Below are 124,474 nucleotides of genomic sequence, written 5' to 3'. Positions count from 1 at the left end.
ACACATTTTCTAATGAAACCTTAATTAAAAGAGTTTGTTTCTCGAAAGCGTGTTATGTAAAAAAAGAGAAAAACGAAAATATATGGATGGTAATCTTTCAAAGCTGAAGATTTTACTTTTGAAAAATTGACATTTTATGTACTGTATGCAGATGCATTCGCTGGTTTTAGAACTTTGCTGTACTTCCTGAATCATTTTCAGTATTATAAAGTGGGTGTAGATTTTTCTTTCAGGTTAGGACGCGAGTGTGTACATGTGTTTGATTTTCGTTTCACTGATTCTCATTGAAGATTTGGGAATTAACGACGAAAGAATCAGTTGCCTCGGAAAGCAGAAGGTTTGGTTCTCAACGATATTGAAGACACGCCCATGTAGAGCAGCGGGTGATGATTTGTGCTATAAAAGACCAAGTGCTCAAAGTGACGTCTGCGTTTACCGTTTAGACTTTTCATCTCGGGCGCACTTTTAGAAAGCAAAGATAGAGCAGTTGTGTTGAATCACATTATAACAGCTGTCAGCAGAGTGGCGCAGCAGAAGCGTGCTGGGCCCATAACCCAGAGGTCGATGGATCAAAACCATCCTCTGCTATGTACACTTTATGCACGATTGATAAGCATACCATCAGTTTAATGAAGTGCATTAAAACTGTTTTTTTCTCTCGTGTGTATGAAAGCTTCACACTTAAGGTACTCTTTCATCTTTACCAATAGCAGATGCCCAAATGTATCTTTGGTTGTTCTGCGATCCTTCATAGTTTCCTCAATTCCTTCAAATGAACATCCATATCAAAGCAATTATGTATATATATATTACAATTAAGGTACATATTAAAAATATCAACGCACGTTTGTATAATGCTCATTTAATAATGATTGTCAAGGATTGTCAAGTTCTCCAACAAATCTGTGTTCTAATTTTAAAATATTTTTGCTAAGGATACAACTGGTGTATAAATGAATTCTCCCAACAGCCAGTTAAAGAAAAATTCCACACGTGAAGATGGTTTTCTTGGACATTGACTTAGGTACTTATTTGTTTACTTGTTGTAGTTGCACACGAGTAAAACACGAAGATTTCCTGCCACATTCAAGAGGGTTTGCGAAGAAATCCCTTCAATTTTTAGCGGAGATTTTGTTTACATCATCACAATCTGAAGCACGTCCCTGAGTACGTTTGACCCACCAGCCCTTTGTTTAACAGCTGCACAGGGACACATTCCCGTTGCTTTTCACAACTCACATGTTTGTAGTTAAAGAAAATAAAATACTGTCATTTTCCTGCCAGCTGGCAGTATTTCTTCTGCACTGACCAAGAGTAACCAAGAACTTCATTTCATCTTTTGCAGGCTGTAATCTACAGAAAAGGAAGTGAATACTTGTATTAAGCTAAATCAAGCCGACGGAGTTGCACTGCTGTTGTTTTTCTCCACTTTTCGTTAAAAGGAGAAAAAAATCACTGGCATTTTTTGGAAGCATTTCTTCTGTCCTGAGAAGCAAGATTTGTATTTTATCTTTCAGAAGTTGTATGAATTTCTTGAAGTTCAGAAACAACTTGTTCCAGAAAAGAAATTAACACTTGCTTCAAAGTAAATCAAGATGTCGGTGTCTCTTGCTGTGTGTGCTCTTATCTGTCCATCTCTCTCTCCTCTTCTCTCTGGCAGTCTGTGCAGAGTATCTGAAGGGGATGTAACACCACTTGGAAAAGAAAAAAATTCTCAGGAAAATTCTCAGGCAGAATAAAAAATCATTATTCTCTTCTCAGTCAGATTCACAGCTCAGACTCACACTCAGACAGGATCTCAACTCCGTACTGCTCTCTATCCTCACAATCCAGAACCAGAAGATATTCAGACAATCAGTGCTGCTACATGAACAATATCAGACAGAACAGCCTGGACTCATGTCACATTTCCCCCTTTTATCTTTCCTCCCAGCCCTCTTAGAGACATAGAAGAGCTCCTGGTTCTCCTCTCTTTGAACTGGGCTCAGGGGTCACTGATCTGGCAGTTGTGGGCTCTGTTCCAGGTCGAAAGCAAGAAGGATCTATTAACGCTTTCCAGGACTTCCAGCCCTTCAGTATTACTTTCTTTACTGTATGTCAGCCTCCCAAAATGTTTATAAATGTTTTATGAGTGTGGAATTATCTTATTATTTATATACAGTATTTATGTAATAAACACCAGTAGTGACACTATGATCGGTATATTGATTATTTGTAGCCGATGGTCCGATGGTCGTGTCTACAATAGTGACCATTTGACCAGTCTGTAGCTCTGAGCAGTGAGACTCAGATCACACAGAAGACCTGTCTGTGTGATTCCATACCAGCCCTGGGATTCAGCTACTCTCACAAATGTCTCACAGACCGTCTTATAAATTTACAATTAGATGAAGTCATGTAACAGTTTTACAGATAATTTAAATAATCAGACAGCAGTTTTGGCAGTGGATACATCTCCACATGGGGGAAAGAAACTGAAATATATGTGCTCACTGTAAAGTAGGAAGAGGTGGTCAGACAAGCAAAACAACTTTGCAGATAATGTGAAGTGACATTGTTTTGTGTCAATCAGCTCACAGATTTCGCTTCATGTGCCTTAAGCTGTGCAATTTGTATGGTTGTTGAATGAGATTGATTTCTTCACAAGCCCAGTCAATTGCCAGGTGGAGAGCTTGCCGACACACACCTTCATGAAGACTCTCTTTAAGATTTCATTGTCAAGTCGCCTCCTTTGCATACAATAGTAGCACCGACACTAAGAGAAAGGATGAGAAATAGCGTTTATCAAGCGATTGCAGTGTTTGTTTGACTGAGGATCCTTGTGTGCTGAACTGGCCTCTGGAGAAGTGTAGTGCAGTAAAACAGAAGGTTTGTGTCACTCAAGATTGTTACAGAACAGAACAATACAATTACAATACTTTTATGAGAGTAAATATTACTGGTGCATCACAGTTCTTATAATGGTGAAAACAGGAGCACCTTCTCTACATTTTTGACTGAAGTATTTAAATGGAAAGAAATACTATCACTATGCAATTCATAAATGCAATTGACCTCCTCTAAATGTTCTAGTTTGATTAAACAATGTATGAAATTAGGTGACAATATCGGAATTCATTCAAATGCACAGGATTAATTTTCAGCAACAAAAAAAGTGCTCGGAAATATTTTACAAGAATGAAACCTTACATTCACCTAAATAAACATTCACCATCTACATTAGTAGAGAACAGTAGGACAGAAGGTTAGTGTCACTGGACACTGCGTCAGAGAGGCCGATCTCTTCTCCCTCATTATGCAGGCTTACCCACTCATGATGAACTGTCCTCCAGCGATACTCAGCTGCCATCATCGACTCAGACATGACGTTCATGTACATATTATACCTTAATATGGTACTGCGTTACAATAATTTGATCAAAACAACTAGTGAAAAAAAAGATAAAGACTTTGTCCAAAAAAGAAGCATTTATACCTTTCCTCTCCTACCAGCCATTACAAGTCACCTAGTTTTTAATTTAGAGGTGGATTAAAGCTCTAGTCTCTTTGGGGGTGTGAGTTGGAATCCCACTGCTGCCAAATATCTCCAACTATCTCAGTGTTAAGAAGCAAAAAACACACATTTGCTGCAGAAGTAACAGGAGAATTTGTGCCATTCAGCCTCATAGCGTGATGTCATTTTCTCATGCTCATTTTTAGATGCTTGTGATCGAATCTATGATTCTTATGAGTGTGCCCTCCATAAAGGTAGCACAGATATAACGTGCCAAGTTTTCAGAGAATCGCATTAAATACAGGTCAGAAGAAGGCGACAAAGTGTCCGCTAGGCAGTTCAGCTATTTCAACGGTGTTCTCTGTTGTTTAGGTCCAGAATGACACCCGTTACAACCAGGAAACACACAGTGTCAGGCATCAAAAAGACTTCCCAAAACCCTGATCCTCTCCTTGATCCGGTGATGGCATCCAGACATTTCCTGCAACAAAGCCAGGATACGGTCTTCAACAACACGAGTGAAAGGCTAATTCCCAACCTTTGCAATCCTTTGCAAAGAAGGACCGCATGTGCTCAGTGTTAAATGCGCTGTTCATTATTATTATTAATAATAATAATCTATACATTATATAGTGCCTTTAAAGGTGGCTTTTCAAAGTGCTTTACAGAATGAAACCAATAAAGTTAAAAAATACACAAGATAAGCAGGATGAGAATACACAGTTAGAGGAGACAATAGATGGTGGTATTAAATACAGTAGGAACAGAGGGGTAAAGAATAGTTCATTAAAGGCTCTTCTAAAGAAGAGGGTTTTGAGTCTGGATTTGAAGGAGTTTAGAGAAGGTGACTCTCTGATATCCTTGGGAATAAAGATCCAGAGCTTTGGTGCAAAACAGGAGAAGGCCCTGTCACCCATAGAGTGTAGATGGACTGGGGGACAGATAGGAGACCAGAATTAGAAGAGCAAGGTTGTGAGGTGGGGAGTAGGGCGATAACCCAGACAGGTACTGTGGTGTCAAGCCATGGAGAGCCTTATAGGTGAGCATGAGGATTTTGAAGTTGACAGGAAGCCAGTGCAAGGAGTCCAGGACAGGAGTAATGTGATCACAGTCCAGTGCTAATTTCTTTCTTGTGGCTGCTGGTTCATTTTCAACTGTGGACTCTTAAGAAGTCCTTTATTTGACTTGATCAACACTAATCCCTAGAGGATTTTGAAAGGTTGAATCAAAATGATACATGACTCTGGTGGGACTCAAACCCACAACCTTTGAATGACTTCATTCTATCAAAGCCTAGAAGTCCAATGCGCTCTCCATTGCGCCACAGAGCCAACCAATACATCGCTATATAAAACAGCTACAGAAAGCTGTAACTCATGCTTCTCCCGTTGTCTTTAAATTAAGCTCCATAAATATTGACAATGAGTGGCCTGTTGTCTACGAATAGATACCACTGGGATTCACACCCAGGGTCTCCTGGTTTTTAGTGAGGCGGCTTAACCAGCTAAGCCATGGTGCCAAACCTGCTAAATGTTATCCACAACTTCAAACACCTGTGAGAAACGGGCAACTGCAGTGTTACGCCTGCTAGCTCAACAGATAATCCTTTTCGAAGTTTAAGGAGAGGATTTCTTTGTCAATTCAATTAAACATTTTAGAAATGCTGAACGATTGATGTGTTTCACGCGCAGAAATATTTTATCGTTACGTACTTTTTCTGTGCAGTTAGTTCTCCTTCAACTCCGCCCAACAACAGAGGTCGTTTTTAATACAGGAGTGTAGATTAAGCCGACTCAGGGACGCCAAATAATGTAGGGAAAACCGGTTCAGGGACGCCAAATATGTAATCATAGTGGCTCTCTGAAGGCACCAGTTCTGTAGGGTTTGGGCATTTACTGAGACAATTATTAATTGTAGCAGTAAATCACAAAGTTGATTCTTTTGATGGCTTTAGAATCCAACCATGCGACATAACTCAAACAACGCACACACACAGGTACTAATACACGAGGATACATTTATTAATACATAGAATATGCCTATAAACCTAACAGATCTTATCGAGAGGGTTATCAGAATACAAAAGGTATATATTCAATCAGTTACAAAGTGTTACACATATCAAGAGGACATACGTTCAGTATATCATTCATTTAGACCGTTTCGTAAAGTGAACTTGGTTAAAACTTCTATATTAGATACTCAAAACAAGTACATAACTCTTAGGAATTAAATTGATATCAACTGGTTGGGATAACAATTGAATTCTCGAGCTGTAATGCATTGAAGTTGAATACTCATCCAATCTCTGGGGATTCAGATCTCCTGCGGGCACAAACAAACAGTTGCAGGCTGTTGCTGTCCAATCCGCGCTCTCTGGCTCCGTGCCAGGCTGTGATGTGCGGCTTGCGACGGTGCGCTGCTGATGCTCATTGTTGGCTTTAACTAGCAAAGTTTGTGCACAGGAGAAAAGATGACTGTGGGTCCCAGCAAGTCAGGAAGAGGACCGGTTCGTTCCTGATGAAGAGCTAGTTCTGAATAGTGATTCAGCTGTCCACAGTTCCGACCTGTTCACGAAGCCTGCTGCTGGTTACTCTCTGGCAACCTCCACTCTAGACTCTTAGAACAAAGGAAAGTTCTGGCACTCGGACACACTGGCCGTTCCGTGGTTGTCCGGGCTGAGTCTCAGGATGGTCAGGAGGCGCGCTGCGAGAATGTCCTGCCCTTGGGAGCCTTCTGCTCCTGGGCCGTCCTGCCCTGGAATTCTCCTTTGAATTCCCTTTAGAACAGTCCACAGAATCCTCTCCAGAATCCCTTCTGAATCTGAATCTGAATCTGAATCTCCCAGGCTCTCTGTGTTGCCTGTTTTTACCTGGAGGAACTTCAGCTCATTGATTGGCTGAAAGTTCCATGGGCATCAGAGTCCCACGTGGGTTACTCGGCCCTACCAGTCCCTGATTGGTTGATCAAGGTGAGATATGAGTCACTTAGTCCTGACACTTAGGAATGCAATCCAGATGTCCAACTCGCACTCCCTAGACAGATAGGCACCAATGGATGACCATTGATCATGATAGCCAGGCTTAGCTAAGTGCATCCCCCTTTGGGAGCTGTCCTTATCAAAAGAAAACATCTTGCATGAATGGTTTCTCTGTGGCTGCACCACAGAGATGAACAGAGAAATGGGGCCTCATTTGGGAAGCTCAGAAACCCTTAATTCTGCATTATTATTAAGCCTCGCCGCTACAGGAGTAAAGGCACATTGCACATCAGCAAAACATCCCGTACAGGTTTAGGGAGAGCGACATCAGTGATTGGAAGGTTGGAAGTTTCGGGTCACTTTTTTATTATAGATTTAAGCAGCCCTGAATACCTTTTCAAGAAACATTTCAGAATCCCAGTCACGTCCAGTATGATTGCTACACAGGTCTACAGTATACAATCAGAATACTGTTTGTGCATTATATAAAACACACCGCCCAAAGCATTTCTAAAACAGGAATTACATGTTTCTGAATGGCCCTCCTTTATAAATAAAATAAAAGGTCTGAAGCCTGCTCCAAAGAAGCACTATATTCAGAGCTGACAAAGATGTGATAGGAAACATCTCGGAAAACGAAGATGCAGTCATTTCCACGCATCGCACAACAAGAGCTGAACCCACCCGACTTTCTCCAAAAGAGTAAGGTGTAAGGAGTGTGGCTGGGTGGTCTAAGTGCTGGGTTTGTGCTCCATTTTCTTCACTGGGTTAGGTTTGAATCTTGCCGCTGCTAAGTGTTGGTGGGTTAAGACCTTCCTTCTATTGCGACGTCAATGGGTAAAAGCTTTGCTTGGCAGTCTGTCGAGAGACTGAACTAGGTGTTTCAAGATAGTCTTTGTCAGCTTAACATCAAGGCATAAAAAAGCATCAGCAATGCTCTTTGGTCCCTTCAGCATTATGCAGGGAACAACATCTGCCGTGATCACTTTTGAGTCAGTGTGAATCGTAGTGTGCCGCAATTGTTTTTAAAATTGGTTCTGTAGTATAAGAAAAACCGGCCGTTCAGGGACGCCAAATATGTAACTGTAGTGGCTCTCTGAAGGCACCAGTTCTGTAGGGTTTGGGCATTTACTGAGACAATTATTAATTGTAGCAGTAAATCACAAAGTTGATTCTTTTGATGGCTTTAGAGTCCAACCATGCGACATAACTCAAACAACGCACACACACAGGTGCTAATACACGAGGATACATTTATTAATACATAGAATATGCCTATAAACCTAACAGATCTTATCGAGAGGGTTATCAGAATACAAAAGGTATATATTCAATCAGTTACAAAGTGTTACACATATCAAGAGGACATACGTTCAGTATATCATTCATTTAGACCGTTTCATAAAGTGAACTTGGTTACAACTTCTACATTAGATACTCAAAACAAGTACATAACTCTTAGGAATTAAATTGATATCAACTGGTTTGGATAACAATTGAATTCTCAAGCTGTAATGCAGTGAAGTTGAATACTCATCCAATTTCTGGGGATTCAGATCTCCTGCGGGCACAAAGAAACAGTTGCAGGCTGTTGCTGTCCAATCCGCGCTCTCTGGCTCGGTGCCAGGCTGTGCTGTGCGGCTTGTGACGGTGCACTGCTGATGCTCACTGTTGGCTTTAACTAGCAAAGTTTGTGCACAGGAGAAAAGATGACTGTGGGTCCCAGAAAGTCAGGAAGAGGACCGGTTCATTCCTGATGAAGAGCTTGTTCTGAATAGTGATTCAGCTGTCCACAGTTCCGACCTGTTCACGAGGCCTGCTGCTGGTTACTCTCTGGCAACCTCCACTCTAGACTCTAAGAACAAAGGAAAGTTCTGGCACTCGGACACACTGGCCGTTCCGTGGTTGTCCGGGCTGAGTCTCAGGATGGTCAGGAGGCACGCTGCGAGAATGTCCTGCCCTTGGGAGCCTTCTGCTCCTGGGCCGTCCTGCCCTGGAATTCTCCTTTGAATTCCCTTTAGAACAGTCCACAGAATCCTCTCCAGAATCTTACTGATCTCACTGAATCTCCCTGAATCTCTGTGTTGCCTGTTTTTACCTGGAGGAACTTCAGCTCGTTGATTGGCTGAAAGTTCCATGGGCATCAGAGTCCCACGTGGGTTACTCGGCCCTACCAGCCCCTGATTGGTTGATCAAGGTGAGATATGAGTCACTTACTCCTGACACTTAGGAATGCAGTCCAGATGTCCAACTGGCACTCCCTAGACAGATAGGCACCAATGGATGACCATTGATCATGATAGCCAGGCTTAGCTAAGTGCATCCCCCTTTGGGAGCTGTCCTTATCAGGAACCTTAAATCAGCCTGCATGAATAGTTTCTCTGTGGCTGCACCACAGAGATGAACAGAGAAATGGGGCCTCATTTGGGAAGGCTCAGAACACTTAATTCTTTCTTATTAATAAGCCTCGCCGCTACAGTAGGCATGGTGCATTTGTCTGTGAAACTTGAATGCTGTGCTTTTTCACGCAGAATCATTGGCAGGAGCAAAGCTTATTCAATCTTTGCGCACAGCGCTCTATCAGAAATACTTTGTCCAAGTTTTGAAGAGATTGTGGGATTCTCTGCACACGTTCACATCGCGTACCTCAAACAACACCACCATTCGATGGGAAATTGATTCTACTTCTTGCAGTTGTTCCTGTGGTTGCGATAGTTACAAAGTTGCACTTTCCTCCACCTTCTGCTATAGTATTCATTGGGTGAGCTTCATCAATTGGCTCAGAAAGGTCAACTGTGCTTTGGAAAAAATCAGCAGCAGTGTCTTTATTTTGTCGGTGAGTATGGCTGTCTTTTAAAGCACATGAAAAACACGAGTTTGTGGATTTCTCCAAATAGCAACGAATTCAGTTGTGCAGAGCTTTACTGCTTTCAGAGGGTCTTTTACTGACGTTGCTGTAGTAGAGAAGTGACATAATCACAAACGCAACCATTTGTGCTGGCTGTTTAACTAAGTATTAAGCTTTTTTAACTATCACATGATTTTAACTAATTTAACATCATCTCCAGAAGAGCACCTCGCACTGCTCACTGAGCTGATGTATGTGCCCATTTCTCAAAAAATTAAATATCATCTGAACTGATTTTTTTCTACTTTAAATGCTTTCCTACTCTTTTAATATTTCAGTTAAATCTTTTATTTTGAAGTACTTTCCATTGATATTAATCCTAGTCCCGATGAATGATTCTGGGACATGGTGCGTCTTGAATAATGTTCTTATAGGTTTCAGTTTGGAAAAGTGCGCTCTCCAGAAGCTACCGAAACCTCTAATGGTCACACAAAGCTTAATGCAATAGCAACGTTTGGGGTTGAAAAAGAATATAACTTGCTATGAATACGAACACTGTTCCAGGAGGCGTGTAAGGACTATTTTGGCTCAGATCACCAATTTACCTTACATTTCTACTCCATTAATATCGCTATTGAGTGCTAAAGGTAGGTCCTGGCAATACTTCTTGAGATCTTCTTTAGAAAAATTTAAAAATATATATTTCCAGTACTAAAAAAAAGTAAAAAATACTGATTACGTGCAACTGATAAAATCTCTCTTCCAGGGACGTTGTAGCTACATGCAAATTACAATGGAAAACTTTATCAGCTTTAAAAGTTTCTTTTGCATTTATAAGACGATCAGCATGACACTCAAAACATACCTGTATTCAGTAAGCGGTGAGTCTGCTGGCTGAGCAAGTTGCCTCCTCTACACACAATAGCAGCCCCGACGCTAAGATAAATGAAAAGAAATTGCTTTTATTGGGCACTTTTCATATCCGATGAGCTTGACATCTCCCAAGGGCGATGGAGTTTTTTTGCGACACTTACAAGAGAAATCATGTAAGGGAAAAATGTATTTTTTTCATGGAGAAAACGTGCACCAGGAAATGTTTTGTTTTGAAGAAGTGATTTAACATGATACATGACCTAATTTACTAGAGTAAATGCTCACACTGCAAGGTCTGCTTTACTACAAGAGAGAAGTAGAGTGAAAGATGTCATAATTGCACTGCGTTGTTGAAGAAAACATCTTTTTCTTTGAATTCTAAATCAATCAGAATTTCAAAGTGACACACAAACCCTTTGTCTGTATTAAAGAGATGATATTTTAAAACTGATAAAAATGTAGAAAACACGTTTCTCACTTAGAAATTTAGGATGGGATTATTACTATTACTAGTAATTACTAGTTGCAGTGCTGAACTCACCATGGTGCAATTCAGTTACATGATTGGCCAGTGGTTTCATGGATAATGCGTCTGATTTTGCATCATGAGATCGGAGGTTCGATTTCTACCGGGTTCGTGTGTTTTTAAATCAGGCTACTCAGAAATAGATGTCCATTATGTGAATGAACCGCACCTGAAAGCAAACGTTGGTCGGGTTTCCTTCTTTCCAGCATGAAATAGCAAATCGTTACAAAAAGCACCAGCTAATGTCCAATAGCATTAGTCATTTTAATTAACATGAATATACTGTAAGGTCTTGGTACATGGGATTGGATTTCATCCACAATTTAAAAAAGGGCAAATTATATTTATAGGCTTCAGACACATTTTAATACAAAAGTGACCTAAATCTCTGTAACTTTCAGGTTAGTTTGAACCTGTAATGAAAAAGGGGCCTGAAACTTCCATTCTGTGATGTAACTGTCTCTAAAGTCGGACGTGATGTTTCACGGATGTGCAGTGTGCCTTTTCTCTTGTCATGTTCAAAATGACTTGCTGTGTAATTTCCTGAATGCGTGTCCTGTACTGCTCTGTTATTTCATTTAGATTATCTATGTGGTGTACAGATAAAACCAAACTGCAAGGTCTAATTCCTGGGTTCGGCACCAGCTGAACCTGAACATACATCATCCGATCTCAACATGATTTGAACACACAACCTTTTGATGTGGTATCAGATGCACTACCATCACACCACTCCCCATAAGTGCTTTTAATTCCCCCAAGGAGAAAAATATTTTTTTTTCATTCTCTCCTGTGAGAAGCGCCGCTCTTCCAACGAGGGTCTCTTCTTCCCAGACCACAGATTATTTTTCCTGTCCGGCTCTCACACAGAGAGCAGACACACTGTCTCCACTAATGTGTTTACTACATCTATAGATCTGACCCCCTTACAGCCCTGATATTCCTGGACAGGATCCCATATTGAGCAGTATTTCTCACGTTCTGAACTTACAGTGTGTACACAATATACTTTATACACAAAGTAAGTGTTTTCGTAACTCTTGGACGTTTTGTCAAAATGTTACTGGCATGCCAAAATTGCCCCCTCAACTGAACAGTCCCACCCCCCTCAGTTTTGGATAAAAGGTTTGGATAAAAAGTTTTTGAACACTTTCACTTACTTAACTTGAGCCGTAAAAAATAGTTGTACTTTGTCAATGGTCAGATAACTACACTAACCCCGAATTCACAGTTACTACATCAGACTGTTTGATGTGCAGGAGGGCTATCTGTCCAGGAACAGCACGTTACATAGTGTCTATGTTTTGGGGTGTCAACATTATTATGACCTTATTTGCTCAGGTGGACCAATGCCTTGCAGTAGTTTATCCTTATACTTACAATCGTTATATAACTAGGACTGTAGTTATAGAAGTTTGTACTTTCTGTTGGTTTTACAATGATTTCTTAATGATTCAGAACCTCGTTACCGTTGATGTTGTTGCAAAAATGAACACATATGGTTGATGCTCCAGGCAAAAATAATCACGTGAGTTCTGATGAACGTGGAACTGTTCTTCATCACTAAATACCAGATTGCTTGTCGTTATCTTCTAACATGAAATACTAATCAGTGGCATGCTTGCGAGAATTCACTTGGATGGTTGCAATGGCTCCGTTTAAACCGAAATATCACTACCCCCCTCAGGATTTCAGACCCCCCCCCCCCCCTACAGATCATTCCCCTGGCGCCAGTCCTGGGTATAATGGTGAACATAGCTGCCTTGCAAGCAGTGAATCTGGGTGTGATTCCCACCTGACCCATCAACAAACCTTTTCCAATGAGTCTTTGATCAATTTAAAAAAGTCTTGAAGCTGGTAGGCTAGGGAAGAAGCACTGTTTGAGTGCACTGAGGAAAATGTGCTACTGTGCTGTGCTGCTCCAGTAGCGCAATTGGTCAGGTTGTGGTGCTTTTATAGTGGAGTTATACCGAGGTTGTGAGCTCAATCATCACATGGAGTAGGTTCCGTTTTCAGCTGCAGAAACGTGCTGTTGAATTTATGTCGGTTCTTGTGTTACTTTTTCCTCTCAATGGAGCTGTATTAATGCAGGCACACCTGCTTCCATGTCAAGTTATTTTATCGTTGCTTACAAACCAACACACTGCAGACACCTCTGATATTGTCACTGCTTGTGGGCCACGTGTTCCTGCTGTCAGCCTACCATGATCATACACCTATAGAAATATTACTGCTGTAGTACAGGAGCGAAGAAACAAAACGAAAGCACACCAAGTTTAAAAAGGTCAAAATGTGTCAAAGCCCTTCCTCGAGGAGAATGGGGTTCAAACCTACTTGTGCAGAGTATCATGTATTAAGAGGAGATTGCCTTAACCACTAGGCCACCTCCATACACACTTCAGCCCCCTCCGGACATGAGTTGCCTCTTTCCCCATACTCAAGGGTAATTTTCCTCTTCCACCTACAATTTCAACATTTACCTTGTGAGATGTCAAACCACAGAGCCTGTGCTGCGCTTCAGTGTTAGCTGTAGTGGACACCCCGTTGAACATAAAAAGCATATTGAGCTCCTTGGACATAAGCCATTTCTCGTCACTTGCCCAGCGAGCAGGCTCAGCACACACTGAATGCAGGTGTCTCAGAGCAATTGAGATGTGTCCAAGTGGCTGTAAAAGGGATATTTGATGCCAGTGCCATGGCTTATTTCTCCGACGGCAGGCGTAGCGGCGTGCCGGTTGGAGTATTCTCGGTCGCATTTAATGGCAACGTCATGGCAACGTCAGCTCAAACCACCAAATGGAGATGGGCGTGCCGACAAGCTGACCCTGCTGATGCGGGATTAACACTAGGCTAAGAGAATGCTGTGGCTTAGTTGGTTAAAGTGCCTGCCTAGTAAACAGGAGATCCTGGGGTTGAGTCTCAGTGGTGCCTGTCTTGCCACACAGTTTATCATTTTGGAAAGCAACATGCTTCTACATTTAATTTAATGGAAGTGTTCATTTAATTTTTGGAACAACTTGTTTTTAAAAAAATCCATACAAATTGCGAAAGATAAAATACTCATCTGTTTTGTCAGTGCAGAGGAATTACTGCCAGCTGGCAAGGAAACAAAAACGATGTTTTTGTCTTTAGCCAAAAACCTGTGAATGTAGAAAAAAGGTGATGTGCGTTAGTTTTTATGGCACGGTCAGTCTGCATATCCTTCAGTTAAACATAACGTTGGTAAATCAAAAGTCCCCAGAGACGCATTTCAAATTAATCGGACCTCAACACCGTCTCCCCTAAATGTGATGGGGTTTCTTTGGATGTCCTTAAGCATCCTGATAGTTGCAGAGATTTCAAACTTTTGGCTAAAGTCAAACTACAAGAAGTTAATAGTTGAGCGCCTAAGTCAATATCACTGGGAATGTGACTATGTAAACTTAAATAGTATTCAAAATATTGCAATTTTGTTGTAGTTTAAAAAGATATTTTAGCTGGGGATCCTCAAAAATGATGAGGGTAGAAAAGAGAACTATTCGACACCATCAGGAGTGCTTAACGTGTGATAAAAGTGTTTTTTAATCACAAAGTGAAAATAGTGAATTTGTCTTTCACTTAGATGTTCATCAAAAGCTCATTAAACAATGAAGGAGAGGCTCGTGTTCCAAATTCACTTCGTGTCTCATTATCTTGCTTTGATTTTTAAAATGTACACTGTTGACTATACACTCTTCCTAACACGATTAAAGAGCCAAGTTTAGTTCAGAGGTAAAGCATCTCATGCATCGTATGAAGCTCTGTTTTCTATCACCAGCGTCTCCACTCTGATTTCTTTTTAAGCGCGATATCTTTTCTGTGATTTCTTTCGTTTGAATGCCCTCATGTGTGAATTTCAGCACAACACATAAACTCGTTTGTCTGTTTTAAAGAGATGCAATTTTTAAAACAGACAAAATGAAAGACTTATTAACTAAATACACATAGAAAACGTGCACCTAATTGAGAAAATTTGGACTGGGGCGATTTATTATTGTAGTGGTGCAAGCTCACAGTGGTGCACTTGAGGAATGCGGTACAAGGGCCAGTGGTGCACTGGATAACGCATCTGATTACGGATCAGGAGACTGTAATGCTCTTAAACCCAGTACCATAACCGTAGTGTGTTCAGTCCTACACAACCTTTCTATCGACTGAATAAGCCTCCTGTTCCATCTCCATCTTCTTCCCACACATTCCGGCTATTTCAGCACCGTTATTGTTGGACCACAGTCACAGATACGTAAGGGACACTATTCTGAAGAACCGTCTTAAATAAATAACGTTGCAAAAGGTAACAATAATGTTTTCTTAACGTAACCTTACATTTGGCCGTACAATACAATTTTCTGTACCCTCAAATAAAACAAAATCTTACTGCTTTCTCCTGAGAAACACAAGTGTAGTGTTAAATCACAATAAATAATACAACAAATATACTAAACTAACACCCAGATATGACAACACACAGCTATGACAGAACACATTGAAGACTTAAAAGCCCTTTAAATTTTTATTTCCTTAATTTCCATTCTCTTCCCTCCCCAGGATAACTGAAAACTAACTATAATAAAGACTGTATATGCATTACTTGTAATACAGCTACTAATAAAAATATACATGGAACTTAATTATTAATAAATAACACTTTTATTAGTAAATACGTGTAATGATAACATTCATTGTGAATATTTGTGGTGTCTGGAAAGCAATTTTAGTTAAATATAATAATAATTTTTAAGCAAGTGGTGCATAAGCTTGTTACTTAATGAGTACATTATTTCCATTACATTCAAGACAGTTCTAATGTGATCGATTGTTCTGCTTAGTCCGCTACTGAGTAGCTTAAAACCTATGAAGAGGTGGTTTAAGCTAGACTCCTAATGCAGTAACATCTAACGGGCAGCAGCTGTTATTTTAGGTTTGTTGCAATTGAGAACAGGTTTAGTACAGAGCTGCTGACAAATTTCAGTGGAGTTTATTGTATATGGGTTTATTGCAATTGACCCATTGTAGCTACCAATCAGCAGCAAGGAAAAACAAACTTCACTTGTGCCTTTTAAAAAAAGGGAAACAGAGTAGTAGTTTATGTGGTAATTTCAGGTACAATGTAAGAACTAAAGTTATCTACTCCCATAGTAATGCGTGGGGTCCTATAAATAGAAAAAAAAAAATTGTAACCCGAAAACACAACAAACACAAAACAAGAAGTCTTCCAGGAACCTAGGTAAATCCCTGTAGTAGTCTAACAACTACAAAAAAAAAACATAAAACAAATGCAACAACTTCAAAAGAAAAAGAACATTAAAAACAAATCTGGGGAACAACAAAAACACAGAGTCTAATTCGAGAGCTTTTTCAAGTCTTCAGTGCTCCTCTTGTCTCAGTAGACCTCTCTCATATATTTGTGTACAGGTCAGCTGGAGGTACACAGCTGATGTTAATTTAAGTAGGGAGCTGCGTCAGAATGCATGGGCTTCAAAGGAAAAAGTCAAGGTTTATTCCATGCTGAAAAGAGAAGGAAACACAATGTTTCAGCTGTGGAGCCTTATTTGATTGTGACTCGAAGTAAACCTTTACTTCTTCGTTTGATGTTATTTTATCTCCATCAGATACCTAATAATATCTAAACTTGACAGTTGCTTTCAGTAGCTAAAGACACTGCTCCAGGTGAGGCTCGAACTCACAATCTCGGCATAACTTCGCTGTGCACTGCTGTATAAGTACCGCGCGCTGACCGATTGCGCCACTGGAGCTGTGCAAAGTGAGCTCCTCATACAGACTGACGCTGCAGAAACACAGGGTGAAAACGGTTTCGGTTGTGGATCCATCTATACATGGGGAACACTGAAATAGCAAGGAGAATACAAGAAAAGAAACTGAAAGAATTGTGCTAACAGCAAAGGGGGACGGAGGGAGGTGGTCGGACAAGTAAATCAGATTGTTTGTAGCGACATTTTTGAGTCAATTGGCACACTGATTTCTCTTCATGTGCCTTGAACTGTGCAGTTTGTATTTTCGTTGTAGATAGGTTTCTTCAGAAGTCCAGTAAATTGACAATAATGGAGAACTAGCTGACGCACCGCGTCGTGAAGACCCTCTGTAAGGTGATTACACGTTTCATTTTCAAGTCGCCTCCTTTACACGCAATTGCTTCCCCGACACTGAGAGAACATGAGAAATGGCTTCAATTTCAATGTGAAGCGCAGTTCAGGCTCGATGGCTTCACATCTCCAATCAATCAAATAAAATTTCAGTGAAGCGATCTAAATAAGACTCTGAAGTACTGGGAAAGATGATTATTTTGAGCGTCCCTCCCAGGGTCTGCTACGAGGCTGAAGTTGGCTTCTTATTCGCCAGCTTCTTATGCGTGTTTTCGTTCCACCTTAAATGCTGCTGCTGTGATGTTATGTCGCCTTTCGCCTGTAGATGGCTCTCTTCGATCAGTACTAATCCGGCTGGAAAACTGTAGACATCTTCACTGAAAGGGAATATCCAAATAGCGACTGTCCAAACTATATTTTTGTATGGAATATATTTCAGAAAATCGCAAACCAATTTTAAAAACTCACCATAACACGGACTTACACTGGGAAAAAGTGATTGCACTTTCTGCTTATTTCTACGGCCTCCCCCCCGATTATGAAAATGTCTCACAGTTCTGACACTGACGTGTGAAAGACAATGTAACAGACTATCAAAATCCTGAAGTACAAACAATTTGAATGCACCAGTTTTTTAAATATGACCCTCTGATCTTGGCATGTCAGAATACATTGGGAAAAAGTATGGCAGGAATTGCAATGTCACGCATTGTTGAGAATATCACTGACCTTGCCGATATTTGCAGGGGATACGAATGTTTTGCACATGTTGAACTACAACATGTAAAAATTGAGCTCCTTAGTCAATATCACTGGGAATGTCCAATAATGACGTACATCAGTAGCCTCAAAGAAACTTAGACTCACACATGGAGTTTTATCTTTGTATGGAGATTGGGAGAATTAATTTATACTCTCGTTGCTCATTAGCTAAATTATTTTAAGAATATGACACAGATTTGTTTGAGAAACTTGTAATTGCCTTAAAGAGAGTCTTCTCGAAGATGTGCACCAGCTAGCTCTCCACTGTCAATTGACAGGACTTGAGAAGAAAGTGTTCTCATACAACCAACATACAAATTACACATCTTAAGGAACATGAAGAGAAATCCGTGTACTAAATAACATAAAACTGTCGCTGCAAATTATCACCAAGCTGTTTTATGAAAGGCACTCCCATCTCTGCAGGAAAGTTATTGCTGCTCTCAACACAATATACTGCAGCCAAATGTGATAGCGATACTGTCACTGCCTGTGGGCCACGTGTTCCTGCTGTCAGCCTATTATGTCATGTTCATCCACACCCAGAAACATTACTGCTGTAGCACAAGAGTTATAGGTGCAGTCGATAGAGCATGAATCTCTTAATCTCAGAACTGTGGGTTCAGTCCCCACATTGGGTCCCTCTGTGTCAGTTTGATCCCCCAAATCCTCCTAGCATGACCTGATGGTGTAACAGTGATACCCAGTATCCAGCGTAATTCAGCTTTCTTTCCACTTGATTCAGATTTTGATCTAAAATCATCGGCCGAACAAAAGTTTGTCTAAATCGAGGGAGATCTGCTCTCAATCAAGTATTAAACACTTCAGCATTTACTGTTTGAATACCGCACTTTGTCAAAACACTGCCGCTTCTTAAGCTAATAAGTAATGGTTTTTGAGCACACATTGTATTGTTAATGCTTATATTAAAAAAGCATAAATTCACATAATGGAATTTGGACTGAACAAAGTAGTCCAGCCCCTTTACAACATTACATACCCACTGATTAAAGCTTAAAACTACAGTAGCAGGAGTAATAATAATGGCAAGAACATGTTTGGAGTTCGGCATTTCATTTATTCTGCGGAAACATCGTATCGGAATGAACTGCCCAAGATAAAAGAGTAATTGCGGCTTCAGATCACATTTTCCAGAGCATTGCGTTGTTCTGTTCATGCTGACTACACGCTTTAAATTTGTCATTTACTGCAAGCGTTGCTTTTCCAGATTTTTCTGAAATTCCTCGCATTTGACTTGACTTGAACTTTATTGCCATATGTAACCGGTGCTGGTACAATGGAATTCTTACTTACAGAAAGTCTCTCGATTGTAAAACAAGTGTAAAAAAAACAAAACAAAGTGCAAACAGTGCATCAAGACAATGTACAAACAAACAATAGACAATGTGCAAGTAAACATGCAGACAGTTTGAATATAAACAATACAGACGTGCAAACAATGACTGGAGACGTACAATAAATAAATTAAAATGAGGTAGATGGTGATGGTGTAGGTGTGGTCCGAGGGGGATGGCTAAATGTGTTCGCCAGTCTCACTGCTTGTGGATAAAAGCTATTGAAGAATCTAGTGGTAAGTGTCCGTATGCTCTTATATCTCTTGCCTGAGGGCAGTGGGGTGAAGAGCTCATGCCCGGGGTGGTGACTGTCCTCTGTGATGGCCAGAATTCTACCACGGCAGCGGTCCTCATAGAGCTGTTTAATCTTGGTGAGACCGCAGCCGATGATCTTCTGGGCCATATTTACCATTCTCTGCAGTGCCTTTCTTTCTCGCGAAGAGGTGTTGCCATACCACACGGTGATCCCGTTGGTGAGGACGCTCTCGATAGTGCAGCGGTAGAAGTTCACCAACACATGTATTGGCATCCCCCATCGCTTGAGGCACCTCAAGAAATAAAGGAGCTGCTGAGCCTTCTTCATGATAGAGTCAGTTTTCACAGTCCAGGTTAGATCTTTAGAGATGTGAATTCCCAAAAACCTAAAGCTGGTGACTGTTTCCAGTTCCGTTCCATCAATACTGAGTGGGCTGTGAGTGTGTGGCCTGTGTCTCCGAAAGTCCACTATTAGCTCTTTCGTTTTCTTTATGTTCAAGTCCAGGTTATTGCTATGACACCACCGAAGCAGCTGTACAACTTCATCCCTGTAAGTGGACTCGTCATCATCACTGATCAGTCCTATTATAGTGGTGTCATCGGCAAACTTAATGATGTGGTTGTTGCTGTGTCTTGCTGTGCAGTCGTGAGTAAATAGGGAGTACAACCTTGGACTCAGACAGCAGCCTTGTGGGGTTCCAGTGCTCAGGGTGAGTGGTGTTGATGTTTTATTGCCTATCCGCACCACCTGTGATCTCTCGATAAGAAAGTCCAGCAGCCAGTTGCAGACAGAGTTGCACAGACCTAATCCCCTTAGCTTTGTCACCAGTTGACTGGGTATGATGGAATTGAATGCTGAACTGTAGTCCAAAAACAGCATTCTCACATACGAGTTCTTAGCGTCCAGGTGTTCCAAGGCTGTATGCAGAGCCAGGGAGACAGCATCATCCACTGATCTGTTGTTCTGGTAGGCGAACTGCAGGGGGTCCAGGGACTCTGTGATGGAGGAGTTGATGTGTGACAACACCAGCTTCTCCAGGCATTTCATCACCACAGATGTTAATGCTACTGGGCGGTAATCATTCAGGCATGCCACTTTTGTCTTTTTGGGGGTTGGAACAATAGTGTTTTTTTTAAAGCAGAGCCAGCACTAAAATATTTCATTCCCGTCGCTGAATACATCGTGGAAACGGTATTTGCAGCGGAATGCTGTCACACATGAAACCTTTTTGTTTTTCGGTTCTGAAGTTTGAAAATGAAAATAAAACGGGGGTCACCTCATAGGCTTGAAAGAAGTCCAAGCAGCATAAAAACCCGCGAATTCTCACAAATTGTGTTGCATTGTGCTGCACCTTTCTTATGCTGCTTTTTTACATCAGCCTTAAACATTTGAATGCATACCTTACTGCTGCTAATCACATTCACGTGTTTACGAAGCTTTTTTCTGTCCGTTATGTTTTTGCTAAGCAGTTTCTCCGTTTTCCTCGTACTGTGATTGTCAGCGAGCACAACAACACTGAAACAGTGTAAAGACAGATAAAAAAGTCAGGGTAAAACTCCTGACTGTCGGGAGTGGGATTTGAACCCGTGCCTCTATTTGGAGAGCGAAACACAAAGCTTAAAAGACACGAAGCTGTGAATTTGCTGTTTTAAACCGCTTGGCTATTCTGAAAAATGTGTGCTGATTGTACCAGTCACATCCGATTTTCCGTAACTTTAGAACGATTGATATGACTGGACGAACACAATTTATGGCGTTTAGCATGACATGGAAAACGGTACCGGAGCATTCGGGTCCGGACTACCAGACTCAGAAACAGTTTTTACCCCCGCACTATCAAACTATTAAACTCCCAGCCTCTCTCACTCTCTCCTCACCTCTCACCTATGATCTGAACCTCACAGTGCCTTCTTTCTTACCAAAAACCCAAACACACATTGAAAATCTATCTCTACCATACATGTCAAAAGCTCACACCCCATCATTTCTATCCCTTTATTTCATTCTTTTGATGCATGTTTTTGCACATAACCTGTTACCTTTTTGTTGTTTTGCACACTGCCTGTTGTTGTTTTTTGCACATCAGCTGTTGTCTCTTTCTTTTGTTATACAATTGTATTGTTGTTGTGTTTTTTTCTTTGTACTACTTATGTCCGAGAGCTAGCTAAATACCATTTCGTTATTCCATATACCTGCGTATGAGTATAATGACAATAAACTTGAACTTGAACTTTTAACTTGAATTTGAACTTGAACTTGACATAGTCTTGCAGGCAGTATATTGTTTTATCGTTTACTCGTATAAAAAAACACGGTCTTCTCGTTCCTAAGTCAGATTTTTAGTGCTTTCGAACGTTACTTCCAACCTGGACTGACAGCTCACCAGATCTGTTTGTGATCAGACCATGGAGTCGGGGGCTGTACCAAGCGCACGTTCCTTCCCAATGCTGAGGTGATCATTCAGAAGATGGGTGTGAAGAGAGATAAGCTTTGTCGACTAAAAAAAGAAGGCAGGATATGCACGAATACTAATCACTGGCGACAGTTATGTTCTCTTACTATTGAGATCCCTACATTGCAAGTTTTTTTAAGACTTTGAAACTAAAGGAAAGCGGTGACAAATGAAACAGGCATGGGTGGGGTTTGAACCCACGCTCTTCAGTTTACGAGACCGACACCTTACCACTTGGCCAACGCGCCTTTGAGCAAGCATGAGAATAAGGTTGTTCAAATTATTTTTTTCTGAATCTGGTTTACATCGCCTGGATGCAGCAACAACAATAAAAGGTATACTTGTCCTTAAACTCGGACGTGATGTTCTGCAGACATGTGCACAATGTCCTGTTTTCTTGCAGTGTAGACATTTTGCTGTTCACACTCCGCATTCATCTGCTTTGTGCGTTGTTAGTCCGCACCTGTAACATGTAATGTCAGCCGTCCCCTGTTCTTCTATTTCTCTAGCATGACTGTGTCCTGCTGCTCGGCTTTTGTTTGTAAAGTTTGAGCGAGCGCCCCGTTCAGTGTCACTTTGTCACTGTGGTCAGAAAGCATTCTTGATTCTGCTTGAGCTGCTTCATGAATTCTAGCGACTGTAAGAGCTCTTTTTAAAGTCAGCCCTTCCTCCTGCAGCAATTTATAGTCTCTTTTGTGCACATTTTTCCACAAGTTGATCTCTTAACATGTCAGTTTCCAATACTCCAAAGTCACAAGATTTAGCCAGTTCTCTTAGTGCAGTCACAAAAGCATCAACAGATTCGTCCTGAGACTAAGTTCTCTGCCTAAATTTATGCCGTTCCAAAACCACATTTCTCTGCGGTGTAAAGGAAGCGTCTAAGGCAGCTACAGTCTTTTTCTCCAGGGAGGTTGGCGAAAATCCGCTGCACGGAAGCCCCGATACAGTGCAGTAATGTAGCACGTCTCACGGCATCCTCAGCTTCTGTAGATCCACTGGCTATTTAAAAAAAATCTGTACGACTCCATCCATATCTTGTATTCCGTATACAAATCCGGAGCTACGAGGTTCAGTAGAAGCGGTGAAAAAAGCCGGGCATAAGCAAAGCTTCTCGGCGCGGCTGCCATATCTTCCAATGGGCAAGCTAAACGAACAGTCAGAAAATTCAAAAGTTCGTTTCTACCAGCAAGAGAACTAAAATCTGCAGTGTTCTGCTCGCTTTGAGTCCGTCAAGCACTCATCTCTCGTCGCCATAAATGTTGTGTATCTTAATAAAGAGACGTTTTTATATTATTTTAACTATTTTGTTAACTACACAGATCACGCCCTTACACCATATATTCCTGCCTTCTACTCTCTCGTTCTGTTGTCTCGCGATGTCTACTCACTATACAACATTTAGCATGACTTCTTGTTGCAGTTGAGCTCAAAGCTGGAGATGATCTCCATATTCTACCGCCGTAACTAGTCCGAAACGTAGTACACAGTACACACTTTTTAAGTGAAGTCAGGTTGTTAAAAAATTAAACCAGCGCCCTGTCACAGAAACGTACCCCAGTACTCAGCACTATACTGTACTAACGAGGAGCGCTTGTCTGCAGCTGAGCGTCAGCTCTGTTTACTATCAGCAGTCATTTCCTCATTTCCAAAGACTTTTTCACCTGCTCTCAACTTTTAAAGACGGTCATAAACGCTCAAGAAGTAATTCATGTCAGTTGGAAGTCTGTTTCTGTTGTCTCAGCTCTTGATAAAGAAAAGCCGTGCGTGGGAGACTCCCTCTCTGAAGACGTTTGCCGTCACCCTGCGAGGGAGAAGAGCCATCAATCACCGAGGCAACCACTGAGACAGTTAACATTAAACACGTGAAATGCGAGATGTTGTGATTTTTTCCCCCGCTTAAGGCTTCTATCGTTTCTACTCTAACGAGAAAGACCTCTTTATTAGAAGTGAGATTTTAACAAACGTCTCCAGGGGTAACTGCGACCTGAACGCAACGCCTTAGACCACCAGCCATCTTGCCTGCGGTACTTATAATGAAGTATATATTTTATTTCTTTCTACTCGTTGATAAGAAAAAAAGTGAAATCATGTAATTAGGGATATGTCTTTTTTTCATGGGGAAAACTAGCCCGAGCAAATGTAAAGTTTAGAGCAGCTCTCAATAAAAATGATCAGAACCCGAAAACGCTTCTTATACGGATCAGTATATTCCGATACCACTGGTTCTGCAGAAGAAATAAGAAAAGCCGAACTCAAAGCAGAAACGTGTTGCCATTACGGGTACTCTGTCTGCAGCTGCTTTAAGATCTACTCACACCGCGATGCCATTAAGGCTACCTAGTTAAAAAAAAACATCGTCACCTTTTTGAACGTGATTATTAGACATCCGTTAAATCTCAACCGAGGTTTCTTGAGAGATCGTTCAGCGAGCGAGTAATAAAAAACTACTTCGCTTCCAACCTCTGCTGTCACTGTAAACTCGGACGTGATGTTCTGCAGATGTGCAGTGTGCCTTTCCTTTTGTCGTATTCAAGAGTACTCACTGTGTGAGCTCTTCACTGCGTGTCCTGTACTCTACTGTGATTTAATTTAGATAATTACGTGGAGTAGAGTGACAAGATCTACTTGAACATTTTCAGTTTGTGAAATGAAACACTAAATACACTACTGTAAATACAAGTAATGGACATTTAAAATAACCACAGTACAGCTAGAAGAGTGAAAGAAAAAAGACTATTTAGAATGACATTCACAATAGACTTATGAATAGCACATCCGCCCGAACAGGGACTTGAACCCTGGGCCCTCAGATTAAAAGTCTGATGCTCTACCGACTGAGCTATCCGGGCTCTGAAGGAAAGTCAACACTGTCGGGATCCTCGCAAGTCACGTGTACCATTCCCAGTAGAATGAGTGAGAAATACAGCATGACATGGGTAGTTAAGGGACTCCCACAGTCCATCTTTCCTCACATTACTGATTTTTTTCAATAGCATTTTGACCTTTTTTCACATTCAGATTTTTTTCTCATTTAATAAAATCTTTTAATCAACAACATTAAAAAGAAAACAAATGGAACATTTTTTGGAACAATAATTTAAAAAAAAAACTTTCAATGCCTTGGTTGTATACATGTGCACACCCTTTATAAAGGGAGTTGCAACAGTGCTGAAATTTAAAGAGCATTTCTGTAGAGAAAACAGCCTTGATGTTAAGCTTAGGGAGCCTGTCTTTTAGAAATTCTATTTCTTAACACCTTGCACAGCCTCCCGCCAGACTAACAAATATTTTTTTGGAGAAATTGACTCACACACCGGAAGACACTAACGTTTATTTACGTTAGAGCATGTGAATAACAGTTTAACCGAAAAAGTTTGTAATTGTGATTTTGTTAAAATTCAATAAATGGTCTATCAACAGTTAGAATTCATTAAGAAATTGTTTTATTTCATAAACTATAAGACAATTAAGAGAGTTTATAGGTCATATCCGTCGCTTATGTTCTTTTAACTCTAGAGTTCAGGATCCAAACCCAGCTGCGGACGATTGTGTTTCTTGAATCTCTTGTAATCATCAAAAGTCGATGTGTAGTCCTTCAGTACTTTCTTGAGTTGTGCCATGGATATTTTATACGATCAATACTTGTCATGCTCTTTTGCATTTTCCTTAACAAACAGAAAAAGTTCAAGGTGTGTTTACGGCTGTGCTTCACATCTACACAAGAGCAGTACAGGACACGGAGTGAGGAGTTCGTGAAGCTTTCAGTTTAGTGCTGAGTTCAGAAGGAGGATTCGCTCGCTGAATGACCAATCAAGAAATCCCGGGTGAGATTCAACAGGTGTTTTCTGCAACAGCCACGACAAGTGTGAAGCAATCTCTGGATTTCCTGACTTTGAACTAAATTATTAGTTCAAATAATTTAGGATTTAACAGAACTAAAAGAGGTACATTTAAAATAGCAGCGCAACTCTGCAGCACGTCGATTGTGCCTGCATTTAATTTTGTAAACCTGGCTCTCTCTGAACACGAGCAAAGAGTTCTCACTCAACAGAAGATTGCGATGTGAGTACTCTAATATAAAAGCACCTGGAGATACCAGGGATGGAACCCGAGACCTCACACATGCAAAGCATGCGCTCTACCACTGAGCTACATCCCAGATGACAAAGTTTATGGAACAGACTTAGAGATGTGCAAATGCTCACTGATCACACCACTCACGAAGAAAGCCTGCAGTTTCCCACTTTCGCGTTTCTTCTACTACAGAGTAAATTCATAGGAATGAAGAAATAAGGAAGGAAAAATAATCGCATCGAAGCTTCAAGAGACTGGGCACAAATTAATCTGTTATTTTTGTATCCAGTTACATGGGCGACGGTGGTTGATTCCCAGACGGGGGAGTGCTTTTTTTCTACCTCCTTACTCGACTGTCTTTCAATTCTATTTTATTTGAAAGCTTTTTGCATCTTTTAAGTGCTCTTGATTAAACTATCCATAGAAAAACAGCAGTACTGATGATTTAACGCAAAAGGGTGAAACAACGCCCCAACCACAGGAATGGTAACAGGAAGGATCGTGTTCTTATTTAATATGTCCTTTTGAGATGTCTTGTCAATGCTCACAGGCGGTAGAGCTGAATAATTTACTTTTAGTGGTGTTTTTAAACAAAGATGGAACACGTTCTTTCTATACCAGGAGAAAAGGAGCAGACTTTACCTTTAAGTGGCAAAAATTACACCTTATCAAAGCTAATATTAATTAAAATGATATCACAACAAAGGATTTGAGCCTTGAGCTTTCATTGGACGTCTGTGTCTCCATAACTTTGTAGGTGAGAGAGAGGATTGTGATAATTTGTAGGTGCTTCTCGGAAGTGCGTTGGTGGTACAGGCGCCTTCCAAATAATTGAGTCAGGTTTGAATCCCAGCCAGTGCAAACCCAAATCTTTTCAAAATAATCTGTGGTCTGCTAACACATCTTTTGAAACACTACAACAGGTAACACCCCGTGTGAAACATCGTGAGCATCTGTTAAACCTCTCTACCTACCCGTTCCTCACAGAGACATGAGGAGGGTCTAAAGGGACATTTTGAGCCGTAGAAACATTTTATCATTCTGTACTTTCCTGTGCGGTCAGGCCAGTTCCACTTTAACTGCGCCCGACAACGGAGGTCGTTTTGAAAACAACGAGAGTAAAGGGACACTGCACGTCTGCAGAACATCACGTCCGAGTTTAAGGACAGCAAGAGATTGGAAGCTAGGGAGTTTCGGGTCTGTGTTTTTATTATAGGTTCAAGAAAATCTGAATACCTTTTCAAGAAGTATTTCAGAATCCCAGTCAAATCCAGTACGAATGCCGCATAGATCTGCATTGTACAATTAGTATACTGTTTGTCCGTCGAATCAAACATGCCTTATGAAGCATTTCTAAAACAGGAGAGATCGTTAGGGAATGCGTCTTCCTGAAAAAATAAAATGACTTCAAGGGCACTATAAGCAGAGGTGCTCTACAGGAAAAACTATAGCCAGAGATGCCAAAGAGGTCGAGATTTCACCACGTGAGAGAAAGCATCTCAGAAAACGAAGTTGCGGTTGTTTCCACGCGTTATAAAACCACTAGGTCAAACAACAAGAGCTGAAGAGCCGCTGTTGAGAGTAACACGGCCGAGCGCTCTAAGGAGCTGGCTTAAACCTCCAGTCTCTTCAGGAGCATCTGTTGGAGTCGCACTGCTACAGCGCATCTCCTTGTTAAGTATCCCTTTTATTGTTGTTGCTGCCTCCAGGCGATGTAAACCAGGTTCAGAAAAAAATAATTTGAACAACATTATTCTCTTGTGTATTTGAAGGCGAGGTGGCCAAGTGGTAAGGTGTCGGTCTCGTAAACCGAAGATCGTGGGTTCAGTCCCCACCCTTACCTGTTTCATTTGTTCTCAAACGAACAAGTAAAGGTTTATTTCGAGTCACAATCAAAGAAGGCTCCACAGCTGAAACGTTGTGTTTACTTCTATTTTCAGCATGGAATAAACCTATACTTTTCCATTTGCAACCCACGCATGCTGACGCAGCTCCCTACTTAAATTACTATCAGCTGTGTACCTCCAGTTGACCTGTACACAAATATATGAGAGGTCTACTGAGACGAGAGGAGCACTGAAGACTTGATAAAGCTCTCGCATTAGATTCTGTGTTTTTGCTGTTCCCCAGATTTGTTTTTAATGTTCTTTTTCTTTTAAAGTTGTTGCATTTGGTTGTTTTTTTATAGTTGCTAGGCTACTACAGGGATTTACCTAGGTTCCCGGAAGACTTCTCGTTTTGTGTTTGTTGTGTTTTTGGGTTACAACTATTTTTTTTTTCTGTTGATAGGATCCCACGCATTACTGTGGGACTAGTTAACTTTAGTTCATACATTGTACCTGAAATTACCACATAAACTACTTCTCGGTTTTCCTTTTTTTTTATAAAAAAAGGCAAAACTAATGTTTGTTTCTCCTTGCTGCTGATTGGTAGCTACAACGGGTCAGTTGCAACAAACTGGCTGCTGAAATTTGTCAGCAGCTCTGTAGAAAACCTGTTCTCAATTGCAACGAACCTAAAATAACAGCTGCTGCCCATTAGACATTACTAAAATAGGAGACTAAGCAGACTAAGCTGAACAATAGATTACATTGGAACTGTCCTGAATGTAGTGGAAATAATATCGTCATTAAGTAATGAACAATTGCTTTCCAGACACTACAATTATTCACAAGGAATTTTATCAATACATATTGTATTAATAAAAGTGTAATATCGTAATAATGAAGTTTAATGCTATCTGTATTAGTAGCTGTATTACAGGTAATGCATGCACAGACTTGATTATACTATAATGAATTTTCAGGTATCCCGGGGAGAGAACTGAAATGAAGGAAATACATATTTAAAGGGGTGTAAGTCTTAAATGTGTTCTGTCACATAGGGGTGTTAATTGAATAGATTTGTTGTATTATTTAATATGATTTGACTCTACACTTGTGTTTCTCAGGAGACAGCATTAATATTGGGGATTTGCGGATACAGATAAGAAGTTGAACTATACAGGCAAATGTATGGTTACCTTAATGAAAAAAAACTCTTATCATTACCCTTTTCAACATTATTATTTAAGACAGTCTTTCAGAACAGTATTCTCGTATTAGTGGCTATAATCTAATGATAAAGGTGGTGAAACAGGTGAAATGTGCGGAAAGAATTGGAGATGGAACAGGAGACTCATCCAGTCGATAGAAAGCTTGGGTAGGACTGCACAAACACCGTGTCAGTGTTTAGTGGCATAATTTAAAAACAATACGTGGTTTAACAATATCAACTGCTCTACTGTGAGCTCAGCTCCACAACTAGTAATACATTGCCCACATTTTCAAATTAGATACATGTGTTTTCTACGTGTATGTAATTAGTTCTTTTTTTGTTTTAACTGATTTAAAATAGAATATTTATAAAACAGACAAAGGGTTTATGTGTCGCGCTGAAATTCACACACAAGTAAGGAAAGATATCGCGCTTAGGAAGAAATCCAGAGTGGAGACGCCGGCGGTTGAAAACAGCCACATACATGCGAGGTATTGTACTGTATGTGCTCTACCACTGAACTAAACTCCCGACAACTACTGTATCTTTATCTGCGGCACTTTGTTTTAGGAAGAGTGAGGAGTCTACAAGCCTAGAAAATGTATGTCTGTCAGTGTGATCTGTCTGTCATTGTGCAGGCGTGTGTCTGTTAGTGTGTGGGTGTGTGTCTGCAAGTGTGTGGTGTCTATCAGTGTGTATGTGTGTGTCTGTGAATGTGTGCGAGTACTGTATGTGTGTGAGTGTCTGATTGTGTGTATAAATGTGCGTGGTGCCTGTGAGTGTGTGCTGTGTCTATGTGTGTGTCTGTGAATGTGTGTCTGTGAGTTTGTATCTGTGAGTGTGTGTAATATTTGTGTGAATGTATGTGAGTGTGTGGTTGTGTGTCTGTCGGTATGTCATAATGTGTGTGAATGTGTGGGTGTATATCTGTCAGTGTGTGTGAATGTGTGTGTAGGTGGGCTTGGGCTCCAATGCTGTGTCTGACAGAAGTGACCCATCAACCGGTGTTGAGGTCCAGAGTCGCTTGCAAATTTCTAGAGCACTTTATAACTTTCTAGAGTCCAGACCAACGAACAGAAATCTGTGAGTGCTGTGTTTTTATCACTATTAGCGTATGTGGTGTCTGTGGGTGTGTGGGTGTTTGATGTGTGTGGGTGTGTGTCCATGAGTATGTGTAGTGTCTGTGTGTCTATGTGAGTATTAATGATGATAGCACTACTGAATACTAGTATTCATGTGAGAATTATTGATGATAGAGCTCAACATAATGATGATCGCGTAACATAAACATATTACCGTATGCAAACTGTACTGTATACAGTATGTATATGTATATTTAATGTCTTAACTGTGCCAGTTTAATTGAATTTAAAAAAATTATTTAACACGAACATTAAGCTGTTTACATCTTCCGCCTGAGAACAGTCACCCGTTGCTACCCAACGCAGAAACACAGCCACTAACTAGCAAAGAGAGGACATTAGCTACCCAATATGAAAAAGAAATAAATGATTATTTTGTTTATTTCTTTTGCACATTTATTTGAACATTTCCATCGATTGTACAAGCACTTGGAAACTGTCCAATCCCTAGTTCATCAGGCATTTTACCGGTCTGGCGCCGGTCTGTGTCTTCCAGGATATAATGCCAGCGAACTCTTGTTTTTATGTCCACTATAACAGACAATCTCCTTTGCTTTTAACCGAGCGTTTAATAATTTCCTAAAATGAAAATTATTTACTTTATTTCCCTCACGGGATCAATAAAAGTATCTATCATCTGTCTAAACTATGGGACAGAATTCTGGGGTCTCCCCATACCAGAGATTATGGTAGGGCTTCAGAATGGTGATTGGCTGACACCATCTGACACCCCTCTGATTGGAGAAAAAAGACGTGCTGGTTTGCTATACATACTGTACCAGGAAGAGGATTTCTTTCTATTCAAAACGTGTATTTTAAAAGTTTAAGAAGTAAAAACCTTACAGCGTACACAGATTTCTAAACTGATCAGGATCGTTATCTTTGTCTTATGCATAATAATGTTCACCGCTCTGTCTAGCAAATTAATAATAAACTTTATTTTATATAGCGTTTTAAACGAATAAGTAATTAGATTGCTCATAAACCTAATCACTTGCTTTTTCTTTTTATTTAGGCTCAGATTTCAACTATAGATCGTATTATTAATAACCATAATAACAACCAACCAACAAAAACAACCATATAAACATAATACCAACCAAAAACATAGATAACAACCACAATACAAAATCAAATAATCAAACCATTTTACTCTCGCAAAGTCCTCCAATTATCATAATCCCGCCCCTTATGCAAAACCAAACCTTCCTCCCATCCCAGTTTATCCTGTTTATCATAAACAAAATCCACCTCAATTTTCAACATAAAGCATTACACAAAATCAATACCTCAACACTCCATACTCAACAACGATAATTCACAAACAGCCAGAACATGTACCTACACATTCCCAAACAGACCTAATTTCCATAGCCCCTCCCCTTATGCAAAACCAACATCCCTCCCCTGTTCTCTCTCTCCCCTGGCGGTTGTAATTGTTTTTATTTTCAAATAAATTTTAGCAAAGTCATGTATTTTAAAAATCTTAAGATTTTTATATTTATGTCTTTATTTAGTGGTTTCATTAGTGACAAAGGCTAAACTTTCTTGGAAAAATGTCTTTTATGTAAACCATGTTTGCTATTAATTCATTCAGGGCTAAAATATGTTCATTGTCTTCTAATGAAAGAAGGGTTCCTTTCGCCGTAGTCGGGAGCCTAGCCTTTAACTAGTAAGTACTGTACTTACTGGGTTTTTGATGGGGGGAGGTGTCTTTCGCTGGAAATCTCGCCTCCTACTTTGAAAATACCCGTGAAACCGGTTCAATTCGTCACAGCCAGCACTCCTGCAGAGAGGGGGGTTGTACTTGCAGTGTATACAGTACACGCGTTATGCTCTTCGTTAACGTCTGTGAAGTTTTATTTAATCTCTGAGCCATACTGATTCTTCTGGAAGCCAGTTTCCGCCAGGGAGTAAAAAAAAACACACACTATGGTATTCTCTCCAATGCAGTGCAGTTAAAAACATACCTCTGATGCTGCTCCTAAATGAATATCGTTTATGACCATCAGAAGCTTTATGCTCCTTTTCTTTTTTCCAGTGGATTGAACAGGGAGAGGCATTTCTTGATGTACTTTTCACTGATGAAACAACAGTGGCTCTGGAACAGTTTTCAACCACGTCGTTTTATAAAAAGGGGAGATATGTACACGTTACTGAAGCTAAAAGTTTAGCCTTTGTCACTAATGTAACCACTAAATAAAGACATATAGAAACCCGTGGGGGGTGGACCGTCTTTCATTAGAAGGTTAGTCTGTTCTACTCTGAGAATGTAGAGGGGGTGGAAAGTGCCCACGGTCATTTAATTAGTATTAAAATTCACACTGATTCCCTTGTGAAGATACGGACATAGGAATATTCGTGCGTGGTCAAAAAATGGCATAAAAATGACAAAGTGAAGGCTGTGAAAACATTCACAATGTACTTTATACACAAAGCAAATATACCCCCCCCCCTCTCAATTCAATTCAAGCTGCTTTATTAGCATGACAGATGGGTACAATCAGTGTTGGGTATTTACTTTGCTTTGAGATGCCACTTTTAAAGGTGATATATAAAATCAAGGCTTTAACTTGCTTTAACTCTGCAAGTCTGAGTTCTTGTGTCTGTCCTATCCGAACCCGAACGTATTACAATATGTATCTTTATAGCAGGTGGTGTACAGCTTTTTAGTATAGATTACACTTTTCTAAAATGTATTTAAAAAATAAAAACGATTACAATCTAATCTTTCCACATTTGATCCCAAAATAAATCTAAACGGGGAGAAAGCTATGCTGAAAGTTTATTAAGATACTTAGAAGACAAAGATATCAATTTATGTTGCATTTGTCTGATTGTGAATAAAAAAACACATATATTTAAACCCGCATTTGTGATTTAAATCAAAACGTTATTTAAATCAATATAAATCACGGTGAGGTGCGCTGGCAGGTGGGTGATGCAGTGGTGGCCTGGCACGGTGAGGTGCGCTGGCAGCTGTGTGGTGTGACGCAGTGGTGGCCTGGCACGGTGAAGTGCGCTGGCAGCTGTGTGGTGTGACGCAGCTGGTGGCGTGGTACGGTGAGGTGCGCTGGCATCTGTGTGATGCAGTGGTGGCCTGGCACGGTGAGGTGCGCTGGCAGCTGGGTGATGCAGTGGTGGTCGGGTATGTAGAGGTGCACTGGCAGCTGTGTGGTGTGACGCAGTGGTGGCCTGACACGGTGAGGTGCCCTGGCAGCTGTATGATGCAGTGGTGGCCTGGCACGGTGAGGTGCGCTTGCAGCTATGTGACGCAGTGGTGGCCTGGCACGGTGAGGTGCGCTGGCAGCTGGGTGATGCAGTGGTGGCCTGGCACGGTGAGGTGCGCTGGCAGCTGGGTGATGCAGTGGTGGCCTGGCACGGTGAGGTGCGCTGGCAGCTGGGTGGTGTGATGCAGTGGTGGAAATGTTCACCATGTTTCACCATGCTGAAGATGTTTGTACCAGACTTTTTTGAGGCCTGTTTAATTGTGTCTGAAGTCTGATGTTGTAAATTTTATTGTTAAAAAGATCCATGAAAATGTCACTACTAAAGTTAGCTGGTACTGTTGGTATTGTAAGTGGCAAGTAGAGCTCATATTTTAGATTTTGTGTAGTTGCTAGCGTTGAACTGTGTGTTGGATGCACATGAATATATATTCATTATATGCCAGCGCAACTCACCATGCCAGGCCACCACTGCGTCACACCACACAGCTGCCAGCGCACCACACCGTGCCAGGCCACCACTGCGTCACACCACACAGCTGCCAGCGCACTTCACCGTGCCAGGCCACCACTGCGTCACACCACACAGCTGCCAGCGCACCTCACGGTGCCAGGCCACCACTGCATCACCCACCTGCCAGCGCACCTCACCGTGCCCGGCCACCACTGCATCACACAGCTGCCAGCGCACTTCACCGTACCAGGCCACAACTGCACCACACCACACAGCTGTCAGCGCACCTCACCGTGCCAGGCCACCACTGCATCACACAGCTGCCAGTGCACCTCACCACGCCAGGCCACCACTGCATCATACAGCTGCCAGGGCACCTCACCGTGTCAGGCCACCACTGCGTCACACATATTTCAGCGCCATATATTTCATGGATATTATGGAATATAATGGATGGATATCTTAGTTATCTTTCTAGTTCACAGGTTTGCACGCATAATTTAACTTTGAAAGCCACTGAGACATCAGGTACTACTGTTGTATTTATGAAAAAGAAACAAAACAAAAAACATACTAACAACTGTGCCATCCTACTCCTTAGTTAATACATTTTATTATTCATAAACAGTTAACATTGTTAGTAAAATATTTAGAATTATATTTAACCCTATTTTTTCTTTAGTTTTGTATTTAACTTATTATATGATAGTCAGACTTAATGTATATTTGAACAATGAAAATATATTTTTACAAGATTTTACATTAAGCACTTAAAATTAATATGGTTAATAATAGTAAACTGTAACATGCTGTAACAAGATTGGTTAAACTGCGAAGAAAATGCTTTCAGTGAAAATGTTTCAGGTGTGAAGAACATAGATCTCCAATGCAATTTCAACCAAACCTGTTCCCACACACCCTGCCCCCACTACCATTAGAATATATACAAATATTTTAGCATTTCATTCTGAGCAGAAGCCCCTCACACCTGAAGAGTGCTGGCTGTGACGAATTAAACCGGTTTTACAGGTTTCAATCATAGACCATGTGACATGGGACTCAGTAAACTAACACACAGCGCCACAGGATTTGATAATACCTAACCAAAATCCGCAATATGGAAACAGAACCTGTGTAATTGTTGATAGATGATGTACTCGTAACATTTTTTCAAGACGAACTACAACATTTAAAAAATGACTTGTATGTACTTGATATCTCTAATCAATCCACGGGTCCCAGCACAAAACAAAACTAAAACGCATACCGTTTCGCGCTTCTTATTAGTTGCTCAAAAGTAATTTGACCGTATGAAATGCATAATATAAACCTAGAAACATATACGTGAGCAGTACTTAAGCACTGTAGTATCGGTGTTAAGACATACCTCTCAAATACTGTAAATCAAGTTAAAAATATCTCAAGACCGATTCTGGTCATAATGAAACCATGTTTCGTGTATGTTTTCTTTTTCATCTTGAAATAACTCATTTCTAAATTCCTTTTTCACTGTTAACATCTTGCAGCAACTCTGCCACAAAATATACACTCTGACAGTTCATCCTGCTACCAACATTAAATAAAACAAATCTTAAGATTTCTATATTTATGTCTTTATTTAGTGGTTTCATTAGTGACAAAGGCTAAACTTTCTTGGAAAAATGTATTTTATGTGCTGCGGAAAAAACTGACTTGCTTTAACAAAATATGTTTACAAATCCTTTCACCTGGCATTTTCGTAGTTAGAAATTATGGAACGCTCTGTTAAAAGCAAGGGAGTTTTTATGTCCGTTGCAGTTCTTTTGCAACATGAATATAATTATATGGTTACTAATTTCTTGAGATACGCGATTCCATATTATATTCCCTTTTAATCAAATTCTAAAAGTATGCTTGTTGACTCCGGTATCACGTTAGTTAAAGACTTCGAAGCTTACAATGTTTAGGGAGAAATGGAATACTGGTGTGTATTTTTTTCTTTAAAGTACCGAGACCAGCCATATACTGTATGTTTATGTTAAGATTTCCCTTCAGTGGTAAAATTAGATATGAATATTCAATACTTAAACGGGCACAGTTAAGACATTAAATATACATATACATATTGTATACAGTACAGTTTGCATACGGTAATATGTTTATGTTACGCGATTAAAAAATAAATAAATAAAACTGGAAGGTCCAGCACCAGCTGGATTCAAACACACAACCTGCCAGTTGGTAGTCACGCACCTAGACCAGTAGGCTTCAAGACAGCTCGCATGAGCAGGCAGGCGAAACAGCCCTACATAGCCCTGCCGCAGTACACGGATATAATCATACCGTTATTAAATTCTTGAGATACGCAATTCCATATTATATTAACTTTTAATCAAATTCTAAAAGTACGCTTGTTGACTCCGGTATCACATTAGTTAAAGACTTCGAAGCTTACAATGTTTAGGGAGAAATGGAATACCGGTGTGTATTTTTCCTTGTGATATTTTAAGCTCTAGTTGAATGATAGGTGTCGCATTTTAAATCATTTTCGTAGCTAGAAATTATGAAACGCCCTGTTAAAAGCAAGGAAGTATTTATGCCCGTTGAAGTAAAACAAAATGCCTGACAAAGTATGGCTTGGACAGATTCCAAGTGCTTGTACAAATGTGCTAAAGAAATTATACTTTGAGTATACAGCTTGTCCAAAGTCATCCATTATTAATACTATTAGTAATATCTTCAGTAAAGGCTTTGATGCATAAATATTTCTGATAAAGGTAGGTTGTGTACTTTTGTCCAACTGAGCAATCTTACTTTCATAAAATATACCAACATTTTAATGACTGATGATTAACATGCTGTAATACACAGTTCAAAATTAAAGGCTCAAATGCTGTACATGAGAGGTTAAGCTCCCCCTGGCGGTTTTACAAGGCGACGCCGGATAGTTAGTCACGTGACACACGTGAACCGCGTGATACCCCGGTGGGCGTGTCGCGGTATGCCGCGAAATACCTCACCCATTTTGAATGGCTGCATCTGTATGTTTAAGTTCCAAAATTAATATCGTTTATGGACTTCACACGCGTTGCAGTATGCTCCTATTCTTTTTATGCTCAGGCACTAAGTAAAAGGAGATGCTTCATATTGCTTGACTAATTTTAAAAACTAAGTTAGAAATGCAGACGCTCCCTCAGTGCGCTGCTCTGGTGCGCCGGCTCTTACACAGTGCCTGTCTGCCGTAAGCGTTACAATATACATACCCAACACTGCTTGTACCCATCTGTCATGCAAATAAAACACCTTCAATTGAATTGAATTGAGGGGAGAGGGGGGGAATACTAAAGCCAATAATGGCTCAATACCCTCAATGGGCTTTGACGTGCTAATGCGTTGGTTTAACAGTCCGGGTGTGGCAGGCTTCTAATGTCAACTGGACTCGATTGGAAGACAATGAACGTATTTTGTGATATTTAGAAATATTAATTTGTTTGGTGCGAGTGAGGTTTTATTTAATCTCTGACCAAGGGAAACGTTTCATTTTTTCAAAGAAATGTTTGTTAAAAAATAAAGTCATAGTTCCATGGGATTCAATCACAGACCATGTGACATGGGAGTCAGGAAACTAACACACAGCGCCACCGGATTTAATAACGCAATAAAAACGCTATAAAATAATGTGACTAGGCACAGAAAAAGTTTACAGCACAGTACAATAATAAATGCTGACCATGACTTTAGAAGCATAAATTACCTTACACTCAATTTAAACACAAGCTGTCTTTCTGTATGAACCTCTAAGCTGGTTCATACAGAAAATGTAGAAATGCATTAGCCTGATTATGATTAAAAAACACATAATTAAACACGCGTTTGCGATTTAAATCAGAACACGATTTAAATCAATATAAATGTTTATATTGTAAAGCATACTGTCCAGCCTCCATTTCTCTATAAAAATTTACTCTGTTGCACACACACACAATAGAAGCAGGAACCGCTGTCAGAAGGGAAGATATGTTCAAAATATCGCAAATATCGATCATGTTGCGATATTTTGAAATATAAAAGTCAATTGATTGTCCATAATATCGCTATTCTATTTTTTCGAAGAAATGTTTGTTAAAAGAAAAGTCCAGCACCACAGCCCTACACAGCCCTGTCGCAGTACACGGATATAATCATACCGTTATTAAATTCTTTAGATACGCGATTCCATATTATATTCCCTTTTAATCAAATTCTAAAAGTATGCTTGTTGACTCCGGTATCACGTTAGTTAAAGACTTCGATGCTTAAAATGTTTAGGGAGAAATGGAATACTGGTGTGTATTTTTTTCTTTAAAGTACCAAGACCAGCTATATACTGTATGTTTATGTTCCAAAATTAATATAGTTTATGACCTTCAGATGCGTTATGCTCCTCTTCTTTTTATGCTCAGCTAAAAAGAAGTTATAGAAGTTATGGTGTTGTTTTAATTCTTGCCTACTCATTTAATTTTTGGGAGTACTTTCAATTGATGTTAATCCTTGTCCCGATGCACGATTCTGGGCCATGGTGCGTCTTGAATAATGTTCTTATAGGCTTCAGTTTGGAAAAGTGCGCTCTTCAGAAGCTACCGAAACCGGTAATTGTTTCGTAACACTTAATGCAAAAGCAACGTTCGGGTTTGAAAAAGAATATTACTTGCTATGAATACAAACACTGTTACAGGAGGCGTGATAGGGCTATTTTAACTTAGATCATCAATTCATCTTACATTTCTTCTCCATCTATATCAACAGCGTAATCGCTACTGAGCGCTAAAGGCAGGTCCTGGCAATACAGTCTTCTTTAGAAAACATTTTTAAAACTATTTCCACTACCATCTGTAAAGTAAAAGATACCGATTGCACACAACTAATAAAATATTTTTTCCAGGGATGTTGTAGCTAGATGCAAATTACAATCGAAAATGCATCAGCTTTAAAATTTTCTTTTGGATCCAGAGGACGATCAGCATGAGCCATCAAGGAGCCTGTAGCTACAAGAAGGTTAAAAGCACACAAGTGATCTGTCTTTGGTCAAAGGAATTGCTGGAGTAGTAGGACGCAGAGCAATATCTAGCAGCTGTAGACGATGTTCGGAGAAGAGATAATTCTGTTTTCAGCACAGGGAGTGAGAATGAGCTCAGTCCGGCCTCCAGCAGAATCCATTCTGGTTCGGTTACTGTCAGACTGTGCGTCTGAGGCTCTTTGGATCACAACGTGAAAAAAAACAAACAAAAACAATTGCTCACATCGTGTGATTTCCACTAGAGGAAGAGAAGATATCACCTTTAAAAGAATTAGAACTTAATATTTGGATCCGAGAGCACTTGGTGGTGGTGGAGGGGAGACCCCATTACCTGTAATGCGCTTTGAGTGGAGTGTCCAGAAAAGCGCTATATAAGTGTAAGCAATTATTATTATTATTATTATTATAAATTATTAAAATATCAGATTGTGTTTCTGTAACATTTTGTGCACAGTACGCCATCTTTAACAAGAGAACAACAGTCTCAACGAGGCCTTTACACACAGTCTGGGGTATTTTCCCCCTTTATATTTTTGCCACTTTATATCGAACCTATTATACTCCCAAAAGTGCACAGTAGATTTTACTTTAAAAAATGCACAATCCACCGCTGGTATAAACAGATGTGTGCCATGTTTGCCTTTGTCAGCATTTGTTTCAAAAATAAGTTCACGATACGTTAAAAACACAAGAAGCACAAACCTAATAACACAACGATACAAAATCAAAACCAAATCATAAAGCCAATTAAGTACCTATCCTTTGAAAACAGAGAACACCTTTATATCTACAAAAAAACCGTGACATTTGTATCTACATTTGAATTACAAAGCAGACCAAGTAGTCGCTGAATTCAAAGTTCAGATCTTGGCCAAAACAAGAAAATCAGACGTGAGCTGAATTCGGAACAAAAGCCTCTGCTTCGCCGTTTACTGAGCTTTTGATCATCGTCTGAGTGAAAAAGCCACTCTCTGGCACATACTGCCCAATGTAGCCTAATGTTTCGGGTGATCTAAATCCCAGTTCGACATCAAGTTTCCAACTCGTTTCCTTAGTCTTGTTTACCCACGAACCAGGATTCTACTGTATGAACTTCCGGGAATATTACAAAATGTTTGATGGGGCATCAATCATTCCAGGCGGAAATTGACTCTTTTTTTTTTCTCGAGGGATCATATTAAACATTTCATTCATATCGAGAGGAGGATCACCATGAGACACAAAACAAACAGTTTAATTCTGTCTTTTTTAGAAAGTAGCGTTTGTGATACATTAATAATATTTTCGTGGAAATATAGAAGTTGTAAATTTTTAAATTTATATTTGAATCGAAATGTGGTTTTGAGTCAAATATTAGCGTGTTCATGTAATTAGTTTGTGTTTGTCATTACTATATATATATATTGCCATGTTACTAGAATTTGTAACTAAAGTTTACTAGTTGTGTTTTTTTATGATGATTAGCCATTTGTTGATTACAATTTAAAAGGTATGGGTTTAATAGTCGTATATTCTACATCTTTTGCCCACTGGGATGTGCCGGTTTTAATTGAACAAAGCTAGATACACATTTTCTAATGCAGCCTTCATTACAAGACAGTTTATTTCTCGAAAGCGTGATATGTAAAAAAGAGAAAAACGAAAATATATGGATGACTATTTCAAAGATGAAGATATTACTTTTGAGAAATTGTCATTTTATGTATCAAGACGCTTTTCAACCACTGGTTTTAGACCTTCGCTATGCTTCCTGAATCATTTTCAGTGTTATAAACTGGGTGTGGAGGTAGCGATCACTTTGTAGAACAGTTGACAGGCTGGAGCTGTTCAGACTACTCTTGTTATTTCTCAAATGCTTCCATCTTTTTTCTTTCACGCTAGGACGCGAGTGTGTACATGTGTTTGGTTTTCATTTCACTGATTCTCATTGAAGATTTGGGAATTAACGACGAAAGAATCAGTTGCCTTGGAAAGCAGAAGCTTTGGTTCACAACGATCTTGAAGACACGCCCATGTAGTGCAGCGTGTGATATTTGTACTGTAAAAGACCAAGTGCTCAAAGTGACGTCTGCGTTTACCGTTTAGACTTTTCATCTCAGGCGCACTTTTAGAAAGCAAAGATAGAGCAGTTGTGTTGAATCACGCTATGACAGCTGTCAGCAGAGTGGTGCAGCGGAAGCGTGCTGGGCTCATAACCCAGAGGTCGATGGATCGAAACCATGCTCTGCTATGCACACCGTCAGTTTAATGAAGTGAATTAAAACTGATTTTTTTCTCTCGTGTGTGTGCAAACTTCACACTTACTGTATTCGTTAATCTTTACCAATAGCAGATGCCCAAATGTATCTTTGGTTGTTCTGAGATCCTTGATAGTTTCCTCAAATCCTTCAAATGAACATCCATATCAAAGCACAGTGTACGAAGTTAATTTATTATATTTTTTACTATATTTATTATACACGTGTAAATTAATTACTTTTTCGCAGTAATTAATGTATTATATTTATTACTATATTTATTATACACATGTAAATTAATTACTGCGAAAATAATTTACTTCGTACACTGTGCAGAGTGCCGTATACTCCTCGTTGCGGCACACACGATACATACAGTAAAAAGCCTCAGGCACTGTGTTAGATGTGTTTTCGACGTTATATATGCGTTTATTCATGTCGTCGATTTTACGGTTGCAATTCGATGTTGATTATACGTCGAGGCGACGTATATATACGTATAGCCGTATTTTCGCCGTAAATATACGTATATTCGACGAATCAATGCCCACAGCTTGGCATACAAGGGTTTTGCTGAGGGGGTCTATAGAGTTTCTATTTTTATTTTCTTGACAAAAGTTGATACCATTTCCTGGACACCCCGTCCCCCATCAGTGCGCGGTGCCCGGGGAAAAAGCTGTAGGGGGGCGTCTGAAATTCTGAGGGGGGGGGTGATATTTCGGTTGAAACGGAGCTGTATGGTGCAGCTACCCAAATGAAATCTCGCAGCAAAATACAAATCTCACGGTTTGTATTGCCTGGAGCGAAAAAGTACCATAAGCGTTCATTTTTGCAGCTACATAGATGGTCTGAATCGTTAAGAAAAAAAATGTTGTAAAACCAACAGAAAGCACAGACTGCTATAACTAGTCCTAATTATATAACGATTTTAAGTATAATGATAAACTACTGCAAGGAATCGGTCCACCTGAGCAAACAGGATCGTAATGTTGACACTCAATAACGACACTGATATGTGCAGTTCCTGGATGGATAGCCCTCCTGCCCATCAAACAGACTGAGTGACTGTTCGTGTCATTTAGTGTTGTCTGACCATTGACAAAGTACAACTATTTTTTTAGGGCGCAAATTAAGTTAGGTAAATCTTTTTGCCCAAAACTGAAGGGGCGACATTCCTCCCTCCCCCCGTGATGCCAGGCCTGTCCCCATCCTTTTCCATAATGTCATTATATATAATACCATACAACAGTACGATCCTTACTAACTGCATGCGTTAAAATTGCACATCAGCTCATAGCAGGGGGCACATAGCCGCGATGTATTATCAATGTTAAATTTCAACCATAATATCAACAACATTAATAAACGCATACGTTGAGAAAATATCGAACCCAGCATATTTTCCGGTTATATACCACAATGCATTGCTAGTATTCGTTGGTCACCATTTTGGACACGTTTTTCAAACGTAGAAGTATATCCGCAAATATCTCAGCAATCCTCTTTTGACGAGTAAGTATGAACAATAATAATACTATCTGAATACATACAGATCTTTCTTAATATTATTTTGATTAAAATAGTACGTGAATAAGCAAAAAATGGCACATAAAAATAGTGTGAATGGGGAAGATGACACAAAATCGTTTTGCCATTTCTCTATTCTTATTCTATGTTGTACTTTCAAACTTTGGGTACTCTTTAATTAGGACAGACTTTATTGCTCAACTGCTATGATGCAAGCCAAATTTTATACATTTATTTCAGCTTTGAGCTTAGTAAACCGTTCATTTTTTAGATTATACTGAAGAAAGATGTGAAGACGGGGGTTTGAATTTAATCTTTTCTGTAGACTTAGACTTCTAAGTCACAAGCTGGGGTTTATGGCAGGAAAGGGGGTTAACTGATAAGGATTGCAGATGCAAGCTAGGAACCCCCCTGGGTGTAATGTTAAACTGACCATTTGCCCAGAACATCGTAAACTGGCCAAATACCATGAACCCCCCTCTTTACCATCAGACCGAGTGACGTCAGAAACGGAGAAGAAAACACTATATAACCCAAAAGTTTGTAACAGTACGGGGAACAATACTTCGGTTTTGTTGTTTCTTGCGGGAAACAAGACTTCGGCTTTATTGTTCCTTGCATGCAATAAACTCATCTGTTTTACTTCATCTCGGGATCAAGAACCTTATTTCTTCTGTTACAACAATACTAAAGAAGATATTAATCATCATTTATTTGGGAAGTAATATTATATCATTTTCTCCTAGCTGCGGTGCTGAAGTCCCACCCTACATCAACAGAAAAAGAAATAAAGGAGCACGCAATGCGTTACTTGAAGAATGCATATGCAAGGCAGGGGGCCAGGAGATCTGGACACTGAAAATAATAGGTTTTTGGTTCTAACTGTTAGGTCAATTAGACAGGGTTTGCAAATAGTGGACAAAAATCATCTTAACTTCCATTGTAATATTTTTTTTTTCTTGGAAATATAGAAGTTGTACATTTTAAAATGTATATTTGAATCAAAATGTGGTTTTGAGTTAGTGTGTTAATGTAATTAGTTTGTTTGTCATTACTTTACTGTATATTGCCATGTTACCAGAATTTGTAGCTGAAGTTTAAGACTAGTTGTGTTTTTTATGATTATTGCCCATATGTTGATTGTTGATTGATTGTATACAATGTATAATTTGAAATACATATGTTTCAGGTGTGAATGTGTATTTTCAGAATACATTTCTAAACCTACTCATTGGCTTGGTTTACTTGTTTCTACACCTATAAAACCTATCTTTGATGTATAATAGACCTCTACCCATATACGTATAATAGACCTCTAATGTTATCCGTATAAAAGACCTCTAACCATATACGTATAATAGACCTTTAACCATATACGTATAATAGTCCTCTAATGTTATCCGTATAAAAGACCTCTAACCATATACGTATAATAGACCTTTAACCATATACATATAATAGTCCTCTAAAGTTATCCGGAACTCCAACCATATATGTATAATAGTCCTCTAAATTTATCCGTATAATAGAACTCCAACCATTTATGTATAATGAACGTCTAAACATAGACGTATAATTGACGTATAACTTTAGACGTATATTAGAATTTCATTCTAGACGAATTGCAGACCACATTTAGACGTCTAAGGTATGCATTTAACAGATGTATATTATACGTCTTTTGCCCACTGGGTCTGCTTCGTGGTTTATTAAGCTTTTGATCAACGTCTGAGTGAAAAAGATTTGCTATTTTATCTCTTTGATTAAAGTTCACAAAAAGCACATTCCTTCGAGCCGGAATCGAACCAGCGACCTAAGGATGCCTTACTATTTCCCCTACAGTCCTCTGCTATACCAACTGAGCTATCAAAGGGGTGTAGGGAACATTGTTTCCCTTGAATTTAAGCCACGAAGCAGGTTTCTACAGTATGAACTTCCGGGGAAATTTCAAAATGTTTGATGGGGCATCAATCGTTCCAGGCGGATATTGACACTTTTTTTTTCTCGAGGGATCATATTAAACATTTCATCAGTATCGAGAGGAGGATCACCATGAGACACAGAACAGTTTAATTCTGTCTTTATTAGAAAGTAGTGTTTGTGCAACATTAAAAATATTTTCGTGGAAATATAGAAGTTGTGATTTTTAAAACTTATATTTGAATCGAAATGTGGTTTTGAGTTAAATATTAGCGTGTTAATGTAATTAGTTTGTGTTTGTCATTACTATATATATATATTCCCATGTTACTATAATTTGTAGCTGAAGTTTACTAGTTGCGTTTTTTATGATATATTATGATATATTTATGATCAGCAAGATGTCTACACTGTAAAAAAACAGGACATTATGCACACGTCTGCAGAACATCACGTCAGAGTTTCAGGACAGTAACATCAGAGATTGGAAGCTAGTGAGTTTCAGGTCTGTTTTTTAGTATAGGTTCATGAAAGTCTAAATACCTTTGCAAGAAGTATTTCAGAATCCCAGTCAAATCCAGTACAATTGCTGCACAGATCTGCATTCTACAATACGAAAACTGTCCGTTTAATCAAACACGCCTCATAAAGCATTTTTAAAACAGGAATGCATCTTTCTATAAAAATAAAATGACTTGAAGGGTGCTATAAGCTAAGGTGTGAAAGCCTGCTCTACAGAAGAAGTATATCCAGAGGTGCCAAAGAAGTCGAGGTTTCACCTCGTGAGAGAAAGCATCTCAGAAAACGAAGTTGCAGTCGCTTCCATGCGTCATAACACCACTAGATCAGACAACAAGAGCTGAAGAGCCGCTGTCGAGAGTAACGCGGCCGAGCGCTCTAAGGAGCTGGATTAAAGCTCCAGTCTCTTCGGGGGCATCTTTTGGGATTACACCACTGCTGCGTATCTCCTTGTTAAAAATCCCTATTTTTTGTTGTTGCTGCCTCCAGGCGATGTAAACAAGATTCAGAAAAAAATAATTTAACCACCCTCGAAGGTGTGGTGGCCAAGTGGTAAGGTGTTGGTCTTGTAAACCAAAGATCGTGGGTTCAAGCCCCACCTGTGCCTGTTTCATTTGTCACCACTTTCCTTTAGTTTCAAAGTCTTTAAAAAATTTGCAATGTAGGAGTTTCTATAGTAAGAAGAACATAACTGTCGCCAGTGATTAGTGCTCTTGCATATCCTGCCCTGTTTTTTAGTCAACAAAGCCTGTCTCTCTTCACACTCATCTTCCGAATGATCGCCTCAGCATTGGGAAGGAACGTGCGTTTGGTACAGCCCCCACTCCACAGTCTGATCACAAACAGATTGAGTGAGCTGTCAGTCTAGGTTGGAAGTAAGGTTCGAAAGCACTTAAAATCTGACTTAGGAGACCGTGTTTTTTTTTAAACGAGTAAACGATAAAATTATATAAGTAGTGGGACAAAACATTGTCTGTCTGCAAGACTATGTCATGCTAAACGCCACAAATTGTCTTCTTCCAGTTGTGTCAATCGTCCTAAAGTTACGGAAAATCGGATGCAACTGGTGCATTCAGCATACATTTCTTCAGGATAGTCGATTGGTTTAAAATAACGATTTCATAGATTTGTGTCTTTTAAGCTTTGTGTTCAGCTCTCCAAATAGAGGCGCGGGTTCAAATCCCACTCCTGACAGTAAGCCATTTTACCCCGTCTTACACTGTTCCAGTCTTGTTGTGCTCGCTGACAATCACAATAGGAGGAAAATGGAGAAACTGCTTCGCAAGAACATAACGGACAGAAAAAAGCTTCGTAAACACGTGAATGTGATTAGCAGCAGTAAGGTATGCATTCAAATGTTTAAGGCAGATTTATAAAAGCAGCAGAAGAAAGGTGCAGCACAAGGCAATTTGTGAGAATTCATGGGTTTTCAAGCCTATGAAGGTGACCCCCTTTTCATTTTCATTTTCAAACTTCAGAACCGAATAACAAAAAGGTTTCATGTAAGACCGTTGGAAATACCGGTTTCATGATGTATTCGGTGAACCTGAATGAAATATTTTAGTGCGTGCTCAAATGCGAAGAATTAAAAAAAAACCTGGAAAATCAACTCTTGCAGTAAATGTCATAAATTTAAAGCGTGTAGTCTGCATGAACAGAGCAACGCAGCAGTCTGTAAAAACGAAGCCATAAGTCCTCTTTAATCTCGGGCAGTGCATTCCAATAAGATGGCTCTGCAGAAGACATGAGAAATGCCGAACTCATTGTTGCCATTATTGCTACTCTTGCTACTGTAGTTTTAAGCTCTAATCAGCGGGCATGTACAGTTGTACAGGAGGTAGACTATTTTGCGCCATCAAAATTCCATTATGTGAATTTAAGGTTTTATTAATAACAGCATTAACTATACAATGCCCGCTCAAAAACCGCTACCCATTAGCTTAAGAAGCAGCCGTGTTTTAACAAAGTGTGGTATTCGAACAGTAAATGCTGAAGTATTTAATACTTGTGAGCAGATCTTCCTCGAGTCAGACACACTCTTGCTCGCCCGATGCTTTCAGAGCAATATCTGAATCGAGGCTCAAAATGGAAAGAAAGCTGAATCAGGCAATGGTCATAAGGCACTCGGGGTCACTGTACCCTATAACGTCCTGCTTGCACTGTCCTACTAAAAGCTTAGAGGGATCAGAAAGGACACAAACAACCCTTGAATCCACAATCTTGAACTTAAGGGTCGCCAGCTCTACTGGCTGCGCCTCTTTTGCTGCTCTATTACAACAGTAATATAACTAGCGTTGATTCAACATAGTATAGTAGGCTGAGACTTTGAATGCAATGGGATGGTGGCCAAGAGCTAAGTTGTCGGTCTTCTAAACTTACTGTGCCTTCCTTATTCACCGCCATGTTATTTTATCTAGATTGTCAAGTAACTTGCAAAACGTCTCTACTTGTTACTCTGTCTCAAAATTGTAGAGAAAAGTTATCTGTTATAGCCTTAACAGAATGCAGAAATCAAATATATGGGATTTGTTAAGAACTTTATTGTCTTTTCACAAATTACTACAGAATAATACAAAGAAGACATTTTATAGTCTTATATTGAAACCATGAAACCTATGCACACATTCACAAGAGATTACAATAGAAAAACGCATTTGTTCCGGAAAATTAGATCACGTATGATGTTAAATAATTTCTTAAAATCACACTAAATTGCAATCTTGAAACCAAAATTAGAAATATTGAAAACAACCTTTGTTCCCCAGGAAGAAAAGCTGTATATTTGATTGTTAATATACTAATAACAAAATTATTGCACCATGTTCGAAAAATGTATATCAAGACTAGTAAGAAGACAAGATTTTACAGAAATATTAAAAAACGATGCAAGCATAAAAAGTAGATAAATTAAAATCAATTCCGTTTTTTTTTTTGTGTCACAATTATAGTCCCCCCTCCTTAAGGGTGCTCCAGCCCTTTCACTTTAGACTTAATTCTGTGCACCTGATCCCTTTTCCCAGCCCACCTTAAAAGCCAAGCGCCGACGCTCATCCTGGCTCTGCATCTGGTTTCCGCACCGTGCGAGTCCGGGACCTGTAAGCGCCTGGTCCCGTTAAGGTTTTAATCTCTGTTCCCGTTCCTTGTCCGCCGGTTCCGACCCGGTTCGTGTTTTTAATTCCTGTTTGGATGGATCACCTGGCTATGGACTTATTCTTGTGTTTTGGATTCCCTGTATGGATTACTTTTGGATTGTTTGCCTCGGCCACACCTTCCCCGTGCACCAGCGCACTTTGGACACGCCCCCCTGTTTTCAGCCACGTATTCCTGCATGACCTTTTCCTAGTGTTTCCCACTTCTTCGGATTGTGTCGTCCGCATAGGGTCCGGAAAGAACTGTTCGTTACATTTTGTTTTTGAGAAATGGGCGTGCACACATCGGAAGACACTAACGTTTATCTTCGTCAGAGTGTGTGTATAAGAGTTTAACACAAAAGGTTTTTAATTGTGATTTTGTTTAAATTCAATAAATCATCTATCAAGAAATAAAGAAATTGTTTTATTTCGTAAACTATAAACCATGAAGAGATTTACAGGTCATGTCCTTCGCTTTGTAGGTAAACAATCAGTCTTTTAACTTAAGTGTTCAGCATTCAAGTGGATGGTTGTGTTTCTTGAATCTCTTGTGATCTTCAAAAGTCATTGTTTTGTCCTTCATGTTTTTGAATTGTACCATGGATATTTAACACGTTCTCTTTATTATTTTTCTTCCCATATGGAACACGTTCAAGGTGTTCTTGTCACTGTGCTGCATGTAGATAATCTACACAAGAGCACATGTAACAGTACAGGACACGCAGTGAGGAGCTCACGCAGTTTTCAGCTCAGTGCGGAGTTCAGAGGGAGGACTCGCTCGCTGAACGAGCTCTCAAGAAATCCCGGCTGAGATTAAACAGGTGCTTCTTTAACAGCCAAGACAAATAGGAAGACCTTCTTGTGGATAATGGCTCTCACTGTGGTTCGCTGGAGTCCCAAAGCTTTAGAAATGGCTTTATAACCTTTTCCAGACTGATAAATCTCAATTACTCTGTTTCTCATTTGTTCCTGAATTTCTTTGGATCGCAGCATGATGTCTAGCTTTTGAGGATCTTTTGGTCTACTTCACTTTGTCAGGCAGGTCCTATTTAAGTGATTTCTTGATTGAGAACAGGTGTGGCAGTAATCATGCCTGGGTCTGGCTAGAGAAATTGAACTCAGCTTTCCAAAGATGTGATAAACCACAGTTGATTTATGTTTTAACAGGGGGCGGGGGCAATCACTTTTTCACACAGGGCCATGTAGGTTTGGATTTTTTTTTTCCTTAATAATAAAAACCTTCATTTAAAAACTGCATTTTGTGTTTTCTTGTGTTATCTTTGTCTAATATTTCAATTTGTTTGATCTGAAACATTTCAGTGTGACAAACATGCAAAAAAATAAGAAATCAGGAAGGGGGCAAACACTTTTTCATACCACTGTATAGACAGTGGAAGACTCCCTTTTTTGAAGCATTTGATGGATGACGATGAATTTTTCTTGGGTATGTACATTCGTCTTATTGAAAGTGAAATTACAGCGTTGCTAGCGAGAGCGTGTCTCACGCATCCATATCGTTTCCATTACATGCAGCAGATATACACCTGACGCAGGCGACAGGCTCAACAGGGAATAAATCTGTGGTGTTGGAGTCGTCAGAACTCTCCGGCATCAGTGGGTAAGAATTACAACCGTGTACATCTGTATTGTGGACAGTGTCAGAGTCTGGGTATAAGCCAATGGCTGTAGCGAACATAAATGGCGTTACAAGGGTCAGCTACAGAGAACTTAACACCATTGCTCAAGAGAGCATGTACCTATTAATTTCCATTAGATGCTTCTGTTACACAACTGCTGCAGGCAGCAGGCTCGACGGGGAATTAACGTGCGGAAGAGAAGCAGAGCATTTCTAAATAATCTTTGACAAATGGTGTGTATTACTTAAGAGATGTCTGTGATGCATTATAAAACACACTTTTATCAATCACATTTAAAGGGGAATTTAACTAATTTAAAAAATGTCCTGCTTACGTAAAGACACTGCTCCGGCTTCAAATAATGCTAGTGGAGCCCAAAACATAAGGCACAGCACAACCATGAAAAAAGGTTAGTATTATTTAGGCGGTGGCAAGTTGTATTTTAAAACACCTCTTTCATCAGTTACAATTAAAAGGTTACCCCAAAACAAACATGAACTTGGTTCCATATTACTTAAACAGTTACTTCTTTTGGAGGAATGTTAACATAATTAAAAGTTCCTAGTTAACTCAGTTTTCTGTTTTTAATATATTCAGCATTGCTGACTAATCCTTAATACCTATTTCTTAATCACACAGATGTGGCATTTTTGAGAGTGGAAAAAGATGTGGGAGAAATGGGGGAGCAGACGCTAGGCCCAGTGGAGAGCATTTCTTCATGGAAGGCCATAGTTAACAAAACACTGTCCGGATTAAAAACGTGCCAGACCTTTGGATAGAACTAGTAGTGCGTTTAGAGAGTTGCCAAATGGTAATTTTTTAAAGTGTATGAGCTGCATAGCTCAGTTACTAGCTATGGTGAGCACTAATGAAATGGGTAAAAAGAGAGAATCTGAGCACCTAAAATCTGTTTATGCAGATGTACAACCGATCTACCAAAAAAAGTCCAGTCGTTTCCCACTTTCCTTTTTGACATAACTTCTACAGAGAATGCAGCTCTATAGGCAGCATTTCACGACCTGGCAATGGTGTTTTATGGTACAAATGCACTGAATGCTGATGGATGTAAATGACTAAACATGCGGTTTTAAAAGTGGTTTAAAGACCGACCCCTTACCAACATCAAGCGTCAGTATGTTAATAAAAGAATTTAGCTTGCAAAAGCATTTTTGTTGAGACACAAAGGATTAAAAGACACAACATTCCACATGACCAACCCGATCCACACAATGAGAATGCTGGGGCAGAAAATAATTTAATGGTCAGGTGTACTGTAGTAGAACCTGATAACGATAACTTTGAAAACCGAGAGCTGGTTATGATTAACAATGAGAATCAGGATAGTGGTGGTGGCAATGTGAATAGACACCCCTCACTTTTCCTGGAACTTGTGCGACATTATGATAGGACGTATAATTTAATAATAATTAGTAATTAATCATTTTAAAGCAACAGGGCACTATGAAGAATTTCGTTTTGTTAATCTTGACAGAATAGACTCATGTACAGGCTATAAATGCTGTGCATGGAACAGTCCAAAGAATATTGGATGAATGTTTGCCAAGTGTAGGTCCTTATGACTTTGTATGCGTTTGTCTTCCGGCAGCTATAATAACCTGCTTTTCTCGCTCAGAAGGCAGCCCGGAGAATAAATGCTGCTGAATTTTTTTAATTACATCTCAGGCCTTTTACAGAGCCACACAGAAGTTCTTACAGATGACACAGTGGTCACAGTGGTATGGAATATGGAGGGCGGTGACCGCAGAAGGTTTAAATCCGTTTTGTACAGTAGGGTAATTGAATGGAAACAAGCACATCTTATCGCCTTAAGTCATCTGGACAGGAATCTGTTTTGCAGGTTGTGCGTACGGCTTGGTGAATACTGGTAGTAGCAATAAGGAAAAGTTACAAGGGGCTGAGCAATTACACTGCAATTTGGGTTTTTCAGAGAATCAGAAAATTAGCTTGTCAGATGTTGCAGCTTTTGAAATGCATTTAAAGGTGCTCATTTAAATTTTGTACCATGATCAGGGCCAGTGGAAATATTTTACATAGGGTCCCACGCCGCTTAATCTAAAATACTTTTTGATAAATAAATAAATGAAAAGGTTGTCTTTATCTATTTTAATGACTTAGATGAAGATCTGATCACATTTTAGGTCAAATGTATGCAGAAATTCAGACATTTTAAAGGTTTCACAAACCTTCTAGTACCACTGTAGTTATTTTATTTTTATTTTGTTGTATCCATTGTCCCCTGGCTCTTGACCTGTGAATGCACACAGGAGACTTTCAGGCAGGGGGCTTGTTCTGAGCCTCTGTGAAAGACCCACATGCTCTCATGAATAACTGCTCCAGTAGCACATCACCATACAACTACAGCTTAAGGAGGACCTCCACCTCAGTGTCCTCTACAACTGAAGGGACATCACCACCTCAGAGACAATCTCAGTTTCTTCCATCTCCAGCTGGCTTCCACAGACTGCCAGAGGAGGAAGAGCCCCAGCTGACAGAGGACAGCAGCAGCATAAGAATTCTGCCTTAAGCCAGCTGTGCTGACAGTACTAGTGTCAGTAACCTGAGCCCCTGGGTCCCTATGCTGACAGGAGTGACCAATAATTTAGATGCAGAGGTGCACTGTGAGAGGCCTGTGTATTCAACAAACGAGAGCCCATTCAACATCCTGGCTACAGATGACGATGGGGTGAGCTGTGAGACACTGCAAGAGCAGGGCAACAGCTCTTAGGCCTGCTCTGTCATTTTAGAGTGTGCTACAGCAGGGACAGGTTTTCCTTGCATCAGAGCACCGCATATATGCCTCTTCAAGAATACACTTCTGTCTGCAGCACTGACAACCTGTCTGTCTCACCATATACACCGGTCTGCATCAGTGATGCAGACACATGCAGGGTTGCACAGCCTCTCCACTGAAGCTCTGCAAGGGAAAGCCAGGACTAGACTTCATCCCTGAACGATCCCCCTCACTGCAGCAGGAGCAGAGACTAAACACTGAATCCATCTTTTCTCCAGAAAGCAACGGCCTCACTGCCATTTCTCCCAATCCAAACAACAAGTTACAATAGCACCATTTTCAACTCATCTGGGAGTTCACACTGCAGTACCGACATGAGCAAGTGGATACCGATTTGGGCCAGAACAGCATCGCTCCTTGTAACCCAGTGCTGCTTCAGAAAACCAGGCCTGCTCTTGTGCTGGGCAGATCACAGTCACCTGTGGTGATTTGACTTCACATGAGGCCTGTTGAAAAGCACCAACCAGTGACTGGCTTGATACCCCAGAAAGAAAGAAACCGAACTGATCTCAGGTTCTGTTTTATGTGATTCCAATAGGAAAGATGTTACATACCAGTTCTTTTGTTATGTTTTAAAAGCTTCTATGTTTTCTTTTCTGTCATAACGTTATTGTTTTTGTTTTGCTTATAGTGTGATGTACTGCAGTTCTGTTGTTGTTGTTTTGTTTCAGTTTTAACATAGGAATTGTTTTATCATTTTTTTCATCTTCCATGTTCCAGTTGAACAGGTTTTCTTAAACCATTAGATCTCAGTTTTGGAATATTCCCGAATGCTGCACTATACAACACTAGCAGGAAAAAAAAGAATCCAAAATAAAATTTACAGATAGGAGAATATTCTCACTCGTCCAAAAGTTCCCTTTGGACCCCACAATCCAGGACTGAGTGTAAAAAATGTCTCAGTACAACCTTTTACAGATCATCATGGTGGTTCAGTGGTAAAATTCTTGCCTGTCATGGGGGAGGCCTGGGTTTGATTCTCAGCCAATTAAACATTTTTTGCAGCTACATTACCTTGCAACTCACAACTGAAAATGCACTGAAACTGTGCAGCTGTGAACCTGGTCAGTACCTGGATGGGGGAGACTTCCTGGGAAAAACTAAGTTTGCTGCTAGAAGTGGTGTAAAGAGACTCTTTAGATCTTCCAATGTCTAATAGCATTAGTTTCCTTCAAGGTTGTCCAAGAGTGTACCTTTCACTGATGCACAAATATTAATCATGGGGGTGTACCTTCAAGGTGCCTTACAACTGATCAGAGACGTATCATAGCGTATGATCATTTCCACACACTCCTTGTGTTGGAATAGTAGGATGAAGTAAAATACTGCTTTGACATGTAATGGCATTATATTCAACTGCAGGACTTCAGGGGTGTTTTTTTCATCTCATTTGTAAGAGCTTAAATCAAAGACAATTCCTTCATCTAAAACGCATAAAAAAGCTATTCAAACTGCAGTGTGGTGCAGCTTCTAAAATCCTTGTACACATTTCTCTGTTATTGATGTTTTTTTTAACAAAGTTCCATTTTCATGTCCGAACTTGGAGACTTTATAATTCTAACTTGAAGTCACCCTTTAATCCTCTGAGGCCTATCTGTCTGCTAGCATGTATTTTGTATTTTTTTTTTGTTTTTAAACAGAGATCAAATATGAAAAAGGTTTCAGATGCCACCTTGCACTCCATGTTGGATTGTAGCAAGAATGCAGCGTTGGGAGTGGGGGCACTCTCTGTAGTTGTGGCAGAGTGGTTAAAATGATGCCTATGTGTTTGATAATTGTTTTTCCCAAAAAAAGTTCATTATTGATCATAATCTCCAGCAAACAAAAAAAGTGCCGAACATGCGAGTCATTCTTCAATCAGAGCCAGGCTACACGGGTATCTGTTCTGTGGTGGTCAGGATATATTTGTACGAGAAACAGGAGGAATTGCTCCACTCCTATTAAGCATAAATTGAAACAGGATAAGAAAGGGGCATTTTGTGTGTTTGTCCATATGTCAACGTATTATCTTCATCATAGTGCCTTTCTCATTTGAACGATACTAGAAGGACCACAGAGCAAGCTTTGTCAAGAGTGGGATTCAAACCCGTACCTCTAGAGTGACACCAGTATTTAAAACTTTGAACAAATGTGTCAGCTTTTATAATCCATCTTATTTGTGGAGTGGATGTGTATCTAAGAGTAAAGCAAAGATGCTCACTAAGGTGGGGATGACAGGTTCTGCGGGAACTGCAAATCATATTGCTACGAGATTATCAGGAAATAATATTTAATTGCATTTTGTTTATGTGGTTGGTAAAGTGTATATATATATATTGCTTGTCCTGTCCAGATTAAACAAAAAAAAATAGTTGCATTGAAAAAAACAAAACTTACTTATAATTCCATATTTTTATGTTAATGCTGACAAAATAGATTTTCATATTAGGACAGATTCATACAATATCTCTTGATTCTTTATTATTTCCCCTTTAGTTCAGATATATTTATTGTATTTAATTTTTATCCTCTCTGGGTATAAACACATTTTAGATTGTGCAACAAAGACTTTGAGGTTTTTGGTAGAATTTAATGAGATTTGTTTTTTTTTTCTCTTAAGTGTGATACTTTAGGATCCTATTCTGTTCTATACGTTTCATGCTTAAAAGTTGTTACACAATTACGAGCCTATCCAAAGAGAACAGTCTTAACTGTAAATTAAACAGGATTAAACTTAACATCCCAAGACAAAGAAATAAAGAATTAATTCAATTTAGACTTGATTCAATTTAAAATCGAATAAAACGAAAACTTATTTTATTATACACATAAATTGTACTGCATGACTAGAACTTGTTCTATTATACATATATTATGTTTTAGTTAGCCATAAGTAAGGGTACAAAATCAAAAGTGGGTGACTACAAAGTGTCTATGACTAATAGACATTTTAGGAACAAGTAAAGGTTTATTCCATGCTGAAAAGAGAAGAGAGGAAACATAATGTTTCGAATGTGAAGCCTTCTGAGGGTGTTACATGCTGACTCATCTACCTACTTGAACTAATAAGACATTTTAGACATAAGACATGATTAAATCAAAAACTGGTGACTAATTTGGTGTGTTTTTAAGTCAACTGACTGAATAAAATTCCCAAAGTGACTGTAGCTAAATGATCTCTCTTCTGAATGACTGCACTGGTGGACTCTGAAGGTCTCTTGTGTGACTGTGCTGGTGGGCTCTTAAGTTACCTGAATCATTAAAACTCTTCCCACACTGACTGCAGCTGAATGGCTGGCTGACTGGTCGCTCTCCTGTGTGAATGCGCTGGTGGTCTCTTAAGGTCCTTAAGTAACTAAAACTCTTCCCACACTGATTGCAGCTGAATGGTCTCTCTCCTGTGTGAATGCGCTGGTGAGCTCTTAAGGTCCTTGAATCACTAAATCTCTTCCCACATTGACTGCAGCTGAATGGTCTCTCTCCTGTGTGTATGTGCTGGTGTGCTCTTAAAGTATTTGACTGACTAAAACTCTTTCCACACTGACTGCATCTGAATGGTCTCTCTCCTGTGTGAATGTGCTGGTGGCATTTTAAGTTGGTTAACTGACTAAAACTTTTCCCACACTGACTGCAGCTGAAGGGTCTCTCTCCAGTGTGAGTGCGCTGGTGGGCTCTTAAGGAACTTGAATCTTTAAAACTCTTCTCACACTGACTGCAGCTGAATGGTCTCTCTCCTGTGTGAATGCGCTGGTGGGTTCTTAAGGTATTTGACCGACTAAAACTCTTTCCACACTGTTTGCAGCTAAATGGTTTCTCTCCTGTGTGAATGTGCTGGTGTCTTTTTAAGTTGCTTAACTGACTAAAACTTTTCCCACACTGACTGCAGCTGAAGGGTCTCTCTCCTGTGTGAATGCGCTGGTGGGCTCTTAAGGCACTTGAGTCACTAAAACTCTTCCCACACTGACTGCAGCTGACTGGTCTCTCTCCTGTGTGAATACGCTGGTGGGTTCTGACATTAGATAAGGCTCTAAATCTCTTCCCACACTGACTGCAACTAAACGGTCTCTCTTCTGTGTGAATGTGCTGGTGTCTTTTTAAGAGACTTGACTGACTAAAACTCTTCCAACACTGACTGCAGCTGAAAGGTCTCTCTCCTGTGTGAAGGTGCTGATAGGGTTTTGAAATGCTAGACTGACAGAAATGCTGTCTTTGCCGTAATGGCAGTTTGTCCACTCCTTCTGAGCAAGGCCTTGAATGATTCTTCCTCATCCTCTGATTGTGTTGTGTTCTCTTATTCTGCAAATGCTCCATGGAATGGTCTTGCTCTGTGTGCTGAAACTGAGATTTGTTTTCTCCATCGTGTCCCTCAGTGTGCTGCTCAGGAGTGTGAATCACCTGGGGCTCCTTCTCCAGCTCCCTAAGACTAAAAACAGCCAGTTCATCCAGTTGTTCGTCTCTGTGCCCAAGAACAGACACAGACTGCAGTTCATTAAATTCAATAATTTTCTTAGAAACCAGATTATTAAACCTGTGTGTAAAGTCATCAGATACAAAGGGATCATATGACTGTTTAAAATACCTCTGCAATGACAGTCTCTCCACTTTAACAGAACAAGGCCTAATTATTATCAAGCCCTGTTGGAGCGGTTGTTGTTCCTCCCTGTCCTGACTCTCCTCTCGGTGCTGTAACTCAGTACTGATCTCTTCACCAGGTACATCAGTCGTCTGCTCTGCAAGGTCAATCAACTGCGGCTCCATGTCCTGCTCTTTAATATTAACAACATCCAGTTCTTCACTGTACTCTTGTACAGAGACACAGCCCAGTTCATTACAACCTTGCGTAATATTGTTTGTGTCCGGATTGGTAATCTTCTCTATAAAATCATCAGATAGTAGGAACCCAGGTGTCTCACTCTCAGGCTCTGTCTTCATCATGGGCACAGCAGAGTCCAGATCCTCCACACTCTGTCTACTCTCTGTGTGCTGCTCACTGAGTTTCTCTCTCCCTTCTGCAGCAGTGAGCTCTGTCTCCTGCCTCAGACTGGAGCCCAACTCCTCCTCACTGTGCTGCTGTTCAAGACGAGCCCTTTCCCCAGCATCAGGGAGAGCACTGGCCTCTGAGCCTGCAAATACAGGACAAAAGGACAAGACCTTTAATATGGGCTGACAGTAGAATTTAAAATGCAAATAACACCATGGAGATACAAGAAAACAAACTTTAAGATATAAGGATTTTTAGCATCTACACAGACCACCACAGAATACTAAAATATCCCAATGTTCACTTTATCCTTTTATAGTACACATTTAGTCGAAAGTGTTAATTTAGTTGACAAAAAATAGTACGAAAGGTTTTGTCAGCAACCCGTTTTTCATTTTAGTGAAAGAAAATGAAACACAAATATAATCCACAATGATAATGACAAAGACTTGATTGCTTTGTATTTCTATTTCAGTGCACTTAGATGAGACAAACTGGAGTAAAACTCATATTGAAATTAATTTTGCAACATGAGATTCACCATTTGTGTATTAACTTTGTGTCTGGCAAATAGCAGGCTGGCTGTAACGGGTACAATCCTTAATCTGAGGCTGTATGTGGACTGTGCGGTGCCTAATGGCTACGAATGTGTAAGAATCGCAGTTATCAGGATGTGCCATTTTCCATCTTCTTCTGTGTTCTAGCCGTCTCCCATTTTTGGATGGTCTTTTCAACACCTCATGTCATGAATTCTTATTATGTGTTAATTGACTGGTACAATGAGATGTATACACTCAGCTAACCAGATTAAAGAAAAAAAAGCTGCAGAGAAAAAAGACATGCTTGTGGTTCTCCATGCTTTCAGCTGGAAGAAAAAGATCTGGAGTCGGACAGTATTTCATTAATAATCAAAGAATTCTTGTACAACATTACTGAACTCAGCCACATTATGAGTTGAAATCTACAATAAATCTGAAGCGCCATCTGAGCTGCAGCACCCAGACACTGCATTAAGATACATTTACATTGCCGCTTGTCAACACATATGTGCTGCATTTCAGCTTCATAATGGTGCTCTGTCAGAAATGTGATTTTTGGTCATATTTTATTTTCATAAGTTTACAGTGACAGTAAAATGTTTTTTGTGTACTGTACATTTCACAGCATGTAATAACCAGTAGAAAAGAATGTTATTTAATCACATGTAGTTTGTGTATGTGGCTGGGTATTTAGCTAACGAGACAATATTTTGTAACAACATATTATAGCATGTGCACGCATTTTCTACTAATTTCTTAAGAAGAGTGTGTGTGGAGTATAATTGTGCTTGCCAACATTCAAGGTCAGAATTCTTCTATAAAGCCCTGGCCAAATATGAAGACAGTACATACCGTTAAAATTCAAACTGAATTAAAAACTACACATTCCTGTTAATGTGGCAGTGCATGTGATCCTTGCTTTTAGCCAATGAAACAGGGCAAAAAATCAGTACATGATGTTGGGGCTGAGTTTTGAAAACTTAACTTATCAGCAACAAAGCATAATTTACACGATAGGCTACCTTAAATTGTCAGTTACACAACTCTGTATGTCGCTTAAGCCACTCCTATTTGGCTTTTTAGTAATGGAGTCAGGATGATGACTCCCCCCACCCCCTTAACTGTTCCGTGTCTGAATCGCAGAGGGTGAGAGAGAGTAGGGATAGACAGACAGAAAAAAGGGAATCACAACTACAATACAAATATATTTTTATGGTAAGGGGGAGCAAAACATCAGTATTTAGTACAAAATATATAGTTCACATCTGAGCCTAAATATAAAGTTAAAATCTCGACAAACAAAGCAATGTAGGAAATCCACAATTTTTCTGGAGAAGAAATACAAATAGAAAATAAATGCTTTTTGACATCTCAAATCGGTTTGATCAAAACGAACAAGAAAAATAGTATTTTCAGAGAGCAATTACTTTGTGTTTACATTTACATAGAAATTGGAGCAATCTAATCTAAAATTAAGATCACACCAGAGACAGCAGTAGCTCTGCTTGTCATAGACGTTCAGCAAAGGAATAAGCCATGTCAAGTGCAATAATTCAGTGCAGTAATCATAGTTTAAAATGTGCATAGAGTAATGTAAAAATGCTGGGAACTTCACAATTAAGAAGCTCAGTAGTACAAGAAACAAAAGGAGGATAAAACTTGAACTTTTTAAGGCTGAAACTATATTTCAGTCTAAAAAATTAAGGCAAATAAAAAGTTAGAATGTTGGTGTTAGAGATGTAAATAAATGAAAAAATATAAAAATGTAAATGAGCAAAAGGCTTATAAATGGAACAGGTGTTACCTTGAAATAAGCAATCAGAAATAATTAGATATAATAAGAAGAGGGATGCAGGAACACTTGCAAAAGCTCAGGCATACAAATAAAAATAATAGAAAGCTGTGTGTTAGAAAAGAACATGTAAACCTGAAGCAGATTTGGCAGAAAGCGAGGACTTGAATACTCGGGTGCATGTTTGGCAGTATGAAGGTTTGATAGGCTAGAGAGCCAGAAAATCAGCTCACATGACAAACAGAGCACTTCGTCAGAGAGCCCTGTATGAATTAATAGCAAACATGGTTTCATGAAAGGCTTCTCAATCGGTTGGGCATTCAGGTAGATTGCCAGTGTAAAGGATTTATAAATATATTTTGTTAAAGCAAGTCAGTTTTTTTTTGCAACACATAAAACATTTTTCCAAGCAACACAAAGACATTTTTCCAAGAAAGTAATTTAGCTTTTGTCACTAATGGAACCACTAGATAAAGACATAAATATAGAAAACTAAAGATTTTTAATTCAATGCTGGTAGCAAGATAAACTTGGACTCAACAGCTGTCAGGTTGAGGTCAGTGTATATTTTATCGCTGAGATAGTGCAAGATGTTAACAGTGAAATCAGGTACTTAGAAGTGTCTCATTTCAGGAAGGAGATTTTCATAATAATTACAAATCTAGCAGGATAGAGAAAGCACAGGATAAAGGCAGTTAGATTAGTATCAGATTAGTATGCAAAGCCATTTAGCAAAGAGAGAAAAACCAGCATAGATTAGATCTTTATTTCTGAACCATGGAAAACCTGATCATGTTTCTCTATAATAATAAAGTTTTTTATTATTTTATATAGCACCTTTAAAATTAGCATCTCAAAGCAATACAATAGGTGTAAAAACAGTTATAAGGACCACAAATTACAAAGTACATACACTGAAAACAAAGGTTTTGAGTTTAAATTTAAATGCACTCAGGGTAGGTGATTCTGATATCACTAGGGATATAAATTCAGAGCTCTGAGGTGTAGCTAGAGAAGGCCCCGTTAACCACAGAATGTAGATAATCTTGAAGACCAGAGTCAGTTGAACAGGTTGCAAGGTGGGGAGTAGATGGATAATAAGCCAGATAGGTACTGAATGAGGATGAGAATGTTGAAGTTGACTCAGAACCTCGTAGGAAGACAGTGCAAGGACTTGAAGACAGGTGTAAGGTGATTGCTTGCTAGCGACCCGGTCAGGATTCTGGCTGTAAAATGCTGAACAGATTTGGAGATAGCTCAGTGTGGATTTAATAACCCCAGTGAACAGGATGTGCACTCACTAATTCTAGGAGAAAAAAAAACTCTCAGTTTCTCTAGTGCCCTTTAAAGGCAAGGGAATCAGTGTGATATTCCACAATGCAGAGTGCTACATGGCCAGTATTTACATATGATATTTGTTAAACAAATTAATACAAGCAGTTTTTGAGGATTTAAGTATAGGCTGAGTCATTGCAGGATGCAAAACTAGAGACGTAGGTAGGAAAAAGATAATTTTGGGAAAGCTGAAGAATGCACTGGTAACAAGAACACTTCCTAAAAGGGCTAGACATACATTTGACAAATTGACAGGAGATGTTGTAGACTGCACCAGTGGCCATATCACCCTGCAGCTCTCAACTAGTTATTCACTGAAGCTAAGCAGGATTGAGCCTGGACAGTACCTGGATGAGCGACTAACTGGGAAGCTAAGGTTGCCTCTGGAAGTGGTGTTAATGGGACCAGCAGGGGGTGCCCCACCCTGCAGTCTGTATGGGTCCTAAGTCCCACTGTAATGGCAGGGACACTGTATAATTGGCTTGCTCTTGCCCCGCAGTGGACTAGCGCTCCATCTAGGGTGTACCCTGCCTTGCCCTTGTTGCTTGCTGTTGCTAGGCTCCAGCTCTTCCCACAACCCTGAATGGAATAATGTGGTTAGGAGAATGGATAGATGGATATTACAGACTGCAGAAGAAGATGATCAAATTAATGGACTGAATACTTACACAGCTACTGAAAAAACATACAAAAAGCATGCTAACACCTGTCTTCCTATTCCTTAGTTAATACATTTGATTTTTATAAACAGTTAACATTGATTATTCATTCACTCATAAGGAAGAACAATAAGCTTCTGCAAAAATAAATCTAAATGGTGAGAAATTAGGGACTTAGAAGACAAAGAAAATTGACACTGTTTAATTTTAAATACTAAGTTATAAATGCAGAACCAATGGGTGCCATTCACAACTTGCGCTATAGAACACTCATTCTGTATTGCTGAGCTCCGCACCTCCTCTCTCTGAGAGAGCGCAGAGGGCAGTGTGCTATTTTTCCAGCCTCCAATTGGGAAACAAAAACCTGATCTGCTTCACACCAGAGGAAGAAAGGAGAATGTGATTTTTCCTGTAAGAAATGTGTGTTGCATTTATGAAATTCAACTATTTAAAACATTTACTTAAAAAGTAAAAAACCTACAGCAAACACAAATTTTCTAAGCTGTTCCTAAGAAAAATTGCCCACTTTTTGCGCTTACAAAGTGTTCTTTAACTAAACCCATTTTTTATAGCTTTTAAAGTCATGCAATGTTTAAGTTAGGCTGGAACACATCATTGTATCTTATTTATATTTAAAAAATCATTTGTCCAGCTTTTTAAAAAGCACTGTGATAGACTGAAACACAGGCCTGTTATAATACTTATACTTAATATAATACTAGGAAAACATGATTAACACTATCACTACAGCAGTTTTTCAGATGAATTATTATGGCATCAAAAGACCTATTTATTAATAATATCAGTGAAATAAAGAACATTTATGTTACTTTTTCTGTTCTGTGGTAATAGTTTAAGTAATTCATGCAGTAATTACTCTATAGTTATTACAAATTCAGTATTGGTGGAAGCCTCTACTAAATAAACTGAAAATAATGTTGTTTTCAAACTTTGAAAACACTTCCTTTGAAAACACAATTTCAAAACAAAACTTATAGAAAAGTACAGAATTATTAACAGTGCCAAAACAGATGTTCTTATTAGGAAAGATTAATACAATGTCCCTCTATAAGATTATTTATTATTAATCAAAAATAAATTATTTATTGTATTGATATTTGACATTTCGGGGGATCAAAACTCTTTAAACTGTGCAAGAAAAAATGTACTTTTTGACAATATCTTATAAAATGTTGTAAATATTTTCTAAGACATACATTTTATTATTTATTACAATATTTAGTATTTATGATACTTTTTATCATATTTTTTTAGTATTTATGATACATTTTATTATACAAATAAATTAAATACTTAAACTGTGACTAAAACTAATTTTGTTTTAATCAGTTTAATTAAGTTAATTAAGAATACATATAGTGAAAATTGAGTTGACTGGACTAAATTAAAAACGGATGACTAAATTAACACTGCAAACAACTTATCTAAAAACACATTACATTTGTTGGTATCATATACCCCTAGTTACAGCAACAATCAACACTGACCAGCAAAGTCTTTTAATAACCATGTCAAGGATTAAATGTGAAAACAGTGTAGTGACTGGTCAAAGCCCAAGCGCAGTCCTCAGTGTGCTGTTTAAGGTTGAACTCTAGAAGCCACGAATGGCTTAGACAGTGAATTCGGAGAGGGAGAGAGATGAACCAGGCAGGAAGGGAGACAGTCTGATACAGAACTGTTTAATTACAGAGAGGCTCCCAGCTGAAACAGAAAGAGGCAAGCTGGTGATCCAGAAAATAAACCAAAGAGGGGAAAAAAGGCAAAAAGGCACAGAGATAACCAGTGGGAGAAAATGAGACCGGAGATGATTTTCCACTGGGTTATCATTACTTATCATTACTTGAGGGAAAGGGTTGTTCTGAATATACTTTACTGAAGATAACGCTAACACGAGTGAGTGACACTTATTAACAACAGCGGATTGAATCATAATAATAAATAGAAAACTTTATTTTATATAACACCTTTAAAAGGGGCTTCTCAAAGCTCTTTACAGAGGAAAAAAGCCACACAGTGGGAGGAGGCAGCAGAATTAAACAGGTACAGTGAGGGTTTGAAAGGGGCAATAAGGAGTTTGATTAAACTGATTGAGATCTAGATTGAGATTCTCATTGAAAAACGGGCAGTCTGAGTGAAAGGTGTCCCGATCTGTTTGGATGGCAGGGTAAGAATGTGAGAGCTCTCATGTTGCCCCTGGCAACCGTAGGACATGGGTCGGACCCAGTCCAGGCATGACAATACAAATTCGAGACCCCCCAAAAAAGCAAAGATCCAAACACACAAATGATCTGAACCTGATTCATTAGAAAGTGGAGGGCACAGATTCTAAAAAAAAACACAAATATCAAATGTGATAAAATAATATTATGAGGTGAATCTAGATACAACAGGTAACTCCTGGTTATTGTCAACATTTCAAGCTTCACAGCAAAGGGGATGCTCGCTGGGATGTGGAAGCCCCAGATTCAGTGATCAAAGCAATTGTAATATTTACCTTGGTTTAAATTAGTTAATGAAATCCTTGGTAAATGATTAAGTGTTAATAAACAGTCCAGAAAGACAGTCTAAAAGAAAGGGACAGAGATAAGAACAGAGGAGACAAGAGAACATGAAGGCGAGAGCTCCTTGTCTCAGATCAACTGAAAGACCAGACTGTAGCTAAGTATTTGAACCTTGTTAAGATAGCCTGTTATTCTGTAATTTTTAGAGATCTCTGATTGCCAGAGTAAAGGATGCCTTGGTTAAAAACACCTTCTCCTTATTAGTGGGTGGATTTTGAGAATAAGCAGGTAAATTGCCATTAATTTGGTAACATCAGGGTTAAGAGGGGGAGAGAGATTTAACTGCACGTAACATTGTTTTTAGTTTGGAAGGCAGTTGATCTCTTCTGCTGGTCTTTGTAGGAGCTATTTAAGAGTTGAATACTTAGCAACAGTCAGGTTTTTCTGGGTAAATAGGAGGTTGGCCTGTGGGTCACCTTATTTTTAAATTGCATAACTTGCATTTTGTATGTTTATTGTGTGTGTAGTTTAGTGTGTGTATTGTCACTGTTAATAAATATTTGTTAGCCCAGTGTGTCTTACTTCTGACTCTTTTCTGTCGGAGCACAAAGAAATCAAGTGCTTGTCAATCTAATTATTTCTATATATGGGTGATATAGATATATAATTTAATTGTTGATTTACCCTCTGGGCCATTTCAGGCTGTTCCTCTAATTTCAAAACTCCCCATTTGTAATCATTGGTGTCAACAATATTCTCTGATGGTATCCTATGCATGGTGTATCCCAAACTGTGCCACTTGCATGCTGGGATAGGCTCCGACTCTACTGTGACCCTGTACTGGATAGAGTAGTGAATTAAACTGAGAGGAAACGACTCTCTCTAGAAGACTCATACACATTCTACTCTGTGCCTAATCCAAAGAGGTGAGGAAGAAAACAGTGCTGGTACTCAACTGATCAATAAAAGCAGACAACACTGGCCAGACATTGTAGCACAGAAACACAAAGAAAAAAACCCTGGGAACAGAGATTCCTCCAAAATCCAGGACACTCCTCCAAGATCAATGAATACAGCAGAATCCCCAAACTTAAAACATCCCAATATGCTGCAGCCCACCAGAGACAATCCAATATTCACTTGCTCCTGCACCTCAAACTCCTGACCCATAGAAAACATAAGATTGCATATATCTATCAACTGATTGACCATTTTTATCCTGTTTAAAATGTCACATTTACTTCCAGATTTTATTTGCTTTTGTAAAACCTAAATCACTGAAAAAACGTTTGGCCAAGATTATATTAAAAATAAGTTAAATACATAAAACATATATCAAACATAATTCCAAAGATAAAAAACACTAAACAAGCAAGATACCAATGTATTCTGAAACAATTATGTAAATGCAGTAGCTCATCATTTTTTACTCCAGTTACTGACTAATATAGGCTAAACAACGTCTAAACAATGTGTTCTCGGCCTTGTTACTGAAATACAGATGAGGGGATGAGGAGAATGAGGGGTTAATACAGACACAATAACTGGACACTACAGTACATTAACACTGCACTGAGAGAGAGAAGGATTAATACAGAAACACTGACTGCACATTACAGTACATTAAACACTGCACTGAGAGAGAGAGGGGTTCATACAGACACACTGACTGGACACTCCAGTACATGAACACTGCACTGAGAGAGAGGGGGGTTAATACAGACACACTGACTGGACACTCCAGTACATTAACACTTCACTGAGAGAAAAAGGTTAATAAAAACACGAATATTCCGAATATTCCTGACAGAATATTCTAGAGGAATTACTACAGACAGACCCTGGTGGACTGGAATGTTAAACAAATATAAAAGCTAAACAAATACTGTATTTGTATTATAATAATTGTGTATACTGTATATATATATATTATATACTGTATATATATTTCCTAATAACATCGGATTACACACCGATTTATAGAAACAGATGCTGAATCTGCTGAGATGCTGAGTTGTCTTTAGCATCATAACCGGATTATAACAATTTCAGTTTCCAGTAAAGCATCCTGTCGCTATATCACACAAGTCTTTCCACTTCACTTTGTATCTCTCCACTATATTCTCACCAGTGAGGAAGTTAAGGACACTGTTTTTAAACTCACACACACACTGACCTGCCAGCTCCAGTTTCGTGTCCATTTCTTCTTTTATTTCTGCAGTGACTTCACAGAGAAGCGTGTGTCCAACGCGATCTGTCTGTTCCTGATCTCCTCCTGCTCCCGACTCCTTCTCCCTCAGCTGTAATCTCCACTTCAGGCTCTCGTTCTCCTTCTTCAGCTGCGCCATTTCACTCCCGACACTGTGCTCCACACACTGTGTGATTTTAAACACGGCCCGTCTAACCAGGATCTGAGAGACGCTGCGGAGTTTGTCTTGAAACTCGTCCTCAGAATCAGACATCCTGTTTCTGAAAACGTCTGAAACTTCATACACGATCGATTTGAGCAAAACCTGCATGAAAGAGTGAAGCTCAGTTTGCAGATTCAACAAACACTCCGCCATCCTTCTTCAGAGTCGGTCAGAAACAAAGGCTAAATTGTGGAGTTTAAACGCAAAAACGTTCTTATTTTATTCTTCACAGATCCTGCATTCAGGCCTGTATTCCGTTCAAGCATTCCGTTCAACACAGCTGACAAATCGTAGCATAGTAAAAAAACAAAATAACTTTCTTCTTGATTATTTAGCTAAAACAACTGACTCAATCACTGTCTCGTGGGTGAAATATCTGTTGTGTTAAATCGCGCAGCTTGATGACGTCATTCTTTAGTGCTGCCGCAGCTTCAAAACAACTGAGGAGAGGAATTTTGAGATGTATGTCTGTATTTCTGTACCCCCTGCAAGAGATATAAACCTCACCACACCTGCTAGCGCCATCTAGTCAGGACGAGTGAATCACCTGCGAGTGAATTTTGTGAAACAGAAAATGTATTTCCACGTTTTACTTGCAGGACACTATAATGTACATTATCAGCGCAGGATTTCATGTAAAGCTATTTTTAAATCGAAGCACACATCACTTATCACCTGCTCTGCTCAGTTTTGTGATATAATATTAAATGCAATCTCTGAATAAGTCACTGAACTTGGCCAGACCAACTGAAAGGACGGAATGCAGACAATAACTTAACAGGTTTAAATTTTATTCTTCTATTGCCCCTCCACAACCCACTCTAATTCATATTATCTAATTAATACATTTTTCCTTCCTTTCATTATCTTTATACACCTCTCTTTCCCTTCCTTACTATTTTTTCCCAATCTTTTTTATCTCTCACATCTCTCCATACTTATAGCTTTGTTTATCTTAGATGAAATATGTCTCAACAAGGCCACATACTTGTTTAAATTGATTTATTTTTCCTTTCAGGCTATAAACAGTGTTTTCATCTTCAGTCTGTCCAACAGGTTGATTGGCCCCATATTGTTCATCTGTTTCTACAGAACAGCTCTTCCTCCAAAATGTAAGCGTAGCCAGTGTTGCAGAAAAGAAATATGCCTATTGTAATAATTCTAAGAATTTTTCTAGTGCAAGAGCTTAACCAAAACTGTACCTGTATTTCTAGGTGTTATACCAGTTCAGTCATATATACATTTTGTGATCAGTCACCTTGGAGTCTGCTTAACCAGTAGAAATCAAATACAACTGAAGTTTTTCTTGTTGAGACTTAAACTGTTAATCTTCCATATCAGGTAAGTGTATAAAAAGTCAGCTGTAACTCTTCTTGTCAGAACTACTCTCCTGACTGTAAGGAGGATACTTCTTTTTGGTCATGTATTCAATAAACTCCTCTTCTACTTAACAAAAAACGTCTCAAGTGGATTTTTGTTCTACATCTCCATTCGCAGGTTTTTGGTAAAAAAAAATCGCCAGGATTTTCTTGTTAGCTGGCAGAATTCCTTCTGCACTAATGAGCAAGATTTGTATTTCATCTTTCATAAGTTATATACAATTTTTGAAAAACAAGTTGTCCAAAAAGAAAATGAATACTTGCATTGAACCAAATCAAGCCATATTTGATCTTCAATAATTATGATACATTCTATAGGACAAAACAAGAAGAAAGATACCGCAGGATTTCAGAAACAGGATTTCCTGGTTATTGAGAGAAGCTTTTACCATCCAGGAATTTTTGTGTCCAAGGACTTCAATGTGCTTTCCATATACAGCTGCCACTGAAGCACAGCACAGACTCAGAAACTTGACATCTCCCAAGGAATATGTTGAAATTGTAGCTGGAAGAGGAAAATGACCCTCAAGTACAAGGAAAAGATGATCATCTTGATCTCGCCACCTCATGACTAGTCTAGTGGCAGTGCCCTGACAAGGTGGCTGAGTGGTTAAGGTGATGATTGCTAATCCATTGTGCTCTGCACGCATGGGTTAGAATCCTATCGTTGTTGTGTTGTGTTCACTGTTCCTATTTGAAACTGTTTAATAAGTGTTCTTTGTCATTGGTGTTCCTTTACGAGAACAGTAGCCAAAGAGCTTCCTCTATATTTATTTGAGTGAAGGGGGGGAAACCATGTATGTGCAGAAAATAATCATCGAATTGAAGTGCTGCCACACATAAGTAATGTCTGAACTTATTGTTGGTAACCTGGAGAGCAGACCAACCTCTTCAGTGATGTAAAGCACAGGACCTGCAGTATGTAACATACACTAAATATGATATTTCAGTCTTCTGTGGAGCAACTCATACGAAACTCTAAATCCCAGGGTTGTGAATTCAAGCTCCATGCTGGTGTAATGGCAAGGCTTATTAATAATACAGGAATTAAGTTTTCTGCTCCCTTGCCTTGCTCTCCCTCATCCTAGTGGTGCTGGACACAGAGAGGCCATTCCATTTGGTTCAGATTTAAGATGTTTTTCTATCTGAGTTTTTTCTATGTTTTTTCTGATAAGGAACAACTCCCAAGTCTGAGGTTCTCCAGCCACCCTAATAAATGGTCATCTCTGGCGCCTTACTGTCTGGGAGATTCCAAGGGAGAGTCTCATCCCAGGTTGTTTACAACCCTAATGTCAGAGAGCATAGTTATTCATCCTCCACCTTGATCAGCTAATCAGGAACTGGTAGGCCAGGGTAACCCCACATGGGTCTCGAATGCCCACGGAACATTCAAGCAATGAACGACCGTAGTTCCTCCAGATAAAACAGGCAGCACAGGGCCCAGAAGATGCCCCTCCAGGACATTCTCAGACTCAGCTCGGACAATCACGTGATGGAGTCGAGAACGGAGAACGTTCGCATGTAACCAAAGGATCCGCCCGAGGTTAGCCCAGTAGCAAGCCTCATGAACCTACCGCAAACACTCGCCTGATCAACGAGTGAACTAAGGTCGGAACTGTCAATAGCTGGATCTTATTATTCAGGGCTAGCACTACACTGGGAACGAAACGGTCTTCTTCCCATTGAAAGAGTGGACCCACAGTCACTTTTCATGTCCACAGTCTCTGCTAGTGGAGCCAGGACTAACTCCCCTCCTTCTCCCACTCATTACGCCGGACCAGGACTACCTGGCGCTGGTCCAGAGGATGCCGATTGGATGCAGCAACAGCCTGTCACTGCTTTCTTGTGTCCGTGGGAGATCTGAATCCACACAGATTGGATGAGTATTCAACATTCTGCATTACAGCTCGAGAATTCAAATGTTACCTCAACCTCAGTTGATATCAATTTAATGCCTATGAGTGATGTACTTCACTTTGAGTATCTAGTGTAGAAGTTGTCATCAAAGTTCATTTACGAAACAGTATAAATGAATGGTATACTGAATGTATGTCCCTCATGGTTTGTGACTCTTCGTTATTGAATATACAGTATAAGGTCAGCAGGCTTGGGGAATTGAACTTTAAGGTGAAGACTGCGGGTTCAGTAGCAGCAGAACCTGATCAGTATCAGTTGACTCCGATATACTTTGAAAACTTAACTTCTGGATTTAGAGTCAGACATGCTACCGTTGCACAATGGGGTACTTAATTAAAAAATAGAAAAACAATCAGTGTTCCTGGATCTGTTATCGAGAACAACACCTGCACAAGAGCTGCGCAGGAAGAATGAAATGTGGTCTGGGATGAAGAGACTCTCTTCGGAAGAGCGGTGCTCTTCACAGGATAATTTTTTTGGGACACTGATTTGTCTCCTTTGGGGAATTCAAAAGTGCTGCAGCTGTGACCTCGTGGTGCAACGGTAGTGCGTCTGACTCCAGATCAGAAGGCTGCGTGTTCAAATCACGTTGAGGTCAGCTGTTAGTTTTTCAGGTTCTGCTGGTCCTGAACACGGAATTCACACCATGCAGTTGAGTTCTATCTGTACACCACATAGATAATCTAAACAAAATAGAGCAGTACAGGACACGCAGTGCGGAGCTCACACAGCGAATAGCCTTGAACACAAGAGAAAAGGCACAGTTCACATCTGCCAAACATCATGTCCGACTTTAGAGACAGCTACATCAGAGAATGGAATCCCGGAAGTTTCAGATAATTTTTTTTTTAAATACAGGTTCAAGAAAACCTGAAAGTTAGGGAGTTTCGGACACTTTTCTTTTATTAAATAGTGTCTGAAGCCTGAAAATGTAATTTGAAAAAAAAAACGCTATTGGACATTAGCAGGTGCTTTTTGTAACGATTTGCTATTTCATGCTGGAAAACAAAGGAAACAGACCCAACGTTTGCTTTCAGGTACGGTTCATTACATAATATACATCTATTACTGAGGAGCTTGAATAAAATTTACACGAGCCAGGCAGAAGTCGAACCTACAATCTTATGATCCGAAATCAGACGCGTTGTTTATTAAACCGCTGGCATTTCACATGACCTGAATTTCCCCATAGTGTGCTCAGCGCGGCTACTAGTAATGCACCGCTCCGTCTAAAATTTCAAAGTGAGAAACATGTGTTTTCTGATTTTTTATGAGTTTTAAAATATAATCTCTTTAAATCAGACAAGGGCTTTATGTTTCGCACTGAAATTCCAATTGACTGAGAATTCAAAGAAAGACTGTTTTCTTCCACAACACCGTATAATTATCACATCCACCAGACTCTCCAACCTCTCCAGACCTTGCTGGTTGAGCAATTGCTCCGATAAATTAGGTCACGTATCATGTTAAATCACTTCTTCTCAACACAACATTTCCTGGTGCACGTTTTCTCTATGAAAAAAAGACATTTTTTCCTTGCACGATTTCTCGTTTTTTTATCAAAGCGTACAGAAATAAAAAAGAAGAAGAAATAGTGTTGCAAAAGAACTCTGTCGCCCTTGGGAGATGTCAAACCCATTGGACATGAAAAATGTCAGATAAAAGCCAGTTCTCTTCGTTTCTCAGTGTCGGGGCTGCTACTGTATGTAAAAGAGGCAATTTGCTCTGAGAGCAGGTTCAGCGCTTACTGAACACCACTGTCTCAGAGTGGTGTGTCCAAGTGTCTGTAAAAGGGGACAGGTGTCCTGTCACCATCGGTTAGTTGGTTAAAGTGCCTTTCTATTAAACAAAAGAACCTAGGTTCAAATCCCAGCTGTGTATTTCTTCCTATCTTGAAGTACAGAACGTACCATTTTGGTCACTCACAAAGGGCTTGATTTCGTTAAATGCAAAATGCAGGTGTTCATTTCCTTTCTGGAAAACTTGCTTTTGATGAAATTCACACAGCTTGCGAAACATGAAATTAAATTCTTGGTTATCAGTGCAGAAGAAATATTACCGGCTGGCATAAAGAATGGTAAGAGATTTTTTTTTAACCGGAAACTTGTGATTCAAGAACCCAGTAGTCAGTCTCTGTGGTGCAATCGGTTAGTGTGTTTGGCTGTTAACCGAAAGGTTGGTGTTTTGAGTCCACCCAGGGATGGGTTTCTTTTGCGATGTAAACATTGTCTTCGCATAGGTAGATTGGATCTCTCAGCGAAACCATAGCCATTTTAATATTTACAGGAAATGCGAGTGTTCAACACGTGTCAAAAATGTCCAATAATGCCCAACATCGCAACTCCCCAGAAAACCATATTCACCCAAGAAAAATGATCGTTGAATCATCATTTATACTCCCGTCACATCCTCTGCTGAAATATTTTAAAAATACAATGCAGATTTGTTTGAGAACTTGACAAGCATTGTTATGTTAGCACTGTGCAGTTGGATTTTGATATTTTGACATATTTACCTTAATTTTAAACATAAATACAATCTATTGTAATTGTGTTGTAATATTAAAATATATTAGCTGAGGATGCAAAGGGGTGAAAGGGAAAGGTCAGAGGGTACAGTAACAACAAGGTTAGGATTGGTGGAGGTGGTAGGGGTGTTGATGGTTTTTCTCTGTAGAGGACGATTGAGTTTTTTATCTGTCTCTGAAGTGAGAAACTGGAAGAGCTGGGAGTTGAGAGATCTGATTAGGTTAGATATAAAAGGAAGATGATGTTGAGCTGTTAGCGGTAAAAATTACTTAATGTCTTTGATGTAAGCAAAGATAAAAAGAAAATTATCCTTGCTTACTGCCCTGTCTTTCTCACACCTGAAGAAGGCTTCACGGCCAACAAGTTGTGTTTCCTTTCTTGTCTTTTCAACATGGAACAACCCTTTACTTGTTCCTTTGCAGCCTACGCATGCTGACACAGCTACTCACCTGATATTTAACATTTCTATAATCACAACTATGAATGTCCACTGTGGGTATCTTTTCCATGATTATTTATTCTGTCATTGAAGCATATTTTATGTCATACCGAAGTGTCATAATCACTGATTTTTTTTTTCATTTAGAAAGTAAGAAAATGATAAATCACTATGAATTGCATTTAGCCTGTTGAGATATAGATTTTCTATGTACTTTAACATGCAATGTTCACAATGTCACAACTCAGAAATGCAACAGTGAAGTGTTGTAATTACAAATGTACATAGTGTTGGAACATTGAGATGTTTTGGTAATGAGGAAGGAGGGACATGCCATGTTCAAATGGTACAGTAAAATTTCTTGTATTTCGGGATTAAGAGAGCCTGTTACATTGTGTCTCACACCTCAGTGTCAGAATTTTGAGATGTTTTTATAACCAGGGGGTAGGTTTATAGCAATAAGCAGAAAGTGCCATCACCCTTTGCTCATCCTCGGTTAACCGTATATTCTCATATGCCATGTTCTAAATGTCCCATTTATATTAAAATTTCTTGTAAAATGCAAGATTTTAAGACTTTTTATGATCAGAAGGCAAGGTTGTGGTAAATATGCAGAAAGTGCCTGTGAACTTATGTTTTGCCTTTGTCTTATTTACTTATTGTGTTTGTGTTATTGTGAGTTTTGAAAATTGGTTTACAATTTTCTGAAATGTGTTTCACACAAAAATGCTATTTGGATAGTCACTACTTACATATTCCCCTTTACTGAGGATAAGTACAGTAATCCATCCTGATTAGTACTTTTAAAAATTACTTTAGAGAGCCATCTACAGGCGAAAGCCGGCATAACATCACAACAGCAGCATTTAAGGCAGAAGAAGCTGGCGAATAAGAAGCCAGCTTCAGCCTTGTTAATGCAATATCATTGGGTGAGGTGGAAAAATATTTCTTGCTCTGAATCCTAACATTTTTATAGGAGGTGTTCTAGTACTTCTTGCCTCAGATAAAACTGCCAATACATCACTTATTTCTATTCCATCAATAGCAGCGGTGTTATCGGTACTGATTCCTAAATGTACGTCCTGTCATCATATAAAACGTTGAAAGTTTTGACTGCATTCAACTGATCAAATTTCTCTTCGATGACAGTTATAATTTTATCCAAAATACATCTGAAACAAACTTGCACTGTTTTTTTTATCCAGAAAAGCATCATCAAGAGACTCAAAACATACCTGTTTTTTTTTCTTCTTTCCAGGAGGAAGGATTGTTCAGATGCAAACATTGGTCCAAAATCAATGTACTCTCCTATCGCTGTTGCTTCTTCAAATCCTTCATTTGAACGTCGATATTGAGGGATGATATCGTACAAATTCTTTTAAAGCAAATTTTCTTAAAATATAAGCCTCTGTTATATTTGTCTTGGAAGTTTCGCAAGGTATAATAGACCACCTTGTGCCCTCCGCTAAAATATGATAAAATACAACAACATTTATTTACATAGAACGGCATTTATTGTTACATGTATATTAAAATTAAGATAAATATACAAAACTATTAAAATACAAATGTAAAGTCCTAACATAATCATGCTGTTGAACTGTCTTTTTTGCTTGTCAAGTTCTCCAACAAATCTGTGTTGTAATTTTAAATATTCTAACTAAGGGTGCAACGAGAGCATAAATGAATTCTCCTGCCAGCCATTCCCAGTGATATTGATTTACGTACTTAATTGTTTAACAAAAAAAATCACATTTCCTGCAAATATGAAGTGGGTTAAGGTTTTGCTAAGAAATCCAAATAAGTAGAGATGAGGTTTACATCACAATAATCAGAAGTACATTTCTGGGTGGGCTCAAACCACTAACCTTTCAATTAACAGAGACTCACGTGTGTCCCTTTTCTCCATTTGCAAGCTTCTGATTAAAAAAAAGAAAATAATGCTTCTTTCTTGCCAGCCTGCGATATACAAGGCAAGACTTGTATTTAATCTATCGCAAGCTGTATGAATTTCATGAAAAGCAAGTTGTTCCAGAAAGAAAATGAAAACTTGCATTAAACAAAATCAAGCCACATGTACAGATGCAGCCAAAAAAAAGCGGGCGATACCGCATTATTCTGTGTTGCGTTTGACGCAGTTTACCGCAAGTTACAGTATTAATAACTCTAAATTCTCACATAGTGCCGCATGATACCACGTGGTACCGCAAGTAACATAATAGATCCGGAATTTCCGCAAGGTGGATGTCACGCCCTCTGCAGCTAGAGGGCGCTCCTTCTCTGTCCTGTCCCTAGTTTCCGGTCTGCTGTCCTTCCTGTCCCTCTCTTTCCCTTGGGCTATATATTTCCGGGTCTTGCACTCTGTCCTCGCTCAGCATTGAGGTTCGGATGTCCTGAGACCCGCCTAGCACCAGGGCGCCCCACGTCCGCTCCCTGAGGGCATAGGTTTCTATACGGCATTCCTGAACTCTTTGCACTATGAGCCCGGGCCTTTTTCCCGTCTCGCCGCTACGCATATGGGTCTTTTTCCGCTCTCCTGCTCCCCACGGTTAGTCCCTTTGGACGTCCGTGACAGAGGAGCTAATAAAGCCCAACCTCTCATGTTTGAGCTGTCGCCATCAGTCTTTATCGAAGATATTACTAATAGTATTAATAATGAATGAACTTGGACAAGCTGTAAACTCAAAGTATTGCCCTGGTCCATGTTCTTTTTTTCATTGACCGTCTTTGTAAAAGTAACAGCACAGCATTTCGCAATCACACATTTGTTTCCAATCATGCAAAGTACAGTAATTTTTGAGAATCTCCGATTCACCATGCCTTTCACATGCTCATAAAAGATATTGATTTAGGAACATAAACATATTACTGTATGCAAACTGTACTGTATACAGTATGTATATGTAAATTTAATGTCTTTACTGTGCCCGTTTAAGTATTATATATTTATATGGAATTTTACCACTGAAGGGAAATCTTAGTAGCTGTGCATAAAAAGAATAGGAGCATACTGTAACGCGTGTGAAGGCCATGAACAATATTAATTTTGGAACATAAACATACAGTATATGGCTGGTCTCCGTACTAGAAAAAATTCACACCAGTATTCCATTTCTCCCTAAACATTTTAAGCATCAAAGTCTTTAACTAACATGTGAAATAGTGTGTATAAAAAGTGGTAGTTTTAAGCTTTTCTGCTAATATAATATGGAATCACATATCTAAAGAAATTAATAATGATATAATTATATTTGTGTACTGCAACACAGTAATACACGCTGTACAATGTCTGTTGATTGTGTATGTGTAGGGCTGTTACACCTGGCTTCATGTGACTGCTCTGGGAGGTTTTGTGGTCTAGGTTTCTGACTTCTGAGCCCAAGGTTGTGTGTTCAAGTCCAGCTGGTGCCATGACTTTTCTCTTAACAAACATTTCTTCTGCTTCCTGCTTCTAGTGTGTGTGTGTGATCCCTTTACATCTCCCTTCAGATTTAAAAGGTTATTAATAATATGTTCTGTGTTGCATCTTCCCAGTGTAGCCGATCTTTTGCTGCCTGGGTAAACTATCACAAAGCTTTACAGAACTTAACATTTCTATTATCAGCAAATTGTAAATACGACATTAACATAATTTTTCACTTGAGTGTATGGAGGATTGTCAGCTGTCACTGAGAGTAGACCCCCCCTCTTAGGCTGCACAAACAATCTTTTAATTTTTTTTTAGAGAAATGGAGGCTGTACAGTATGCGTTGCAATATAAACATTTATATTGATTTAAATCGCGTTTTGATTTAAATCGCAAACGCGTGTTTAATTATATGTAGTTTTTGATTCACAATCAGACAAATGCAACATAAATTGTTATCTTTGTCTTCTAAGTATCTTAATAAACTTTCAGCATAGCTTTCTCCCCGTTTAGATTTATTTTTCTTGGGATTTTGGGATCAAACGTTGAAAGATTAGATTGTAATCGTTTTTATTTTTTAAATACATTTTAGAAAAGTGTAATTTATACTAAAAAGATGTATTTATTTAATACCACTCTATACTTATATTAATGGAGTTTGACACCTGAAGAAGGCTCCACAGCCGAAAAGTTGTGTTCTCTTTCTTCTTTTTTTCAGCATGGAATAAACCTATTACTTGTTCCTTAATGGAGTGTAGCGGCGAGGCTTATTAATAAGAAAGAATTAAGTTTCTGAGCCTTCCCAAATGAGGCCCCATTTCTCTGTTCATCTCTGTGGTGCAGCCACAGAGAGACTATTCATGCAGGGTGATTTAAGATGTTTTCTCCTGATAAGGACAGCTCCCAAAGGGGGATGCACTTAGCTAAGCCTGGCTATCATGATCAATGGTCATCCGTTGGCGCCTATCTGTCTAGGGAGTGCCAGATGGACATCTGGACTGGATTCCTAGGTGTCAGGAGTAAATGACTCATATCTCACCTTGATCAACCAACACTAACTAGCTGGTCAGTGAGCATCAGCAGCGCACCGTCGCAAGCCGCACAGCACAGCCTGGCACCGAGCCAGAGAGCGCGGATTGGACAGCAACAGCCTGCAACTGTTTCTTTGAGTCCGCAGGAGATCTGAATCCCCAGAGATTGGATGAGTATTCAACTTCACTGCATTACTGCTCGAGAATTCAATTGTTATCCCAACCAGTTGATATCAATTTAATTCCTAAGAGTTATGTACTTGTTTTGAGTATCTAATGTAGAAGTTATAACCAAGTTCATTTACGAAACGGTCTAAATGAATGATATATTGAACGTATGTCCTTTTGATATGTGTAACACTTTGTAACTGACTGAATATATACCTTTTGTATTCTGATAACCCTCTTGATAAGATCTGTTAGGTTTATATGCATATTCTATGTATTAATAAATGTATCCTCGTGTATTAGTACCTGTGTGTGTGCGTTGTTTGAGTTATGTCGCATGGTTGGATTCTAAAGCCATCAAAAGAATCAATTTTGTGATTTACTGCTACAATTAATAATTGTCCCAGTAAATGCCCAAACCCTACAGAACTGTTGCCTTCAGAGAGCACACTACAGTGTGATTGCATATTTTTGTGTATTTTCATATGTCAATATTTAATTCACTCACATTCCTGTATGCTTGGAAGGAAGGCAGATTGGATTTGGCACAGGACGCCTGCTCATATATGTTGATCTTTGTTGGGCTGGAAAAACAATGATAAAAATTGTATGAAAAAAGCTCTCCCCAACATTTCCCTTCTCTTGGCCATGGTTACACTGCCCTTTCTTTCCGTCTTTTGTCCTTCTACAAAGATTCCAGGGCTCTTTATCCACCATAATATCAGAAGCCAAAAATAACCATTTGTAATGTTGGTAGCTGGAAGAGGTTAAGTATGTTTGCAAGACCTAGTTGATTACACCACAGACTTACCTTGTTTTTTTTTCTCTTTTAAAGGCTGTGCTGGACTGTACCACTATCATAGAAGATTTTTTTCAAGAAACATCGCAGTTCCATAGTAGAATTATCAATAGTAGAATTCCATAGGACATTATTTATCAACATCTAACATTACCCAGTGTGAGACTCTGCCAGTAAACCTCAGAGCATTGAGTTCTCCACTGGTGAAGATGGCTTTCTGAAGTCATGAAATCCACTGCTGGGATGCCTGAGAGACAGTGATTGAATCGTGGGTGGAATTAGGCTCTCTGTTAGTGTTGATCTGTGGGAATTATGTGGTAAAAAGGGAAAACTCCTTTACTTTAGTCACTTTGAAAGTTCAAATGTACAGATCTTCAGAAACCCCAGTCTGAAGGATGAAGCAGGTTCTGCTCAAGGAGTTGCCTACGTTTTGCTCCATTCAATCCAAGCAGATAGTCCAACATTTGCCTTCTCTTGGCCATGATTACACTGCCCTTTCTTTCATCTTTGTACTTCTACAAAGATTTCAGGACTCTTAATCCACCATAATATCAGAAGCCAAAATTAACCTTCTAACATGTACAAATCATTAGCAATGAAAGGAGGTGGAAGGGTTTAAGAATGTTTGTGAGACCTGGTTGATTACCACACATAGACATACTTTGTTGTCAGTTTTTTTTCTCTTTGAAAGGCTATAGGAGGGGTGTGATGGACTGTACCACTATCATAGAAGATGTTTTTCTTCTAAGGACAATTCTGTAGCAAGGCGTATTTAAAATACAGGAATTAAGTTTGCTGCTCCCTTGCCAATCCCTCTCTCCCTCATCTCAGTGCAGCTGGATACAGAGAGGCCATTCCATCTGGTTCACATTTAAGGTGTTTTTCTAGCTGATAGAGCTTCCTGATAAGGAACAGCTCCCAAGGCTGAGATTCACCAGCCACCCTAATAAGTGGTCACCTCTGGCGCCTTACTGTCTGGGAGATTCCATGGGAGAGGCTCATCCCAAGGTTTACAACCCTAAGGTCAGAGGTCACTGTTACTCATCCTCCATCTCAATCAGCCAATCAGGAACTGGTAGGGCAGGGTAACCCCACGTGGGTCTCGAATGCCCACGGAACTTTAAGCCACTGAACTACCGTAGTTCCTCCAGATAAAACAGGCAGCACGATGCCCAGAAGGTGCCCCTCCAGGACGTTCTCAGACTCAGCTCAGACAATCACGTGACGGCCAGTGTGTCCGAGTGCCAGGACTTAACTTTGTTTTAAGAGTCGAGAACGGAGGTTGCCCACGCATAACCGAAGGATCCGCCCGAGGTTAGCCCAGCAGCAAGCCCCGTGAACCGCCGGTACTCCACCGTCAAAGCTCGCCTGATCAACGAGTGAACTACGGTTGGAACGGTGCCCCTCACACCTCACAACAGAATAACAAACGGCTTCATGTGCCACAGCATTCCCCTGTAGATTCGGTTTGCACTATGAATTAGACGACCCCGAATGAAATATTTTAGTGTTGGCTCAAATGTGAGGAATTTCATGAACCCTCAAAACGGAACGCTTGCAGAAAATGCCAGCAATTCAAAGCGTGTAGGCAGCATGAACAGACCAATTCTGCAATTTCTGTTATCGCGGGTGGTGCTTTCCGAGTCGATGGCTCAGCATTAGAAATGAGAAGTGCTGAACTCTAAACACGTTCTTGCCATTACTGCTACTCCTGCTGCTACTCCTTCGTCCTCGAAAAAAGAAAAGACAGGCATGTTTTGAGTCTCAAAATGATCTTCTGGATCCACAAGAATTTGATTGATTCCACAGTATTTTGGATGTACTGTACTTATAACTTCCAACGAAGAGAGACTTCATCAGTTGCATGAAATTGAAACTTCTGACTTTTTGTCTGGTATTGAAAATAAGTTAAAAAAAAACATAAACAATTTTCTAACAAACAACTCATGAATTATTGCCAGGATCTATATTTAGCGTTCGGTAGTGATAACACTGCTGATATTGATTGAGTAGAAATCTATGATGTATTGACAGCTTTGTCTGAAGCGAGAAGTCCTAGAACACCATCTATGAAGTTTTACGATTCATACCAAGAAATGCCTTTTGTTTCCCACCCCAACTGCTGCTTTTGCATTACACATTATGTGAACATTACCAGTTTTGGTAGCTTCTGGGCATGATTTTCCTAAACTGAAACTTATTACAAAATTCTTTAAGATGAACCATGTCCAAAAATTGTAAATCAGGACTAATTTTAATATCAAATGAAATTACTACAGAAGAAAAGGTTTAACTGAAATATGAATAAGACTATGCAAGCCTAAAAAGTAGAACAATTCAATTTATATAACTTATTTTTTTTATTTTTTGAGAGATGGGCTCACACACCGGAAGACACTAACGTTTCTCTTTGTTAGAGTATGTGAATAACAGTTTAACCCAAAATGTTTGCAATTGTGATTCTGTTAAAATTCTATAAATCGTCTATCAACAGTAAGAAATTATTAAGAAAGTAAGAAATTGTTTTATTTCATAAACTATAAGACAATGAAGAGAGTTTACTTCACTTTTGTTCTTTTGACTTAAGCGTTCAGGATCCGAACCCATCTGTGGACGGTTGTGTTTCTTGAATCTCTTGTAATTATCAAAAGTCGTTGTTTTGTGCTTCAGTTTTTTCTCGAGTTGTACCATGGATATTTTATGTGATCGATACTTTACATGCTCTTTTGCATTTTCCTTCACATACAGAAAAAGTTCAAGGTGTTCATGTCACTGTGCTGCACATTTACGCTGGACCACCTGTAACAGTACAGGACACACAGTGAGGAATTCGTGCAGCTTTCAGCTCAGTGCCGAGTCCAGAGGGAGGACTCGCTCGCTGAATGATCTCTCAGGAAATCCCGGGTGAGATTCAAAAGGTAAACCTGGCTCTCTATGAACACGAGCAAAGAGTTCTCACACAACAGAAGATTGCGATGTGAGTACAGTAATATAAAACACCTGAAGATGCCAGGGATTGAACCCCGGACCTGTGGAGCAGTAAGTGACTTGTAGCGTTGACATAAGAGAGACTTACATAAAGTGCTTTTACTGACCATATTACATATTACAAATCACAGGAAGTAAGGTCTTAAAACATTAGGCAGTAGTGGGATTTAAACCAACGCCCCTGAGAGAGTGGAGCCTAAAATCCAGCATATTAGACAATTCAGCCACACTACCTCTGGCCCCTTCTCCTTTCCTCTCATTGCTGAGTATAGGTGCCTTCATGCAATTGAGCCAGGTTTGAATCCCAGCCAATGCATCTCCAAATCTTTTCAAATGAATTTGTGATCTTGTAGCACATCCTCTGAAACCAGCAATCGAAATTGGAAACGTCTTCTTCAACACTGAAAAGCTCAATTCGGACTAAGCAGTTGTACACAGGACAGCAGTACCATATGTGTTCTTGATTGATTCAGACTCGTTCTCAGTGGTACTTGCTCACCAAATAACTTAAAAGCTGAGGAAGAATGCTACGAAAAATACTAATCAAAATACAAACTAATAATCATTATTAACCAGAAACAGTAGAAAAACTGGTCACAATTGTGATTATGTCGCTTCTCTGCTTCAGCAATGAAGAAAGATGTGAAGACGGGGGTTTGAATTTAATCCTTTCTGTAGGGGGTTTAGACTTCTAAGTCACAAGCTGGGGTTTATGGCAGGAAAGGGGGTTAACTGATAAGGATTGCAGATGCAAGCTAGGAACCCCCCTGGGTGTAATCTTAAACTGACCATTTGTCCAGAACATCGTAAACTGGCCAAATACCATGAACCCCCCTCTTTACCATCAGACCGAGTGACGTCAGAAACGGAGAAGAAAACACTATATAACCCAAAAGTTTGTACCAGTACGTTGAACAATACTTCGGTTTTGTTGTTTCTTGCGGGAAACAAGACTTCGGCTTTATTGTTCCTTGCATGCAATAAACTCATCTGTTTTACTTCATCTCGGGATCAAGAACCTTATTTCTTCTGTTACAACAGGAGTATAACAGGTTCGATATAAAATCGCAAAAATGTAAAGGGGAAAATACCCCAGACTGCGTGTGAATCCCTCCTTGAGGTAGGCTGTTGTTCTATTGTTAGATAAATACGACGTACTGTGCACAAAATGCTGCATAAAACAACCTGATATTTTAATAATTATTATTTTATAATTTGATAAGTGTGAGGCCCCGGATTCAGTTCACGTTATCTTCAGTCCTAATTTTTTTTAAACATGAGATCTTCCCTTCCTCTAGTTGAAGTCACACGATGAGAGCGATTTTTTTTTCCATGTTGCGATCCAAACAGTCTGACAGTGACCAAACCAGGACGGATTCTGCTGGGAGCCGGACTGAGGTCATTCTCACTCCCTGTGCTGGTACACCTTATCTAATTTTCACAATTGCGATAGACTTCTTTAAAAAAAGTAGATATAGCCCTGAAAAAAAGCCTTAGCTTTATCAGTTTTTGCATTAATCGATTTTGAATCTAAGATCGAATTTTTAATAGGTTCAATTTATATTTAAATTGAAATATAGCGTGCATACCTAATCCACCAACGGGCAGAGCAATATTTTATGGTGGATTTGTATGGGCATCTGTATGATACCACTACAGCACTGGCGCAGGTGCAAAATCCACTTTCACACGACTTTTTCAGTGCCTTCTCTCTCACATGATCCGGAGCGCAGGAGCTTATATCGTTCAAATGTTATTGATTGCTGATCGTTCAGCGGGGGTCCGGATGTGTCTGTGCGGCTGAAACCGGACGGCACCGTCCCAGTGGGCAGTGATTCATCGAATATACGTATATATCACAGCGAAAATACGGCTATACTTATATATATGTTGCCGCGACGTATAATCAACGTCGAATTGCAACCGTAAAATCGACGACATTAATAAATGCATATATAACGTCGAAAACACATCTTACACAGTCCCTGAGGCTTTTTACTGTTAATGTCTTGTGTGCCGCAACTAGGAGTATACAGCAATCTGCATAGTGTGCGAAGTAAATTATTTTTGCAGTAATTACTTTATTTACACGTGTATACTAAATATAGTAATAAATATAGTCCCACCCTACATCGACATTAAAAGAAATTAAGGAGCACAAAATGCATTACTTGAAGAATGCATATGCAAGGCAGGGGGCCAGGAGATCTGGACACTGAAAATAATAGGTTTCTGGTTCTAATTGTTAGGACAATTAGACAGGGTTTGCAAATGGTGGACAAAAATCGTCTTAATTTCCATTGTAATATTTCTTTTCTTGGAAATGTAGAAGTTGTGCATTTTAAAATTTATATTTGAATCAAAATGTGTTTTTGTTTTAGTGCGTTAATGTAATTAGTTTGTGTTTGTCATTACTATACTGTATATTGCCATGTTACCAGAATTTGTAGCTGAAGTTTAAGACTAGTTGTGTTTTTTTATGATTATTGCCCATATGTTGATTGTTGATCGATTGTATACAATGTATAATTTGAAATACATATTTTTCAGGTGTGAATGTGTATTTTCTGAATACATTTCTAAACCAAATCATTGGCTTGATTTACTAGTTTCTACACCTGTAAAACCTATCTTTGATGTATAATAGACCTCTACTCATAAACGTATAATAGACCTCTAACCATATACGTATAATAGACCTCTAACCATATACGTATAATAGTCCTCTAAAGTTATCCGTATAATAGACCTCTAAATTTATCCATATAATAGAACTCCAACCATTTATGTATAATGAACATCTAATCATAGACGTATAATTGACGTATAACAATAGACGTATATTAGAATTTCATTCTAGACGAATTGCAGACCACATTTATACGTCTAAGGTATGCATTTAATAGACATATATTATACGTCTTTTGCCCACTGGGGTGTATCAGGCTCCGCTGCACAGCAGTGTAAGTATAAGTGTATAGATGAAACCTTTAATGTATTGTTCGGTTTCAATCAAAATGCTTTACTACTACAAGAGAGAAGTATAGTAAGAAGGATGGAACAAAATGTATGATTTATTGGAAGAAAACGTTTTTTATTTATAAGCTCGTGTCATCCAGCTCTAATACAAAAGCGACTCGCATCTTCAGCCCTTTTTTTGTTTGTGATCATTAATTTATTTAGTAATAATCAACATTGAACTTTTTAAAAAATTAAACGACAATAATCAAACACGCAGAGAGATTTTTTGAAAGTATTAGGAGTTGACAGGGTGCCCCTTCTGAATAGTCGTCAGAAAATGTGAGAAAAGGAAAGTTACGTACAGTAAGCTCTCATACACAGTATTCGACATTGGAATCTGATTACAAAAAAACTACCTGTCTCCCCAGCATTTATCGGTGCTGTTGTTCTCCGAGTTCTCTTAAGAAATACCAAATTATCTCCTAATTGCGACTTGCTCGCTGAATGATCTCTCAAGAAATCCCGAGTGAGATTCAACAGGTGTTTCCTGCAACAGCCACGACAAGTGTGAAGACGTTCTCTGGATTTCCCGAATATGACGTTAAATTAGTTCAAATCATTTACCAGGCTTCCCACGTACAAAAAGGCCCAAGGACTCCAGCAGTCTTACAACCACTGTCCTGTTTGTCTCACCAGACACGATCTCTATTCTGTTGTAATCCACGATGACCCCGTTCTTCAGGTGATTTATCATGTCCTTCCTCGCCTGTTGAGAGGCCATCCTGATCTCCTCTGCCGTGGCGTGCTTCATACACACCCTCTTCAGGTGAGCAGGAAGCTGATCAAAAGTATTCAGGCACATCTTGCACACCAGGGGAATCCTTGCGGGTTTCCTTTGAAAATAAATAATACCATCTGTGTATAGAAACAAGCTAAGACTGATTTCTTAAATTATCCTTAATTTTCTCTCTCATAGTTTGAGCATAATGATTTTATTGTATTTATATCAGACTTGCTCATTGCTCCAAACGAAATAATGGCTTAATATAAAAAAGTGAACTCTTACTTGGTCTCAGTCACATACTTTCCAATAGGAGCCATTGTGGAGTTCAAAAACTGCTGGTCCTAGAAGTGGGGAAGGAATTTTATAAGATAAATTGAATTACAACAGAAGGACTGGCTGAGGGAACACTGGAATATATACAAATTCCAACTAGTGAGGAGTCCATATAGACACAGCTACCTTTCATATTCAGTATAAGATAGAGAGATGAATTGGCCCTGAAAATTCACTGCAATGAGAGACTGCTCCTGCCACTGTATATTAACAAACATATTTGCTCATCTATATTCATTTGCAGTTACATTATTGCAATGAATCTGTATCCAAAAAAGGATGTGCTCCATCTCGTCAGTAGATTGGATTCCAAAACTGATTTGGGTCAATATACATTGCCTTAGAAGATAAGGTACAGTCTACTGTAGGGAACCATCAATTTAGAAAGCATTGGCCTTCCCTGGGGGGCAGGTAGGTGCAAAAGCTTATCATGTTGCCATAGTAGACAAAGTTCTATAAAATGTTAAATAACTTTAAAAAAAGCATCTTGGTCTTTCAATACTGTACAAGGTGAATTAAACTGTCCCTGGTAATGCAAGTAATGAGAAGCATCCCAGAAACTTTATCTCTAGAAACATTATCTGTTTCATATCATGTAATTTAGTGTGATGTTGTCAGAATTCAAGGACATTATCACACACAGAAATTGGTTCAGTTGAATCTAAAAAACACAGCTAAACATGGGTTTAAATGTAAAATAGAAGTCTTACCTCTTGTCAAAAGATTTAATTCAAGAAGTGAACCTCAGATCCTTCTTTGAAAAAAGTAAGTTAAAATGAAAATGATTGTTAAAAACTGGGCTTTCAATAAATGACAAGTTTAATCTAATACTGCTCTGATCATAGTAGCAGGAAGGTGTGTAAATTACTCTGTACCTTCTCCCCAGGTGTCTAAAAGACTGACCATTTCCAGAGATGGCCGTTGAAAGCCACTTTCTACTAAAGTTAAAGTTCTACTAAATAATCCATGTAATCCATGTTACACCTCATTCACCTTGTTTTTTTTTTATTTTAACCCTGAGATTATAGAGGTTTAATACCTATGGTACCCATATTCACCCTTTATTTAATACACCATAAATTTAATATTTATTCTTAAATACTAGAAAGAGCTCTCAATAAATTAAATGCCCCATTGAACTGGCCCTGATTATACAATGCAAGGAGAAGTCTTCTAAGCCAATACTTGTAACCAGAAAGAGGCTTTATTTCAATTGTACAATATACAAAACAATACCATTTAACACAAAAGATATATTCCACACCGTGGCATGCACATGATGATATTCTTGATATTAGATTAGAAAAAAAAATATCAATGCACTGAGAGACGCTTAAGAATAAAGATGCATCTGCCTGACTGCATATTAGTTTTAAAAGGTTATCAGCAAATGCATTTAAAAGTAAAAATGTAAAGTCTTACCTCTTGATCGTAGTGGTGATTCAATATCCAGGACCTTAGTCAAGTCTCAGAGTTACTGTACCTCCTGTCTCGATTGCAGGTGAAAAGTGAAAGGTATATTGCACTATATTGCAGTTACCCCGAGCAAAGACTCCATCCCTCCCAGAAAACAGGACTCCCCTTTGGCAAAGCAGTGGGTGGAGGAAGCCTTTGCTACCATTATCAAACACAAAAATCGTAATAATTTAATTTTAAAAACATGGCTAAGCATGGGTTTAAAGTATATTCAACAGTGCAGGTGCATCCAAAGAAATAGAGTTTGCCAAGCGCTCAGAAAGAATTACCATTTCCAAAGATGTCTGTTGTAATTTACACACCTTGCCCCAAGGTCCAGTCAGTCAAAAGCATCTTTATTAATAAGCCTCAGTGCCTTGGTATTTTTTACTAATCTAATTTCAAGAATCTCACCATGTGCATGCTGAGCTGTGGAATATATGTATTGTTTTATATACTGTAAAATCGAAATACCACCTCTTTCTGGTTACTTATCCTTTATTGCATAATCAGGGCCAAATAAAACTAAATCAGTGTCACCTGCTAGGCTCAAAATGCCTTCAGGGGACACCAAATAGGAGGCACTGGACTATAAATACCCATCCATGTTATAACACACTTACCAAGGGTTTTTTAGTTTACTCTGAGCTTTGAGAGATTTAATACCTATGGTACCCATATTCATCCTTTATTTAAGGGAAGTACACATCCTAGACACACAGGAAACCCTCTTGCCCCAAGGGAAGACCGATACTTTGGATGGTAATGATTAAACCTGGCTTACAACAGACATCTTTGGAAATGGTAATTCTTTCAGATGGCTTGGCAAACTATCTGCCCCAGCTAAGACGGGTACTTTGGATGTTAATGCTTGAAACTAGACATCTTTGGAAATGGTAATTCTTTCCGAGGGCTTGGGAAAATCTATTTCTTTGGATGCACCTGCACTGTTGAATATACTTTAAACCCATGCTTAACCATGTTTTTAAATTAAATTATAACAAGACAGGAGGTACAGTAACTCTGAGACTTGACTAAGGTCCTGGTTATTGAATCACCACCACGATCAAGAGGTAAGACTTTACATTTTTACTTTTAAATGCATTTGCTGATAACCTTTTAAAACTAATATGCAGTCAGGCAGATGCATCTTTATTCTTAAGCGTCTCTCAGTGCATTGATATTGTTTTTACTAATCTAATATCAAGAATCTCGTCATGTGCATGCTGAGGTGTGGAATATATCTTTGTGTTAAATGGTGTTGTTTTGTATATTGTATAATTGAAATACAGCCTCTTTCTGGTTACAAGTATTGGCTTAGAAGACTTCTTCTTGCATTGTATAATCAGGGCCAGTTCAATGGGGCATTTAATTAATTGAGAGCTCTTTCTAGTAGATATGAATGCAGAATGGATACAGATTAATTGCAATAGTGTAACTGCAAATGAATATAGATGAGAATGTTCACTTTTTTATGAAACCATTATTTTTTTTGGAGCAATGAGCAATACAATAAAATCATTATGCTCAAACTATGAGAGAGAAAATTAAGGATAATTTAAGAAATCAGTCTTAGCTTGTTTCTATACACAAATTATATTATTTATTTTCAAAGGAAACCCCACGAGGATTCCCCTGGTGTGCAAGATGTGCCTGAATACTTTTGATCAGCTTCCTGCTCACTTGAAGAGGGCGTGTATGAAGCACGCCACGGCAGAGGAGATCACGATGGCCTCTCAACAGGCGAGAAAGGACATGATGAATCACCTGAAGAACGGGGTCATCGTGGATTACAACAGAATAGAGATCGTGTCTGGTGAGGCAAACAGGACAGCGGTTGTAAGACTGCTAGAGTCCTTGGGCCTTTTTGTACGTGGGAAGCCTGAAGACACATTGGCAAGGTGAGATATTTTTAATTTGTAAGGCTTCTGTAGTTTCTTTTTGAAATCATTGTTACAACATATTATGTAAAAGCATTTTGAAAAGAATCTACCTGTATTCCAGTGGCCCTGAGCAAGAGGCCACTGTCCAGGAGGAAGAGATGCCAGAGGCTGCTCCAGAAACTGAAGCAGAAGCGGAGGAGGAAGGGGAAGATGGGGAACAGTAAGACTCTCTGCTCAATAGGGTTTCTAGTGCTTTATTTTTTATTTGCACGTTGTATGTATAAAAATTGATTTTGTTTCACAGAGGCAAGAAAAAATGTAGCCTTAATTGGGATGTCAGTTAATTGGTAGATATACATATTCACACGGGGCCACATCTAAAGCCATTTTCTCCCAGAAGCCAACTAAGAAAACGGAAACACTTATAATACATGTAATTGTCCATGTGTCTTATATCTACAGGGTGTCAGTTAAAGGTAATCTAAAAGCTCCCCGAAAAAGAGTTGCCCTGGCTGGACTTTACAGAAAACACTCTCTTGATTCTCCTCTCCTGGCTGGCTTTAAACAATACCTTATCCAGGGCCTGGGAATGGTAAACTGCTCCAAGGAGGTAGGTATTTGGTACATGGTTTTACTCGGCTTAAACTTCACATACCACGGATGTTGGTCATAAAAATAATGACTTTCTCTATATATGTTTTTCAGGTTGAAAATGTCTCCAGGTTCCTGTTTTTTATGCATCCATCAGAAGTTTCCTTAAGTTTTCTGAAGGACATATCCAAAATGCAGACATTTGTTTCCCAGTTGAAGATGACTGGGCTGTCTCACCAGACCATTGCAGGTTATATCATTAATATCAGCAGATTCCTGCTCTTCATCCTAAAAAACACTAACCTGCAAGTGGAGGATCCCAGTCTAGCTAAGAGTTTATTAGACTTCCAGAGCAATCTAAAGGATATAAAAAAGAGAAACAACAAGAGTGTCAGACAGGAAATAACCAGAAAGAGGTACTTTTCTTATTAAATGTTGGTTCAACTTGTACTTGCTTTTCTATTCAAACACATGAATGTTGCCTTTTGGAGGCTGATAGTTGTAGTGGTTTGATGGGTTTACTGAGACAATTATTAATTGTAGCAGTAATCACGAGGTTGTTCGTTGGGGCTTTTAGAAAATCAATCGTCAGAACAACTAACAACGCACACACACGGGTTCAATACACGGGATAAATTAATTTAATATAAACTGTGCACCAAACATATACTAGTCTGCCTGGATACGAGCTGCAGACCTTACTGTGAGGGTTATCAATATACAAGTTATATAATCTCGAAGAGATGCAAACACAAAGAGATACACAACAGAGAATATATGTCAATATATATTGTTCGTTTACCAAATCGCTAATCAGTGTTATTACCCACTGTTACTCTAAACTCGTAAGTAAATACATAACTTATGAATTAAATTGATAACAACTTGTGTTGAGATACAATTGAATTCTCGAGACGCAATGTAGAACATGGGGTTTACTTATCCACTGTGTTTGGATTTGGAATTTCCCGGCACGAACACCAAACCAGCTGACAGGCTCTGTTGCAGCCTCTGTTCCAGCGGTTGTCCAATGGGCATTGTGTCGGCGTCCTCTGGCTACCGGCCAACCAGTCGAGGTGCAGCTCAGAGTAGGACGGGCGGAGGAATCTAACTGCGGTGCGCAGGGCAGTCGTTGCTCCGAGGGGATCTACCAGCAGTCTGGCTGACTAGTAGAAAGTCTCTATGCACAGAGTGTGACTGCGAGTCCTCACAAGTCACTCTTTTGCCTGGGAAGAAACTGGTTAGTTCCCTGTCCAGCGCTACTTCTGAATAAGCTATTCAGGTTGTCGACGAGGGTCCAACTGTAGGCTGCCGTTGATCAAGCGGAGCATTCACGTTGGTAGAATTCCGAGTACGTATGGGATCCTCGGCCTCGCTCTTAGAACAAAGTCCAAGTCCTTTTGCAGACAACAGCAGTTGTCACGTGATTGTCTCTGAGGATGCGCGAAAATGGCCAAGGAGAGCCCAGAACTGAGCTTGCACTCCCTTTTTGATCAAGACCCAGATGTGTGCTGATTGGTTGAGAGTTTGGTGGGCATTGGAGACCACGTGGTATTACCACGCCCTGCCAGTCCCTGATTGGTTGGTCAAGATGAGATATAAGTCACTTACTCTTGACACTTAGGAATGCAGTCCAGATGTCCATTCGGCACTCCCTAGACTGATAGGCGCCAATGGATGACCATTGATCATGATAGCCAGGCTTAGCTAATTGCATCCCCGTCTGGGAGCTTGTTTCTTATCAAAAGAAAACATCTTAAATCAGCTTGCATGAATAGTTTCTCTGTGGCTGCACCACAGAGATGAACAGAGAGATGAGGCCTCATTTGGGAAGGCTCAGAACACTTAATTCTTTCTTATTAATAAGCCTCGCCACTACATAGTATTGCTCTCTCTCCCCCAGACAAACACAGCTGCAGAGTCCTCCACCTAAACTAAGCGATTGCTTGAAGGTGTTGAGTGTTGCAAAGAAAGATGTGCAGCAGATACTGGGCAAGACACACACCTCTGCAGACATCACCACAAGTGAGCGGATTGTTGTGATGCTTTACCTGCAGGCCATTCTCCAGCTGAAGCACCTTCAGCGCCCAGGGGTGGTAAAGAATATGACAGTAAGCATCCCTTCATACAACCGAGAATTTTGATTATAGATGTTCTTTTCGAGAAATTGAATTTAATTAATATTTGTATTAAAAAATCTTCTGAATTCAGGTCCTGGATTGGATACAGCGAAAAATTGTGAATAAAAGTGGGTAAAAACAGGGTAATAATCTCTGTCAAAGAGCGCATGGCTGCAACTCAGCGACTAGCTTCCTTTGCACTAAATGAAGAAGAGGAAAAGGTGAGTTGAGGGTTTTATTGATATTTCATTGCTAAAAACTGTCTTTTTGCATTCAATGGTATGTGAAGAATACTGCATTTAAACTGCATTTTTATTTTCTCAGATGTTTCACTGCTACTTCATTAAGTTACGCTGTGATGCAAACTGCAGAATGGAAATAGAACATTTTTTGCGTATGCAGGAGGAGAACCAGTTCACAATCCTACCTATGATCTGCGAAGACTGCATGAGAAGTAAATTGAAATATATAATTATTTTGATGTATTTTCTTTTTACTTTTCTGTGGCTTGAAAACAACTATTTTATATATGTTTGTTTTGCAGGTACCACCTACCACTGATTACTTGCTATGTTGCAAGAAGGGCATTTGAAATGGAAATAAAGACGCTACCTATTGATCAGAAAACTGTCCTGAATGATTATTTAGGTGTTTCAAATGGAACTGTTGAAAACCTAGCCAGAAGGCTGACAGATGAGGACATGTGCTCAGCCAGGGAACTAATTCATGGCATTGTAGAAGCAGGATCTCTGTAAGTGTCACAGTGATATCAAAATTCAGTATTTGAAAGTCAATATTTAAGATAAACATACATTTCTCATATTTTTTGAAACTTCAGTTCAGGATCAGGAGAGTAATCTTTAGGCTATGGACAAAAACGTACAGCTGCTATACGGTAAGTTTTAATTCAATATCCCTCTTTCAGTTACCTTTTAGCCACTCTGTCTTAGATCTGAGATATTTAAGTTTTCTTTTTACAAATAGGTCCACTGTGGCAGCTGCTGCATATAGATGCCCAAAGATGGTTGATGCTGCAGCCTTCCAGAAGCTGATACAGATGTTTCCTGTGACATTAGATGGCCAGCCTCCCAGAAAGAAAGAGCGCCTGAGAGTGACCGGTGTTCACGATCGCCACTGTTCCAATAGATGGAGAACTGAGCAGAGGAAAAGGAAGCAATAGAACATATTCGGTAAGAACAGGATTTCTTCCCTTTTTAAAGAGTAATATTTCAAGAGTCTATTACTGGATATATTCTTTGGGTGGATTTCTGATTTCTCACTACAGATCAATACAATAGACGGTTACCAACAGAAAGCCAAGTGACCCATTATATAGAAAAATGGGATGGTCAACCAATACACCAGCTGTGTCCGAGGTACTTCAGAACTGGAAGCCGCATGTAGAAGTCCAACCAAATGGCAAGGACATTGAAAATCTGGTAAAACTCTAAACCTGGAGAGGCCTGCACATCGTTGACGATCCTGTGAAAGGGAAGAAGGTTATAACTTCCAGGCGTTTCCAGAAAGGAGAGGTGGTGTGTGATTACCATGGCAAGGTTATCACAAAGACAGCTGGAGAAGCCCTAATGGCACAGACGGCAGAGGGAGACATGGGATATCTATTCTTTTTTGTTGGACCTAAACAAAAAATGTGCATTGATTCGCGTGAAGAACACTGCACCTGCCACCCGGATATGGACACAATTGGAAGGCGCATAAATCATTCAAACAAAAAAGCCAACCTCAGACCAATTAAAGAATCTTTTGTAATTGACGAAAAGACTGACATAATTCTGTTCTTGGCAAAAAGAGAGATTGCAGTGGGAGAAGAGCTCCTATGTGATTATAGTGTCTCCAGGAAGTCGTTTAATGGAAAAGGATAATCTCTGGAGTGGTTGGACGAATGATCATAAAATAAAGCTTTTATTTTAATTTGATTTGTTGATTTATTGGTACATGCCCAGGGCAATAAGCAGTCTGAGGATTTATTTCCAAACGGCATAGATCAGTGAAGTAGTGCAACACACTGGATCATTATATTATTAGAATCTATTCTACTTAAATTATTAAGTAGGTTAGGGTTAGGTGCAGGAACACTGTATTTAGGATTTGTTTGCAGTGATTCTGTGTTTCTAGCTTCAACACAGTGATATATATATATATATGCTCAGTGATTTATTGGTACATGCCCAGGGCAATAATCAGAATGAGGATTAATTTCCAGACGGGCTAAAGGTAGTGTTGTGAAATACTTCAATACACTGGATCGCAGATTTAGACCCCCTGCACTCTTACTCCTTAAATAACATTTTAGAATAATACGTTTAGTATATTTAGTCACAAATGATCGTATTTTACTAGAGATTCTGTTTGGGATTCGGATGTGCATTCGGACAGCAATCCCTTTAAAAAAAATGATACGTTCTGGATGAGGTCAAAGGTGCAGGAACACTGTATTTAGGATGTGTTTGCAGTGATTCTGTGTCTCCTGCTTCAATGCAGTGATATATAGACATGCTCCTGTAATTTATTGGTACATGCCCAGGGCAATAAGCAGTCTGAGGATTTATTTATCAACCTTCTACAGCCCCAGTGTGTGCGGGTCTCTTCTTCGTGGAGAAGAAGGATTGGAGACTTTCACCCAGCTCTGACTATCCAGATCTCAAATGAAATAACTATTTTAAAAAAATAACATCGATAGCCCTTGCCTCAAATAGCAGCAGCTCTCGAGTCAGTGCAGGATGCGACTGTTTTAAAAAAACTAGATCTTTGGGGGGTGTACAGTATAATCTTATTCGTATACGAGAAGACAATGAGTGGGAAAACAGCTATTAATGATAACACATGGACATTAGGAATATCTGGTTATGCCTTTTGGCCTAGTTAACGCTCCAGCAGTCTTCCAGGCTTTTATGAAATGGAGTTGATCGCGAAAGATGACAACAGCCAAGTTCAATCAGACTCGGCCGTCAGTAATTAGTCATCGCCGCTGACATCCATTCTTCTCCCAAAACACTATAAATGCCTACAATAACCCTCTCTTTTGCATCTCAACCTATGCAGCTACCCCTTGGTCACCCTGCATGGCGGTCCTGGTCTCCTTGTCCTCTGGCCGGGAGGGGAGCCCTCAGCCAAGCGGGTTAAGCCAAAATTTAGCTACATAATCCTTTTACGATGCCTTAATCTCAGGTGTTGTCATTCCTTGTGAATAATATATTCAGGGATATAATTCAAAGGTTTGTGTTGGTATATCTGGATGCCGCTATTGCTGCTGCTGAATGCAAACACTGAATACATCTATAATTCATTATCAAACTACATGGACAATTAAATATTCCTAAACAGACAGACCCATTATGCAACTCATTATGTAAAGTTTTACACATCGTCGTCATACAACTATGTCCACTGTAGAGAGAAGGGATGGTTTTCAGCAACTGGCAGCTTAGGCACTTGGCTTCTCCCCGCAAGAAAAACTCCAAAAACAGACAGACTGACCATCTGGCCCCTGGGCAAGGACTATCTCCAACAGCACATCTAACAAAGGCGAGTCGCGATTATGTTTTCCACTGGGATCAACCCTTGTGTTTCACCAGTCCTGCTGCATGTACAGCATAGAAAGTTCCACCTACAATGTAGACAAATTTTAAATGCCAGAACTGTTCAGTTATAGTAGAGTTGGAGGACAGATTTTGCATTTTGGAGGGGCGCATTAGCACACTATTAGATATTAAACATATTGAGGGATGGATAGATTCAGCTCAGTCAGAGCACTCAGTCAATTCAGAATTGGCTGCAGTCCCTCCCGGCCCAGCTGTCTCCAGCTTGACACTGGCACCAGCAGCGACCACACGCGAGCCCTGGGTCAAGGTCAGATGGGGGTCTAAGAGCTCAAAGACTAGACCCCCTGCACACCAGTTGTCCATCCGACTCAGCAACAGGTTCTCTGCTTTAGGCAGCATGTCCGTCAATGCGGATAAGGTGCTCTGAATTGGCAGCTCGATAATCAGGAACATTAGAACTCCTAACCGTCACAAATCTGTGGTTTCCGTAAAATGCTGACATTGAGGCGAAACTAGACATTTTCCAGCAATGAAGTCTCCACCTTGGTTGTTCATGCTAGAACTAATGAATAAAGTATCAACAATCCGAGATGTTAAAGATTAACTTCGTTTTATTGTATTTTATTGTGTCTGGTCCCTTACAAATCCTTTACAGTAACCTATAGTAGGCTATATTCTTACTAAACCACTGGTTAGAGACTTGGTGTGCATCAAATAGAATAACCTTCATCAATAAGGGAACGGCCTGGCTTTTTTTAAACGGTCTCCACCCAAACTGGAGAGGATCATTATTTCTACCCAAGTTGCCCGCCTGATTACTAAGAGCACACACACTACTGGCACACAGAAGGACATGATGGAAGGCTTAATACTCCACATGTAGTATTTTTTAGAAGTGTATAATGTTAGCATGCCCAGAGGGGTTGGGCAGCCAGTTGATCTCGAACCTCGAGAAATATTTGTTGTCCTCCTTACTAAGGAGTTTTTGGTTCCTCTCCTCCATTTTCTTCTGGTCTTTTCTGATCTGTATTCACATGTATGGTCACTTGCTTCTGGAATGGTCTAAGAACATCGAGGCCATTTACAAGAAGTGTCAGAGCCAGCTTTACTTCTTGAGGAGGCTCAGGTCCTTCAATGTACGTAGTAAGATGCTACATTTGTTCTATCAGTCGGTGGTGGCGAGCGCCATTTTCTACACAGTGGTATGCTGGGGCTCTGGGATTAGAGCCGTGTATTCTAACAGGCTGAATAAGCTCATCAGGAGAGCAAGCTCTGTCATTGGGTCTGGCCTGGACCCAGTGGAGGTAGTGGCTGAGAGGAGAATAGTGTCCAAACTAGAGGCCATCATGGACAACGTCTCCCATCCCCTCTATGACAGGCTTGTAGAAATGAAGAGCACGTTCAGCAATAGACTGATTTATCCACAGTGCAACAGGGAGCGCTACAGGAGGTCATTCTTGCCTTCTGCCATAAGACTGTACAAAACATCCACCTTGTGTCTGGGCAGAGGCAACATTGACAGTGACCTGTTTCTGGACTGAACAGTAAACTGATACATCTGTTCTTTTTCTTTTCCCGTTTACAACCATTTTTGTGCAATATATGCCAGGGACCTGTGCAGTATATTTATATTTATATTCAAATTGTGCAATAGGACTTTTTTGTGTACTGTTCTTTTCTGGTTTGTTCTCCGTGTGTTCCTGACTGTGAGTAACTCTTCTTAGTGCACTTCTCACTGTACTGATTGTATTGTATGTATTGTATTATTATTATTGTATCATTCGTTACACTGTGGCTGTGTTGTCTGTGTTAAGCTGCTGTTTCACTGCAATTTCCCTCATGGAATCAATAAAGTATCCATCTTTCTTTGTTAAGCACCTTGGAGCAACCTTGTTGTGAAAGGCGCTCTATAAAAATAAATTGAACTGAATTAATAAAGTTGATTATGTAGTCAGCGTGTTTGTATTAACCCCTTTCTCTCTCTCAGTGCTGTGTTAATGTACTGTAATGTCCAGTCCTCTTAGCCAGTGCCTCTAGAGCAGGGGGGTCTCAAACAAGCAGCACGAAGCAATTATCTGTGGCCTGCAACGACTCACTTGGACTAACAAAAAGTTACCCATGAAATTCAGTAATTTGATGCATTGTTCTAGAGATTCATTTTCTGTTAAATAATCGCCATGGAGATATTGTAGCGAAGCAGAGGTGCACCGAGCTAATGTATGTTCCACAGTGCAGGCTAAGAACTATAGCCAGGAGATGGTCTGAGGGTCCGTAGATTGACCACTAGGTCACACTGCCTATGTAAATAGTGACTATAAAACCTAAGGTAAACAGTATTGTTAAATTAATTGTTTACTCCTGTTTTGTCCCTTGTCTTGTTACCACCCTAAACCCGCGTATGTGTCCTATTCACATCCCCTATGAGTGTGTTAAGTCTCTCTTCCCCAATTGCTGCCTGATGGAGTGCTGTTAATAAAGAACGTAGACAAAGATTTGCCAGGTTAGTCTCCACATCTGGTAGAATCATAATGTTTGGCAGGATGTACGTCAGTGAACAGTTTCTCTCATCAATGAAGATCAACAAAATCAGTTTATGCTGAAGACTCACTGATGAACGTGAATGAGCAAAATTGTGATATCAGGCCTCATGTTGACGTTCTGGTCTCTGCAAAATGCAGAAGCAACAAAGGAGCCAGAAGGACAAACTTCAGAAATAACCTCACACGCCAAGTACATTGAGGTAAAGTTAACCAACGTATGAAATAAAAGTTTCAATTAATTTTTTTAAATATTTGATGTATTTTGTATGTGTATGAATGCGGCCCCCCAATTCATTTGAGTTTGAGACACCGGCTGTAGATTCTAGATTAAATGTTGGAGATGATGATGCTGTTCAAGCTCTGTACTAAACCCTGTGTTTCTTTGTCAGAACAAGATTGTGGGAAGCTGTTTAGAGATTTGTAAAGGAACAGATCTGCTCCGTTTTGCTTGTGTGTTTTGTACTTCTGTGGCAGAAGCCAAAGAAAGTTCCACAGCAGTGGACAATAATGTAGCTCCAGGATCATTAATGACAACTTCCCCCCCCATCTTAACAGATGACCCTGACACAGCTATCCTCTTTCCTGACCGTTCCTTCATCTCCTATCGCCGACCAACTAATCCGCGCAACCTCGTTCACAGCTCCCTTGACCTCACTCAGCAATCATCCACACCACGCACTTTCCCCGCAACGGACTTCACAGCATCACCTGTGAATACATATCCAATACCACGCTCTGGACAATTCTGTCACCCAGATGACATCATGCATTTCCGGTGATCTTAGTTACTGGATCTCTTGCAGAAAATGCCCAGCTATTGACATTGGTGAAAACGACCACTCACAGACCATTTCAGGGAACACGTCAGAGCTGCAATTTCTCCACACTGATAGTTCCCTTATTCACCTCTAAAGGCTGCGATCTTCCTTATCTCCCCATCTGCTATTGCAGAAAGACATCCAAAACCATACTTATCCTTAAACTTGGATCACACCACCTCCTTTCTCTCTTTCTAATCCTCTTGCCGAATGTGCTCCAGAACTTGATTATTCATTCACACCTGCTCTATGCCCATTTGCTCCCTACTTCCTGTCTGTTCTTACCTGCTCTGCTCTGTTCTCCAATGCCTTCCTCTCTCTCCCTCACACCTGAAGACTCCACAACAGAATTGTGGTATTTCTTTTCAGCATAGAACGAACCTCTACCATGAATACCAGGAAAGCAATTTAATTTTTTGGCTCTCACAGTGCAGAAAGGTTTCCTAAGAAGTGTACAAAGTTGTAAAGAGGGTCATTGGGTAATGCAGAGTGTGACAGAGTGGCTCTTTTTTTCTTTTGATGAATATGAAATACTCCAATATTTGCCTCTAACCTTCTGGTATGTTTGAGTGTGTATGCGATACGAATGAAGTATGAATGATACTAACCTTTTTTATTTCCCTAAAATCACTGCAGTGTTTCCTCAGTGGAGTGTTGTTTCATGCTCGTCAAGATGACCACCAGTCACTTTTTCCGCTTGAAGTATCCCACAATGCTCTCACAAATGGTCTTAAAGGGAAAGGTTACTGGTGAGCCATCTAGAAATAACAGATTTAAGATTTGTTTTGTTTAATTGGACATAACTTTGTCAGAGTTGCATGACTGTTGAAACCTATACGTTTTTTGTGGATGCTTAAATACTTTATTTGTATCAAATTGCCAATCTCTGTTAAAAAACATGAGCGAGTCCCTTCAAGAGATCTTAATCCCTCCATTGGGGCCCTCTTTTCTGACCGCCCCATCATCTCATATCGCCGACCACCTAATCTGCGTAACCTTCTTGTTCACAGCTCCCTTGACCGTCCTCAGAAACCATCCACACCAGGCACTTTCCCTTGCAACAGAGCTTGCTGTATTACCTGCAAGTACATATCTAAAACCACACTCATTCAAGGCCCCTCAGGACAATTCCAGATCACCCAGATGGCATCTTGTACATCCAGCAACCTTATTTACTGTATCTCTTGCAGTAAATGCCCAGCCATCTACATTGGAGAAACAGGAAGGAGACTCAAAGACCGCTTCAGAGAACGTGTCAGGGCTGTGAAGATTAAAGATCTCTCCAAGCTCATTGTTTCTCATTTCACCTCTGACGGCCACGACCACTCTAATCTCTCCATCTGTGTTCTCAAAGACGGCTTTCCAAACTTGTCCATCAGAAAGACTACCGAAACCAAAATTATCCTGCAGCTAGGATCACACCTTCCCCCTTCTCTTAACGACAGGCTGCTCTTCTTCTAAATTTTCTCCATTCATTGGAAGTTTCATTTTATACTTCTTTACACCTATTCTGACTTCACACGTCTTGATTGGCCTCTTTCTGTCCCCTGCTCCCGTCTTTCACTCCTCCTCCCTCCCAGCCTTTGTTCTCCTGCTACATTACCTTTGCTTACTGCCCTATCTTTCTCACACCTGAAGAAGGCTCCACAGCCAACACATAGCATTTTCTTTCTTCTCTTTTCAGCGTGGAATAAACCTATTACTTGTTCATTTAAAATGTGTTTTGTATTGTTGTAGTCCAGTAGTATTTACTGTATATTTTGTATTAAAAGTTGGAATGTAAAGGAACAGTTCTGTTTTGCACATAACTCATTTGGCTTGTATCATTTAATAAAGTGATGTATTCAAGTACTACATCCCAGTTCACTAGGGTTAGAGTACACACTTTCTTCCAATGGGGTTGAGTTAACCAAGATCCACCCTTCAATGAGAAACTCACTGCCCATTGGAAAACATGTTGGTTTTGCATTGCTGTACTGTATGCATTTTAATAAAGTTATGATAGAGCATGAAAGGTCATAAAAGGGTTAAAGTAACGGATATGTTATGGTCTCATATGATAATGTGTGGTCCCAAAAGCACTGAAGTGCCAAATCCAGTATTCACATACTTAATGTGACTTTCAAAGTCAGAATGTCTTCACTTATGCGACAAAAATGCAAATGACATTTAATAAAAAAGACAAAATGATTTAATTTCTGCTTCAGATGTGCTTGATGTGTGGATAAATGTCAAGTTATCAGACAAGCTGTATAAGTGTATCCCATCTCTCTATGGTAGGACTTCACATATTGTTTTTGTTTTTTTAGAAGTATTTTACTCTCCAGTTAAAGAAACATGCTATAAGTACTTGAATCTTCCTACAAAACATCTCATTGAAATGAAATAGCTTTACTTCTTATTTTCTACATGCAGCCTGACCGTTCTAAAATGATTTGTACATCTCATCAGAAGAAAAATGAAGAGGGCTAGACTTTTAGTTGCAAAAAATGAAAAGGAAACCCCTAAACGTTTGATATGCAGTTTATTTTTTTATTTACTTGCACAACCATTGTTAAGATCCGTTCAATTTCAGGTTACTGTTCCGTAATATTGAAACAAAGGCAGGGGAAAATGTCAGTGATGATTACCCTCAAAAAGTTTTAATAAGTGAAAATAAAGAAATGAATAGGTTATGTTCTCACATGAGAGCATGTGGTCCAAAAAGCACTACAGTGCCAAATCTAATATTCACATATGTAACGGGCTCTGTCCACTTTTAAAGCCAGAAAATCTTCACACGCTACAGGAACATTGATTACATTAAATCGTTGTCATGTTTATTCAAGCTACTCTACAGATGTGCTTAATGTATGGAGTGGTACGTCAGTGGACTGGACAAATATAGAAGTGTATCCCATCATTCTATGTGTACGACTTCACACAGTTTTTGTTCTGCCTATTAGAACTAATTGACTCTCCCGTTAAAGAAACATACGCTACAAGTACTTGAATCTTCCTAGAACATAACTCATTGAAATATCATTACTTATTTTGCTTTGTCTAGTTTCAATATATGGAACAAGCTAACCAGCCATGTTGTTGAAACCGATACCCTGGTTTCTTTCAAGAAACAGCAGGATGAGATCGTTGGATTAGTAAATCAACTACCAAATGACATAGGAGGCCTTTTGCCCATTTACTTTTTTTGGAACCTCTTATGTTTTTGCATTCTAGGCACCACTAATAAGTGAACAGCCACCCTACACTGCAAAGCATTGTATATGTGCAATATTCCTAATCTCTTTCTACAGGATTACTCTGAAACACAGCTAACTACTGGTTTCAATATGCCCAACATGGAGGGAACTGTCCTTTTGATAAGTGTTGACTTACAGAACGGATGGAGTCGCAGATCTTTTATAAAAATACAAATCATATACAACACTAGAGTTAAACAGTGAAGATCATTTCAAAACTTGGTCAATTGTTTCCGTGATTTAGTCAGAAATCACAGGTCATGTACTGCTTTCCCCAAGTTTGCAAGCACAAGATCTCCAATATGGACACACGGCATCTTGCACCCGGATCTGAACTGGAAAGGGAGGTCGATTCCATTTGGTCAGAGCTTGTTCAGATATTTTTGTTTCCAGGTTATTGATGCGGGACTCACAATACAAGTAGAGCAGCACAACAGGAAAGTGCTGAAAAAAAAAGAATTGTCACTGACCAATCTGGGATGGTAACCAATGTTGAATGGAAAAAAAATTGTCAACTTGTTTAAAAAGTCTCGGGATTTTGGATATGAAGTTTTACTTTATAGATCGATATAAGCCATTTTAAATACTCGTTGTGTAAATGAGACTCATTGTACAGATTCCTAAAAAAATACCAATATACAGACATTCTCATTCTAAATGCAACAAAAACACCACAAGAAATTGTTTTTTTTTATCCCAGAGCAGTTGGTGATCACTCACAGGTAGTAATCTACAACAAATGTATCACTCAGGTTGATTCATATAAGTACTTAGGTGTACACATAGACAGTAACCTCAACACAGATAGTGAACTTGACCAGTTCCTTACTTCAGAGAAGGAAAAAAAAAAACTCAATCATCTTCTACAGAAAAAGCCCAATAACACCCCTACCAGCTCAACCAATCCCAACCTTGTCATTACTATGCCCTCTGACCTTTTCCTTTCACAGGATGAGCGATCTCTTCTTAGCAAAGGCCTCAGTTTTGTTCTAGTCCCCAAGAAGCTGGACACCCTGCAAACCCAAGTCGACCTCAACTGTTTTTACCACGGGATTCAGCTCAAAGCTCATTTTGCTGACGGCTCCTCCTCTCCAGTACACAATAACCCAGTAACTGATGCCATTAACAATATCAATCCTAAACAGAGCTCTTGGACTCCAACTGGCCTCTGTCTCTCTACTGCTCCTGCCTCCTCCTCTCTCCCAGCTTTTGTTCTTCCGTGCTAGAGTTGACAACCCACGCTACTGTATGGTCACCCTGCATACTGTTGGCCACAAACCAAACATGTCAAACAGACAGGATACCTTCCAACAAGGAACCAGGATCATCTACAAAATGATCCAAACAGTTCACCATTTACAAAACAGCATTTTTTTGGGACGGGAGAACAGAACACCCACCAGCCTATGACGGAAGACCGAGGAACTTAAGCACCTCATAAAACCTGCCAAGCCAGCCAAACTCACATATTTGAAGCTGGTAAGCAATGCCAAAAATTGGCTTCATACCACACTGCAGATCTTCGAAGAGCACTACGAGGAAAATCTGTCATTACAACTAAAGGATCTTGAGCTTCCCCACTGGGAGGAAGCTTTCATGCTTGCTTCCAACTGATCAAAGAAACATTATGGGAGGAAATTACATAAGGACACGTTGGCCCATACACAAGCTATCAATACTGGGTTAGGGAAGGACACTGGGGCAGATCAAATTATCACAGCAGTTCTTAAAGTCTACAATGGCTTCTACTGAAAAGACTGCAACCAAGACTAAGTTTAGAGTTTAGTTGTTTTATAAAGTCATTATTTTAGAGCAAGGTATAATTCTGATAAAGAAAATACAATAAACAATATGGTGAAGCTATTGAAGAGAAAATTAAGCCTCAGTTAAGAAACTGAAACAGTCTTAATTTGTTTCTTTACACAAAAGTTATTTATTTTCAAAGGAGACCCATGAGGATTCCTCTGGTGTGCAAGACCTGCCTGAAGACATTTGACCAGTTTCCTCTTCTCCTAAAGATGGGGTGTATGAAATGAGCCTCAGCAGAGGAGATCAGTGAGGTCTCACTCCATGCCAGGAAGGACTTGTTGAATCACCTGAGGAATGGGCAAGTTGGGGATTAATTAATAATAATTGCTTACACTTATATAGCACTTTTCTGGACACTCCACTCAAAGCGCTTTACAGGTAATTCAGACTCCCCTCCACCACCAATGTGCAGCATCCACCTGGATGATGTGACGACAGCCATAGTGCGCCAGAACGCTCACCACACATCAGCTATCAGTGGGGAGGAGAGCAGAGCCAATTCATAGATGGGGATTATTAGGAGACCATGATTGGTAAGGGCCAATGGGAAATTTGGCCAGGACGCCAGGGTTACAGCAATACTCTTTTTGAGAAACGCCCTGGGATTTTTAATGACCACAGAGAGTCAGGACCTCAGTTTTACGTCTCATCCGAAGGACGGGGATTGCAAGAGCATAGAGCTCATGTCTGGTGAGGATGTGAGACTGGCAGAGTCAGGGCTGTTTTACGGGCTGTTTTATGTGGAATCCTGAAGACAAATCATCAAGGTGAGATATTTATAATTTATAAGGGTTCTTCTGTTTCTCTTTTAAATTTACCATTATGTAAAGGTATGTTAAAATAATAAACCCGTGTTCCAGATGCCCTGAGTAAGAGGCTGCTGTCCAGAATACTTCTATTCTAGTTTGTCTTACAGGTATATAATGTTTAAATGTGTATCTTATATTCCTACTGGCCCCCAGTAGTTAAAAGTCATCAGCAGGCTCTCAGGAAGACAGTGGCCCAGGCTGGACTGGATAGATAGCACTTCCTGGATGCTCCTCTCCTGGCTGCGTTTAAATAGGACCTTACTAAGGATCTGCGAGTGGCAGATTGCTCTCAGGAGGTATTTGTTTTTTAAAGGCATTTACAATTGATCAGTGGTATTTCCATAGCACATGTTTTTACCCCTTAGCTTAAAATTCACCCATGTGAAATGTCAGCCATAAACATTATGACTCTTTATGGATTGATCTGAATATTCCTTAAACTTTGTAAAGGGCATAACCAAAACACAATTATTGTAACCAAATGAAGACCACTGGACTGTCTCACCAAACCATTGCTAATTATATCAAGAACATAAACCGTTTTCCGTGCTACATCCTGGATGCAATCAATGTAAAAGTAGATGATCCCAGCTTGGCTAACCTCATCATCAACTTCAAAAGTATCCTAAAGGATATTCAGAAGAAAAACAGTAAGAATGTCGCCAAGAGATTACCAGAAAGAGGTACTTTTCATTTTTAAAATTATTCAACTATACTTCTTTTAATTTGAATACAAAAAAAGAGGTTGATAGCATTACTTTCTCCCACAGATATAGGCAGATGCAGAGTCCAGAACCAGAGTTTTTATTTTCTTGCTATTACAGGTTGAGGAATGGATGCAAAGAAAGTGTTGTTTCAACAAGTGGGCAAAAAAATGGTAATAACTGCTGTTAACTAGCACAATACCTCACCACAGCAGCTGACTTCCTTTGCATTGAGTGAAGAGGAACATTAATATACCCCTCCACCTGATTCAGGGTTGTAGTGGAACTGGAACCATCCTGGAAAGCAGTGGGCGCAAAGCACAGTATCGCCCATAATGTGACACCAGTCCATCACAGAACTTGCAACCTCACACCACGGCCAATGTCCATAAAAGCCTATTAAAATCCATGTTAATACAGAACAAAAGACCTCCACCTGCATAGTTCCCCATCATGTACAGTATTTAAGAAAATCTGGAATGCACCTTAATTGCATTTTATTTGTGTTTTATCAGATGTTTCACCTTTACTTCACTAAACTACGCTGTAATGCCCAAGTCAGCAGCTGTGAAAGGAGACAGAAGTTTTTCAGTTAATCTGCGGGAGAGACAATTCACAGTCCTTCCAACGATTTGAGAAGACTGCATGAAAAGTAAGCATAATAATATTACTTTAATTTCTGTGGGCTGGAAACATTCACACATGCTTGCTTGTTTGTTTTGTAGATGCCACCTGCCATTCATTACGAGCCAGGAGGGCAATTGAGATGGCAGCAAAAAATTTAACCGATGCACAGAAGAGCATTTGTGGCGGATTACTTAGCCCATTCCAATGTGCCTGCAGAGAAACATTATAGAATACTGACTCATGCCAACATCTGTTCAGCAATCAAATTAATTGAAGGCTTTGCAGGAGAAGGAGTTTAGTAAGCATCATCGCAATCTTAAAATAAGTATCTCACAAAACAACGATTATTCATTTTTTTTTTGAATGTCAGGTCAAGCAATCAATCATCAGACTCTGGACAAGAATGCACACCTGCTGTGGAGTAAGTTTGAATACAGTAAACCTCTTCAGTTATTTTTTGACATTGTGTTACACAGACCTGTGATATTTTATTTAAAATTTTTATAACATTGGATCAAGGCCAAGGTCCACTACAGCAGCTGCATGATTCACACGTCCGAAGACAGATGATGCTATAGGCTTCCAGCAGCTGATACAGGCATTTCCAGCATCATTAGACAGGCAGCTTCCCAAAAAGAAGGAACATCTAAAACTGACTGGAAGTCACAGGCAACACTGTTATGACAGGTCGAGATCAGAACAGAGGACGTGAGACTGCAGACCATTAATGGTCAGTTTACAAATCAATTATTTTCAACAACAAACACTAAGTTTGGAATATATTCTGAGGATTTATATTGTGGTTTTCCTTCCAGACCATCATATTATCAGGTTACCAAAGAAGGCCAGGTAACCCGCTATGTTCAAAAGATAGGCTGGTCAGCCAATGCATCAACAGTGTCTGAAGTGCTTGAGAAGTGGAAGCCCAACACAGGACTGCCACCAAATGACAAGCAAATTACAAAGATGGTAAAGCGTCAAACCAAGAGAGGCCTGAGCATCACTGACAATCCTGTGAAGGGGAAGAAGGTTGTGACTTCCAGGCGTTTCCAGAAGGGAGAGGTGGTATGTGATTAGCATGACGAGGTCACAAAGGCAACTGCTGAAGCCCTAATGGCAAAGATGACAGAAGGAGAGATGAGATGTCTTATTTTCAGATGAACGTGCACAAAAACCGTGAATTGATGCTCATGAAGAACACTGTGCCTGCCTCCCTGATAAGGAGGCAATCTTAAGATGGATAAAGAGAAAAGACAACGTAAGGGCTGTAAGAGAGTCATTCATAATCAACGAACAGCCCGTCATAATTCTGTCTCTGACAAAAAGGGACATTATTGAGGGAGAAGAGCTCCTCTTTGATTATAGCATTTCCAGAAAATCATTTCAAGGAAAAGGACAAGCTCTGGAGTGGTTGGTTCACTGACCATTTCCAAAAAAGAAACTTAGTAAGTATATTAAAGTGCATATTTTGAAGATATTCATTTTCTTGTACCTTGGAATTAATGTAAAAATGATATTCATGTTAATGTCTTGAAAATCGCATTTCTCATTCTCATCAGCAAGGATATAAAGAAGGGATATGGGACTGCCCAAAAGATATATGATTTTCAGAAGAGTATAGAAGGCAGATAACTATCCCACTCAATTGTTACTGCAAAGAAATGTCACAGTGTAAACAAAAAGGTGAAGCATTCTTGAAATTTATTGACAGAATCTGAATAGCACAGCATTCCCAGACCAGGCACTGGAGTTTCCCGTAGTGTTAGATGGGCAGTCTCTTGGTAAGTGTGAGATCAACAGAGTACTGGACTTCATGAACGACACCTTTCCAATTCATCGAGAACAGAGCCCACAAGATGAGTCTAGAGAACAATTTCTTTCAATTTTCGTGGTAGTTTCTGAATAGGTTAAGGACAACATAGTTGTAGAGCTATCTTTCAACTTCTTAAAAGTTGTAAAAGTGATTACCATATTGTCAGTGGTTTATATTTAAAATCTAAAGATTTAAAATTGAATCTTTCTTAAACAAAGGACATTTTTCACAGGAACAGCAGCCTAAATCAGTTGATGACTGTAAATATGACAAGCTTGTGATAAATTGTAAAGTGCAAAAGTTGTTTTGCTCTGGTTTTGTCTTCAACATCATACTAATAGGCATGTTATTTTTAGAGCAGCTGCCTGCCATTCACCACCAGCCAGGATGCCACTAGGTACATGAGATGACCCAGAGTACTTAATGATGCAGAGAAGAGCATATGGGGGAAAAAAAGATGACAAGAAATATCCATTAACGTGCATCTAGAAGCCAGAAGATGGGTGGTCAGCATTTCAAGAGTGGACAATGGAGGTTGAATTCAAGTTTTAACAGTGATTGTCTATGTTTGGTTTCAACACAAATCATATTAAGGAACAAGTAATAGGTTTATTCCATGCTGAAAAAAAAAGAGGTTTGGGCACACCTGAAGAAGGCTCCACGGCCGAAACGTTGTGTTCTCTTTCTTTTTTTCAGCATGGAATAAACCTATTACTTGTTCCTTTGCAGCCTACGCATGCTGACGCAGCTACCCACCTGAACTACAAATCATATTAATATGCTCACATTATTCATTTGTACAAAGTGCCCGATATTCAATACAGGCCACGCTCCCATGAGTACACAGAACACAGCCAGAACGTGGGTAGCTGAAGTGTGGCGGACCACAGGGAAAGCACTCTTGCCCACACGGATGTCTCTGCTCTGAAAACCACTGGATAAAGGTATATGACGGTCTGTTCTCAGCTGTTGATTTTGTGAAAAATATTGAATATGAAAGATTGAAGTGTCACCATTCAATGAAGTTCAGACATTAGTATTATATTGATAAGCTAGATCTGTTCTACTAATAGCTGTAGTACTTTAATATTGTACTATTTGCTCTGGTTTTCAGACATCAGTCCAAGATCATTGGTGGGTTAACTGGTTTCTGGTAAAATTGGCCCCACATACAAGTGTATGTGTTTACATTTCTATCTGGCATCCTCAAAAGATGGTTTTGTTTTTTCTTAATTGCTCTTGATTACTCGAGTGTATTTGGCATGATACATTTGTGATAAATGCTTTTTCTTTGTGAACAGTCTTATTTTAATCTACATAATGTCAATGAGTTAGTACCTTAAAGAACAAGCAGTAAAAAAATGAAATTTCAGGTTTATTAGCTAAAGTTTTTATAAGTGAACTGAGATTCCTTTGCAGTGCAGAGACCTGTTTTCAATATGCTGCATGTGCTCATGATGGACTTGAAATTCGTTTTTGTCACAATGTAAAAGTATAATAAATAGACAATATACTCTATTTATCAAGACTTGACTATTTTAATTCCATACTTCCATTGAATAATCTAAATAATTTTCTCACAGTGAAGACCTGGGTGACATAACAGGGGTCAGGGCTGTGTTGACTGGAGGTTTGTGTAGACTGGCCATTGTCTATGTGAGACTGTGGGATCACTGGGGATTCCCCCCCGCCAACACCTGTAACATTGTCAAGTGGTATAAAGATAAAGTCCCATCCATTAAGGGGTCACTATTTGTCACATTCTGGCTGAACAAGAGACAAGATAAACCTCCCACTGTCACTGACAGAGCAGTCTGGGACACTCCATGCTAGACTGGACTGTTGTCTTTGGAAGATGGGGTCACAGGAGATGAAATATAACAGCTAGGCAAGACTGCTAGTGATCTATCACTGACAGACTCACCCACACATTGAGAAGAGAGCACTGGCTTCTGTACAGAAAGCAGAACAATTCACTTTAACTGGTCAAATCAGATCTAATGAGTTTTATTGCCCTCAACAAGACTGGACAATTTACATCAACTTACTCCAGCCCCCCTTGTGGAAACAACCCCCAATTACTGTTCATGAGCTCCCAATGGAACAAGCCTGGAGCAGCAGAACAGAGGTTTTTGTTTCTTTATGATGTAAAACAAGTCATCCCTTGGGAATAAAAACTCTCCCTCTAGTCTGGTGGGTATCTCCTGTATTTGCCCCATATTTCCAGGGCTTCTCAGCTGAGTGATCCAAAGCTGATCTGTAAGGAGCTGAATTCCACACTGGGTTACAACAGACCCTGGTGGGAGAATGGGCAGGGGAGGTTGTGCTCCTGAACTAGTACCCTTTTCTCCTACTCTTGTATTTGCATCACAGTCTATGAACTCCAGCCCTATTGCTTTTCTTCCAGTTCATTTTTTTTAAATACAGCTCGTGAATTATGTATACTCTTGTGAAGTATCAAGAAAGCACTCTTATCTTTATTTCACGTACACAGCAGACTGCTTGACAGAAAAATAAAAATAAAAGCGCTATTCCCGACGGTCTAGCACAGCAACCACAACGTCAATAACTTTAACTAGAGGAAGAAAACCCAGTTTTTACTCAAAAGGCAAAAAAATCGTTAAAATCATAAATCTCCAACACTGGCTAGAGACTCTGTGTCCGCGCTCAGCGGTTATATAGGACAGGACTCGGCGCGCAGCAGGTGCGGCTCATTGCTCTGCGCTCCCCGTGCGGAATGCGTGTCTCCTCCTTCCAGACTCGTAACACCGCTGCATACTGTACATCTCTCTTAAATCCCAGAAACACAGAAACTCCGGGGTGTTTCTGTGAGTCAGTACTGGGTTTCTCTGTTCGAGGTTACAAGCAGAAACAAAAAAAGCACTGAAAGCAGGAAGTTATTTCTGCTCGTAGGCATAAACGTGTAAAAATAAATGTTCTGATTCCTAAAACCCTAATAAAATCCATCTAAGTCTCCCTTTCGTTCCAATGCACATAATTGAATATAAACCAGTCAAGTTCAGGTACTTTTCTGATGTATCTGAATAGTTCTGGCGCAGCTGTTATAACAAAGATACTTATGAACTTTCATACGAGCTCTTGCCGTTTTTAAATTGAATATTTTTTTGACCAGCATCACTCATAGTAAGGAACTGACCAATTACATTCCTGAATTTTAAACGCATTTAGTATTTATTTTTAACTTGTTTTATTTATTTTTTAAAAAAATTACACACCTGTTTTAATGTTTTCTTGCCATTTTTAGCATATTGTAAGTGGATATTTTTCAAACATTTTATGTTTTTAAATCGTATGAAACACAATCAACCCATTGTAACTTCCCATTGATAATTCCTGAGCTTTATAACTGTGTATTAATTCTTTTTACCTTGTTTTAATAATTTTTTTTATTATTTTTGCATTTTACAGAGCTTTTTAATATATTGTGAGCATTTTAGTGTCATTTTAAAATAGGACTATCAACGCTCCTGACTTTTAAACCTGTATTTATTCTGACGTTATTCTCTCCACCTGCAGATGAGGGAGGTATTTGATTTTAAATTTGTTGATTTGGGGGGGAAATGTACATTAATTTCCTTGTATGTATCACCAGTGGGAAACTTGGCATTTTTGGATTAGTGGATTATTGCAAGGCCTTCAGACTTATATAGAAATGACGGGAGATTTAAATGACACATTTGATAAATCAGACAGGCACAGCATAATATCTAAAATGGCAGAACCCTCTAAAGTACTGAAACATTTCAGGCACATTCATAATAAATACAATTTATTTAATTTAAAGCATAAAATTTGCTTTAAAAAGAAAACCACAATTTGTACGATATCATATTTCAATATCGATGTTCAGATGAAGAATTTGAGGATTTGAAAATCAATGGAGAGTACATTAATTTTGGAACAATGTTTGCATCTGAAAAATCCTTCCTCCTGGAAAGAAGGGAAAAAAAAAGTTTTGAGTCTCAGTCTTCAGGATCCCCAAAAAAATGTGCAAATGTTTCCGATGTATTTTGGATAAAGATATAACTCTCATAGAAGATACATTTTATCAGTTGAATGCAGTCGATACTTTCGACTTTTTATATGATGACAGGACCTACATTTAGGGCTCAGAACTGATAACACCGCTGCTATTGATGGAGTAGAAATAAGTGATGAACTGGCAGTTTTTTTTTCTGAGGCAAGAAGTCCTAGAACACCTCCTATAAAAATGTTAAGATTCAGAGCAAGAAATACTTTTCCACCTCACCTAATGCTATTGCATTAACGAGGCTGAGTTGGCTTCTTATTCGCCAGCTGCTGCTTTGCGTTTTTCGTTCCATCTTAAATGCTGCTGCTGTGATGTTATGTCGTCTTTCGCCTGTAGATGGCTCTCTACAGTCATTTTTAAAAATACTTATCCGGATGTATTAATAATAATAATAATAATAATTGCTTACACTTATATAGCGCTTTTCTGGACACTCCACTCAAAGCGCTTTACAGGTAATGGGGACTCCCCTCCACCACCACCAATGTGCAGCATCCACCTGGATGATGCGACGGCAGCCATAGTGCGCCAGAACGCTCACCACACATCAGCTATCAGTGGGGAGGAGATTAGAGTAATGTAGCCAATTCATAGAGGGGGATTATTAGGAGGCCATGATTAGTAAGGGCCAATTGGAAATTTGGCCAGGACACCGGGGTTACACCCCTACTCTTTTCGAGAAGCGCCCTGGGATTTTTAATGACCACAGAGAGTCAGGACCTCGGTTTTACGTCTCATCCGAAGGACGGCGCCTGTTTACAGTATAGTGTCCCCGTTACTATACTGGGGCATTAGGACCCACATGGACCGCAGGGTGAGCGCCCCCCACTGGCCCCACTAACACCTCTTCCAGCAGCAACCTTAGTTTTTCCCAGGAGGTCTCCCATCCAGGTACTGACCAGGCTCACACCTGCTTAGCTTCAGTGGGTTGCCAGTTGTGAGTTGCAGGGTGATATGGCTGCTGGCCATATCTGGTATTACTGTACATTTCCTCAGTAAAGGGGAATATGTAAGTAGAGACTGTCCAAATTGCATTTTTGTATGAAACACATTTCAGAAACACAATAAAACAATCTGGCATGTTATACCACGGGTAAATAAGACAAAGGCAAAACGTAAATTCACTGGCACTTTCTGCATATTTTCCACGACCTTGTCTTCTGATCATAAAAAGTCTCAAACTCTTGCATTTTGCAAGAAATTTTAATATAGCAGTTTTAAATGGAACATTTAGAACATGGCATATGAGAATATATGGTTAACTGAGGATGAGCAGAGGGTGATCGCACTTTCTGCTTATTGCTGTGAACCTACCTCCTGGTTATAAAAATGTCTAAAACTTCTGACACAGATGTGTGAGAAACAATGGAAAAGACTATCAAAATCCTGAACTTCAGGACATTGTACTGTACCGTTTTTTAAATACGACCCTCTGAACATGGCATGAGAGAATACATTGTCAAATGGTAAATGCAATGTTTGCTATATTGCTAGGGCCCTCCCTCCTGATTTTAAAATCGTCTAATATTTCTGACATCAAGGTGTGAGACACAATATAACAGACTGTCAAAATCCTGAACTTCAGGACATTTTATGGTACCATTTTAAAAATATGACCCTCTGAGCATGGCATGTGAGAAAATGGCATGTGAGAATGCATTGGGAAAAGGTGAATGCAATTTCTGCTGAATTGCTATGGCCCTCCCTCCTGATTAAAAACTCGTCTCACAATTCTGACACTGAGGTGTGAGACAACGTGTAACAGGCACTCATAATCGTGAAGTACAAGAGATTTTACTGTTATGTTTTTTTTTTATATTGACCCTCTGGCATGTGAGGACTTGTAGTCAACAAAAAAGCACACATTCTGCCAATTTGCTTTGTCCCTCCTTCCTCGTTACCAAAACAACTTAGTATACCGACACTAAGGTAAATGTCTCTAAATCCAGAAGTTGTCAAAGTATATCGGAGTCAACCGATACTGACCAGGTTCTGCTGATGCTGAGCCCGCAGCCTTCACCATAAGGTCCAGTTCCCCAAGCCTGCTAACCATATATGTCCATCCCTTCTCGTCAAAACTCGTATTTTCACAGGGTACCTTTCAGAAATTGCAGTATAGAATGAAAAAAACTCCAATAGATATCGGCCACTGTTGGCGATTTTCCTTTAAGATAGATAGATAATACTTTATTAATCCCGTAGGGAAATTGACAAATGATTCTCCAGAAAGTTTACAGAGTGTATCACTTTCACTGAGACCGAGAAGTGTTAAGCTGTACATGAGTCTTTGTGGCTCGGTTGTTAACCAAAAGGGTGGTGGTTTGAGACCTCCCAGGGACGCTATGAGCCTTTTAATGAACACACCCTCTTCACTTCATTTCTCCATGGCCGGTCTTGTACCGCAATCAAATACAGAGCCCGCAGGGGGCAGTAAGCCCGCATATATAGCTCACTGTGTATAAAATGAAGAAGCAGAGGTTAGTTTCTCATCTGCATGTTGCAGAGCCTTACGCAACTCGTACCAACAGTTGGGGTTTGATCCCTGCACGGGCTATTAGTTGAAAGACCATTGTAAATGACGTGTAACAGATTTATCCAGCTGGCTGTTATGTTTCATACTAAATTGCTATCTTGAAACCAAAATAATTAGAAATATGGAACACAACTGTTGTTCCCCATGAAGAAAAGCTGTTTTACACTGACGTCACTCCTTTTTATTTAATCCAGATTTTAAAAACAACTCCGCCCTATCAAAGGAAAATGTTACACAAAAGTTGGAAAGCACACTCTGAATCCATCTGTATATTTGATTTCCGCAATCCGTTCAAGGCTGCCTATGTTAATCGTAAGTGTATAAATGAAACATTTAATATATTGTTCAGTTTAAATCAAAATGCTTTACTACTACAAGAGAGAAGTATAGTATGGAGGATGCGACAAATGTGTGATTTCTTGGAAGAAAACTACTTTTTTTTGCATTCGAAATTAATCGAAACAATTGACACACAAACCCTTTGTCTTTTTTAAAGAGATTATATCTTTAAATATAAATAAAAAAATAAAAAAATATCTCTTTAGAGATTTGGACAGGGGCAATGTATTACTAGTAGAGGCTGCTGACTAATTAACACTGTACTGTCTGGAGATCAGCTCCATTTGCAATAAAAAACATGCGTAACAAAGCTGGGGAGCAGCTGAACTTGTGCTCAGTAGTCAGTATGGTGCTGAGGGTTCAATACTGGCGTTGTTGTATTAGCACGAGCTGCACAGGCTCTGAATCAGAAAATTTCAATTAGTCTGATCAGTGCAGGACAAATCAATGTAGAATTATTGCTTTGTCTGTCTCTTGTTTGTATATAAATGAATGTCTCTGACAACTTAATGTTAGTTTTTAATTTAGTTTTAGTTTTAGTTTTACGATGTAGGTCACACGTTGACATATGCACAAACACACGAAATGTCTCATTCCTGATTCAGCTCATGCTCCATAGGAGAGATAAGATTCCTCCTGTTTCTCGTACAACCATATCAGAACAGAAGCCCGTGTCACCCAGCTCTGATTCAAGATCGAGTCGAATCTTCAACATTTTGTTTCTGTTTCTGATCATTATTTTCTTTAGTTATGATCAATATTGAACTTTTTTGAAATAAAACAAAAATAATCAAACATGCAGGCAGATTTTTAAAAAGTATTAGGTGTTGACAGGGCGCTCCTTCGGAATAGTCGTCAGAAAATGTGAGAAAAGGAAAGTTACGTAAACTCTCACGCACACTATTAAAGATTGGAATCTGATCGTAAAAACACTAGCTGTCTCCCCGTCGGTAATCAAACCCCAGTTTCCCGAGTAACAGGCAGGGACACAAACAACTTTATGAACTAGGAGCGCTTGCACAATTAAATACACAATTAAAAAAGGCTAATTTTATTTAGAGGCTTCAGACACTTTTTTAATTAAAAAAGTGACCTGAAACTCCTTAGCTTTCAGGTTTGCTAGAACCTGTAATAACAAAGTGGTCTCAAACTTTAATTGTCTGATGTAGCTGTCTCTAAAGTTGGACATGATGTTTTGGAGATGCTGAGATATTGAGAAGAACTCAACTACATGGTGAGAAGTCTGGGTTCAGCACCAGCAGATGGTGAAAAACTCTTAGCTGACCCCAACCTAATTTGAACTCACAACTTTCAGAGCTAGAATCATCTACACTACCACTGTGCCACACCCTCTAGTCTTCTTTAGCTCCCCAAAGGAGAAAAATCAGTGTCCCAATGTCTTTAACAGAAAGGAAAATTTAGACAGGCTTTCATTTCTGCATTAAGAACTGTTTGTGCTGTCCTGTAATTGAGGAAATTTACCGCCTAAATCAGCAAAGAATTCTACGTTTGAACAGTTCTAAATAGACGTAAATGGATATTTACAGACTTTCGAAATGTAGGAACATGAAAGCTGTGTGGACCTGTGGTTTTTATTTACTTTGTTTAATCTTTTTTTCCATAAAGTGTAATTGTATTATTTATGTGCCCCTCACGAGTCTATTAATACGTTATATGTGCTCTTGTTTATATTGAATCTATTTTGTTGTTTCCGGAAAATTCCGGATGCGTGCTGCTGTAGAAATAAAATGACATCAAGGGTGCTGTACCCAGAGGTCTGTAGCCTGCTCCACAGAAGAACTTTATCCAGAGGTGTTAAAGAAGTCGAGATCTCGCCATGAGAGGGGAAGCATCTCAGAAAAAGCAGGTGCAGTCGGTTCCATATTCATAACGTCACTGTCGGACATAAGCAAAAGCCACCCGGCTTCCTTCAGGCAAGTAATGAGACAAAGAAACAGGGCACAGTGGGTAGTGTGGCTGAGTGGTCTAAGGTGCTGGATGAAGGCTCCAGTCTCATTGGAGGTGTGGGTTTGAATCCCACTGCTGCTATGAGTTTTTGTGTTACAACCATCAAATGGAGCAATGTGTTAAAAGCTACTTTATCAGCTTAACATCAAAGCAGGGAGAAAAAAGTGTTTCTTCTTCTCAACACAAATTCTTGTTTCCACCTTCAGCTGGAAAGTTTGTCTACCAAGATCACTTTTGAGTCAGTGCAAATCACAGTGCGCCCTCAATTTTAATGTCGGTTGTGCTCCTTTTATCTGTGAAACGTTAATGTTCTGCATTTTCAAGTTGAGTCTTCCTTAGGGGTAGAGCTGATTAAGTCTTTCCGCATAGCGCTCCATCAGAAATAACTTGTCTACGTTCAATAGAGATTGTGGGTTTCACTTCAAGCAATCACAAAGCATACATAGATGTCAGATCTAAATGGGGAATTTGTTGATAACAAAGCTGAACGTTTTTCCATGTCCTGCTAGAGTATCTACTGGCTTGCCTTTATCAGCTGTCTTGGAAAGATAAGCTGTGCTTCCTCTCAGGAAAAATCATCAGTAATCATCAGTAATTTTATTCTGTGCGTATGGCCTTTATTTAAAGTATATGAAAATCACGAGTTCTTAGATTTATCCAAATATCAGCGGCACCTTGTAAACCTGTCATGAGAATTCCTTCAATCCAATAGTTTCACTCCAGGGAAAAGGCAGGGAAACATAGAGAATTCTTATTTAAAGACAACATTTGTATTGGATTGCATGTAAGCAGGCATCACTCAGAATTCCTAATATGATTTTGAATTCAGTTTTGCAGTGCTTTAGTGCTTTACTACTTTCAGAGAGTCCTTTATTGACCTTGCTGAAGCAGAGAAGCGACATAATCACAATTGTGACCAGTTTTTCTACTGTTTCTGGTTAATAATGATGATTATTTTGTATTTTGATTAGTATTTTTCATAGCATTCTTCCTCAGCTTTTAAGTTATTTGGTGAGCAAGAACCACTGAGAACAAGTCTGAATCAATCAAGAACACATATGGTACTGCTGTCCTGTGTACAACTGCTTAGCCCAAATATAGCTTTTCAGTGTTGAAGAAGACGTTTCCAATTTTGATTGCTGGTTTCAGAGGATGTGCTACAAGATCACAGATTCATTTGAAAAGATTTGGAGATGCATTGGCTGGGACTCAAACCTGGCTCAATCGCATGAAGGCACCTATACTCAGCAACGAGAGGAAAGGAGAAGGGGCCAGAGGTAGTGTGGCTGAATGGTCTAATATGCTGGATTTTAGGCTCCACTTTCTCAGGCGTGTGGGTTTAAATCCCACTACTGCCTAATGTTTTAAGACCTTACTTCCTGTGATTTGTAATATGGTCAGTAGAAGTACTTTATGTAAGTATCTCTTATGTCAGCGCTACAAGTCACTTACTGCTCCACAGGTCCGGGGTTCAATCCCTGGCATCTTCAGGTGTTTTATATTACTGTACTCACATCGCAATCTTCTGTTGAGTGAGAACTCTTTGCTCGTGTTCATAGAGAGCCAGGTTTACCTTTTGAATCTCACCCGGGATTTCCTGAGAGATCATTCAGCGAGCGAGTCCTCCCTCTGGACTCTGCACTGAGCTGAAAGCTGCACGAATTCCTCACTGCGTGTCCTGTACTGTTACAGGTGGTCCAGAGTTAATGTGCAGCACAGTGACATGAACACCTTGAACTTTTTCTGTCTGTGAAGGAAAATGCAAAAGAGCATGTAAAGTATTGATCATATAAAATATCCATGGTACAACTCGAGAAAAAACTGAAGAAAAAATTCAAGAAACACAACCGTCCGCAGATGGGTTTGGATCCTGAACGCTTAAGTCAAAAGAACAAAAGCGAAGTAAACTCTCTTCATTGTCTTATAGTTTATGAAATAAAACAATTTCTTACTTTCTTAATAATTTCTTACTGTTGATAGACGATTTATTGAATTTTAACAGAATCACAATTACAAACATTTTGGGTTAAACTGTTATTCACATACTCTTAACAAAGAGAAACGTTAGTGTCTTCCGGTGTGTGAGCCCATTTCTCAAAAAATTAAAAAATAAGTTATATAAATTGAATTGTTCTACTTTTTAGGCTTGCATAGTCTTATTCATATTTCAGTTAAACCTTTTCTTTTGTAGTAATTTCATTTGATATTAAAATTAGTCCTGATTTACAATTTTTGGACATGGTTCATCTTAAAGAATTTTGTAATAAGTTTCAGTCTAGGAAAATCGAGCCCAGAAGCTAACAAAACTGGTAATGTTCACATAATGTGTAATGCAAAAGCAGCAGTTGGGATGGGAAACAAAAGGCATTTCTTGGTATGAATTGTAAAACTTCATAGATGGTGTTCTAGGACTTCTCGCTTCAGATAAAGCTGTCAATACATCATAAATTTCTACTCAATCAATATCAGCAGTGTTATCACTACCGAACGCTAAATATAGATTCTGGCAATAATTCATGAGTTGTTCGTTAGAAAATTGTTTATGTTTTTTTTTTACATATTTTCAATACCAGACAAAAAGTCGGAAGTTTCAATTTCATGCAACTGATGAAATCTCTCTTCGATGGAAGTTATAAGTACAGTACATCCAAAATACTGCGGAATCAATCAAATTTACATGTTTCTTGTGGATCCAGAAGATCATTTTGAGACTCAAAACATGCCTGTCTTTTCTTTTTTCGAGGACGAAGGAGTAGCAGCAGGAGTAGCAGTAATGGCAAGAACGTGTTTAGAGATCAGCACTTCTCATTTCTAATGCAGAGCCATCGACTCGGAAGCACCACCCGCGATAACAGAAATTGCAGAATTGGTCTGTTCATGCTGCCTACACGCTTTGAATTGCTGGCATTTTTTGCAAGTTCCTTTTTGAGGGTTCATGAAATTCCTCATATTTGAGCCAACACTAAAATATTTCATTCGGGGTCGCCTAATTCATAGTGCAAACCGAATCTACAGGGGAATGCTGTGGCACATGAAGCCGTTTGTTATTCTGTTGTGAGGTGTGAGGAGCGGAATGCAAATCGAGTTGGTGAATAGAAAATGAAACAGGAGTCACTTCTTGAGCTACCAAAAATTCCAAAAAGTATGAAAACCTGTGCATTTTAACAGTGCAGAATACTCACAAATTGCACTGAGTTGCTTGCTTTCTTCTGCTGCTTTTATATTTCAGTCATTCACTGTCAGCTACTGTAGCACTGGAACAATTCAAGAGAGGTAAAAACAGAAGCTGTTAGGAGTGGGATTTGAACCCACGCCTCCATTTAGAGACCAGAACACCCAAGCCAGCTGGAACGACACATGTCTTTGAGTCTGGCAGCTTAGACCACTCGGCCACCCTCATGAGCAAGAGCAAGTGCTGTGCTGAATGCACCAGTAGTTGACTAAACTGAGTTTCTTCCCTGAAATTATTAATCAGATGTAGGCTGTCAAATTTTGACCCATCTGTAACCTAGAATACTAGTGAATATTTTCTACACCACAGAGAGAATATACAGTAATATCATACCAGCAGCAAGGACTCGCTCGTGTGTACAGAACTCATCCATTGTGCTCAGCCTCTTGATGTGGAACTGGGAGTCCAACGGTTCTGTACACCTTCCCACACAGCTCAGTTCGTCTCTGATCTCCATCAGGAGACCCAATACCCACTTCTGAAACTCTGAAGTCATTCACATTTTGTATCAGCATTTGAAAGGAATTGGATCAGGATTTTCTTACACTATTGTTATATTAGCATTACAGTAGTGTTGCTAATGTGCTACATGCAATTTATAATCTTACAAATTTTAAGTTCCCACATTTGTAGTTGATTTTACGTGATCTTCACCTTCAAACTATTTTATGTGCCATTTATTGCTTATTAAAATACTATTTTTAATCAAAATAATATTAAGTAAGACCTGTAAGTAGTATAAAGCGACTTCTTTCGTCAAACTTTTTGACAGGTACCATGCCCCCTTTTTCAGCCAATGGGAGGCCGTGGAGGGAGGATGTCCCGCCTTCCCCCACCGAGCAGTCTTGAGCCTCAAGGTCCAAATACCTTGTGCCACCGCATTCCCCTCGATTTATAAATCAGTGTTTGAAAGCACGTATTAGCGACGAGGGTTGGAAGGCGATCATGTCTGCAGCGGGGTTGAGCGCGCTCTATTATAACCCTAAGGAAGCGGGGAGTTACGGCAGCGTGGGGAGTCTGTTGAGGGCCGTGACGGGTGTCAGACTAGTTGTCCGGCACGTGTGAGCTTTAAGAGAAACAGGACGCTGGTACCTGAAATGGACCGGCAGTGGCAGGCTGACTTGGTGAACATGAGAGACTACAGTGAGTTCAACGATGGTTTCTGTTACATCTCATCACGTATAGACATGTTGTCTAAATATGCCTGGGCCGTGCCACTGAAAAGTCTGGAGGGGGTGTGACAAGCGCTTTCAGAAATATATTTCAAGAGGGTCGTACTCCTAAAAAGCTACAAGCTGACAAGGGAAACGAATTTCTTAACAGGACCTTCCAAAAATTTCTGAAATGTGACAATATTGAACACTTCATTATGGCCAGTGATGTGAAGGTTAGAGTGATAGAGAGGTTTAACAGAAATATTAAAACTTGGATTTTTCCACAGCACGTTTCATTTCATGCATGAGCTGATCGATGTTGCAGTAGTACCCTCTAGGTAAGGTATGTGTCCATATAGTCTCATCGCTGATGAACAGAAAATCTTCATCTTGATCAAACATGTTTAGCGTATGCGGATAGTGCAGCTCGACCAGACCCACTTCCCAGCTCCTGCCCAGGTCAATCGCCTTTGCCAGATGGTCTGTGAAGCACGTGCTGGTGTTCTTTGGAAACATCTTTGAGGATGAATTACTGGCCAGCGTAACATAGAAGACATTGGGGTTCATTTTTCAGCACCTCTATATTTCTTTGACCTCGGAAGCCTTTACCCAACTATTGAATTTATCGCTCTATCTGCGCCACTTTACCAAAATCTGTTTGTTTTTTTTCACGCCCCCTGGCTGCTTTAATCTTTTGGATGTGATAGACGCTCTCAGAATTGGGGTTTATCTTCTGTAGCTCTTCTGCGTAGAAGGAGCCCTTAATGTCATCGCCTGTGTAGTCCTGCAGTTTGTAATAGGGTCTTAGAGCCGGGGTCCGCTCTTTGACAATGAAAATTTCATCTGTGAAGGTCTGTTCATACCCCTTCTCAAACATTCCCTTTTATTTTGGACACCCGCACACGATCACCCACGTTAAATGAAAACTTTGACGGTTTTCACTTAAAGTGTTCGCCATAGACGGTTCTCCACATTTCAAGGGAGTTATTGGTCGTAACAGAAGCCGGGGTTCGTTTAATAGTCATGTGGTAACTATGATTATAAAAGTAAATAAGATCAGACAGATCGATATATCGAAAGGTGTTTTTGTGTGTCAGGTACCTCCACATTTTTGTTTTAATAGTTCGGTTAAACCTCTCTATAACACTACTGCTCGGTGGGGGAAGGCGGGACATCCGCCCTATAACAACACCATTGGTTGAAAAGGGGGCAGGACATGGGTTTTAAAGTTTTGACAGACGCTGCACACCACAGTGGGGCAGACTTGAGTTTTTCAAATAGCTCTCGGTTACCAGCGTTGGCTAGCAAGGTGCCCGGTACGTTGATTTCGGCCATTGCCCCCGTGAACACATCCCAACCTTTTAGCTTCTTACCAGCCGCAACCGATTGCTGTTGTGTGAGAGCCCTGACAAGATCAATCATGTGAGAGCCCTCAACGGGTGCCCCCTCAACGGGTGCCCCCTTGTACACAAATTTTCCTTTTTAATTCCAGGCTATTAACAGTTTATTGCGTGCCATAGTCCTTAACAATATCTCGGCATTTCTCTGGAACCACTGAGACGCGCTGCCTAAAATATACCCAAAGTCAGCGTCGGTCGATGACGACTGTTGTGGTGATGCGTGTGATAGATCGGCGGGTGCATTTTCGGGTAGTACAACAGTTAAAATCCCCTTTTCAGAAAACTCCTGGCGTACTAATGTCAAATACCGTTGTAACACCCGATTATATAATCTCACTTTTTCATATTCAGGCAGATGCGAGTTCTGAAAAAAGTCTCTCATTTAGTCATCCAACCTGCGGGTTGTTATTTTTCTCACATCGCTTTCGTTGCCGGACCGCTCTCGGAGTCGATCGAGTTGTTTCTGAGGTACAAGGTACATTTTTTTCAGCGTGCTCCATTATCGGTGTTGTAGAAGCCCCATAATCAATGGTACCGCAATACTCAACAGTGTCCCAATAAAACTGCCGGACTGGTTCACCAAGAGTCTTTCTTTTAGGAGAAAGACCCTTTTGACTCAGTCTTTAAAAGCTAATGCTTTCTCTTCAGGGTCCCAAACTGCTAAGCAGATAACGGTATGTTCCCTTTCAAGGTGTTCAAGGTGAGCACAAAAGCTTTAATATTTAAAACACCATAAAAATGCTCTTCATGCAGTAGAACAAAAAGTATTTTAGAAATTTGGTGGTGTGGGCCCCGTTATAAAATATTTCCAATCACCGTGGTCGTGGTACAAAATTTTAATGACCACCTTTAAATGTTTTTCAAAAGCGGTAATGTCTGACAAACTAATTTTCCGATTCTCTGGAAAACCCAACTCTTTGTGCATTCGTTTAGCGCCCTGTAACATTTCCCCATCGGTACAACCCTCATTCAACAAACCATACACACACCCGGCGAAACACAGATTACCGCCCGTGTAATGTAAGTCGATAAGGTGCGCTTTTTTCTGAGCAATTACCCGGCTGTACAGAACGGATTTAAATCTTCAGCGGGCACCCCCCTGCATATTCCTAACCATCGTCACCACTAAGCGGTGGCTGTCATCGGTGAGAACCTCTGTGTGGCTCTGTAAGAGGTCCGAGATGTGGCTTAAAAAATCGGCAGCATTTAATTCTCCGGGGTGTCTCCTGCGTGAGAACAAGGGTTTGTTAAAACCACCCGCAGTCAAACGCAGCTGTACAAAATCATTCGCCCCGATGTTTGGAGAAAGTTAATCCAATATTCTCTGGACTGCACCATGCACAGCGTCTATAGCCTGTACATACGAGGTTATTCTGTCGAGATTAACAAAACGAAATTCTTCATGGTGCTCTGTTGCTCTAAAATTATTATAAGACCTGTCATAACTACGTATACGCTCCAGGAAAACTAAGGGGTCTCTATTCACCCCTGCACCGCCACCAACCTGATTCAGATCGTTCAGTACAACCGGTTCTCGGTTACTCATTGCGTGGTTCGGGCGGCCCTTGGGAAATCTGATGCCTCTCTCTGAATCTTTGACGACGCAACAAACATGCTTTTGCCAGTTTAATTCTTTTTTTTTATGTACAAACGCTTGCTGTTGGCAAGCGCTCGGTCTTTTAAACACTTTTTAGACCACATGTTTAGTCATTTATCACCGGGGATTTGCACCAATTAAGCATGAAATATCATCATCATGGTCTGAAATCCTGAGCTTAGAGCGGTATCTTCTGTAGAAATTATATCTAAGAGGTTAGCGGTGAAAACCTGGATCTGTTTTGGAAACAAGGTCTGTACACCGGCTAAAACCGCTCTTAGACGCTCTAAAGCTCGTTTTTTGGCCACCTCATTAGTGATCGCCGTTGATAGTGACTGTGTAATACCGCGCACTGAATCTAGCACATCACCCAACACCAAGTCTTTAGGCACATTATGATTTCTCTCCGCAGGCTTGACACTGGCTTTGGTCAGCGTCTTAACAGCCGTCTCCGATGCAGTCACCACCTTAGGATCCGACGTTTCCGCCACATTTGTTTCGCCGCTCGTCGATACAGCGGCTGTGTGAAAAAATAAAAGACTTTTTATTACCACGCCAATGCTCCACATCTCAAAATCAGAAAACTACACGGTGATAAAAATAAAAGACTTTTCGACACAACAATCAATGAAATCTAAACTGTCAATATCAGAAAACTACGATAACTATGATAAAAACGCCACACATGTGGCGCATCCTTACACACAGGGCTGCGGGTGAATGGAACAAGTTACCCGGACATGTTGTTACACCGGTTTCCTTTACGGCTGTGGTGGCGCTACTGGGTCAAGCGGCGTGGTTAACGGCCTATAGACCCGCGCACAGACCAGTCGCTTTTAACTTTAAAATGTAAGCAGTTT

At 39.6% G+C, this 124,474-nt stretch overlaps 1 protein-coding gene and 7 non-coding genes across 8 annotated transcripts; 3 read left to right on the top strand and 5 right to left on the bottom strand.

Moving 5' to 3' along the window:
- Window positions 1-4,731: 4,731 nt before the first annotated feature.
- trnar-ucu (transfer RNA arginine (anticodon UCU)) lies at window positions 4,732-4,824 on the bottom strand. The gene is made up of 2 exons: window positions 4,788-4,824; window positions 4,732-4,767 (listed from the first exon to the last, which is right to left on the bottom strand). It is a non-coding gene; the product is annotated as a tRNA-Arg (tRNA).
- Window positions 4,825-16,400: 11,576 nt separating this feature from the next.
- On the bottom strand, window positions 16,401-16,494 carry trnai-uau (transfer RNA isoleucine (anticodon UAU)). The gene is made up of 2 exons: window positions 16,457-16,494; window positions 16,401-16,436 (listed from the first exon to the last, which is right to left on the bottom strand). It is a non-coding gene; the product is annotated as a tRNA-Ile (tRNA).
- Window positions 16,495-24,443: 7,949 nt separating this feature from the next.
- Window positions 24,444-24,516, bottom strand: trnak-uuu (transfer RNA lysine (anticodon UUU)). Its single transcript has one exon. It is a non-coding gene; the product is annotated as a tRNA-Lys (tRNA).
- Window positions 24,517-27,512: 2,996 nt separating this feature from the next.
- Window positions 27,513-27,584, top strand: trnat-cgu (transfer RNA threonine (anticodon CGU)). Its single transcript has one exon. It is a non-coding gene; the product is annotated as a tRNA-Thr (tRNA).
- A 16,600-nt stretch (window positions 27,585-44,184) lies between these two features.
- On the bottom strand, window positions 44,185-44,272 carry trnay-gua (transfer RNA tyrosine (anticodon GUA)). The gene is given in 2 exon segments: window positions 44,185-44,220; window positions 44,236-44,272. It is a non-coding gene; the product is annotated as a tRNA-Tyr (tRNA).
- A 1,101-nt stretch (window positions 44,273-45,373) lies between these two features.
- Window positions 45,374-45,445, top strand: trnat-ugu (transfer RNA threonine (anticodon UGU)). The gene has a single exon. It is a non-coding gene; the product is annotated as a tRNA-Thr (tRNA).
- Window positions 45,446-46,940: 1,495 nt separating this feature from the next.
- LOC148671389 (uncharacterized) lies at window positions 46,941-67,016 on the bottom strand. The gene is made up of 3 exons (XM_088631047.1): window positions 66,402-67,016; window positions 56,793-57,520; window positions 46,941-47,012 (listed from the first exon to the last, which is right to left on the bottom strand). Exons 1-3 carry the CDS (start codon window positions 66,787-66,789, stop codon window positions 46,941-46,943), a joined length of 1,188 nt encoding a protein of 395 aa, XP_088487173.1. The 5' UTR covers window positions 66,790-67,016.
- A 3,442-nt stretch (window positions 67,017-70,458) lies between these two features.
- trnaw-cca (transfer RNA tryptophan (anticodon CCA)) lies at window positions 70,459-70,530 on the top strand. The gene has a single exon. It is a non-coding gene; the product is annotated as a tRNA-Trp (tRNA).
- Window positions 70,531-124,474: the final 53,944 nt, after the last annotated feature.

The sequence above is a fragment of the Lepisosteus platostomus genome, chromosome 5 (genome assembly GCF_059453375.1).
Source record: "Lepisosteus platostomus isolate fLepPlt1 chromosome 5, fLepPlt1.hap1, whole genome shotgun sequence".
Lineage (NCBI taxonomy): Eukaryota > Metazoa > Chordata > Actinopteri > Semionotiformes > Lepisosteidae > Lepisosteus > Lepisosteus platostomus.
This window is presented reverse-complemented; position numbering and strand designations above follow the sequence as displayed.

Excerpts from the sequence above, each read along its gene's own strand:
- LOC148671389 (XM_088631047.1), bottom strand. The coding sequence starts at position 66,789 with ATGGCGGAGTGTTTGTTGAATCTGCAAACTGAGCTTCACTCTTTCATG. Across the intron at positions 57,521-66,401 it reads CACGAAACTGGAGCTGGCAG|GCTCAGAGGCCAGTGCTCTC; the intron begins GTCAGTGTGTGT and ends CTGTATTTGCAG. Across the intron at positions 47,013-56,792 it reads AGCTGGAGAAGGAGCCCCAG|CTTTTAGTAGGACAGTGCAA; the intron begins GTGATTCACACT and ends GATCCCTCTAAG.